The sequence below is a fragment of the Mytilus edulis genome, chromosome 11 (genome assembly GCF_963676685.1).
Source record: "Mytilus edulis chromosome 11, xbMytEdul2.2, whole genome shotgun sequence".
NCBI classification, from domain to species: Eukaryota; Metazoa; Mollusca; class Bivalvia; order Mytilida; family Mytilidae; genus Mytilus; species Mytilus edulis.
Window position 1 is genome coordinate 17,810,945 of NC_092354.1, and position 144,179 is coordinate 17,955,123.

Below are 144,179 nucleotides of genomic sequence, written 5' to 3' on the forward strand. Positions count from 1 at the left end.
GTCTGAGTCAGTGACAACTCTACAACAGATGTATCCATCGGATCGTCATCAATGATGGTGATACATGGCTGTGTACATAATGTATATACAACTCGTCTAAACATCAACCCAACAATGTTAGATCTGTAAATTTGCTTTCGCAAATTTTTGGTTCTTCCCTCGCCGGGATTCGAACCCATGCTACTGTGATATCGTGACACCAAATCGTCTGCACTGCAGCCGTCCCGCTAGACCACACGACCACCTGGGCTCTCAAAAAAAGAGCTTTCGCTGGCCGTGTGTTACCTTTCCTCGTCAGTTTTAATCTAGCGGCGTACTACAGTACATGATATATAAGGCATGAAGATGTTATTGTTACAGATCAGCTAAATTATCTATAGTAAAGGATATATATATATATAAGTACGTCTGAGTCAGTGACAACTCTACAACAGATGTATCCATCGGATCGCCATCAATGATGGTGATACATGGCTGTGTACATAATGTATATACAACTCGTCTAAACATCAACCCAACAATGTTAGATCTGTAAATTTGCTTTCGCAAATTTTTGGTTCTTCCCTCGCCGGGATTCGAACCCATGCTACTGTGATATCGTGACACCAAATCGCCTGCCGTCCCGCTAGACCACACGACCACCTGGGCTTGAGCCCAGGTGGTCGTGTGGTCTAGCGGGACGGCTGCAGTGCAGGCGATTTGGTGTCACGATATCACAGTAGCATGGGCACATTTTCTCTTTCCAAACATATAAAAAAATTGCAAGTATTATATAAAATTTTCAATGATATAGTAGTTAAACTTTGATCAGTAATAGTACTTTTAATTAAAAAAACATCAGGGCTGGTCAAGGATTTTTGAAAGAGGGATGTTATACCAAAAATGGTAAAATGTATATAAGCCACCAAGCAGAGCGAGACGAAAAAGTTTATTTTAACGATTTCATGCTAAGAATTTAAATATTGTTTCTAATCAAGTGGGAGCGGGGCGTACGCCCCCGCTGTATCCGCATTGGGGTTGGGGTTAACAGAGATTGACATACATGTGCTTCAGGGTTTAACGCGTTTATGATGTATTACACAATAAATTGTAAACAAATATATGTATTGAAATGTAGGGATTATCCTAATTATAAGTTACAATGGACCATTTAAAAAAACCTGTGCCATCCTCTAAATGTTATTGTTCAACGGACAAGAGACAGAAAGAGGCGTCATTGATTCTTATCATACGTTTTTGGGTACAAATATATGTATACATATGTATCATATCATTATTGAAACTCGGTCCGAGGTTTATGTGGACATTTTCAGGCAAGCGTGATTTGAGATTAATAATTCTATGTTTGTGGATATTCTGGAAATACTGTAAATAACATAGACAAGTAATGTTCAGAGAAAACGGTAAGCAGTATTTTAAGCGTAAGAATAAGAATATTTATTTATTCAAACAAGGGCCCTTGATGAGGGGGGGGGGGACCATTATATCATTAACCCCCAAATGATGACTGCAGATTAGAAATATGTTCACTTGGTCCTCTCCAGACCGACAGTATAAAACTTGATAAAGTGAGGCGTCTGTTTGGTTGAGGGAAGTACAAGTTTGCAGCCCAAGTCCGGTCAGAATGGGGTCGTCAAATCTGATGCCTCTTTTACGAGACCTATTGTATTTATTGTTAACTTGTATTCGTCCTGAACATGTATGAAATATTTGCCACTGGACGTTACGCAACCAACAATCATTCATCAATCAATAAAAAAAATATAATTAAAATTTCAATAATCATTGTTATTACATATTAATTTACATATTTCGTCTTACATCTAGACATTAAATAAATATTTTAGGACAGACAAATTTTCATTATTATAATTAACCAAACAAATTTGCCTCAGGTTTCAAGTCTACATACAATGTACATAAACTGTAACGACAATGAAATATCTTGTTTTGTTGAAAGTAGAATTTTGATATAGAAACATCATGTTTTAAGAAGCTCAATATATTTAAAGTCTAACACTTTTCAAGTTCAAGTTCAAGTTTTTATCAATACCCTTAAGCAGGGTTTGTGAATACAATTTATACAAATTTCAAGTTCAAGTTCAAGTTTTTATCAATACCCTTAAGCAGGGTTTGTGAATACAATTTATACAAATTTCAAGTTCAAGTTTTTATCAAGACCCTTCAGGGCCGTAACTACCTATGAGGCAGGGGAGGCAACTGCCTCCCCTGAATTTTCTACACCAAATTTTTTTTAGAAGTAATAAAATGAAATATTGATTTAGATTTTTTTTCGTCGGCCATCTATCTGTTATTCAGTATTTCCTATGTCGTACGAGAACGCAAATGAAACTTTGCTTTCAACAATTTTAAATAAAACTTCAATAATCACATTTATTTAGGGGCTCAAGCAGAGGAGCTTTAGTTCCCTTTGTATTGTGAATCTTTAATGATATCGGAAATTCGTAACCGGCTGAATCAGCTGTTGGATAATTTGTTATAGTGTCTATCAGACAACTACGTCTCACGATGATATGAGAACGTTATGGTCAATGCCTTGTAGTTGAACACTCCTATCCATTGTAGTACTATACATGTCTGTTCAGCTTTCAACAATATTTAAATTCAAGGTCCTCGATAAAAAAAAATATCTTGCGTTCTACTATCTTGCTTTATATGGGTTTTTTTTTCTAACTTACCAGTTTGATTTCTGACAAAAATATCTTTATATACAGATAATAATTGTTTGCAAAACAAATTGCTTCCCGGTTCAAGCATTACTGATGAGTCTTAAATTAAGGAAATCTTCGGAGACTAAAGTAAGGAAATCGAAGGAAATCTGGACATTTTAATCGTAATCGAAGGAAAACTGGTCATCGTTTATATAAGCTTTGGATTTCAAATAAATATTTTGGCCACGAGCATCACTGAAGAGACATGTATTGTCGAAATGCGCATCTGGTGCAGGAAAATTGGTACCGTTAATTTTATTAAACCATTTTACTTAGGGAAAAAAATCGGCGGCCCCAAAACCCTGCCTCCCCTGAATTCGAACCCTAGTTACGGCCCTGCCCTTAACCAGGGTTTGTGAATACAATTAAATACAAATTTCAAGTTCAAGTTCAAGTTTTTATCAAGACCGTTAACCAGGGTTTGTGAATACAATTAAATACAAATTTCAAGTTCAAGTTCAAGTTTTTATCAAGACCCTTAACAAGGGTTTGTGAATACAATTAAATACAAATTAACACAATATAACAAAATAGGTTGATTCAATGAACAAGTTAACATATATACATGATATACATTTCCAAATATATGGAAGACGGACATATTATATAAACATAAACAGTAACTTCAATCATTTTACTGAAGAAACTTATGATTTTACAAAATTTTTAGCAGCTTTGAAAATAGCATTGTAATTGTCTGAGTTAAATAAAGCATGACATTTATCAACATTAGGTCCGAGAACACAATTATTTCGTAGTGCATTTCTTTTAGAACATAAATGAAAATAAAAAAAAATCCCACCTGCGCTTTCTCAAAGAAATTTTTACAGTGTGTTGTACTACTTTTGGGACAAATTTTATCAAAATTATAGAAAACTTCATCGGCTCTAACTCAAAATATGGACAATTCTATGTTTAGGGCGTCTTGAAATCTTTTGACAGCTTCCGAAGTGCTAATTTTTAACCTTTTTCAGATGGACCAAATCACTACTTTCCTTTAAAATTCTGGACCCAAATTTTTTTACAGTGTAATTTCACCCCCCTACTTGCAATTTGAGGCATTAAACATGGAGAAATAAATTTGGAAGGGGTATAAAAATTAATGGCAAGTAACCCACTGTCAACACTAGGGACTATATTCGTGGGACGACAATTGTGGTCTCGGACCATTTGGATTTTTTGTGAATTCTTTTGGCAATAACATTTTCCTTTTGTTTTTTGAAATAAGAACATTGGAATAAATAATAAAATTCGTCACGTAATGAGTTACAGTCACAAATATCACAAATTCTATCATATCTTGCTACTCCCCAAAACCTGCCCTTTTCAACTGGCAGTTTATTATTAACACATCTGAAATTACATAAAGATTTCCTTAAATCTGTAGGAAGTTCTACTAAATAATTCTCAAAACAATGGTTTCTTTTTAAAATTCATGACAAAATGGTGTGCTACTGTGTATAAATCACCTAAATGTCTCATAAATTTTAAAAAGAAACTGCTGTTTTGAGAATTATTTAATAGAACTTCCAACAAAGGGTACGATCATTTAAGTTTGAAAAGTGGGGTGAAGTAATATTTGTTTCATTCTGAATGTTGTTGTTTTTACGTTGTCCATGGCGGAAAAAAAATGTTTTGAGAACTTAAAATTAAAATATTGCTAAAACAGATTTTTTTTACGCGTATGGTCAAAATACTCATATGGTCCGAAACATAACCAAAAGACAAATTGGTACGGTAAGAGTTATCTTTCTCAAGATTTCAACATTTACAATAGTTTCTACTTTACCAATTTTACCTGTAAGCATGTTATGCAAAAAACAAAAAACAAACAAACAGCTAATGTTGAAATTGTCGCGCAATTTGTTTCTTTTCGTACCATTACAGCTAATTTCCTACTACTTGTAGAGTAAAACTTTAGTAGGCTTGCTCGGTCTGTTTGTATAAATTCAATTAACATTGACATCTTTAAACAATATATTATAGGCATATTTTAACCTGTATACATACATGTATATGTAAGTTTGATTGGACGTTATACCAGTTACAATTGCACAACTTTCAAGCAAAGCAAGCAAGCTAACCAAAGTCTTGCTTTACATGCAGTAGGAAATTAGCTGTAATATTCACTGGCGGTTCCTCTAGATAAAAACAGTATATTGAAGTTTTGTATATAAAACTATAACATTACTATTTCAAATATCATGTTAACATGGAAATTTAATTTAAACATAAAATGCGACAAGCATGTTATTTACGTGCAGTTTATTTTCAAATTAAGAAGACTCAATGTTCATAATATGATATTTCAAGCAAAAAGATTTGATATGCATGCAGGAAAAAAATACAATTAATGTTGTTTATATAATGGGAGATTTCAGTAAAAAAAAATAAGCAGGATGAGCAACTTGGCAAGTAAAACCTCGTCTGAATCTACTAAACGAGGTCCGGAGATTCAATATAAAAAAGAAGATGTGGTATGATTGCCAATGAGACAGCTATCCACAAGAGAACAAAAAGAGACAGACATTTACAACTATAGGTCACAGAACAGCCTTCAACCATGAGCAAAGCCCATACCACATATTCAGCTATAAAAGGCCCCGATAAGACAATTTAAAACAATTCAAACGAGAAAACTAACGGCCTTATGTATATAAAAAAAAATGAACGAAAAACAAATATGTGACACATAAACAAACGACAACCACTGTATTAATTTACAGGCTCCTGACTTGGAACAGGCACATACATAAATAATGTGGCGGGGTTAAACATGTTAGCGGGATCCCAACCCTCCCCCTAACCTGGGACAGTGGTATAACAGTACACCATAAGAACGAACTATAAAAATCAGTTGAAAAAGGCTTAACTCATCAGATTGACAAAAATACAAGTTGACGACTGTTTTACGATCTATAAGTTATTTTTTTGATAGAAGAAAGACAACTGTATTATCACTTACATACGTAGGTGTAGCTGCGGAACCGTAGCTCTTAGGTCCTTATGCTATTTTTTGACTATTTGCGGTAAAAAAATAGCATAAGGACCGCAAATAGTCAAAAAATAGCATAAGGACCTAAGAGCTACGGTTCCGCAGCTAACGTAGGTGGCACCTCACATGTAGTCAATATTATACATGTTGCATTATTAAAAATAGTTTAAACAGAAAGGATATTTTTGTTGATTTCAAAAGAGTCAACATGAGCAAAGCAGAACTGATTTTTTTTATTTTTAATATAAATGATTAATTACTGAGGTTATTACTCATGTACCTGATAAATTACATAGTTTTTACCTTTTTTTTTTTCACTTCAAGATTTCTTTTTTTATATATATTATTTTTGATTTTTGTGTTGAAGAGTCGATCATAAATTTCGATAGTTTAGAGAACATTTTTAACCCGTTTTCCATGCCCTATTGACCAGTTATTTGTGTGGTGCACACTGAATAACGCGTGTAGCGGGTTATTTAACAGTGTACACAACATGTTTTTATTTCGAATAGACTGACACAATATTACTGTTATTTCTTATAATTTAATTCTAAATTCTATTTTTAACAAGAGTAAACCATGAAAAAACGTTGATGACGTCAGGGTCACATGACGAAATTATGTCTATGAGCTGATAAACGTGCACACAAACGTCAGCCAATCATAAAGAGCGTTACATCAATTCACTTTATTAGCATAACAAATGTTTTGTCATTTCATGTTTTTGAAAGAAATTATAAATATGCCATAAGTAGTAATAATATTTTGTTTACTGTTTTATCTTTTTATCCTTTGTTTTAGACGGAGATGATAGTATGATAGACACCAAGGCAGCCAACATGAGCAAAGAAGAACACAAAGCGCGACAAAACAAGAAAAGACATCTGTTGTTAAATTTCTCGGCCCTTAGTTTGATATGGCTGTTTAGTTTTACAGCGTACAGCGGATTGATAAATTTAGAAGCTTCACTCCATGCCGACACGGGACTTTACTCTCTATTTGCTATAACATTTGGCGGAGTGATTGCGTGCACATTTGCACCAACAGTAATTGCACGATTAGGACCAAAGGGCAGTCTTATACTTGCCTGTTTGTTCCAAACTGTCTATGTCATCGCTAACTATTACCCGAAGGCCTACATACTGATATCCGGTGGAGCAATTTCCGGCCTCGCTTCTGGACTGATGTGGACAGTGCAGGGGTGCTACATTACTTCAATAGCTGTGGACTATCTGCGTTTTGATCTCAGCCATACATCTTTAGGTTCCATTTTGAGTAAACTAAGTGGAATGTTTTACATGGCATTTCAAAGTACACAAATATTTGGAAATTTGATATCCTCGGTCGTGTTTCAGTTTGGTGAAACAACTCTTAAATTCTCAAACAATAGTTTTTGTGGTGCTAACTTCTGCCCATCTGACATGAATATTCATGTACCAATGAACCACAGTCATAATACAACCATAGAAACAACGCACATGGATGCATCGAACCATGACAGTGTTAACGTTTTGATTAGTATATATCTGGCATGTACAGTCGTTGCACTGTTGATTTGTATTTTTGGGTTACGTCCCATTGAATCGAGTATGTCGGAGAAGTATGAAACCTTCAAAGAGAGGTTTGCCTCTAGTTGGGGATTATTATTCAAAGATCTGAAAGTCTTGTTAGTAGTGCCGCTGTATTTTTATATAGGAATGCAACTCATAGTCATGTTTGTACAGTTTACAAGGGTAGGTAACTCGTTATGATAAGGGGTTTAATATTATGTACGCAATATACGCGTTTCGTCAACAAAAGACGTATCACATTGGCGGATTAAAGGCGGTGGATGGGGTGTGGAACCCCCCTTTTTTAGTCGATCAATGTACTTGAATGGGGAAATATAGTTGGAATTCCCATCCCTAGTTTATCTTGGGTTGGGAACACCCCTTTTGAAATGGCTGGTTCCGCCCCTGTATCAGTCAGTGACTATCGAAATAAAAAAAAAAAAAAAATAAAAAGGCCATTTTCATGCAGGAAGTTGCAGATCATTGTGGTTCCAAATTTTCAAAAGATAAGGCCAAATTTGTCTGGTGTAAAACAAAACATCATTAGTATGTGGTGAAAATGCATACATTTGTATTTATCAATTTTTCATTTATTATTATGACCATTTGAATGATAACTCATACCGGCTATATGGCTATCACACTTTTAACTAATATAGTACCTAACTTTGCCTTGTCTTAATCGAAACATGAGAACTGTTTTACCATAGAACAGACCTCAGCTTTATACACTGTATAATTGCTTCCGATCTATTGCAAATCATTCTAAATTCTGGCAAAAATTGCAATTGGTTTCATCAAATCTATCTGTTCAACTGGTCAGACAACTTATATAACAGAAGAAAACCAGTCAAGCCATCAAAGTGCAAAGTGATATACTTATAATCCAATAATTACATTAGATGTATGTTTCATTATAATATTTTATTCTGATTGGCTAACTGCACATCACGTGTTATTCCGTAAGCAGTTGCATTGTTCAATACAACTTTTCACTCATGATAACACGTGCTCCAACAATAAAGTGCTCAGGTGAATTAAATAATTAAATATATAAAATTCGTGTTTTCATGATCATAGCTGAAAAATGTAATTATAAGTATTGAATGCTTCTTTTTGTAACTTTATAGGGTTGTAAAAGCATTGACACACGCTTCATACAAAATGTACTTCGGTCAACGCTTTTACACACCAATAAATTTACAAAAAGAAGCATTCAATTCTTAAATAAGACTTTAGTTCCCCTTTATTACTTCAATGAAAGTGATAAAAACATATTTAATAGCTATATTTATTGTAGTTGGTCATTAAATGGTTAGGAATACATTTTTAACTGCTACAAAATTGTCCAGTTTAAGTTTTAAAATTTTCTCTTTAATTTTTTTTTTTATTTACACACGTTGAGGACTTGACTAGTTTTTTTTAGCAGTAAATGACTAAAAAAATGAATTAACACGTTATACTTTCATTCGTCCTAAGCGCTTTTCTAGATTAACCGTCATCAAGAACGTTAAAAGCCGAATATATGAAAGCCAAGGATGTATAGGGACCGTTAACGTTGGACATGTTGAAGCGCTATAAATCAACTATTACCTAAACATTATAGCTATATCAATCCAAGACTAATTTTGTCTGAGGGAGCTTCTGCATAATGTCGGGCTGTTATATAACTCATGATTAAAGATTCTGAACAGTTTGGTAGATGGAACACTTTGAAAATTAGTCAGAGTTCTGAATAAACTGCAATAGTTTGAGAGGATATCTAGTGGCGCTAATACTTAGTAAATCAAAACAATTTGTGTCAAAGTACTACAATTCGCCGCTGGATGGTAAACTGCCATTCGTAATAATCATACTGACGTAAATACTATTATAGCAATAACAATTCGTTTCTGTGTGTGTTACATTGAAATGTTGTGGTTCTGTGGTGTCGTAGTTTTCCTCTGACTTATGGTTGATGCGTTTCCCTAAGTTTTAGTTTGTTTTTTTTTTTCAATCGATTTTTGAATTTCGAACAGCAGTATATATTTCTGTTGCCTTTATGTAAGTATAGAAACATAATAGTTCGCTTTGGGTGATACTATGAAAATACATTGTACCAAATTAATACTTTGAGTGGGTCCATTTATTTTACGACTGTGGTAATAACTGTTTTCTTTATTTTTCTATATTTAGTCATTCACAGCATGCAGACTCGGAGTTGGTTGGATTGGTTACACAATGCTCTGTTTTGGCGCCGCTGATACGGTGGGGTCGTTGGTATTTGGATATATTGGCAAATACACAGGACGAATTCCTCTATTCTTGCTTGCTACAGTGTTAGAATTGGGCCTACTGGCGTTTATGATGTTATGGGACATTACGAACGATACATCAGTTATATTCTTCTTTCTTATACCTCTCGCGTGGGGTTTGTGTGACTCAATATGGATGACACAAAGTATGGGTAAGTCTATTTATCATAGAGACTAGGGTTTAAAGATATGTATTTTGCTACGCAGGCGCAGATGCGCGTTTCTGCTACAAAATTGCTACGCAGGCGCAGATGCGCGTTTCTGCTACAAAAGACTAGCCAGTGACGCTCGTATTAGGACAGCTTAATAGGCCAAACAAGAATGAACTTCAAGAGCATTGGGGACTAAAAGTCCTGAAATTTATATAAAAAAGAAGATGTGGTATGATTGCCAGTGCGACAACAATTAAAAAAAAACCAAAATGACAAAGACATTCACAACTATAGGTCACCGTACGGCCTTCAACAATGAGCAAAGCCCATACCGCATAGTCAGCTACAAATGTATAAAAGGCCCCGATAAGACAATGTAAAACAATTTATATACTTTTATTGACACAAAAAAAATAATCATACCAGATCAGAAAGGTTTTTACAACACAACAACAAACCGTTTCCCGTACCCAATAGATTATTAACAACATTAGAAATGCAATTAAAAAATTTACGTTTAAAAAATTTGAAAATACAAATATATTCACTGTAAAATTGAGAATGGACATGGGGAATGTGTCAAAGAAACAACAACCCGACCATAGAGCAGACAACATATATATCTTTTTTTAATTTTATGATATTTAAAGTCACGTGTAAAAAAGTTATGACGTTAACCTTTATATAATACATTTTAATTTTTTTATTTACAGCATTGGTGGGGTCAGCTTTCCATAAAAACCCAGAACCAACGTTTGCATTGTGTATAGCGTTCCAGGCTCTAGGATCGGCCGTGGCATACATATACAACATCTATATTTGTGAATATCTGAAGATATATATCGTGTCTATAACATTAGTGATATCGGTATTTCTTGTTCTTATTTTAGAAATACGGATCAGACGTGCAGATAAAATACGAAAAAGTCAAGGCAAACCGGAAAATGTTAATTCCGTAAAAGAATCTTTGCTAGAGCAGAAAATTCCACATATATATCCGGTAGATAAGGCATGATGGGTATTAAACGATTCGCCTTTTAGAATCTAAAACATGCATTGGCAATCTTTCCAATTCAGCAACGTTACTTTAAAAGGTCCTGAAAGACTAATAAGATTGTCGCGTCAAAATACGTTTTGTCAAGAAAACTGGGATTGGAAGCCGTCTGTGTATTGGTGACTTTATGTTGACTAACACTTACATTTTGAACTTTTTCTAACTTTAGGGTTATTGGTTGTATATGCTCCCTTTAACCAAGACTCTACGAATTTATTTTGTCAAGTGTCCTTTGTTCCCAATGAAGCAAAAGCACTGTTGTTTTTTAAATGGGAAAAATGATTTATAAATTCGCCTTTTCAAAATCTTAACGACCATGGGTAATCTTATTGTTCGTACACCAAAATGAAAATAGCGTTATGTCATTTGTTGAATTTTCACTGTTTTGAACGTTTAAAACCAAACACAACGATTTGATGTACGCTTTTAAAAATATTACCCAGAATGCATTTGATTCTGAAACGGCGAATTGACCTGCTATTGCCTGGTGACGATGACCTTACATGGCAGCAAAAGATAGAAAAGTGAGGCCCATTATGAGGTGTCCAAGTAATATCAGAATTACACTTCATATACAGTAAAACCTGACTAATCCGAACCCTGCATAAACCGAAAACCTGTATAAATCAAACAAGTTCTTAAGCACCGTGATGTCAAATTGTATGCGCTGTGAACCTGATAAAACCGAACAAAACCTTTAAGTCCCGTAGAGGTTCGGTTTAAACAGGTTTCACTGTACTGTATTGCTTCTTTTAATTAACTCCACTTCAGTCTTATCTAATTGTTATACCCACCTAGAGGCATTATGTCTTTCGTTCGTCGGTCCGTCCGTCTGTTTGTTTGTCCGTCTGTCCTGCATCAGGTTTAAGTAGTTTTGATGAAGTTAAAGTCCAATCAACTTGAAACATGTCCCTACTGATTTGATTTTTCTAATTTTAATGAGAGTTTTGATCCCAATTTCGCAGTCCAATGCACATAGAAATGATAGTGCGAATGGGGCATCCGTGCACTATCGATATATTCTGGTTTTTGATATATAATTATATTGTATTCTTGTTTTTGTTGTTTAGTATAGTTTATATTAGATGCGTTATGTACTATTATGTTTTCTTCATTATCAAATATATTTTGTGTTCATACTTGTTTAGGAGAAAGACGTCACTATTGTTTTTATAACTTGAAGTTGTGTTCAATCTATTTTGCTACTTTTGAAAATAAAATAAGTTTAAACTAAGACGAGTTTTTTAAAAAACTTGTTTTTTACCAAGCCGAGCCCCACAATAAAAAAAAATCACCAGTCAAGCAAAAGAAGACAACTCAATGACGAAAAAACAAAAACAAAAAAACAACAACTGCTTGACGAAAAAAAAAAAATCGCCACAACTCGGCCGATTCCGTACCTCATCAAACAGGAGAGAAGCGGAGTCACCCGAGGATTGCCGATTGGAAAAAAAACAAAGCGACAACAACTCCATGATCAAAGAGATAAAAAGACAATTAAATTATTCGTTCAGTGTATACCGATATTCACTTGTTTGTTTTCATATGTCTTTTGATTGAGTTCAGCAATTTCAAATGATATTTTATAATGCGTCTATCTGTGATAGTACACTACTGTTCTAGGTAAGGGTGAAGATTGGTACCGATTAAAACGTTAAAACCCGCTGCATTTGTTTGCATCTGTCCTACTTCTTGAACCTGATGTTCAGTGGTTATCGTATGTTGATATGGTTCATAAAAGTTTCTCGTTTCTCGTTTTTATAGATATTAGACCGTTGGGTTTCCTGTTTAAATGGGTTTACACTCGTCATTTTGATGGGGTCACTTAGAGCTTGCTGTTCGGTGTGATCCAATGCTCCGTGTTGAAAACCGTACTTTGACTTAAAATATTGTTGGGTTTTTTTTTTACAAATTTTGACTTGAATGGAGAGTTGTCTCATTGTAACTCATACCACATCTCCTAATAATTAATAACTGCAGAACGAGACAAGTAAAAAGATTAAAACAATAAAAAGTTTCTGTAAACTTCCACTAAACATAATCTTGATTTATTTCTGTTTATATAAAGTTATCACTATAATTACTCTTTACAAAATGGTCATGTAGTGTGTTTCATTTAACGATTAGCATTTTACTGTAAATTGAAATAAATAAACATTTTGTTTTAATTCTTTATATAACGAATGAAACTAATTTAATAATAACATGTCTATCGGTCTGAGGCCTTTAACATACATATACCCCACCACAACAGTTAAAAGCATTCGTGTGCAAAACAGGGTTCATATAAAGTTAAATGTTTAAGCATGACTGTATTCAAAACATATAACAGCATTTAAAATATTTGTTAAATTAAAAGTCTACTGTCCATGACTGTCTGTCTAATAGGTGTTTGACAATTTAACGCCTCGATTCCTACAGGATACAGCCGATATCGCGGAAAAGGAACAGCATCAGTAATACATTAATATCCAATCCAAATCCCCGAATCACTGCCCCCTTTTTCAGCATCAAATGGCCGTCCCTTTATCATCTGGCAAAACATTGCTATTTTCTTTTAGATGAGATTAAACGTAACCATAAGAAGTTGATATGAGTAGGCGGGTGCTAGTAATGTATTCGCCTTTTCAGAATCTAAAGGACTATGGGTAATCTCATTGTTCGTACACCAAAATGAAAATTATGTTACGTCATTGTTGAATTTTCATTGTTTACAACGTTTTAAACTAATCATAACGTTTTGGTGTACGCTATTGAAAATCTTACCCAGAATGCATTAGATTCTGAAACGACGAATAATTATTGGTAACAATTCGATAAAAAGTCATGCCTTTTTATCGAATTCAATAAATCTGTGTTGCTCAAAAGATCTCGATATTAAAGTCAAAATTAATGGTTGACAAAAACGTACCAGAGACTTTCAAATGTTATGTGCCGTCAATTTATTCAAGCTCACAAAATGTCCGTTAGTTTAAAGAAATTAAGGTTTCACATCTTTCAAGCAAATTTGACATTCAGTTAGATAGATTTGGCTAGTAATTTAGGTCCTTCTTGGGCATATTGGTCAACCATATTTCGGTTCTTATACATATGTAGTAATCAGCTTTTAAATATTCGGCTTTGGTCGTTTTAGTTGAAGGTAAATCCAGAAAAGCGCTTAATACGCGGGTTGTTTCCATTTCTAATGAGTTCATATCAAACACACACATGGTTTCATATTTTAATAGATTAACACAATCTCACTGTAAAGCCATAATCCCCCCCTCCTCGTTCTTTATCTCAATGTAGACGCATAATTTACCCCTTTGTTTACAATCTCACTGTAGACGCATAATTTCCACCCTTTTTTGCAATCTCACTGTAAACGCATAGTTTCCTCTCTCGTTTACAATCACTGTAGACGCATAATTTCCTCTCTCATTTACAATCTCACTGAAGACGCATAATTTCCTCCCTTGTTTTTGTGGTTGATATGGTTGAACGTCTTTCTATCCAAAATACACGTCTTAGTTCAAACCGGAAAGACCGACCTGATAAAATATAAATAAAAAAGTTAACTCCATAGTTGCAATGAGATATGACAGAGACAAACTGTTGAATAGGATAGAGAAAGAAAAACATCCGAACATTCGAGTTTTCCATGGCAACCATCCAAATAAAGGATATTATTACCAATGGCAACATAGTTATGAGGTATGTGAAGGCAATGGCTAATAACATTACTGTTGTCCTGTGAGATCTCGCTACCACACGTGACCTCAAAGTTAAACTGACAGCAGCTTTTCGCACGCAATATATCTGATAAATAACTAGAGTGTTACATATCAAAACCAGTAAAAACGGAAGGGTAAGTACCAGTGTCAGTTGATAAAAATAGATATGGAGTTCAATATACTCTGGATGCGTATACGTATCACCTTGACAAAGTCCACCGATATTTTTCATCATAATAAAACGAAATATTTGAGTGAAACTCATAACCAACAATATTGAAAAAATTGTCACACATGCCCCTGTTTGTGTTCTGATTAAGGTTTTCTTGAATGGCAAGCACATGGCTATAACTCGCTCAGCCGCCATTCCAACAATTAGCCAAGATGACATTAGGTAACACACGTGTTCATAAAAGCTGAACATTTGACACGAGAGGTCGCTGTAATACGTAAAGACGCCATCTTTTCCATTGTCAACCATCATCTCGTGAATCAATGTTATTTGCCGATTTATCAAACAAAGGCTGTCGAATACTGCCAACGCACACAGGAAGTGACTGTAAGATTTCCTTCGGAGGGACTTGGTTTTCATCAATAAAAATGACATAACATTTCCACAGATTCCGACAACCACGATGATTGGAGTTATTATCTGTTGTGTCCAAAATCCCCATCTCGCTGGTTCTTGACCTGTAAAAAATATCGAATATTTTTTTTTTTCAAGCAGAAATACTGTATGTCATTTTTATGTTTCGTTTATTGTTTTGTATATAAACCAGCTTGTTGCTTTTCTTTTTTGAAATGTTTTACGTATCACTAGCTATGCAGTATTGATTTTTGTCTCATTGTTGAAGGCCATACAACTGACCTCTGTGTTATTTAGTCTCTGGTGGATAGTTGTTTGATTGGTATTCATACCCCCTCTCCTTAAGCTCAACAGGAATTATAACAACTTCCGAAGCAAGGTTGTCGGCTCGCCGGACATTCCCGAAGTCTTATGAGCTTCAGTCCTTGCTTGGAAGTTGGAATTATAAAAGATATTGGACAGTAAAACACCAGTAAAACTAACATTTTATCCGACTAAAAATAAGATGTAACTAGTAAAAGATTTTTTTATATATAGGTATACTTTACGAGGTTAGAGAATTCGTCTCAATTTGTTTGTAATCATGGTTTTTGTCTCCCCTTATTAGCAGGCGACTTTTTGATAGTTGGTTTGTTTGTTTATTTGTTTGTTTGCTTTAAATTGTCTGTCCCTGTCCACATTTCATACTAATGTGGGTTTGTTTTGTCTATATTATCCTTTAAATTTGAGCACCACATTATTAACTTTTTGTTTTGTTTGCACTCTTTTTCTCTGTATATCATTTCGTCCATTTTTCTGTCGATATGACCCATTATTCCGTGTTTAACCGAATTCAGACGCTCTTAATTGTAATGACTTACCGATAGCTAGTAGTGTTTCGTTTGTATCATTCAAATCCATATGCTGAAATTAGATAGAAAAGCATCAGCGATATATTCTATATATAGAAAAGAAAATGTGGTGTAAATGCCAATGAGACAACTCTTAACAAGTGACCAAATGACACAGAAATTAACAATTGTATGTAGGTCAACTTACAGCCTTCAACAATGAGCTAAGTCCATGTTGAGTGGACTGTTAAAATGAGGTAAAAACTCTAATTTGACATTTAGAGAACATAGGGAACATGTGTACTGAGTTTCAAGTTGATTGGACTTCAATTTAATCAAAAACTACCTCAACCAAAAACTTTAACATGAAGCGGGACGGATGGACGGACGCACAGACCACAAAACATAATGCCCATAAATGGTCCGAGTACACAGTTATCGTCCTTTGATTTTCGTTGTCGAATATAGTCCTTAGTGTGGACAGTGTGTTACTTGCCAATTTTTGTTATACCCCTTCCAAATTTATTTCTCCATGTTTTATTCCTCATATAGCAAGTAGGGGGTGAAATGACACTGTAAAAAAAATTTGGGTCATAAATATTAATGTAAAGTAGTGATTAGGTCCAGCTGAAAAAGGTAAAAAATTAGCACTTCGGAAGCTGTCAAAAGATTTCAAGACCCCCTTTACATAAAACTGTCCATATTTTGAGTTGGAGCTGATTACGTTTTCTATAGTTTTGATATAATTTGTTCCAAAAGTAGTACAACACACTGTAAAAATATTATTGAGAAAACCCAGGTGGGTTTTTTTTTATTTTCATTTATTGTCTAAAAGAAATGCACTACGAAATAACTGTGTACTCGGACCAAATGGGGCATAAAACTAAGGAGATGAAGAATAATAACCAATGCGACAACCGTTTTTTTTTTTACTATCCACCAAAGTTCAAATGACGTAGATGTAAACAATAATAGACAACCGTTCGGCCTTCATCAATGAGGGCCCTCATTGGGTTTTTTATTATGTGATTACTTGGCCGTTTTTTTAATGATTATTTGATTATTAAGCCAAATATTTCATGATTATTTGATTACCTAGGACTGTATTTTTAGTTTATGATTATTTGATTACTAAAGATAAGCAAATATTTAATGATTATGTGATTATATTGGCCAAAAAATGGTGATTATGTGATTACTAGGACCCCCCCCATGAGGGGCCTCATCAACGAGAACAACCTATGAATTATAGTCGGCTATCAAAGAAAAATAAAAAATTGAAACAATGCAATTGAAAAAAAAAACTAACGGTATATTCTATAGCAAAACAGTTTAAAGAAAAACAAATACAATGAAACCTGACTAAACCGAACCCTTTCGGGACTTGAGATTTTGTTCAGTTTTGGAAGGTATTCGGTTTCATCAGGTTCACAATGCATAAAATGTGATATGATTGGTCTTCAGAACAAGTTTGGATTAGACAGGTTTCCGGTTTATTCAGGGTTCGGTTTAATCAGGTTTCACTGTATGTCAGATATGAAACAACGACAATAACTGAACTACGTACAGGCTTCTGTCCTGTGGTGGGGGGTAAACAAATTGGTGAGCGCTAAGTCCTCCCCTAAACTGGAACAGTGGTGAAACAGTACAACATAAGAACAAACCTATGAAAATCAGGTGAAAAAGGCTTATAACTCATCAGATGAATACAAAACGAAATACTCTGACAAAAAAAAAGAATGGTCGTAAGTCAATTAAGAAGAAAACAATGAAGGCAGCAATCAAATTTAAGGGCAATTCTCGCGAGATCTCAGCATAACATGTGACCTTGAACACAATCTAAATGCGTATTCGTCGCACACTTTTCTTCTGTTTCTATAATCTTCAGTTATATAACACCACGAACGCAAAAAGTTAATGACGAATTCGAAGACAAATGCAAGCTGATGCAAGCTGCTGGATGTTGATGAATTAACCACTAAGTCTATTGTTTTTGATTTATTCATTAGAGAAAAGTGATAAAGTTTCAATCATTCGTCGGTAATCGAACTTTTATTTGTCTATTTTTGTCCCTGCTAGACAGAACAGAAATAATTATACTTATAAATCCAAAATAGAAGAAAATAGAAAGAACAAAGAAATCAAGATCGTTTTAATACTATTTCTTATAATGAAATTGAGAATGGAAATGGGGATTGTGTCAAAGAGACAACACACCGACCAAAGAGCAGACAAGACCACCAATGAGTTTTTTATACAGTAAGGCGTGCTTCAGCTGGCCCCTAGACAAAATGTGTACTAGGTAAGTGATAAAGGACGGCATACTAAACTCTACAATTAAAATAACATTTATGCTTTATTGAAAAGGGGGGTCGGAGGGGTCCTGATCCCGAAGTCCCGAATTTAACGAAATTTAAATCTTGACATCCAGAAATTCGAAAAGAATTCCCTGATCAATCCCGAGCTTAAAAACACCCGATCTCGACGTCCAAAAAAAGGTCTCCCCCTTCTATTCAACCCATTTCAAAGGTGAACATTTTTTTAAATATAATGTCTGATACATTTTATATCGATTAAGGTTGAAATGAAATGAAATACAAGTTTTCTTTTAATAAGAACCCTAATGTTTTAAATTAATAGTAGCCCAAATAACTTATTTTTGATATATAACGCTGCCCTCTACGAGCATGGCTACAGTAACACGAGTAGGAGAGTCAAAAATGGAGAGGGACTGAATTATTCGGATTACAAAAATTGTTGATACATTTTGAAATTTAATTTCTGACAAGCTTCAAGAGCATTATCGAGGGACCGCCATGGACGAGTGGTTTAAGTAGTCTGAACTTCTGTGTCACTTGCCTGTCAACACTCAGGGGCGGATCCAGCCATTTTAAAAAGGGGGGTTCCTAACCCAGGACAAACTGAAGGGGTGGGGGGTTCCAATTACATGTCCCCATTCAAATGCATTGATCGTCCAAAAAAAAGGGGGGTTCCGACCCCCGGAACCCCCCTCTCTGGATCCGCGCCTGGTGACACTGATGATGTAAGTTCGAATACGGCACGTGACAGGTGCGTTCTTACTTGGCTATGTCATTCGTCACAACTCGGCCGATTCCGTACCTCATCCGGAAGGAGAATAGCGGAGTCACCCGAGGTTTGTCGATTGTAACTATGATTGTCAGTTTTCTTCCAAAGGTAGAGATATTCTCTCCGCGAAGTTCGGCTATACCTCAACTAATAAAAACTTATCGCAACAAAAACTTGAAGCGCAAAAGTGATGATAGTGGCGTTAAATTTTTAACAAGCAATCAAGCAATATAAAAAAAAAACGGGTCACGATAGGCGAAAGATATTAAAGGGACATTCAAATCATCAGTAGAAATTAAACTGAAAACTGACAGCGCAATGGCTAAAAATAGACAAAGACGAACACATCAAAATGAATGATACACAAAACACATATTAGAAAACTAAATACAGTGAAACCTGACTAAACCGAACCCTTTCGGGACATGAGATTTTTTTCGGTTTTGGCAGGTATTCGGTTTCATCAGGTTCACAATGCATAAAATGTGATATGATTGGTCTTCAGAACAAGTTTGGATTAGACAGGTTTCCGGTTTATTCAGGGTTCGGTTTAATCAGGTTTCACTGTATAAAAAAGAAGATGTGGTTGATTGCCAATGAGATAGTTCTCCACAAGAGACCAAATGAATTGGTGAAATACGAATGTATGAATTGTAAGTGCATACGCTATTTGCATTTACAAATTTGTGAATAAAATAATGATTAAATAATCGTTTTACTAGCAAAACAGATTGTTCTGTTATAAATCGCGTAAAATCCAATAATCTTATACAAAATCAAAGCAGCATAAAATTATGATTTGTTAAGTGGTCACATACCTTTTCAGTTATTATATTGCAATTTCAAACAAATTAATACTATTACGCAGTTCGTTAATTTTTTACAATATAAACTGGTTGTTAGTTTTGAGGGTCTAAATAGAGGGTACATCAATTTTTAATTCTTTAATTTTTACCGCCATTTTCCCCTTTTCTTTAAAAATTTTGTTATTCTCTATTCTTTATATTTCGGCCACCCAGTATTCTCTGTATATCTTTTTTGTGGCCTCCTTTTCTCTATTCTTTTTTTAGCCTTTTGTTGTGCACATTTTGTCCAATATTCTTTATTCTGTAAACCCCATCCACACCCTCATTTATTGGAATTGTTGACTGCACTGATGAATGGCCTCGTGTAATTTTACTTTGAGAATTGTAATGAATTATAAAGAAATGTAATTAAGCAATTTCAAAATAATGTTGAGCGAATATCAATATTTATATGTTTCGTAATCAATCAATATGTCATGGCATCCGGTTATATTAAGTTAGAATCAGTGTGACGGCCGGACCAGTACAGGTAATAAGGTACCATAGGCCATTACGGTATGATATCCGTCCCTACGTGCGATGAGCATAAATTTAAGCACAACCCACTTAAAACGATTTCAATGATTGAATGGTTGCTCGCAGTAACTTCTTTTGCGCCACGAATTTTATTATGGTTAATACTCAGTTGTATACAGTCTTCTACGGTTGATAAATTAGAGAGGAATTTAGGGGCACAAGGTCCCCCTGTTGGAAAAAGTAGGTTGATTATAAACGGAATTACTGAAGCATGACTGGAGAGGGCTCACACTTTAGCAGTCAATGCCCCCTTTTATGAAAATTTCTAAATCCGCCACTTTATTGATTTTTTTGATTTTTTGTGTTTTTAACGCCACTTTAAGCACCGCTTTTGGACTATTTCGTGGCGGCCAGTTTTTATTGGTGGAGGAAGTCGGAATGCCCGGAGAAAGCCACCGATCTGACAATTCTAGTCAATTAAGATTTAAGTCGAGTGCACCCGCACAAGCGGGGTTCGAAATCACAATCTCAGTGTTGACTGGCAAGTGATTACAGTAGATACTACTTAGACCACTCGGTCAACGAGGCCCCCAATCCGCCACTGTAGATCACAATGGCATAGAGACTGAATATAGATGAAGATTTATAGAAAACCGACAAACTTCGTGGCACCTGTGAGCACCTTCGATACTAATACATTCAAATCATAAACTTTATATATGGATATCATCATAAAACCACACACATACAAACCGCCAAAACCGTTCTCGTGACACATGCACACAACATCAAACCTTACAGAAACAGTATGAAATATTGTAGATCTAGCCAAAAAGCAAACGTGATAAACTAATTCACACACTATCACCGGCATAATGTTCTGCAGATGCAATAAGTGATAAAGATAAAACTCTGCGGTAACACGTTCTAGTCTCAAGCTAGCGACAAATACGTCCATCCAGCGACCAATCAAGCTAGCGACTATTACGGCAATCCAGCGACCAATCAAGCTATAGCTAGCGACTAATACGGCCATCCAACGACCAATCATGCTAGCAACAAATTCTAGCGACCATAAGGTGATATTCTAAAAACCCACAAATTACCAATAGGTACAGACAACGTTTGTATATCGCTTCTTGATATTCAATAGCTGAGGTGAATAAATCGGTTAGCTTGTTTATATTGATTGTAGAACTATTACATGGCAATGACAATTAGAACAACAGACAACAAACTGTTACATGTAACACGATTGCAACAACAACTGTTTTAACAGCAAAAGGCGGGAAAATGTATTATATTTTATATGATAATTGATATTGCAGTGATGTTGTTACTTGAAATACTTCGTAATTGACTACGAGAACCAGTCTGGTAGATTTCCACGACTTTTATTATGGTTAATACTCAGTTGTATACAGTCTTCTACGGTTGATAAATTAGAGAGGAATTTAGGGGCACAAGGTCCCCCTGTTGGAAAAAGTAGGTTGATTATTAACGGAATTACTGAAGCATGACTGGAGAAAGCTCACACTTTAATAATGCCCCCTTTTATGAAAATTTCTTAATCCGCCACTTTATTGATTTTTTTTATTTTTTGTGTTTTTAACGCCACTTTAAGCACCGCTTTTTGACTATTTCGTGGCGGCCAGTTTTTATTGGTGGAGGAAGTCGGAATGCCCGGAGAAAGCCACCGATCTGACAATTCTAGTCAATTAAGATTTAAGTCGAGTGCACCCGCACAAGCGGGGTTCGAAATCACAATCTCAGTGTTGACTGGCAAGTGATTACAGTAGATACTACTTAGACCACTCGGTCAACGAGGCCCCCAATCCGCCACTGTAGATCACAATGGCATAGAGACTGAATATAGATGAAGATTTATAGAAAACCGACAAACTTCGTGGCACCTGTGAGCACCTTCGATACTAATACATTCAAATCATAAACTTTATATATGGATATCATCATAAAACCACACACATACAAACCGCCAAAACCGTTCTCGTGACACATGCACACAACATCAAACCTTACAGAAACAGTATGAAATATTGTAGATCTAGCCAAAAAGCAAACGTGATAAACTAATTCACACACTATCACCGGCATAATGTTCTGCAGATGCAATAAGTGATAAAGATAAAACTCTGCGGTAACACGTTCTAGTCTCAAGCTAGCGACAAATATGTCCATCCAGCGACCAATCAAGCTAGCGACTATTACGGCAATCCAGCGACCAATCAAGCTATAGCTAGCGACTAATACGGCCATCCAACGACCAATCATGCTAGCAACAAATTCTAGCGACCATAAGGTGATATTCTAAAAACCCACAAATTACCAATAGGTACAGACAACGTTTGTATATCGCTTCTTGATATTCAATAGCTGAGGTGAATAAATCGGTTAGCTTGTTTATATTGATTGTAGAACTATTACATGGCAATGACAATTAGAACAACAGACAACAAACTGTTACATGTAACACGATTGCAACAACAACTGTTTTAACAGTAAAAGGCGGGAAAATGTATTATATTTTATATGTTAATTGATATTGCAGTGATGTTGTTACTTGAAATACTTCGTAATTGACTACGAGAACCAGTCTGGTAGATTATTAATTCTTTTTTATCGAATTCAATACAATTTATTTCCAATTAACAACAGACAACAAACTGCTAAACACGATTGCAAAATCAACTGTTTTAACAGTACACGGCGGGAAAATATATCATATTGGTTCTGTTAAAGTGATATTGCAGTGGTTATTGGAAATGTACGGAAGCCGGTTAGTGTCAGGGTAGAGTTTTATTTTTTAGTCGTTATAACGACTTAGCTAACTTGTTTAAACGACTTAGCTAAGTTGTTATAACGACTTAGCAAATTTATCTTGTTATAACAACTTAGCTAACTTGTTTAAACGACTTAGCTAAGTTGTTATAACGACTTAATTAGCATATTTATCTTCACTAACCGGCTTCCGTAGAAATGCGTATTGTTACTTGAAATACTTCGTAATTGACTACGTGAATCAGTCGTCTGATAGATTATTGTTATTCTTTTTATCAAATTCAATAAAATTTATTTCCAATTAAGACATCTATAGCTGAATAAATTGGTCAGCTTGCTTGTATTGGTAAAACTATTGCATTGCAATGACAATTCGAACAACAGACAACATACTGCAAAACAGGATTGTTACAACAACTGTTTTAACAGTAAACAGCGGGGAAATAGATTATATTGAATATGTTAAAGTGATATTGCAGTGGTTATAGGAGGTGCGTATTGTTACTTGAAATACTTCGTAATTATCTGCGTGAATCAGTCTGATAGATTCTTCTTCTTTTTTCAAATTCAATGCAATTTATTTCCAATAAATGTATCTTAGTATGATCTGTTTTAATCACCTTTGTAGCCAGAAAGAGAATTACGGAATGTGTGGGTTACATTCTCACTCCTGTTCAGGGAAAACAGGTGATAAGATGTCCATTTTAAACAATCACTTTACATGTTTGCAAGAGTATAAATTATTTGAAATACTAAGGATTTTCTGATCCCAGGCATAGATTAAGTCATAGATTACCTTATATTTTTAGCAGTATTATGGCACAACTTTTTTTTTAAATTTTTGGTCCTCAATGCTATTCAACTTTATATTTGTTTGGCTTTCTAATTTTTTTTATATGAGCGTCACTGATGAGTCTTATGTAGATGAAAAATGCGTCTGACGTTACAAATTATAAGCCTGGTACCTTTGATAACTATTTACGTAACTTTCTAACAATTTGAACGATAATTACCAGTTGTGTATTTTCAAATTAACTCAAAAGTAAGATCATATTTCGATTATCGGCGTTTACTACTGTCTCTGTATATTTTTAATGATTTAGAATTTGTATATATATAAAGTATATAAAATGTAAGAATTACAAGTAATGAGGGTCTACGTGTATATATGGGGCTTACAGAATAGAGATTTAGGGATAAAGTCAGTACAGAAAAACGTGCCACTAAGAATAACAAATTGTTATAAAGAAAAATAGTCCAAAATAAAAAAAAATCAGAAATATGGGAATCATGCTTAAAGAGAATGGTAAATAGGTAAAAAATACCGACCCTTGTTAATTTCCAATCAGCAATCCTCGGGTGACTCCGCTACGGAATCGACCGAGTTGTGACGAATGGTTAATTTCAAAACAGAATGCGATCGTAGCGCCCTCGATTTTGTAATCAAGAACGATAACTCAATCCGCGTTCTCATTGTTCCATTTTTCCATTACTTAATGAGGTTAATGACAGAGATTTGCATGCAATAACTCCATTAGTTAAAGTTCGCACTACTTCAAGTTAAATTGAGATTGAAAATGGGGAATATGTCAGAGAGACCAACCAGACAAAAGAACAGACAACAGCCGACGTCCACAAATAGGGTTTCACGCAGCGAGAAAATCATGCATCCGGAGAAGTTCCTTAGCTGGCCTCTAAATAAAATTGTGTACTAGTTCAGTGAAAATTGACTTCTTACACAACTCCACAACAAACAAATGAACTAAATTAAAAAAAAAGTGTTCATTATGCCCAAAGTTTCAAAAACTACAGACCGACAGCACTGTACAAGTTGAATATGATTCTATTACACAATTAGCTCTTATACAAATCGTGCGATCATTTCAAAATCTTACTTTCAATAGTGTATTAATCTTTAAGTGCAAATGCATAAACATGCTTGTTGTCATAACAAAATTAACAACACAGAATACAATTATCATAGTTATATATTATGACAAATGTAAAGATATAAAACTATATGAGATCTAATATTCCATGCAGTTTTTATGTAGTTGCATAATTTGATAATGAGAAACGAATATTAGGCTAAGAGCAATAATACTTTAGTAAATATACAGTGATCAATTAAGGAAAGTGTTATCGAATATATTTCTCTTAAGCTTTAGGGAAAGATGCCAAGTGCAATGTTCCGAATAAAATATCGCGACAAATAATAATTTGATAATCAGAAAATTATTAGACACTTGAGGTTAACACAAAAGTTTATTATAAGGCTAAGAACAATAACACTTTGGTAAAAATACTGTGTGTGCAATTACGTAAAGAGTTATATGCAATAAATACATTTCTCTTGTGCATTAGAGGAAAATGCCAAATCGATGTTCTGAAAAGATATGGCGGGAAATTATACGCGTAAAATTTAATACACGGGTGTATAATAATTCAATAAACTTGGCAGAAAAGAGAAGAAACGGTTAAAAGTAGTTCCCAAATACCTCGACTAAAACTGATTTGCCTCATTTGATTTCCATAAAATTATGACAAAATATTTACTTTGATCTGTTGACAAAAATGTGCATTGGGTATATAGCACTCTTAACATACACTTCTTTTGATCAATGGGAAGCTTGAATTCTCTTTGCTAATATTATGTGATTTAAACATTCAGCTGATTCTTAAAAAGTTATCTCCAATAGGTGTTCTGTACCACCTCAAATCAATATATATACAATATATGTATGTCGTCGGAAAATTTAACATTTATTTGTATGAGCTTAAGAAACAAGACGAAAAGCGAGGTTCTGCATTTTATATTTTGCGACTATTTTCATATATATTGTGTTTATCTTAAAATTACTCCCAACATTTGGAAATTTAGTTATTAAAATCTAAATCAATATCTCTAATTTCTCAAATAAATTGACAGAGTTGAAAGGCGGACAGCGAAGAGTACCCCAAAATGAACTGGTAAGGAAACAGAAATATTCATATTGCTGCTTGCCCAACATGGAAGTCGAGAAACAGGAGACTTTATTTGCACATGTAAATTTATTTGTATACCTGTTATTTGTACAATAGTTGGCTAATTACAGGATAAAATAGAATGAAATTCAAAACAGTGTGGTTGTGGCCATTGATTGACACATTAAATTCATCCATTGACTGGGACAATTTAGGTGAACGTTTGTATGTAACGACCACTGCTCACTAAGTACTTTTTAAAGACACTTAAACTATGGGGTCACCAAAGGTTCTCAACACCTTAATAAAGTAATTCGAAAAATTAATCAGAAATAACACGATGTTTTGAATTTTATCACTTATATAAATCAAAACATAAAGGTTATTCCTGATTAATTTTTCGATTTATTTTATAATTAAAGGCGTTAAGAAACCTTTGGTGACCCCACAGTTTAAATGTCTATCGTAGGTACGTCGTGAACAGTGGTCGTTACAGACAAACGTTCACGTAAATTGTCCCAGTCAATGGATGAATTTAATGTGTCAATCAATGGCCACAGCCACACTGTTTTGAATTTCATTCTATCAGATGAATCTTACTTATATTCTAACAAGAACATTAGTACTTTTTTTTTGCTATTTTAAAATGACATATGTAAAAATGTGTTGTTACTTATAACAGCTGGATGTTCTTACTTGTAATACCGCTTTGACATCTGTATGTCAGAGAAATTAAATTAGTAGCTAATTCCAGCTGCACGCACTTGGTCGTAACAATAAATTTATATAAATATGTCAGCATCTACAAAGCCATGTAGAAATGACAAAGAAAATATTAAAGTTGCACCTTGGATTCATGAGTTTTGTTACGTATTTAGAGGTCAACACGTATGTCAGCCATCACAAGAAGACATGTGTCTAAAGGATGTTGGCTCCTTTTAGAATTTTTGCCAGATATTCGGAATCCTCTGGTTTTGTCCATGTACTGCCGTAAAAAAAAATCCCCTCTTGCCCATTCTGTTCTTTTTATACTTTTATTACGTATAGTTTAAAAAACCACTTTTGAAATTACTTATAAATCCTTATTATTCTTTCATAATTTTTCCGCCAAATTTTCATGTCATTTACCTCGAAATCAAGCACTCTGACCGTTTATATGTTTCTGCTTTTTTAGTTCCTTTGTTTATACACTATCAATAATTTGATAACAGTCTTTTTAAAAGCTTGTTATTTTGAAACAGAGCAGCGCACATCCTTAATTAACAATACCCAAGGCTCTAACATATGTTTAACGTTTTAGGTCACTGTGGTCCAAGGCTCTAACATATGTTTAACGTTGTAGGTCACTGTGGTCCAAGGCTCTAACATATATTTAACGTTGTAGGTCACTGTGGTCCAAGGCTCTAACATATGTTTAACGTTGTAGGTCACTGTGGTCCAAGGCTCTAACATATGTTTGACGTTGTAGGTCACTGTGGTCCAAGGCTCTAACATATGTTTAATGTTGTAGATCATTGTGGTACAATGAATCAACGTTGATGACGATCAAAAGTTTATAAAGAGTGGTTTGGGACTTAATTTGTGCTCATGTTCATCTCCGATACCTATAAAACATTGTGGTGCAGATTAGACCATTATACATGTAGTGCAAAGTCGTCAGACCATTATGGTGCAGAGTCAGACCATTATGGTGCAGAGTCAGACCATTATGGTACAGAGTCAGACCATAATGGTGCAAAGTCAGACCATTATGGTGCAGAGTAAGACCATTATGGTTCAGAGCCAGACCATTATGGTGCAGAGTCAGACCATTATGGTGCAGAGTCAGACTATTAGGGTGCAGAGCCAGACCATTATAGTGCAGAGGCAGACCATTATAGTGCAAAGTCAGACCATTATAGTGCAGAGTCAGACCATTATGGTGCAGAGTCAGACCATTATGGTGCAGATTAGACCATTATAGTGCAAAGTCAGACCATTATGGTGCAGAGTCAGACCATTATGGTGCAGAGTCAGACCATTATGGTGCAGAGTCAGACCATTATGGTGCTGAGTCAGACCGTTATAGTGCAAAGTCAGACCATTATGGTACAGAGTCAGACCATTATGGTGCAGAGTCAGACCATCATCGTGCAGAGTTACACCATTATAGTGCAGAGTCAGACCATTATAGTGCAGAGTCAGACCATTATGCTGCAGAGTCAGACGTTGCTTCCCCTTTAATTCCCTCCCCACCAAAAAAAAATGTAATTAATCAAGGTCCTGTTATTCTCAATTCTGAGGAGCACCCTGGATTCGCGCCTGCAATTACAAATCTGCATGGCATACCTTCCGACTTTTCATGTATTCGATATAAATTATAAACATGCACAAGTTAATACCTTACATATTCCAAACGTATGTAAACAAACAAGTCACGTGTTTCTATGCGAGAAAAAATGAAACCCAACACGTTGTAAATTTCATTCGTCTTTTGCGCTTTTCTGGATCTGACTTCTTTTACTAAGAAGGCTCAACATAGAAAATTTGAAAGCCAATGATGATTTTATACATTTTATCAATGATTTTTGAATATTCGTGTGAAGCAGATCGACTTGAAATAAAATGTGTTACTAAGAAGCTTAGAATACATGCATGAATTAAATAGTCAAAAGCGTATAATTGAATTTAAAATGGAATGTATGACATATATATCTGACCTGACTGTAAAGCACCTATTTGTTCTACAGTGTATTTCGGTTTTCTTAAGACAACATCTGCTAAAACTTATTATTGCTTGTTTGACCAATATGACCTTACAGTAAAAGTATGTTTTCATGTTTTACAACGTAGACATTATTGCATGCATGCCCTATATGACCTAAAAGAAGGGTACATCTGTCAACTCAATTGCACTTAAAATCAATTAACAACAAAATAGGCTTAAACTTAGTGGTGCATATATCATCCATAAGACCTAACATCTACGTAGAATTGAGAATGGAAATGAGGAACTTGCCAAAGAGACAACAATCTGACCAAAAGGCAGAAAACAGCACAATGCTACCAATGGGTTTTCAACAGAACGAGCAAATTCATCAAACGGAGGCGTCCTTCAGCTTGCCGCTAACACGTTAGTTCAACTCCGACACATATTAATTAGGATGAAATTTGAAAAAAAATAGGCAGGACAGGAATTTTGAGTAAAAAAAAAGGCAGGATGAGACAAAAAAAAAAAGGCAGGTCCGAATAGAGTGAAAAATAAAAAGGCAGGCCAGAGATTGCAACTAAAAAAAAATGCAGGACAAAATTTTTCATCCTAGCCCCCCCCCCCTAAAAATCAAATGGTAGCTCCCTTAGTCCTTAGTTTTCTATGTTGTGTTGTTTGTCTTTTTATTGTTTTCCTTTTCTTTGCCACGAGGTTGTCAGTTTAATTTTGACCTGAGTTTGAATTTCCATTGGATATATCTCACTTCTCTTTTATATACAGCACTCTAATACACTAAATGAATTATTTACTATTTTTCCTTGCATTTCTTTCTACATAAAACTGTTTTCCTATATAATTATATTATAGATTAATTATAGATTATTATTTCGATTCCTTAAGGTTATACGCAAATATTAACCTTATAACATACTATTTTTGCCCTTCGACATAAACCGTTTGACACATGAATGATTTACATGTAGCAGATTAACGAAATACAACCGAATATGTGCGCATGTTTAGTTGACGTAAAAATATCATGTTTAGAACACTTTGATCTTAGCTTAGAAATACATACATATTTAAAGTCAGTCAAACATTTCCACTTTGTTTTGAGCCATAAATGTATTAAATGATGTTGTTCAATACAGCTGTGCACACTTCAATGTTTCACTTAAACTGACTTACAGGTATTTTTGAACATTATTTTTTTTTACAAAGCTAATCAGAATATCAACGAGAATTTTTAGATTACTATATATTTTATTTTCTAATTAATGATTAGTTGATTGATTATTTTTCGAGGAATATATGTCTTCCGTTCACGAATGCGCAAATTAAAAAAATAATGACATAAACAATTATTTAAAAACATATGTCATAACGTTAGGGATTAACGAAGTCAAACGAGTGCCACATGTGGAGCAGGATCTGCTTACCCTTCCCGAGCACCCGAGATCACCCCCAGTTTTTAGTGGGGTTCATGTTGCTTAGTTTTCTATGTAGTATCTTCTGTACTATTATTTGTCTGTTTGTCTTTTTTATTTTTAGCCATGGCGTTGTCAGTTTATTTTCAATCTCTTAGTTTGACTATGATCCCTCTGATATCTTTCGTCCCTCTTTTTCAATACTTCACTTGCTTATTAAAAATACATGATTATACAGTAAAACCTGACTAAACCGAACCCTTTCGGGACTTGAGATTTTGTTCAGTTTTGGCAGGTATTCGGTTTCATCAGGTTCACAATGCATAACATGTGATATGATTGGTCTTCAGAACAAGTTTGGATTAGACAGGTTTCCGGTTTATTCAGGGTTCGGTTTAATCAGGTTTCACTGTATCACAAAAATAATCATATTTTAGACATCACTTGTTCATGTATCGTTGGTTTGCTGTCGTTAAGACGTTTAACATATGCATGTACATATCTGGCATCCATTGTACTACTTCTACATCCATACTACACTCATTGCATTCAGGAATAAGAGTAAAGGCTGGTCGGCTCGAAGTAAGAAAGTTTTGTCCAGATAAGGTGACATATCTTCCTATAGACTTAATCCTGCTCCACATGTGGCACTCGTTTGACTTCATTAATCCCTAACGTTATGACATATGTTTTTAAACAATTGTTTATGTCATTAGCTTAAAGCTAAATGTATCATGAATACGTTATACTAACAAATTGTTTATGAAAACACTGGTTCATAAACCCTGCTCCATTTTAGACATGTTAAAATTTGCCTTTTCAGTTCGTACACCAAAATGAAAATAACGTTACGTAATTTTTTGAATTTCCATTGTTTAGAACGTTTTTAACCAATCACAACGTTTTGGTGTACGCTTTTGAAAATATTACCCAGAATGCATTAGACTCTGAAATGGCGAATTGTCAGCTTCTTTCTTAAAAGTTCATTGGGTGCAATCAACAGTTTTTTACGTGACGTCATTCTGTAACAGGGCATGTAATAGTGGACCCATCATGCAGAAGTCAGATATTCATAGTTATATAGATATCTATACATCAATGGAAAGATAATTCTATGAACTTTCTGAATAAATAAAAAAAAAATCCAACATCTCTTGTTTAAACATGCAAATTGGTACAAGTTATCAGCTGGAAATTAGGCATTTTCCCCCTAAAAAACCTTAAAAACAGACCACCTTTGGACACACGGATCAGTAACCTGTGCATATATTTGAGATTTCTTATAATACGCATTTCGAAGAGCTTATCCGGCTGATTTAAGAAAATGTAGTTTCAGCCTACGTTCGCCTGCTCCGAAAGGAGCTATCTTACCTGACAAATCAAAGTGCTTTTTGCAACAGGTGAAAATCAGCTGTTTATGGAGTTGCCTCCCATATAGTAGGAAGTCACAAAAACATTTTTTTTTTTTTAAATCTTGACAAAAGTGGCATTTTAATTGAACTTCAATATATGTTTTTCACATTGAACATAAAAAACAATCAACTTTTTCATTTAGTGGTATATAAATAGCAGGAAATTCCATCAGTATGTAAATCTCACTGGGGAAATACCCCTAGTTTTTAGTACGAAACTGTTTATAGCACCCTTAAGCAAAACCTTGTATGCGATATATAAAAAATTCTCAGCTTTTCTGAATCTGTACACTATACCGATTAAAATGATGTCTTACTTTAAGGATTGTGACCACGAATAGTGAAACTACAGCTCTTTTTTTATGTCGCGCAGTAGTGGCATATTGGCCAGTGGCAAACAGTTTAACTGGCAAATTCCAAACATTTCCTGTATCACATTTTCATCAGTTTTACAAAGAAAATAAATCATAAAATAGGGTTTCTTTTGAATAAATAGAATAAAAACTATGAAATAGGCATGAATAAAGTTACTTTAAATAGATTTTGTCCCTAGTACTATATGAACTAAGTTATAGCTGAGTTGAGAAAATATTGAAATAGTGTTTTTGTTAGGAATGGCATGTGTACCTTTTTGACTATAAAAAGTACCAAATATAATATTATAATGAATAAAAATTTATGTGACACTGATCAGGAGTAAAGGTCAAAGTAGAGAAAATCTACACTTTTCATATGCAACTTTTGGTTCCAAATATATGAGAGATTGAATAAAAATATCATGACGTCGCAAAAAATTAAAAAACTTCAATATTCGCACAGAGTCTGGTTTTCTTATATCTGGTTGCTATGTACAAATCTGTAACATTTGAATTAAATATACTAAACTGATGCTTTTAAATTAATGTATACATGCCGTACAATATTTTTCAGAATTATTTTACTCCATTCGCTAACACATTTCTATGCTAAAACATCACTATATTTTATATTTGTCCCTTAAGGGTGCAATCAACAGTTTTTTACGTGACGTCATTCTGTAACAGGGCATGTAATAGTGGACCCATCATGCAGAAGTCAGATATTCATAGTTATATAGATATCTATACATCAATGGAAAGATAATTCTATGAACTTTCTGAATAAATAAAAAAAAATCCAACATCTCTTGTTTAAACATGCAAATTGGTACAAGTTATCAGCTGGAAATTAGGCATTTTCCCCCTAAAAAACCTTAAAAACAGACCACCTTTGGACACACGGATCAGTAACCTGTGCATATATTTGAGATTTCTTATAATACGCATTTCGAAGAGCTTATCCGGCTGATTTAAGAAAATGTAGTTTCAGCCTACGTTCGCCTGCTCCGAAAGGAGCTATCTTACCTGACAAATCAAAGTGCTTTTTGCAACAGGTGAAAATCAGCTGTTTATGGAGTTGCCTCCCATATAGTAGGAAGTCACAAAAACATTTTTTTTTTTTAAATCTTGACAAAAGTGGCATTTTAATTGAACTTCAATATATGTTTTTCACATTGAACATAAAAAACAATCAACTTTTTCATTTAGTGGTATATAAATAGCAGGAAATTCCATCAGTATGTAAATCTCACTGGGGAAATACCCCTAGTTTTTAGTACGAAACTGTTTATAGCACCCTTAAGCAAAACCTTGTATGCGATATATAAAAAATTCTCAGCTTTTCTGAATCTGTACACTATACCGATTAAAATGATGTCTTACTTTAAGGATTGTGACCACGAATAGTGAAACTACAGCTCTTTTTTTATGTCGCGCAGTAGTGGCATATTGGCCAGTGGCAAACAGTTTAACTGGCAAATTCCAAACATTTCCTGTATCACATTTTCATCAGTTTTACAAAGAAAATAAATCATAAAATAGGGTTTCTTTTGAATAAATAGAATAAAAACTATGAAATAGGCATGAATAAAGTTACTTTAAATAGATTTTGTCCCTAGTACTATATGAACTAAGTTATAGCTGAGTTGAGAAAATATTGAAATAGTGTTTTTGTTAGGAATGGCATGTGTACCTTTTTGACTATAAAAAGTACCAAATATAATATTATAATGAATAAAAATTTATGTGACACTGATCAGGAGTAAAGGTCAAAGTAGAGAAAATCTACACTTTTCATATGCAACTTTTGGTTCCAAATATATGAGAGATTGAATAAAAATATCATGACGTCGCAAAAAATTAAAAAACTTCAATATTCGCACAGAGTCTGGTTTTCTTATATCTGGTTGCTATGTACAAATCTGTAACATTTGAATTAAATATACTAAACTGATGCTTTTAAATTAATGTATACATGCCGTACAATATTTTTCAGAATTATTTTACTCCATTCGCTAACACATTTCTATGCTAAAACATCACTATATTTTATATTTGTCCCTTAAGGGTGCAATCAACAGTTTTTTACGTGACGTCATTCTGTAACAGGGCATGTAATAGTGGACCCATCATGCAGAAGTCAGATATTCATAGTTATATAGATATCTATACATCAATGGAAAGATAATTCTATGAACTTTCTGAATAAATAAAAAAAAATCCAACATCTCTTGTTTAAACATGCAAATTGGTACAAGTTATCAGCTGGAAATTAGGCATTTTCCCCCTAAAAAACCTTAAAAACAGACCACCTTTGGACACACGGATCAGTAACCTGTGCATATATTTGAGATTTCTTATAATACGCATTTCGAAGAGCTTATCCGGCTGATTTAAGAAAATGTAGTTTCAGCCTACGTTCGCCTGCTCCGAAAGGAGCTATCTTACCTGACAAATCAAAGTGCTTTTTGCAACAGGTGAAAATCAGCTGTTTATGGAGTTGCCTCCCATATAGTAGGAAGTCACAAAAACATTTTTTTTTTTTTAAATCTTGACAAAAGTGGCATTTTAATTGAACTTCAATATATGTTTTTCACATTGAACATAAAAAACAATCAACTTTTTCATTTAGTGGTATATAAATAGCAGGAAATTCCATCAGTATGTAAATCTCACTGGGGAAATACCCCTAGTTTTTAGTACGAAACTGTTTATAGCACCCTTAAGCAAAACCTTGAATGCGATATATAAAAAATTCTCAGCTTTTCTGAATCTGTACACTATACCGATTAAAATGATGTCTTACTTTAAGGATTGTGACCACGAATAGTGAAACTACAGCTCTTTTTTTATGTCGCTCAGTAGTGGCATATTGGCCAGTGGCAAACAGTTTAACTGGCAAATTCCAAACATTTCCTGTATCACATTTTCATCAGTTTTACAAAGAAAATAAATCATAAAATAGGGTTTCTTTTGAATAAATAGAATAAAAACTATGAAATAGGCATGAATAAAGTTACTTTAAATAGATTTTGTCCCTAGTACTATATGAACTAAGTTATAGCTGAGTTGAGAAAATATTGAAATAGTGTTTTTGTTAGGAATGGCATGTGTACCTTTTTGACTATAAAAAGTACCAAATATAATATTATAATGAATAAAAATTTATGTGACACTGATCAGGAGTAAAGGTCAAAGTAGAGAAAATCTACACTTTTCATATGCAACTTTTGGTTCCAAATATATGAGAGATTGAATAAAAATATCATGACGTCGCAAAAAATTAAAAAACTTCAATATTCGCACAGAGTCTGGTTTTCTTATATCTGGTTGCTATGTACAAATCTGTAACATTTGAATTAAATATACTAAACTGATGCTTTTAAATTAATGTATACATGCCGTACAATATTTTTCAGAATTATTTTACTCCATTCGCTAACACATTTCTATGCTAAAACATCACTATATTTTATATTTGTCCCTTAAGGGTGCAATCAACAGTTTTTTACGTGACGTCATTCTGTAACAGGGCATGTAATAGTGGACCCATCATGCAGAAGTCAGATATTCATAGTTATATAGATATCTATACATCAATGGAAAGATAATTCTATGAACTTTCTGAATAAATAAAAAAAAATCCAACATCTCTTGTTTAAACATGCAAATTGGTACAAGTTATCAGCTGGAAATTAGGCATTTTCCCCCTAAAAAACCTTAAAAACAGACCACCTTTGGACACACGGATCAGTAACCTGTGCATATATTTGAGATTTCTTATAATACGCATTTCGAAGAGCTTATCCGGCTGATTTAAGAAAATGTAGTTTCAGCCTACGTTCGCCTGCTCCGAAAGGAGCTATCTTACCTGACAAATCAAAGTGCTTTTTGCAACAGGTGAAAATCAGCTGTTTATGGAGTTGCCTCCCATATAGTAGGAAGTCACAAAAACATTTTTTTTTTTTTAAATCTTGACAAAAGTGGCATTTTAATTGAACTTCAATATATGTTTTTCACATTGAACATAAAAAACAATCAACTTTTTCATTTAGTGGTATATAAATAGCAGGAAATTCCATCAGTATGTAAATCTCACTGGGGAAATACCCCTAGTTTTTAGTACGAAACTGTTTATAGCACCCTTAAGCAAAACCTTGTATGCGATATATAAAAAATTCTCAGCTTTTCTGAATCTGTACACTATACCGATTAAAATGATGTCTTACTTTAAGGATTGTGACCACGAATAGTGAAACTACAGCTCTTTTTTTATGTCGCGCAGTAGTGGCATATTGGCCAGTGGCAAACAGTTTAACTGGCAAATTCCAAACATTTCCTGTATCACATTTTCATCAGTTTTACAAAGAAAATAAATCATAAAATAGGGTTTCTTTTGAATAAATAGAATAAAAACTATGAAATAGGCATGAATAAAGTTACTTTAAATAGATTTTGTCCCTAGTACTATATGAACTAAGTTATAGCTGAGTTGAGAAAATATTGAAATAGTGTTTTTGTTAGGAATGGCATGTGTACCTTTTTGACTATAAAAAGTACCAAATATAATATTATAATGAATAAAAATTTATGTGACACTGATCAGGAGTAAAGGTCAAAGTAGAGAAAATCTACACTTTTCATATGCAACTTTTGGTTCCAAATATATGAGAGATTGAATAAAAATATCATGACGTCGCAAAAAATTAAAAAACTTCAATATTCGCACAGAGTCTGGTTTTCTTATATCTGGTTGCTATGTACAAATCTGTAACATTTGAATTAAATATACTAAACTGATGCTTTTAAATTAATGTATACATGCCGTACAATATTTTTCAGAATTATTTTACTCCATTCGCTAACACATTTCTATGCTAAAACATCACTATATTTTATATTTGTCCCTTAAGGGTGCAATCAACAGTTTTTTACGTGACGTCATTCTGTAACAGGGCATGTAATAGTGGACCCATCATGCAGAAGTCAGATATTCATAGTTATATAGATATCTATACATCAATGGAAAGATAATTCTATGAACTTTCTGAATAAATAAAAAAAAATCCAACATCTCTTGTTTAAACATGCAAATTGGTACAAGTTATCAGCTGGAAATTAGGCATTTTCCCCCTAAAAAACCTTAAAAACAGACCACCTTTGGACACACGGATCAGTAACCTGTGCATATATTTGAGATTTCTTATAATACGCATTTCGAAGAGCTTATCCGGCTGATTTAAGAAAATGTAGTTTCAGCCTACGTTCGCCTGCTCCGAAAGGAGCTATCTCACCTGACAAATCAAAGTGCTTTTTGCAACAGGTGAAAATCAGCTGTTTATGGAGTTGCCTCCCATATAGTAGGAAGTCACAAAAACATTTTTTTTTTTTTAAATCTTGACAAAAGTGGCATTTTAATTGAACTTCAATATATGTTTTTCACATTGAACATAAAAAACAATCAACTTTTTCATTTAGTGGTATATAAATAGCAGGAAATTCCATCAGTATGTAAATCTCACTGGGGAAATACCCCTAGTTTTTAGTACGAAACTGTTTATAGCACCCTTAAGCAAAACCTTGTATGCGATATATAAAAAATTCTCAGCTTTTCTGAATCTGTACACTATACCGATTAAAATGATGTCTTACTTTAAGGATTGTGACCACGAATAGTGAAACTACAGCTCTTTTTTTATGTCGCGCAGTAGTGGCATATTGGCCAGTGGCAAACAGTTTAACTGGCAAATTCCAAACATTTCCTGTATCACATTTTCATCAGTTTTACAAAGAAAATAAATCATAAAATAGGGTTTCTTTTGAATAAATAGAATAAAAACTATGAAATAGGCATGAATAAAGTTACTTTAAATAGATTTTGTCCCTAGTACTATATGAACTAAGTTATAGCTGAGTTGAGAAAATATTGAAATAGTGTTTTTGTTAGGAATGGCATGTGTACCTTTTTGACTATAAAAAGTACCAAATATAATATTATAATGAATAAAAATTTATGTGACACTGATCAGGAGTAAAGGTCAAAGTAGAGAAAATCTACACTTTTCATATGCAACTTTTGGTTCCAAATATATGAGAGATTGAATAAAAATATCATGACGTCGCAAAAAATTAAAAAACTTCAATATTCGCACAGAGTCTGGTTTTCTTATATCTGGTTGCTATGTACAAATCTGTAACATTTGAATTAAATATACTAAACTGATGCTTTTAAATTAATGTATACATGCCGTACAATATTTTTCAGAATTATTTTACTCCATTCGCTAACACATTTCTATGCTAAAACATCACTATATTTTATATTTGTCCCTTAAGGGTGCAATCAACAGTTTTTTACGTGACGTCATTCTGTAACAGGGCATGTAATAGTGGACCCATCATGCAGAAGTCAGATATTCATAGTTATATAGATATCTATACATCAATGGAAAGATAATTCTATGAACTTTCTGAATAAATAAAAAAAAATCCAACATCTCTTGTTTAAACATGCAAATTGGTACAAGTTATCAGCTGGAAATTAGGCATTTTCCCCCTAAAAAACCTTAAAAACAGACCACCTTTGGACACACGGATCAGTAACCTGTGCATATATTTGAGATTTCTTATAATACGCATTTCGAAGAGCTTATCCGGCTGATTTAAGAAAATGTAGTTTCAGCCTACGTTCGCCTGCTCCGAAAGGAGCTATCTTACCTGACAAATCAAAGTGCTTTTTGCAACAGGTGAAAATCAGCTGTTTATGGAGTTGCCTCCCATATAGTAGGAAGTCACAAAAACATTTTTTTTTTTTTAAATCTTGACAAAAGTGGCATTTTAATTGAACTTCAATATATGTTTTTCACATTGAACATAAAAAACAATCAACTTTTTCATTTAGTGGTATATAAATAGCAGGAAATTCCATCAGTATGTAAATCTCACTGGGGAAATACCCCTAGTTTTTAGTACGAAACTGTTTATAGCACCCTTAAGCAAAACCTTGTATGCGATATATAAAAAATTCTCAGCTTTTCTGAATCTGTACACTATACCGATTAAAATGATGTCTTACTTTAAGGATTGTGACCACGAATAGTGAAACTACAGCTCTTTTTTTATGTCGCGCAGTAGTGGCATATTGGCCAGTGGCAAACAGTTTAACTGGCAAATTCCAAACATTTCCTGTATCACATTTTCATCAGTTTTACAAAGAAAATAAATCATAAAATAGGGTTTCTTTTGAATAAATAGAATAAAAACTATGAAATAGGCATGAATAAAGTTACTTTAAATAGATTTTGTCCCTAGTACTATATGAACTAAGTTATAGCTGAGTTGAGAAAATATTGAAATAGTGTTTTTGTTAGGAATGGCATGTGTACCTTTTTGACTATAAAAAGTACCAAATATAATATTATAATGAATAAAAATTTATGTGACACTGATCAGGAGTAAAGGTCAAAGTAGAGAAAATCTACACTTTTCATATGCAACTTTTGGTTCCAAATATATGAGAGATTGAATAAAAATATCATGACGTCGCAAAAAATTAAAAAACTTCAATATTCGCACAGAGTCTGGTTTTCTTATATCTGGTTGCTATGTACAAATCTGTAACATTTGAATTAAATATACTAAACTGATGCTTTTAAATTAATGTATACATGCCGTACAATATTTTTCAGAATTATTTTACTCCATTCGCTAACACATTTCTATGCTAAAACATCACTATATTTTATATTTGTCCCTTAAGGGTGCAATCAACAGTTTTTTACGTGACGTCATTCTGTAACAGGGCATGTAATAGTGGACCCATCATGCAGAAGTCAGATATTCATAGTTATATAGATATCTATACATCAATGGAAAGATAATTCTATGAACTTTCTGAATAAATAAAAAAAAATCCAACATCTCTTGTTTAAACATGCAAATTGGTACAAGTTATCAGCTGGAAATTAGGCATTTTCCCCCTAAAAAACCTTAAAAACAGACCACCTTTGGACACACGGATCAGTAACCTGTGCATATATTTGAGATTTCTTATAATACGCATTTCGAAGAGCTTATCCGGCTGATTTAAGAAAATGTAGTTTCAGCCTACGTTCGCCTGCTCCGAAAGGAGCTATCTTACCTGACAAATCAAAGTGCTTTTTGCAACAGGTGAAAATCAGCTGTTTATGGAGTTGCCTCCCATATAGTAGGAAGTCACAAAAACATTTTTTTTTTTTTAAATCTTGACAAAAGTGGCATTTTAATTGAACTTCAATATATGTTTTTCACATTGAACATAAAAAACAATCAACTTTTTCATTTAGTGGTATATAAATAGCAGGAAATTCCATCAGTATGTAAATCTCACTGGGGAAATACCCCTAGTTTTTAGTACGAAACTGTTTATAGCACCCTTAAGCAAAACCTTGAATGCGATATATAAAAAATTCTCAGCTTTTCTGAATCTGTACACTATACCGATTAAAATGATGTCTTACTTTAAGGATTGTGACCACGAATAGTGAAACTACAGCTCTTTTTTTATGTCGCGCAGTAGTGGCATATTGGCCAGTGGCAAACAGTTTAACTGGCAAATTCCAAACATTTCCTGTATCACATTTTCATCAGTTTTACAAAGAAAATAAATCATAAAATAGGGTTTCTTTTGAATAAATAGAATAAAAACTATGAAATAGGCATGAATAAAGTTACTTTAAATAGATTTTGTCCCTAGTACTATATGAACTAAGTTATAGCTGAGTTGAGAAAATATTGAAATAGTGTTTTTGTTAGGAATGGCATGTGTACCTTTTTGACTATAAAAAGTACCAAATATAATATTATAATGAATAAAAATTTATGTGACACTGATCAGGAGTAAAGGTCAAAGTAGAGAAAATCTACACTTTTCATATGCAACTTTTGGTTCCAAATATATGAGAGATTGAATAAAAATATCATGACGTCGCAAAAAATTAAAAAACTTCAATATTCGCACAGAGTCTGGTTTTCTTATATCTGGTTGCTATGTACAAATCTGTAACATTTGAATTAAATATACTAAACTGATGCTTTTAAATTAATGTATACATGCCGTACAATATTTTTCAGAATTATTTTACTCCATTCGCTAACACATTTCTATGCTAAAACATCACTATATTTTATATTTGTCCCTTAAGGGTGCAATCAACAGTTTTTTACGTGACGTCATTCTGTAACAGGGCATGTAATAGTGGACCCATCATGCAGAAGTCAGATATTCATAGTTATATAGATATCTATACATCAATGGAAAGATAATTCTATGAACTTTCTGAATAAATAAAAAAAAATCCAACATCTCTTGTTTAAACATGCAAATTGGTACAAGTTATCAGCTGGAAATTAGGCATTTTCCCCCTAAAAAACCTTAAAAACAGACCACCTTTGGACACACGGATCAGTAACCTGTGCATATATTTGAGATTTCTTATAATACGCATTTCGAAGAGCTTATCCGGCTGATTTAAGAAAATGTAGTTTCAGCCTACGTTCGCCTGCTCCGAAAGGAGCTATCTTACCTGACAAATCAAAGTGCTTTTTGCAACAGGTGAAAATCAGCTGTTTATGGAGTTGCCTCCCATATAGTAGGAAGTCACAAAAACATTTTTTTTTTTTTAAATCTTGACAAAAGTGGCATTTTAATTGAACTTCAATATATGTTTTTCACATTGAACATAAAAAACAATCAACTTTTTCATTTAGTGGTATATAAATAGCAGGAAATTCCATCAGTATGTAAATCTCACTGGGGAAATACCCCTAGTTTTTAGTACGAAACTGTTTATAGCACCCTTAAGCAAAACCTTGTATGCGATATATAAAAAATTCTCAGCTTTTCTGAATCTGTACACTATACCGATTAAAATGATGTCTTACTTTAAGGATTGTGACCACGAATAGTGAAACTACAGCTCTTTTTTTATGTCGCGCAGTAGTGGCATATTGGCCAGTGGCAAACAGTTTAACTGGCAAATTCCAAACATTTCCTGTATCACATTTTCATCAGTTTTACAAAGAAAATAAATCATAAAATAGGGTTTCTTTTGAATAAATAGAATAAAAACTATGAAATAGGCATGAATAAAGTTACTTTAAATAGATTTTGTCCCTAGTACTATATGAACTAAGTTATAGCTGAGTTGAGAAAATATTGAAATAGTGTTTTTGTTAGGAATGGCATGTGTACCTTTTTGACTATAAAAAGTACCAAATATAATATTATAATGAATAAAAATTTATGTGACACTGATCAGGAGTAAAGGTCAAAGTAGAGAAAATCTACACTTTTCATATGCAACTTTTGGTTCCAAATATATGAGAGATTGAATAAAAATATCATGACGTCGCAAAAAATTAAAAAACTTCAATATTCGCACAGAGTCTGGTTTTCTTATATCTGGTTGCTATGTACAAATCTGTAACATTTGAATTAAATATACTAAACTGATGCTTTTAAATTAATGTATACATGCCGTACAATATTTTTCAGAATTATTTTACTCCATTCGCTAACACATTTCTATGCTAAAACATCACTATATTTTATATTTGTCCCTTAAGGGTGCAATCAACAGTTTTTTACGTGACGTCATTCTGTAACAGGGCATGTAATAGTGGACCCATCATGCAGAAGTCAGATATTCATAGTTATATAGATATCTATACATCAATGGAAAGATAATTCTATGAACTTTCTGAATAAATAAAAAAAAATCCAACATCTCTTGTTTAAACATGCAAATTGGTACAAGTTATCAGCTGGAAATTAGGCATTTTCCCCCTAAAAAACCTTAAAAACAGACCACCTTTGGACACACGGATCAGTAACCTGTGCATATATTTGAGATTTCTTATAATACGCATTTCGAAGAGCTTATCCGGCTGATTTAAGAAAATGTAGTTTCAGCCTACGTTCGCCTGCTCCGAAAGGAGCTATCTTACCTGACAAATCAAAGTGCTTTTTGCAACAGGTGAAAATCAGCTGTTTATGGAGTTGCCTCCCATATAGTAGGAAGTCACAAAAACATTTTTTTTTTTTTTAAATCTTGACAAAAGTGGCATTTTAATTGAACTTCAATATATGTTTTTCACATTGAACATAAAAAACAATCAACTTTTTCATTTAGTGGTATATAAATAGCAGGAAATTCCATCAGTATGTAAATCTCACTGGGGAAATACCCCTAGTTTTTAGTACGAAACTGTTTATAGCACCCTTAAGCAAAACCTTGAATGCGATATATAAAAAATTCTCAGCTTTTCTGAATCTGTACACTATACCGATTAAAATGATGTCTTACTTTAAGGATTGTGACCACGAATAGTGAAACTACAGCTCTTTTTTTATGTCGCGCAGTAGTGGCATATTGGCCAGTGGCAAACAGTTTAACTGGCAAATTCCAAACATTTCCTGTATCACATTTTCATCAGTTTTACAAAGAAAATAAATCATAAAATAGGGTTTCTTTTGAATAAATAGAATAAAAACTATGAAATAGGCATGAATAAAGTTACTTTAAATAGATTTTGTCCCTAGTACTATATGAACTAAGTTATAGCTGAGTTGAGAAAATATTGAAATAGTGTTTTTGTTAGGAATGGCATGTGTACCTTTTTGACTATAAAAAGTACCAAATATAATATTATAATGAATAAAAATTTATGTGACACTGATCAGGAGTAAAGGTCAAAGTAGAGAAAATCTACACTTTTCATATGCAACTTTTGGTTCCAAATATATGAGAGATTGAATAAAAATATCATGACGTCGCAAAAAATTAAAAAACTTCAATATTCGCACAGAGTCTGGTTTTCTTATATCTGGTTGCTATGTACAAATCTGTAACATTTGAATTAAATATACTAAACTGATGCTTTTAAATTAATGTATACATGCCGTACAATATTTTTCAGAATTATTTTACTCCATTCGCTAACACATTTCTATGCTAAAACATCACTATATTTTATATTTGTCCCTTAAGGGTGCAATCAACAGTTTTTTACGTGACGTCATTCTGTAACAGGGCATGTAATAGTGGACCCATCATGCAGAAGTCAGATATTCATAGTTATATAGATATCTATACATCAATGGAAAGATAATTCTATGAACTTTCTGAATAAATAAAAAAAAATCCAACATCTCTTGTTTAAACATGCAAATTGGTACAAGTTATCAGCTGGAAATTAGGCATTTTCCCCCTAAAAAACCTTAAAAACAGACCACCTTTGGACACACGGATCAGTAACCTGTGCATATATTTGAGATTTCTTATAATACGCATTTCGAAGAGCTTATCCGGCTGATTTAAGAAAATGTAGTTTCAGCCTACGTTCGCCTGCTCCGAAAGGAGCTATCTTACCTGACAAATCAAAGTGCTTTTTGCAACAGGTGAAAATCAGCTGTTTATGGAGTTGCCTCCCATATAGTAGGAAGTCACAAAAACATTTTTTTTTTTTAAATCTTGACAAAAGTGGCATTTTAATTGAACTTCAATATATGTTTTTCACATTGAACATAAAAAACAATCAACTTTTTCATTTAGTGGTATATAAATAGCAGGAAATTCCATCAGTATGTAAATCTCACTGGGGAAATACCCCTAGTTTTTAGTACGAAACTGTTTATAGCACCCTTAAGCAAAACCTTGAATGCGATATATAAAAAATTCTCAGCTTTTCTGAATCTGTACACTATACCGATTAAAATGATGTCTTACTTTAAGGATTGTGACCACGAATAGTGAAACTACAGCTCTTTTTTTATGTCGCGCAGTAGTGGCATATTGGCCAGTGGCAAACAGTTTAACTGGCAAATTCCAAACATTTCCTGTATCACATTTTCATCAGTTTTACAAAGAAAATAAATCATAAAATAGGGTTTCTTTTGAATAAATAGAATAAAAACTATGAAATAGGCATGAATAAAGTTACTTTAAATAGATTTTGTCCCTAGTACTATATGAACTAAGTTATAGCTGAGTTGAGAAAATATTGAAATAGTGTTTTTGTTAGGAATGGCATGTGTACCTTTTTGACTATAAAAAGTACCAAATATAATATTATAATGAATAAAAATTTATGTGACACTGATCAGGAGTAAAGGTCAAAGTAGAGAAAATCTACACTTTTCATATGCAACTTTTGGTTCCAAATATATGAGAGATTGAATAAAAATATCATGACGTCGCAAAAAATTAAAAAACTTCAATATTCGCACAGAGTCTGGTTTTCTTATATCTGGTTGCTATGTACAAATCTGTAACATTTGAATTAAATATACTAAACTGATGCTTTTAAATTAATGTATACATGCCGTACAATATTTTTCAGAATTATTTTACTCCATTCGCTAACACATTTCTATGCTAAAACATCACTATATTTTATATTTGTCCCTTAAGGGTGCAATCAACAGTTTTTTACGTGACGTCATTCTGTAACAGGGCATGTAATAGTGGACCCATCATGCAGAAGTCAGATATTCATAGTTATATAGATATCTATACATCAATGGAAAGATAATTCTATGAACTTTCTGAATAAATAAAAAAAAATCCAACATCTCTTGTTTAAACATGCAAATTGGTACAAGTTATCAGCTGGAAATTAGGCATTTTCCCCCTAAAAAACCTTAAAAACAGACCACCTTTGGACACACGGATCAGTAACCTGTGCATATATTTGAGATTTCTTATAATACGCATTTCGAAGAGCTTATCCGGCTGATTTAAGAAAATGTAGTTTCAGCCTACGTTCGCCTGCTCCGAAAGGAGCTATCTTACCTGACAAATCAAAGTGCTTTTTGCAACAGGTGAAAATCAGCTGTTTATGGAGTTGCCTCCCATATAGTAGGAAGTCACAAAAACATTTTTTTTTTTTTAAATCTTGACAAAAGTGGCATTTTAATTGAACTTCAATATATGTTTTTCACATTGAACATAAAAAACAATCAACTTTTTCATTTAGTGGTATATAAATAGCAGGAAATTCCATCAGTATGTAAATCTCACTGGGGAAATACCCCTAGTTTTTAGTACGAAACTGTTTATAGCACCCTTAAGCAAAACCTTGTATGCGATATATAAAAAATTCTCAGCTTTTCTGAATCTGTACACTATACCGATTAAAATGATGTCTTACTTTAAGGATTGTGACCACGAATAGTGAAACTACAGCTCTTTTTTTATGTCGCGCAGTAGTGGCATATTGGCCAGTGGCAAACAGTTTAACTGGCAAATTCCAAACATTTCCTGTATCACATTTTCATCAGTTTTACAAAGAAAATAAATCATAAAATAGGGTTTCTTTTGAATAAATAGAATAAAAACTATGAAATAGGCATGAATAAAGTTACTTTAAATAGATTTTGTCCCTAGTACTATATGAACTAAGTTATAGCTGAGTTGAGAAAATATTGAAATAGTGTTTTTGTTAGGAATGGCATGTGTACCTTTTTGACTATAAAAAGTACCAAATATAATATTATAATGAATAAAAATTTATGTGACACTGATCAGGAGTAAAGGTCAAAGTAGAGAAAATCTACACTTTTCATATGCAACTTTTGGTTCCAAATATATGAGAGATTGAATAAAAATATCATGACGTCGCAAAAAATTAAAAAACTTCAATATTCGCACAGAGTCTGGTTTTCTTATATCTGGTTGCTATGTACAAATCTGTAACATTTGAATTAAATATACTAAACTGATGCTTTTAAATTAATGTATACATGCCGTACAATATTTTTCAGAATTATTTTACTCCATTCGCTAACACATTTCTATGCTAAAACATCACTATATTTTATATTTGTCCCTTAAGGGTGCAATCAACAGTTTTTTACGTGACGTCATTCTGTAACAGGGCATGTAATAGTGGACCCATCATGCAGAAGTCAGATATTCATAGTTATATAGATATCTATACATCAATGGAAAGATAATTCTATGAACTTTCTGAATAAATAAAAAAAAATCCAACATCTCTTGTTTAAACATGCAAATTGGTACAAGTTATCAGCTGGAAATTAGGCATTTTCCCCCTAAAAAACCTTAAAAACAGACCACCTTTGGACACACGGATCAGTAACCTGTGCATATATTTGAGATTTCTTATAATACGCATTTCGAAGAGCTTATCCGGCTGATTTAAGAAAATGTAGTTTCAGCCTACGTTCGCCTGCTCCGAAAGGAGCTATCTTACCTGACAAATCAAAGTGCTTTTTGCAACAGGTGAAAATCAGCTGTTTATGGAGTTGCCTCCCATATAGTAGGAAGTCACAAAAACATTTTTTTTTTTTTAAATCTTGACAAAAGTGGCATTTTAATTGAACTTCAATATATGTTTTTCACATTGAACATAAAAAACAATCAACTTTTTCATTTAGTGGTATATAAATAGCAGGAAATTCCATCAGTATGTAAATCTCACTGGGGAAATACCCCTAGTTTTTAGTACGAAACTGTTTATAGCACCCTTAAGCAAAACCTTGAATGCGATATATAAAAAATTCTCAGCTTTTCTGAATCTGTACACTATACCGATTAAAATGATGTCTTACTTTAAGGATTGTGACCACGAATAGTGAAACTACAGCTCTTTTTTTATGTCGCGCAGTAGTGGCATATTGGCCAGTGGCAAACAGTTTAACTGGCAAATTCCAAACATTTCCTGTATCACATTTTCATCAGTTTTACAAAGAAAATAAATCATAAAATAGGGTTTCTTTTGAATAAATAGAATAAAAACTATGAAATAGGCATGAATAAAGTTACTTTAAATAGATTTTGTCCCTAGTACTATATGAACTAAGTTATAGCTGAGTTGAGAAAATATTGAAATAGTGTTTTTGTTAGGAATGGCATGTGTACCTTTTTGACTATAAAAAGTACCAAATATAATATTATAATGAATAAAAATTTATGTGACACTGATCAGGAGTAAAGGTCAAAGTAGAGAAAATCTACACTTTTCATATGCAACTTTTGGTTCCAAATATATGAGAGATTGAATAAAAATATCATGACGTCGCAAAAAATTAAAAAACTTCAATATTCGCACAGAGTCTGGTTTTCTTATATCTGGTTGCTATGTACAAATCTGTAACATTTGAATTAAATATACTAACTGATGCTTTTAAATTAATGTATACATGCCGTACAATATTTTTCAGAATTATTTTACTCCATTCGCTAACACATTTCTATGCTAAAACATCACTATATTTTATATTTGTCCCTTAAGGGTGCAATCAACAGTTTTTTACGTGACGTCATTCTGTAACAGGGCATGTAATAGTGGACCCATCATGCAGAAGTCAGATATTCATAGTTATATAGATATCTATACATCAATGGAAAGATAATTCTATGAACTTTCTGAATAAATAAAAAAAAATCCAACATCTCTTGTTTAAACATGCAAATTGGTACAAGTTATCAGCTGGAAATTAGGCATTTTCCCCCTAAAAAACCTTAAAAACAGACCACCTTTGGACACACGGATCAGTAACCTGTGCATATATTTGAGATTTCTTATAATACGCATTTCGAAGAGCTTATCCGGCTGATTTAAGAAAATGTAGTTTCAGCCTACGTTCGCCTGCTCCGAAAGGAGCTATCTTACCTGACAAATCAAAGTGCTTTTTGCAACAGGTGAAAATCAGCTGTTTATGGAGTTGCCTCCCATATAGTAGGAAGTCACAAAAACATTTTTTTTTTTTTAAATCTTGACAAAAGTGGCATTTTAATTGAACTTCAATATATGTTTTTCACATTGAACATAAAAAACAATCAACTTTTTCATTTAGTGGTATATAAATAGCAGGAAATTCCATCAGTATGTAAATCTCACTGGGGAAATACCCCTAGTTTTTAGTACGAAACTGTTTATAGCACCCTTAAGCAAAACCTTGTATGCGATATATAAAAAATTCTCAGCTTTTCTGAATCTGTACACTATACCGATTAAAATGATGTCTTACTTTAAGGATTGTGACCACGAATAGTGAAACTACAGCTCTTTTTTTATGTCGCGCAGTAGTGGCATATTGGCCAGTGGCAAACAGTTTAACTGGCAAATTCCAAACATTTCCTGTATCACATTTTCATCAGTTTTACAAAGAAAATAAATCATAAAATAGGGTTTCTTTTGAATAAATAGAATAAAAACTATGAAATAGGCATGAATAAAGTTACTTTAAATAGATTTTGTCCCTAGTACTATATGAACTAAGTTATAGCTGAGTTGAGAAAATATTGAAATAGTGTTTTTGTTAGGAATGGCATGTGTACCTTTTTGACTATAAAAAGTACCAAATATAATATTATAATGAATAAAAATTTATGTGACACTGATCAGGAGTAAAGGTCAAAGTAGAGAAAATCTACACTTTTCATATGCAACTTTTGGTTCCAAATATATGAGAGATTGAATAAAAATATCATGACGTCGCAAAAAATTAAAAAACTTCAATATTCGCACAGAGTCTGGTTTTCTTATATCTGGTTGCTATGTACAAATCTGTAACATTTGAATTAAATATACTAAACTGATGCTTTTAAATTAATGTATACATGCCGTACAATATTTTTCAGAATTATTTTACTCCATTCGCTAACACATTTCTATGCTAAAACATCACTATATTTTATATTTGTCCCTTAAGGGTGCAATCAACAGTTTTTTACGTGACGTCATTCTGTAACAGGGCATGTAATAGTGGACCCATCATGCAGAAGTCAGATATTCATAGTTATATAGATATCTATACATCAATGGAAAGATAATTCTATGAACTTTCTGAATAAATAAAAAAAAATCCAACATCTCTTGTTTAAACATGCAAATTGGTACAAGTTATCAGCTGGAAATTAGGCATTTTCCCCCTAAAAAACCTTAAAAACAGACCACCTTTGGACACACGGATCAGTAACCTGTGCATATATTTGAGATTTCTTATAATACGCATTTCGAAGAGCTTATCCGGCTGATTTAAGAAAATGTAGTTTCAGCCTACGTTCGCCTGCTCCGAAAGGAGCTATCTTACCTGACAAATCAAAGTGCTTTTTGCAACAGGTGAAAATCAGCTGTTTATGGAGTTGCCTCCCATATAGTAGGAAGTCACAAAAACATTTTTTTTTTTTTAAATCTTGACAAAAGTGGCATTTTAATTGAACTTCAATATATGTTTTTCACATTGAACATAAAAAACAATCAACTTTTTCATTTAGTGGTATATAAATAGCAGGAAATTCCATCAGTATGTAAATCTCACTGGGGAAATACCCCTAGTTTTTAGTACGAAACTGTTTATAGCACCCTTAAGCAAAACCTTGTATGCGATATATAAAAAATTCTCAGCTTTTCTGAATCTGTACACTATACCGATTAAAATGATGTCTTACTTTAAGGATTGTGACCACGAATAGTGAAACTACAGCTCTTTTTTTATGTCGCGCAGTAGTGGCATATTGGCCAGTGGCAAACAGTTTAACTGGCAAATTCCAAACATTTCCTGTATCACATTTTCATCAGTTTTACAAAGAAAATAAATCATAAAATAGGGTTTCTTTTGAATAAATAGAATAAAAACTATGAAATAGGCATGAATAAAGTTACTTTAAATAGATTTTGTCCCTAGTACTATATGAACTAAGTTATAGCTGAGTTGAGAAAATATTGAAATAGTGTTTTTGTTAGGAATGGCATGTGTACCTTTTTGACTATAAAAAGTACCAAATATAATATTATAATGAATAAAAATTTATGTGACACTGATCAGGAGTAAAGGTCAAAGTAGAGAAAATCTACACTTTTCATATGCAACTTTTGGTTCCAAATATATGAGAGATTGAATAAAAATATCATGACGTCGCAAAAAATTAAAAAACTTCAATATTCGCACAGAGTCTGGTTTTCTTATATCTGGTTGCTATGTACAAATCTGTAACATTTGAATTAAATATACTAAACTGATGCTTTTAAATTAATGTATACATGCCGTACAATATTTTTCAGAATTATTTTACTCCATTCGCTAACACATTTCTATGCTAAAACATCACTATATTTTATATTTGTCCCTTAAGGGTGCAATCAACAGTTTTTTACGTGACGTCATTCTGTAACAGGGCATGTAATAGTGGACCCATCATGCAGAAGTCAGATATTCATAGTTATATAGATATCTATACATCAATGGAAAGATAATTCTATGAACTTTCTGAATAAATAAAAAAAAATCCAACATCTCTTGTTTAAACATGCAAATTGGTACAAGTTATCAGCTGGAAATTAGGCATTTTCCCCCTAAAAAACCTTAAAAACAGACCACCTTTGGACACACGGATCAGTAACCTGTGCATATATTTGAGATTTCTTATAATACGCATTTCGAAGAGCTTATCCGGCTGATTTAAGAAAATGTAGTTTCAGCCTACGTTCGCCTGCTCCGAAAGGAGCTATCTCACCTGACAAATCAAAGTGCTTTTTGCAACAGGTGAAAATCAGCTGTTTATGGAGTTGCCTCCCATATAGTAGGAAGTCACAAAAACATTTTTTTTTTTTTAAATCTTGACAAAAGTGGCATTTTAATTGAACTTCAATATATGTTTTTCACATTGAACATAAAAAACAATCAACTTTTTCATTTAGTGGTATATAAATAGCAGGAAATTCCATCAGTATGTAAATCTCACTGGGGAAATACCCCTAGTTTTTAGTACGAAACTGTTTATAGCACCCTTAAGCAAAACCTTGTATGCGATATATAAAAAATTCTCAGCTTTTCTGAATCTGTACACTATACCGATTAAAATGATGTCTTACTTTAAGGATTGTGACCACGAATAGTGAAACTACAGCTCTTTTTTTATGTCGCGCAGTAGTGGCATATTGGCCAGTGGCAAACAGTTTAACTGGCAAATTCCAAACATTTCCTGTATCACATTTTCATCAGTTTTACAAAGAAAATAAATCATAAAATAGGGTTTCTTTTGAATAAATAGAATAAAAACTATGAAATAGGCATGAATAAAGTTACTTTAAATAGATTTTGTCCCTAGTACTATATGAACTAAGTTATAGCTGAGTTGAGAAAATATTGAAATAGTGTTTTTGTTAGGAATGGCATGTGTACCTTTTTGACTATAAAAAGTACCAAATATAATATTATAATGAATAAAAATTTATGTGACACTGATCAGGAGTAAAGGTCAAAGTAGAGAAAATCTACACTTTTCATATGCAACTTTTGGTTCCAAATATATGAGAGATTGAATAAAAATATCATGACGTCGCAAAAAATTAAAAAACTTCAATATTCGCACAGAGTCTGGTTTTCTTATATCTGGTTGCTATGTACAAATCTGTAACATTTGAATTAAATATACTAAACTGATGCTTTTAAATTAATGTATACATGCCGTACAATATTTTTCAGAATTATTTTACTCCATTCGCTAACACATTTCTATGCTAAAACATCACTATATTTTATATTTGTCCCTTAAGGGTGCAATCAACAGTTTTTTACGTGACGTCATTCTGTAACAGGGCATGTAATAGTGGACCCATCATGCAGAAGTCAGATATTCATAGTTATATAGATATCTATACATCAATGGAAAGATAATTCTATGAACTTTCTGAATAAATAAAAAAAAATCCAACATCTCTTGTTTAAACATGCAAATTGGTACAAGTTATCAGCTGGAAATTAGGCATTTTCCCCCTAAAAAACCTTAAAAACAGACCACCTTTGGACACACGGATCAGTAACCTGTGCATATATTTGAGATTTCTTATAATACGCATTTCGAAGAGCTTATCCGGCTGATTTAAGAAAATGTAGTTTCAGCCTACGTTCGCCTGCTCCGAAAGGAGCTATCTTACCTGACAAATCAAAGTGCTTTTTGCAACAGGTGAAAATCAGCTGTTTATGGAGTTGCCTCCCATATAGTAGGAAGTCACAAAAACATTTTTTTTTTTTTAAATCTTGACAAAAGTGGCATTTTAATTGAACTTCAATATATGTTTTTCACATTGAACATAAAAAACAATCAACTTTTTCATTTAGTGGTATATAAATAGCAGGAAATTCCATCAGTATGTAAATCTCACTGGGGAAATACCCCTAGTTTTTAGTACGAAACTGTTTATAGCACCCTTAAGCAAAACCTTGAATGCGATATATAAAAAATTCTCAGCTTTTCTGAATCTGTACACTATACCGATTAAAATGATGTCTTACTTTAAGGATTGTGACCACGAATAGTGAAACTACAGCTCTTTTTTTATGTCGCGCAGTAGTGGCATATTGGCCAGTGGCAAACAGTTTAACTGGCAAATTCCAAACATTTCCTGTATCACATTTTCATCAGTTTTACAAAGAAAATAAATCATAAAATAGGGTTTCTTTTGAATAAATAGAATAAAAACTATGAAATAGGCATGAATAAAGTTACTTTAAATAGATTTTGTCCCTAGTACTATATGAACTAAGTTATAGCTGAGTTGAGAAAATATTGAAATAGTGTTTTTGTTAGGAATGGCATGTGTACCTTTTTGACTATAAAAAGTACCAAATATAATATTATAATGAATAAAAATTTATGTGACACTGATCAGGAGTAAAGGTCAAAGTAGAGAAAATCTACACTTTTCATATGCAACTTTTGGTTCCAAATATATGAGAGATTGAATAAAAATATCATGACGTCGCAAAAAATTAAAAAACTTCAATATTCGCACAGAGTCTGGTTTTCTTATATCTGGTTGCTATGTACAAATCTGTAACATTTGAATTAAATATACTAAACTGATGCTTTTAAATTAATGTATACATGCCGTACAATATTTTTCAGAATTATTTTACTCCATTCGCTAACACATTTCTATGCTAAAACATCACTATATTTTATATTTGTCCCTTAAGGGTGCAATCAACAGTTTTTTACGTGACGTTATTCTGTAACAGGGCATGTAATAGTGGACCCATCATGCAGAAGTCAGATATTCATAGTTATATAGATATCTATACATCAATGGAAAGATAATTCTATGAACTTTCTGAATAAATAAAAAAAAATCCAACATCTCTTGTTTAAACATGCAAATTGGTACAAGTTATCAGCTGGAAATTAGGCATTTTCCCCCTAAAAAACCTTAAAAACAGACCACCTTTGGACACACGGATCAGTAACCTGTGCATATATTTGAGATTTCTTATAATACGCATTTCGAAGAGCTTATCCGGCTGATTTAAGAAAATGTAGTTTCAGCCTACGTTCGCCTGCTCCGAAAGGAGCTATCTTACCTGACAAATCAAAGTGCTTTTTGCAACAGGTGAAAATCAGCTGTTTATGGAGTTGCCTCCCATATAGTAGGAAGTCACAAAAACATTTTTTTTTTTTAAATCTTGACAAAAGTGGCATTTTAATTGAACTTCAATATATGTTTTTCACATTGAACATAAAAAACAATCAACTTTTTCATTTAGTGGTATATAAATAGCAGGAAATTCCATCAGTATGTAAATCTCACTGGGGAAATACCCCTAGTTTTTAGTACGAAACTGTTTATAGCACCCTTAAGCAAAACCTTGTATGCGATATATAAAAAATTCTCAGCTTTTCTGAATCTGTACACTATACCGATTAAAATGATGTCTTACTTTAAGGATTGTGACCACGAATAGTGAAACTACAGCTCTTTTTTTATGTCGCGCAGTAGTGGCATATTGGCCAGTGGCAAACAGTTTAACTGGCAAATTCCAAACATTTCCTGTATCACATTTTCATCAGTTTTACAAAGAAAATAAATCATAAAATAGGGTTTCTTTTGAATAAATAGAATAAAAACTATGAAATAGGCATGAATAAAGTTACTTTAAATAGATTTTGTCCCTAGTACTATATGAACTAAGTTATAGCTGAGTTGAGAAAATATTGAAATAGTGTTTTTGTTAGGAATGGCATGTGTACCTTTTTGACTATAAAAAGTACCAAATATAATATTATAATGAATAAAAATTTATGTGACACTGATCAGGAGTAAAGGTCAAAGTAGAGAAAATCTACACTTTTCATATGCAACTTTTGGTTCCAAATATATGAGAGATTGAATAAAAATATCATGACGTCGCAAAAAATTAAAAAACTTCAATATTCGCACAGAGTCTGGTTTTCTTATATCTGGTTGCTATGTACAAATCTGTAACATTTGAATTAAATATACTAAACTGATGCTTTTAAATTAATGTATACATGCCGTACAATATTTTTCAGAATTATTTTACTCCATTCGCTAACACATTTCTATGCTAAAACATCACTATATTTTATATTTGTCCCTTAAGGGTGCAATCAACAGTTTTTTACGTGACGTCATTCTGTAACAGGGCATGTAATAGTGGACCCATCATGCAGAAGTCAGATATTCATAGTTATATAGATATCTATACATCAATGGAAAGATAATTCTATGAACTTTCTGAATAAATAAAAAAAAATCCAACATCTCTTGTTTAAACATGCAAATTGGTACAAGTTATCAGCTGGAAATTAGGCATTTTCCCCCTAAAAAACCTTAAAAACAGACCACCTTTGGACACACGGATCAGTAACCTGTGCATATATTTGAGATTTCTTATAATACGCATTTCGAAGAGCTTATCCGGCTGATTTAAGAAAATGTAGTTTCAGCCTACGTTCGCCTGCTCCGAAAGGAGCTATCTTACCTGACAAATCAAAGTGCTTTTTGCAACAGGTGAAAATCAGCTGTTTATGGAGTTGCCTCCCATATAGTAGGAAGTCACAAAAACATTTTTTTTTTTTTAAATCTTGACAAAAGTGGCATTTTAATTGAACTTCAATATATGTTTTTCACATTGAACATAAAAAACAATCAACTTTTTCATTTAGTGGTATATAAATAGCAGGAAATTCCATCAGTATGTAAATCTCACTGGGGAAATACCCCTAGTTTTTAGTACGAAACTGTTTATAGCACCCTTAAGCAAAACCTTGTATGCGATATATAAAAAATTCTCAGCTTTTCTGAATCTGTACACTATACCGATTAAAATGATGTCTTACTTTAAGGATTGTGACCACGAATAGTGAAACTACAGCTCTTTTTTTATGTCGCGCAGTAGTGGCATATTGGCCAGTGGCAAACAGTTTAACTGGCAAATTCCAAACATTTCCTGTATCACATTTTCATCAGTTTTACAAAGAAAATAAATCATAAAATAGGGTTTCTTTTGAATAAATAGAATAAAAACTATGAAATAGGCATGAATAAAGTTACTTTAAATAGATTTTGTCCCTAGTACTATATGAACTAAGTTATAGCTGAGTTGAGAAAATATTGAAATAGTGTTTTTGTTAGGAATGGCATGTGTACCTTTTTGACTATAAAAAGTACCAAATATAATATTATAATGAATAAAAATTTATGTGACACTGATCAGGAGTAAAGGTCAAAGTAGAGAAAATCTACACTTTTCATATGCAACTTTTGGTTCCAAATATATGAGAGATTGAATAAAAATATCATGACGTCGCAAAAAATTAAAAAACTTCAATATTCGCACAGAGTCTGGTTTTCTTATATCTGGTTGCTATGTACAAATCTGTAACATTTGAATTAAATATACTAAACTGATGCTTTTAAATTAATGTATACATGCCGTACAATATTTTTCAGAATTATTTTACTCCATTCGCTAACACATTTCTATGCTAAAACATCACTATATTTTATATTTGTCCCTTAAGGGTGCAATCAACAGTTTTTTACGTGACGTCATTCTGTAACAGGGCATGTAATAGTGGACCCATCATGCAGAAGTCAGATATTCATAGTTATATAGATATCTATACATCAATGGAAAGATAATTCTATGAACTTTCTGAATAAATAAAAAAAAATCCAACATCTCTTGTTTAAACATGCAAATTGGTACAAGTTATCAGCTGGAAATTAGGCATTTTCCCCCTAAAAAACCTTAAAAACAGACCACCTTTGGACACACGGATCAGTAACCTGTGCATATATTTGAGATTTCTTATAATACGCATTTCGAAGAGCTTATCCGGCTGATTTAAGAAAATGTAGTTTCAGCCTACGTTCGCCTGCTCCGAAAGGAGCTATCTTACCTGACAAATCAAAGTGCTTTTTGCAACAGGTGAAAATCAGCTGTTTATGGAGTTGCCTCCCATATAGTAGGAAGTCACAAAAACATTTTTTTTTTTTAAATCTTGACAAAAGTGGCATTTTAATTGAACTTCAATATATGTTTTTCACATTGAACATAAAAAACAATCAACTTTTTCATTTAGTGGTATATAAATAGCAGGAAATTCCATCAGTATGTAAATCTCACTGGGGAAATACCCCTAGTTTTTAGTACGAAACTGTTTATAGCACCCTTAAGCAAAACCTTGTATGCGATATATAAAAAATTCTCAGCTTTTCTGAATCTGTACACTATACCGATTAAAATGATGTCTTACTTTAAGGATTGTGACCACGAATAGTGAAACTACAGCTCTTTTTTTATGTCGCGCAGTAGTGGCATATTGGCCAGTGGCAAACAGTTTAACTGGCAAATTCCAAACATTTCCTGTATCACATTTTCATCAGTTTTACAAAGAAAATAAATCATAAAATAGGGTTTCTTTTGAATAAATAGAATAAAAACTATGAAATAGGCATGAATAAAGTTACTTTAAATAGATTTTGTCCCTAGTACTATATGAACTAAGTTATAGCTGAGTTGAGAAAATATTGAAATAGTGTTTTTGTTAGGAATGGCATGTGTACCTTTTTGACTATAAAAAGTACCAAATATAATATTATAATGAATAAAAATTTATGTGACACTGATCAGGAGTAAAGGTCAAAGTAGAGAAAATCTACACTTTTCATATGCAACTTTTGGTTCCAAATATATGAGAGATTGAATAAAAATATCATGACGTCGCAAAAAATGAAAAAACTTCAATATTCGCACAGAGTCTGGTTTTCTTATATCTGGTTGCTATGTACAAATCTGTAACATTTGAATTAAATATACTAAACTGATGCTTTTAAATTAATGTATACATGCCGTACAATATTTTTCAGAATTATTTTACTCCATTCGCTAACACATTTCTATGCTAAAACATCACTATATTTTATATTTGTCCCTTAAGGGTGCAATCAACAGTTTTTTACGTGACGTCATTCTGTAACAGGGCATGTAATAGTGGACCCATCATGCAGAAGTCAGATATTCATAGTTATATAGATATCTATACATCAATGGAAAGATAATTCTATGAACTTTCTGAATAAATAAAAAAAAATCCAACATCTCTTGTTTAAACATGCAAATTGGTACAAGTTATCAGCTGGAAATTAGGCATTTTCCCCCTAAAAAACCTTAAAAACAGACCACCTTTGGACACACGGATCAGTAACCTGTGCATATATTTGAGATTTCTTATAATACGCATTTCGAAGAGCTTATCCGGCTGATTTAAGAAAATGTAGTTTCAGCCTACGTTCGCCTGCTCCGAAAGGAGCTATCTTACCTGACAAATCAAAGTGCTTTTTGCAACAGGTGAAAATCAGCTGTTTATGGAGTTGCCTCCCATATAGTAGGAAGTCACAAAAACATTTTTTTTTTTAAATCTTGACAAAAGTGGCATTTTAATTGAACTTCAATATATGTTTTTCACATTGAACATAAAAAACAATCAACTTTTTCATTTAGTGGTATATAAATAGCAGGAAATTCCATCAGTATGTAAATCTCACTGGGGAAATACCCCTAGTTTTTAGTACGAAACTGTTTATAGCACCCATTAGAACAGGGGGAGGGGGCATTTTACATTACTATTGCATATTGTAATATTGTGTTTTTATGACTTTCTTGTCCAAGGAAGTAGGGTCAAACAATATAATAAAAAAAGTTAGAGCAATATTCTTTGCTCCCCATTATTTGTGTTTCCTATAAGTTGACAGGCGGTCAACGGCGGGATTGGAAAGTGCAATAACTAAGAAAAATCAGTTAACGATCTCCTTTAAACACAACAAAAGTTAACTCAAACGAGGATCAAAGAACAATAGTACTATTCATGTAACACCATGTTGGTTTAATATGAATATAAACAATGCTTTGAACTATACTGTACTTGTGGGTACATGCACTAGAGATTAAGTCTATAGGAAGATACATGTATGTCACCTTATCTGGACAAATCTTTCATACTTCGAGTCGACCAGCCTTCACTCTTATTCCTGAATGCAATGAGTGTAGTATGCATGTAGAAGTAGTACAATGGATACCAGTTTTTAAATTTTGTTCAATAGCAGCACTACAGGCTATAACAATACGTAACCGGGATAATATAGATGATGTATTTTACTAAAAAAAAGACACCCGCAAAGTTATGGGAACGTGGATTCGATTTTTTAAAATCATTTTCAAAATTTGAAATGTCAACTCATAATGTACGTGTAGTATTAAGAAATGTTATGTAAATGAAGAAGGTGAAAAATGGCCGTCACATTTTATTTCTTGATTCTTTTTAACCCAAAGTTAGGAATGTTGTTGTGAGTTTTTGTTTAAATGTTTCATGGTTTATGGTCAGATCCTACTTCTCTGGTAGCTTTATTTCGATGTGCTGTTTGTCTACAGTTATTATCATCATCCACTGATCAATTCTAAAAAATGGCAAAAGGAATTATGAACGTTTTTCCGTAATTTAAATGCACTTAATAGAGTGTTGTGCGCTGTAGTTTCATAATTTTGGTTGATAATCTTAAGGTAAAATCACCTATTTTTTACAGTTTGAAACTACAAAAACGTTCATTTGTTATGTCTTCTTTTCTGCATAAAATCATGTACTGTGGACATTGTAGTTAAACGATATCGTATTATTCAAAATAGTTTATAAAGATGTCGAAATTTACCCTAAATACTAAACAGTCTAAAAAAAGGAGGGAAAAGACTGCTCTTTTTTTTCTTTTTCATTTTAAAAACAAACAAAGTACTTGTGAGTTTGAGGTTGCTTTAAATACAGAGGTATTACGATATACATGTATTTAATAATTATAGTTTACTCAGTCAATCTGTATTTTCCTGTGTGTAAAACCGACATAAAGCGTACGTTTTAATGGATTTTTATTTATTCTCACTTGTTGGTATTTTGTTGATCCGATTAGAACCGCGAAACTGCATGGAGTTCAAACCTTATAATATACCTGGAAATATTGAGAGACATCCAATATCCAAATACGAAGGGAACCAAAACAAAGCCATGACAATAAGAAATAAAAACCAGCTGTTACAATTCAGTTTAAAGACAGAAACAGATTAAGCAATACGAGCGTGACGCCAAAAACGATTTGCGTTAATATTTTTGTGAAGTACCTCTTTCACACCCTCTTTTCTTAAAGATCTATTGTAGTTTTATTATACATGTAGCGTATTATATAAGTGATTACAGAAGCTCAATTTATGTGAAACATGGAAACACTTCAAACCAAAAATGAGCGCGATCAACACTTCTAAAACCCTATAAAATGACATATAGAAGCTTTCAATTCTAAAATTACATTCATATATATGCTACATCAATAAAATTGCGAGTTATATCTGGAGATTCGTTTGTTTCCTATGCATTGCAGTGACGTTTTTTTGGATGACTCGTGATTGCGTCCAGCCAATCAAAATAACAGATACATTTGTACTTTTGAATTATACCCGAAATGCAATAATCAAATGGCATGCAATAACCAGTATTTTCCTATCTTTGTGACTAGTTAAAAAATGACGAAAGTCTATATATTTTATTGTCATGTTATTTTGATATAAGAGTGTACAATTAGTGCGTACAATGCGTAGATTCTGGTTTAAACAGACTGTATGTCGTAATTTAAGTGCTGTAAGGGAGCTACCATTTGATTTTTATGGGGGGGGGGGGGGGGCTAGGATGAAATTTGAAAAAAATAGGCAGGACAGGAGTTTTGAGTAAAAAAAAGGCAGGATGAGCAACTTGGTTTTAAAAAAAAAGGCAGGATGACAATTTGTGTAAAAAAAGTCAGGATAAACTAGTAAAAAAAAAAGCAGGACCGAATAGAGTGAAAAATAAAAAGGCAGGACAGAGATTACAACTAAAAAAAAAAGCAGGACAAAATTTTTCATCTTAGCCCCCCCATAAAAATCAAATGGTAGCTCCCTAAAGCGTTCTTTACATACAACGACGTCACCGACAATAAAAGTAATTGGCTCGTGGTGTCATTTAGATCTATTTAGAACAACTCATAGTAATTTGATGGCTTCATATGATAAAGAAAATTGCATATTATAATAGACATGTTACGAAAAGGTATATTCTCGACGCTGAGGTTGACAAATTAGACTTTAAATTTGGGGACGGTGTCAAAACATTGATTATAGATTTAAACAGGTAAAATTAAAATTCTGCACGTCTTGGTTACTTCAAATCACATTTATCTAGAGTCTCATTATGTAACATCCTATATGACAATTTCTTTTGTGTTATCATTGCTGGCAGGGGCGGATCCAGCCATTTAAAAAAGGGGGATTCAAACCATATGTCCCCATTCAAATGCATTGATCGTCCCAAACTTAGGTTGATGGCGCCTGTAGCGGATAAAGAGGGGCGATCGACATGGATAATTTTTTTCCCGCTAAGATGACAAAATTCTGGGGAAATCGAACTCCAAACCTGGTCCAATTAAAGGCAATAGATAATACTGTTGGGCATCATTTTGGTGTCCTATATATGAAACCACTTCGAATTAATCTTATTTGATTTCTGTTGTCCACAATCACCTATGTATGAATGCAATGTCCGCAAAAGGTGTAAATGCAAAGTCATTATGCAATGCTTTTGAAACTCTGCAGGGATGTTCAACCGGTGAGTAGTGAGTCATATTTTACTCAAACCTCTTATCGTTCTGAACATGCATGAACTATTTGCCACTGGACGTTAAGCAACCAACAATCAATCAATCACAAACCCCTTATAAAGAAAATACAAATTGAGCTGAAACTGTTTAATTTAAGACAAAGTTGGAAGGAAATAAAGGAAGAAAATACATGCCTTCGCCGCTATATGACCGGGAGTAAATTTTCTAAAACTATTATGCAATAAGTTTCAAGTTGAAATTGCATAAAAATCGTATTTTAGGTGTTTTAAAACATACCCCGTTAGATAAAAATTTAGGTGGCAAACAACTGGATCAAAATACATACACTCCTTTGTTTGCTTTACATAACTATATAAAAGTAACCGTTACATATATATTCACGAGTAGGTATAAAACAGATTATAATACTTTGATTATTTGTAAGGTCTATTAAGGACTAGCCGAAGAATTCACACCGTCCGTCCCGTCCCCCCCCCCCCCCCCCCCCCAAAAAAAATGTCATTGATTATTCGTTCCATACGAATTGCCTCCAAAAGGATTAATGCAGTTTATAAATTATATTCAATGTATATACAGGTAATATATTTTGTGTTTTGATACAGTCCCCATATTTAAAATGTAATTTGTCAACCTCAGCGTCGTGAATATACCTTTTCGTAACATGTCTAATAATAGATACGTAACTGCTACATGTAATTCCTAATCACATTGCTTAACTTGTTTGTTTAAATAATTTGACCATATTTTAAGTTTCATTTCTAATTTCATGTTAAATGCGGGTGTTCTGAAACATTCTGAACATATTTAATTGCCTATACGGGAGTGATGGTTCCCAGAAGTTTGGTACTACAAAAAACAGGCCTGGTGTACTTCATATTTCGACAACGTGCAAAATATGCCCTATTTATTGAATATATATTTCATTTGTCAATATTCAAAAGAAAACTCTCAGTATGAAGATAAGGAGATGTGGTATGAGACAATTATCCCCAAAGTTTAAAGTCAGCAAAAAAAAAAGCAACAAAACGTTCTTCTAAAAAGAAAAAAAAACACCGTTTTATAGCCCAGGCAAAAATTCAATCGAGCAAAATAACGGCAAAATTTATAACAACTCACGTGAAACAAATATGAGAAAAAGTAATAAATGGCAACCACTCAATAACAAGCTCATATCTAATGTGACGGGCTTAAACATTTTCGAAGGCGCCGATCCACCATTTTACTAGGGAGAGTGGCGTAATGGTATACTATATCGAAACAAAGTACATGTATAAAAATAAGATGAAAAGGGCTTAACTTATCATATAGATACCAAGCAGAAAATTTTCTAACGAAAAGACGACTGGACGTGGAAGAATATATAAGCACCACTGAAAACAAAAACAAACAAGAACTATCTTTAAAAAAGATATCCGACGTATTTAAATTTGAGTATATGTTTAAAACTATCATTTCGATGCAGTAGACATACATGTTTAGGGGCCAGCTGAAACGCGGGGCTTTTCTCTGCATAAAGAACCATTGGTAGCCTTCGGTTGTTATCTGCTCTTCGGTCAGGTTGTTGTCTTTTTAACACATTCCCTATTTTCATTCTCAATTTTGATTTTATCACATTCTCAATTTTAATTTTATTCCATTCTCAATTTAATTTCATTCCATTCTCAATTTTATGTATATGCAAGGGACCTCTATCGTAGACCGAGTTCCTGTATATATATGCAATATAAAAAAATATATGGAAAAATGGGTCTATGGGTCACAGAAGCCCCTGCTTGTAAATGTGCACGAGTCAACTTCTACCTACAAATGCAGGATTTACGCAGACCTAAACAAGAAGTTGCCTAAGTAAATGTTTTTCTTTAATTGGAATTAAAAGGAATAAAGGTATATGGACCTGTCAGGTTTTGTACAATTAAAGGTTCCTTACTTGCACAATTAAAAAAGAATTGAAAGAAAGATATCTTTCTCTAATCAAATATAAAACTGTAGATATCTTTCTCTAATCAAATATAAAACTGTAGATATCTTTCTCTAATCAAATATAAAACTGTGATCTTTAGCTTACCTTGTATTTAATAGAAAGCGAGCTCTGACTTTTTAATGCTGAATAATCCCGTAAGACTAAACTTTTCTGAATATTAACTGAATAACAAAACACATATTATACCCAATCAATAGGTAAACAATACAATGTTCATTGCACAGCTGCCAATCAAGCCTATTACCATCTCCGTGATCGGTTTTTTTTTAGAGTGTAAAATACTTTTCCGTTTACAAATAAGCTACATCCATTTGAAGTAATGCGCGTAATGGGTTATGCTAAATTAATAATTTCAAATGAAAACGTCAAATGTGGCCCTTTAATAACTGTAAAAGTAACCTATCGGCAAAATGATTAAAACAACTTATATGCACATATGTTCATAAGACTGTTAAAATCAATATAATTTTGTAACAACAGGTTTATACATATTAAACGACCGAGTAATTAATACAGTAAACAATTTACACTAGTATTTTTAAAAATGTAAAATATGTCTACATCTTAGGGAGCTACCATTTGATTTTTATGGGGGGGGGGGATTTTTTTTAGCTGTAATCTCTGTCCTGCCTTTTTATTTTTCATCCTTATCGGTCCTGCCTTTTTTTTTTTTAGTTAATCCTGACTTTTTTTACCTAAATTGTCGTCCTGACTTTTTTTTTTTGCAAGTGTCACATCCTGCCTTTTTTTTTTTAACTCAAAACTCCTGTCCTGCCTATTTTTTTCAAATGTCATCCTACCCCCCCCCCCCCCCCCCCATTAAAATCAAATGGTAGCTCCCTTACGAAAAACAACAAATCTATCTCTTTTTTTCATACGTTGCTCGTTGCTCATCTGGCGTTTTACTCGATCGATGTTAGCACCTAAAACGTCGAAATTTACCAGCCCAGTAGTCAGCACTTCGGTGTTGACATGAATATCAATTATATGGTCATTTTCATACATTTCCTGTTAACAAAACTTTAAATTTTTCGAAAAAATAAGGATTTTCTTACTCCAGGAATATATAGATTACCTTAGCTGTATTTAGCATAACTATTTTGGAATTTTGGGTCATCAATGCTCTTCAGCTTTGTAACCTTTTTTTTATCTGAGCGTCACTGATAAGTCTTATGTAGGCGAAACGCGCGTCTAGCGTATTAAATTATAAGCCTGGTACCTGTGATAACTATTTACGTCTCCAGCGATTGATTGTTAATCTCCAGCGCCAAAATTCTTACCCACAGCGCTTGACTTTTCATCACATTATCTTGATCTTTTGTACCCAGCATTGGACTTTACAATTTCATGTTAATATATAAAAAAGAAGATGTGGTATGATTGCCAATGAGACAACTATCTACAAAAGATCAAAATGACACAGACATTAACAAATATAGGTCACCGTACGGCCTTCAATAATGAGCACTTTTATCATATCCTCTGTGACAGATGTACTTCTGCAGTAATGGACATCATATCTACATACATCGCACGACTTTATATCTCCCGCGCCTGGAATTATATCAAAAGCGATGGAACTAACATTTCAAAACAGAACTTCATAAATGCAGCGTCATAACTTGCATCTACAGTGGTCGTCTTCATATATAATAGTTCATCTTCAGCGATGAACGTTAAAATTTTAACGCAAGGCTTTACATTTCAAGCGCAAGCCAATATATCTTCTGCGTGCGGCTCTCCAATTCCAACGCTTGGCTTTTCCTCTTGAATGCTAGACGTTAAATCTTCATCTCACAAATATTATTTATTGAGCGAAATATTTTACATCTTCGTCGTAATGTTTAAATGTGCTATAGCATAATTGTGCTTATTGCAATAAACGTATTAGTTTCTTGTGTACAATTTGGAAATTAGTATGGCGTTCATTATCACTAAACTAGTATATATTTGTTAAGGGGCCAGTTGAAGGACGCCTCCGGTAGCAGGAATTTCTCGCTACATTGAAGACCTGTTGGTGACCTTCTGCTGTTTTTTTTTCTATGGTCGGGTTGTTGTCTCTTTGGCACATTCCCCATTTTCATTCTCAATTTTATTATCTTATCTTATCTTATCTATCTTCAGCGCTATACTTTCGCTATATTCTCTTCTCCAGCGATAGATTGTACATCTTTAGCCCTAAGATAAATTTCTCAGTACGTTGCATGAAAACACCAAATTCGGCATCTTTATGACACTCACAGGGTGTTATACGAATATGATACATGATACATGTACATATAATAGCACACTGTAGTGGTTTCATTTATTTTCGTGGGCGCCAATTTTTTTGAATTGAGGAAAACTTCCATTTTCGTTGATATTGATTATGTGGTTTTCTAAAATATAAAATAGAAGATGTGGTATGATTGCCAATGAGACAACTATCCACATAGTCAGGTATAAAAGGCCCCGATAAGAGTCTGCATTTAATCATACATGCATTTAATCATACAGCATTTTCAATTCGTTGAATATTGAAATTCGTGGTTTCCTTGTACCAACGAAATCAACGAAAATTGGCATCCAACAAATAATTATGAATCCACAGCATTTAATTAATTTATTTACATATCTTCCGATATCGATCTGTTTATACACCTGCTCAAAACACAAGCTGTCAAAGGAATTTTAACTGACTAATGTTTTTTTCTCTCTCTTTTTTTTTATTGAAACTATAAATAACATGTACATGTAAACATATAAAGTCATTTGTATCAATTTCAAATCATTATTGACGATAAATAAAAAAAAAATATGCGCTAAAATGTAAATATAGTATAAGTGATGGAGCGTAGGTTCCTCTATTGATTGACAGCCACTACAAGCAAAATCCATTTCCGCCAAAGCAGCTGGAGAAAAAGTCTAAAATATATTCCAAAAACGGTAAGTGTTTTTTCTTCTTCTTCTCCAATTAGAAGATAAAAAAGGTATCTCAACTCTCGTTCTTTAATAAGAAGATACAACAATAATTAACACATATCACCTTTCAGTACTTTTGGTCTTGAAATCTGTTGATGATTGCTTTAAACATTAAGTTGAAGATAATAGATATAATTGTTTCTATTTTGTAGATGTTAGGAAAATTGCATTTAATATAATAAGTTGTTTTGATAAAATTAAGAAAATTTAAAATGCTTTGAATTGAATTGTTTTACATTGTCATATCGGGGCCTTTTATAGCTGACTATGCGGTATGGGCTTTGCTCATTGTTGGAGGCTGTACGGTGACCTTTAATTGTTAATGTCTGTGTCATTTTGGTCTCTTGTGGACAGTTGTCTCATTGGCAATCATACCACATCTTCTTTTTTATATTTTGTATTGAGTTGTTAAAATATGAAAAAAAGCTTTTTTATTGTGACAGTTTAAATTTTCCCCGTCAAAAAATAACATTTTTAATCTGCTGTTTCATTTCTCGCCATTACAATGTAAGTCCTGCCGAGCAACTTTGCTTTTTTTTAAATTGCTCTCATTCTTAATACAATGGCATGTTTACATCAACTATTTGCCACTGGTCATTAAACAAACACCAATCGATGGATTCATCGCATATAAATTTATATACGATGCAGTCGTTCATAAAAACAAAATTTCTTCACTTGCACGATATCGCTGCTTACGGACTGCTACCCTCGAGAAAAGCATTTGACAGAAGTCGTTTGATCGATATGGATAAGATTTATTACGTACGTTTCTAAAATTTTCCGTTTGTGATATACGTATACGAAGAAATTTAAATACTCATACCTTTAGGCAAAATTGACCACAGATAGATTTTATTTCCTTTTTTTTTTTTTTATAGCTGACTATATGGTATGGACTTTTGAACGTCCTAAATTGATTACAAAAGGGATATTCTTTTTATTAGTAGAGATCACAAAAAAACACCTATACATAACAGATGTTAATGGTAAAATATAATGTGTACTGGTTTCTTAAAATAAAATGTCTCTTATTATAAATACTACACAATGTATATCTTATACGTTTGTAGTAGCTATATTCAACAAACTGGTTTTCTTCTTATTTTGCCATGAACTCCGTACTTAAAAACCAAATAAAATGACCTAGATATGCCAATTATACCATAAGGGAGCTACCATTTGATTTTTATGGGGGGGGGGGGGGGAAGATGAAATTTGAAAAAAATAGGCAGGACAGGAGTTTTGAGTAAAAAAAAAAGGCAGGATGAGACACTTTGCAAAAAAAAAAGGCAGGATGACAATTTAGGTAAAAAAAGTCAGGATAAACTAATAAAAAAAAGGCAGGACCAAATAGAGTGAAAAATAAAAAAGCAGGACAGAGATTACAACTAAAAAAAAATGCAGGACAACATTTTTCATCCTAGCCCCCCCATAAAAATCAAATGGTAGCTCCCTAAAACACATCGTTCCGAAGTAGGCTACCAAGACAAAACAAGACGCCTTGTTGATATTTTAATGTTTTATCTCACCTTCATCTTAATCGAATTTTTCAAGAAATGCATAAGAATTATTGTGAATAAAAGCAGTAAAACTGACAAAATTACCGTTATTGTCATCTTACAACTCTGTAATTGCATTGAATCACGTGGTTTGCATAATATAAGGAGATAGAAAGTGTCTAAGATAAGACGAAACATCGGAACTGACTTTCCGGAGATAAAATATCTACGGAGAAATCTTATTTATTTAATTAACGTGCGAATATACTGAACACGTACACGTACTCTGTTTGTGTGAAAGATTCGTATAATTGCTGTTTTTAAAAGTTATTTGTTGTAATTTCTAAGAGCTGTATATGTTTTGTGTTCTATGATCCAGCAGAAAACAATCCATGCTAAAATGAGGTGACCATTAGTTTTGACTGTGCGGGATGTACAGATACGCAGCCACTTTCTGTCAGAATGGGGCGTTATATACAACTGCCATCATACATGTTTATAAGGACCATGGCGCACTACGCGCACGGAAAATTATCATTGCAACATCTTTATTAGGCCCGTATATAGGTGTCTATTGCAAAACATTATGTCTGAACTTTTTTATAATGGTATTTCAAAAATTTTGCATCCCCTCCCCACCCCCTTGCGAATCATTTGCCTTAACTTCTTATTCGATAAATTGTAGTTATTTTAGATCTGAATATAAATGAAATATTTGTCAATAGACGTTTTTTAATCAATAAATCAATAACAAAACTTGATCATGTACAAAATGTAAAAATGTCTAAATGTAAACTGTAATGTAAACTTAGGTTGTAGAAATGCGAGCCTCGGTTTTGTGTCAGATTGTTGTTAGCCTCGGTTTCGTGTCAGATTGTTGTTAGCCTCGGTTTCGTGTCAGATTGTTGTAAACGTCTATAACCTGGAGCAATTCGTCAAAAGTTATAACATGTATAAGTAAGACATCAGGAACCATTAAATTTTAGTTAGTCTATTTTTCTCAAAACTACTTTTCATTTTTATCTCTCTCGAAATACCAGCAATTTTCTTCTTTTCTACATATGACAGGAAGACTTTGGAAACATTTAGACAATGTTTTGTTAATTTTTAGGGAAAATTTACAGAATTTACCACTTAAAATATCTTGGGAATTCAAATTGTACTTTAACAAAATTATGACACTATCTATATTTGCATCTCCCTCCGCATTTGGCAATCCTCGGTAGAATCCGCTACTCCCCGGCCTTCTATCCCTCGGCATTAATACGGTATGTGATATGTTTCTACGCCTTACGTTTCTTCGCCAGAAGATGAACGGTTTACTGCTAGTGATTAATATTTTTAATACTTTATTCCACTCCTTTACAGGAGATCAGTAATGGAAACATACGTATTAAGGACGAGGTTAGATGAGGGTACGGAATCGGCCGAGTTGAGACGACTCCGATGTTGTATTTGTATTAGTACATTGAAAATAATAACACTGACATGCATGCACTGACTGTTTATTTGGTGATGTACATTCATTTATTATTCATACTTCTCCAAAAAAAAGTTGATTTTCATAATTTCATTGTCAGCTCTTAAACAATTTACATCATGGTTTCCAATTATTGTTCTTAGATACCAGCTGCGAGAAAGAATGTTTCGATATGTCCCTTATGTTGCGGCAAATTAATTTTTCGACATGCCCCTTGCGGTGCGGACAAATTAGTTTTGTTATTTTGTAATATTATATTACATAATAATCAACATGTAGGAAATTAATATAATTCGGGTTATCTTCAACTGAGAAAACACATTGATAGTTTGAGCATTATTTGACAATTAATTCTCAACTAATAGGCTACAATAATGTGTAAAATGTTAAAATAGTAAGTTTTATGCGCCAATATTATACCGCTTATCGTAAACATGGTAAATATAGTCAAGTTAATTGAGCAAATGTTCGGTATTCGAGATAAACAGTTTTATTGCAGATTTATGCGATCAAATATCAACATAAAACATAACAAAAGTAATAAAGCAATCGCAGACATGTAAATGCAATTGAGAATGGAACCAGGGAATGGGTCAAAGAGTGAACGACCCAACAAAAGTCCAGAAAACAGCCGAAGGCCACCAATGTGTCTTCAACACAGCAAGAAAATCGCGCACCCGGAGGTGGGCTTCAGCTGACCCCTTAAAAATGTATACTAGATTAGCGGAAAATTGTACGTCACACTTAACTTTGAAACACACACGAACCAACATTTAAATAGCGATTAAGACTAACAAAGACGAGAGGCAGACATAACAACATACATGGGTTATTCCGACAAATATTCTTAAGTACATTTCACACCTGAAACGTATTCTTCACACAATAAATATATACGACCTTATACCTTTGATCCGCGAATACAACAGGGTTATCCAAAATGATAAATATAAGAAAGGTTATCCAAAATTTGTAAGTATGTAAGAGTCTTTGAAGTTTTATTAAAACTGTTAATACTGAAATCTTATCAAATGAAGGCAATACAAGAAGAATGTGTTATCGAACTACTTTTAAGGTTCTGCGATAAGTAATCGATCAAGTATTTTTACAATGCTTTCAATGATCAAAATAAAAGTAAGAGGAAAGGATACTAAAAGAATTTCAATTATTTATTTGAGAAAAGTTGACTAAAGGTACGTTTCTTTTATTATTAGTTTTTAAAGAGTCTCAGATCTTAATTTTAATGCGTATTTTACTTCTTCTTCGTAATTGTTTTTTTTTAGTATGATGAAGTATACTAGAAGAATTTCAATTATTTATTTGGGAAAGTTTTATTTTATATATAAGAACTTTGTTTAAGATCTAAAAACTTTTTTTTCAGTATTCACGGCTTTTCTGTCTTTTTTGTGAAGTTGGCCTGATTGATATTTCTTTAATTTTATTGGTATTTTTTAACTTCATTTTCAAGATTTTTTATTTTTTTTTCGTCATTGGTTTATATATTTTAGTTGTTAAACATCATAAAATTGATAGAATCTGTTGATATATTTTTTTCAATCTTATATAATGAATGAGAAAAACTAAATCAACTAACAATTTATTTTTCCATTTCTTTAGAACTGTATGTCGAAAATTGTATTTTTTCTTATTCGGTGTCATTTTATTACCGTTATTCTTGTAAAAAGAAGATTTAGACAACTATCTTTGTAAACATATTGTGAACTATAGTTGTTAATTTCTGTGTTTCGTCTCTTGTGGAGAGTTGTCTCATTGGCAATCATACCAAATCGTCTTGTTTTATATTGAAAGATATTGTTGTGTTTTTTGTTATGATGTAAATGAAAATACCACACAATAAGCCTTACAAAAGAAGCACGGAAAATTTCTTGTATAGCTGTTCTTCGTCATAATGTAAGAATGTCTATCAGATATTTAATGATGAACTTATAATACAAATACCTTGAAGCAGAATAAAATATCTGCAGAATAAAATTATTTGCTACATTGTATGTTATCGAATTTAGAGACATTCTTTTCAAATGTTTCTGAGGATTTATTGTTCTTTATTGTAAAAAAAAGTCGTGATTTCTATAGCAAGTGTATTAATAAGGAGATGTTGTAGACAACTAATCACCAGAATCCACATGACGTTGGAGTAAGTTTTTGAAAGGTTTTGCTTCTTGTTTTTCCTGCTTTTGTTGCTGTTCTTTAATATTTTTAATCACGCGAGGGAACATTTTAACAAATTTATGAGGGGGAAGGGGGTTGGAGGGGTCCTGATCCCGAAATCCCCCAGGCTGGCTTAAAAACATGAAATACTGAAGTTCAGAATTTAAAGAAATGTAAATCCCGACATCTCGAAATTCGAAAAAAAATAATTCCCGGATTCCGAAAGAATTAATCCCGAAATCCCGAGCTTAAATACACCCGATCCCGTAGTCCCGAAAAAGGTCTGACCCCTCCATCTATCACAAAAATTCAAGCCGGAAACTAATCTCTAGAAGAAATATTCATCACTGCTTTTCCAGCAAGTTTCATATAAAAGGGCTGGAGCTAACGATTCTTGTGTCCATCGTCCTAAAAAGAATTTTACAATCATAAGACTGATTGAATGATTGTCGGTTACCGTAGCTTAACGTTCAGTGGCAAATATGGCATGCATGTTCAACTAACAGTAAATACATTATGTACTATTTAATAGTGGTCGTCCGGTAGAGTTTTGACTGCCACTGGAAAATAAGGGTATATATTGGATAGGGATATAGAGGCTACATACAGATCTCTCAAAGAGTTGTTATAATGTTATAAAAGAGGGACGAAAAATACCAAAGGGACATTCAAACTCATAAATCTATAATAAACTGACAACGCCATGGCTAAAAATGAAAAAAGACAAACAGACAAACAATAGTACACATGACACAACATAGAAAACCAAAGAATAAACAACACGAACCCCACCAAAAACTAGGGGTGATCTCGTGTGCTCTGGAAGGGTAGGCAGATCCTGCTCCACATGTGGTACCCGTCGTGTTGCTTATATGTGATAACAAATCCGGTAAATAGTCTAATTCGGTAGGTCACATAATAATCTTTACGTGCAGAGAGTGTGACATTCTCTCTACCCGAAGCACGATGATGATATTTATCGTATCTGTGATGAATGAGTATACACTTGTATATCCCGCACAGCCAAACGAACACCTCTCTTTAGCAAGACCTTTATTGCCAATCGGATAAAGATCTTAGAGACTAAAAATGTCCTATTCCACAGTCGCCCTTGGAACTAAAAAAAAAAAAAGTCCGAGAGGTGTTTTATATTGAATTCATGACACTCATGTACGAAATAATTGGCCGTTTCAGAATCTAAAGAATCATGGGTAATTTCATTGTTCGTACCCCAAAATGAAAATAACGTCACGTCATTGGTTGAATTTCCATTGTTTATGACATTTTTAACCAATCACGACGTTTTGGTGAACACTTTTGAAAATATTACCCAGGATGCATTAGATTCTGAAACGGCGAATTGCTATTTAGGCTTTACATAGAATATGTGAAAATGGCGAAGGGGTATGTAATACACTGACAGGGAATTTGAGTGAATGCTCGAATAAAAAAAAAATAGTTAAAAATACCGAATAAAGTACGAAGTACATGTAGAAGAGCATTGAGGACCAAAAATTCCTAAATGTTTTGCCAAATACAGAAATAGTGATAGATTCCTAAGGTAGAAAAGCATTAGTATTTCATAAAATTAATGTTTCGTAAACAGTTAATTTTATAATTTTGACCATATCATTCTTATCCATGTCATCACATCAGTGCTGACTACTAAGCTGGTGATACCTTCGGGGAATAAATAAATGATAACTGTTATAATTGACATTCGATGTGTTTAATACAAGCCTTAGTCAGTGGCATTCAAAATACAATCTATTTGACACGAATTAAAGTCGGTGGCATTCAATGCGCTCAATAGCAGCCGTAATCGGTGACACGCGACGTGTTTAATAAAAGTCGTACCCGGTGTTATTCGATGTGTTTGATAAATGCCGTACTCGGGCCAATTGAGCTACTGGTTTATAATCAAAATGGGTAAAAGTCAATTACAGACTTTATAAACATGTACGTCAAACAGACTTTCGGGACAACCATTTGGTTCCTGGGGGAAGAAGGAGAATTTTAAAAGTGAAATTGGAAGAGTCGAAAATAAATAACACAGGATGAAATTTATTTTTTTCTGCAACACGAAATGCAGGAAACAGTTGTGAACAAAAGTGCATTAAAATTTCGCGCAGTGAATACGCGGGAAAATAAGTATTCATAGCAACAAATGAAAATAAAAAGTAAATCTGAAAATATTTCTCCAGGTCTCTACAAATTATTAAATGGTCGTCCTCTAAACCAGGTAAAGACTCCGGGTGCGGGAATTTCTCGCTACATTGAAGACCTGTTGGTGACCTTCTGCTGGTTTTTTTCTATGGTCGGGTTGTAGTCTCTTTGGCACATTCCCCATTTCCATTCTCAATTTTAAAGAACATATCTAAGATATAGCCTATGTACATTCAAGGCTTAGATCACTCCTGATAGAACAAAGGAGCTTGGACGTAAACCTGGGTAACGTTGGTCATTATATTTGTCTATAGTTTTATACCAATGGTAACCAATATGTAAACTGTTAAAAGAAATATAATGTATATGTTAACGTGACTTAAAAAATTAAGTTCGATAGTATCTGACAAGAAAATTCAGAACTGTTGTACCTCGAAGCAGATCTTAAACACATTCATACTGTCATGTATTACAACTTCCCTGGTCTGAATCCAATAATTTCTTCAATCAGTGAACAGGTGAAATTAACTTAATATTCATTTTTCCGTTTTTACAGGAAAATGATATTATTTCGTCTTAGATTGTATGCATAAAAATTCCCAATTGGGATAAAAATTCCCAATTTGATATTCAAGGGACCCATTTGAAAACACTTGGAATCATCCCTGATACATTTAACAAGGTCATTTTGACTTGAAGAAGCAGAAACGTTTTGGAAGACCTTCTGATAATATCACGATTACAAAGTATACAGAAACATATATATATATATATAAATATGTGCATAATTCTTTAAGAATTAATTCAAATTATTTCATACCACGGAATACTCACAGACATGTTTTATTTTATATCTAAAGTGTACACAGCATATTGCTGACTTCGCAATTTTTAACAGTAGGAAATGTATATTAAAAAAATGCCGAGATAGAAGTCTTTCATAGTACTTTATTGTCTGATTTGTTTCCCTCCAGGAGTTTTTAGTAGTTGAAATTGAAATTTAGTAATGACTGTTTTTCAGATTAGAATTACAATCTTAGCAGTTTGCTACCTTCAAAAAGAAATTGAGAATACGACTGAACATTATAATTAAACTTAAAATCACACTGTTCCAGAAAAGATAGCACTAGTGCCGATAATTGGAAAACTATTTCCATCATAGGTAGACTCAGACATGACATCATTCCATTTACAGCAAGAGAAACTAGGTCGATAGAAACGTTAAATATTTATGGTTTGAAATAACTCGAATAATTTAGCACCCTCCTTCTACTTGTTTCCTCGATGTTAATAGAGTGATCGTAGTGGTCGAAATATAACGACAGGATTATTCGGGTTATGCTTAAATTCTTTAAACAATTTCATTCGTTAGCTTTCTGTATCTTAAACAAACCAGAAATAAGGGATAGCAGATTGAATTTCTTATGATTTCTGATCACTTCCTTTAGCCCCGAAAATAAGTCCTTTTGTGCCTCAATCAATTTCACTACTTCTAAGAGCATTAAAGGGAGCGGATGTAATACAGGTTACGTACGCGTATCTTACAAAGTTAACGCAAGATATATGTTAAGTTTCGCCGTTCGTTGTTGTCTAAAGCTCTCATATACAACAATGTATAGCGAATGAGGTCGTTTGGTTTCCACCTGATCATACTAAATACTTGTAAGCTGGCATTGCAGCCTCTACTGATTATCCGGCATTTATTAGAAAGAACATGTCTCGGAGTCAGAATAACGTGTACGGTCAGTGTGACATGTCTCCGTGTCAACTGTTACCTTTGAAAATATCAGCCGAGTGGATTGGTCGAAAATTTAAAATATTCGTTAAAAGGTGGCATGCTATTTGGCTTTTGACGTTAACAAGTCACCAATCTGTCCAGAAACTCACATGTAGGATCCGTTCCTCTAAGTATGTTAAGAGAAGTGAAATTCGTAACTCAAATGAATATTCATCCTACATTTACTATGCGTATTGTTGTGCGTTTGGTTTTTTTCTACATTGGCTAGAGGTAAAGGGGAGGGTTGATATCTCAAAAAACTTTTTTAACCCCGCCACATTTTTCCGCCTGTCCCAAGTCAGGATCATCTGCCAATCGTCACAACTCGGCCGATTCCGTACCTCATTTAACAAGAAGGCGAGAAGCGGAGTCACCCGAGGATTGCCGATTGGATCATCTGCCCAATGTTTTGTAGGATTTTTAATTTTAGTTTCTCTTTTATATTTCGGAGTTCTGTATGGTCCATTATCACTGAACTAGTATACATTTTTGTTTAGGGGCCAGCTGAAGTTCTACCCCGGGTGCGGTATTTCCTCACTGCATTAAAGACCCATAGATGGCGTTCGGCTTTTGTCTGCTCTTTTGTAGGGTTGTTGTTATTTTTGTCTCTATGACACATTCCCCATGTCCATTCTCAATTTTATCCATCATTCCTGGGGTTGAAGTCATAAAACTTTGCTCAGTGCTTGGAGCACAAAAATCATGCTCGAAACACCAAATCCTGTATTTTGATTGGTTGATTCTCGAGTCTGAGTACAAAAATCTTGCTCGAAAGTTTTATGACCGTAAGGCAAGAAACCCACATATAGGATTCCTTTTCTCATACATGTAAAAGTGTTTTATGAGAATTGAAATTCGTAATGCTTGAGATTCGCCCGTTTGTCTTGCACCATTATTTTTACTCAGATAATTCTGCGTCCACTATCAGCATGCACAAGATGCATATCAAAGTTATAGAGCTTCTATTTTAGTTTAAGGGGGGTCGGGGCTAGGATGAAAAATGTTGTCCTGCAATTTTTTTGGTTGTTATTTCTGTCTTGCATTTTTATATTTCAATCTATTCGGACCTGCCTTTTTTATAAAGTTTATTATGATTATTTGTTTTAATACATAAATTGTCACCCCGCCTTTTATTTTTGCAAAGTGCCTCGTCCTACCTTTTTTTCAAATTTCATCCTAGCCCCCACCTAAAAATCAATTGGTAGCTCCCTGAGTAGGAGATCGACGGAATGTAACGACTGACATTATTTTGTTTATCATTATTCATGCGGAATTTCTCACATTTTTTTCACTCGACGTGTAATATTTAAATTGAAACACTCCAAAGTGACATTGGAACATCTAGTGATATATCACATGGTTGATAAATTTTATAAATTCGATTGTGAAAGGCCATAGTGTATTTCATTATTAAATTAATCAAGATATATATGATCCATTTAAACCATCCTCAATTCATCATATACAGAAACATTTGAATATAATAACATATATTCCATTTCAAGAAATCGATTTGTTAAATTAAGGAAATTAAAGTACATTCGAAAACAACAATTAATTTACAGATGAATGGAATAGTTTGTCATTTTATATGTACTATTATATTGTTGTGTTTTGACTTATAAACTGACTACATTTTAATTTAAAAAAAGAGTACTTTGACAAATTGAATACCTAGTCTCTTTAATTACCAGCTGACCTCGGTTTGTGCTAGACCATGTTCTCTGTGAATAAAAAAACAACAAGTCATACAGCAAAATAAAAACACCTCACAACAACAACCATCAAACGAAACATAACTTTAAACAAAATGTCTTCCTACCAGGACAAACTATTCTGACTACAAGCCAACCGATCTTCGGTCTTTGATCATACTAAAAATTACTGTGAAGCGGATATGCAGCAAATACAAATTCGCATGTTTTTAATTTGATCTAAACGGGAATTATCTAAAGCAAACACACTCCACTCTCGGGGGCGTGAATTCTAGTAGGCTACCACGAGACCAATGAGTCGGTTCAAATTGAGGTTAAAATATTATAGAGAATAATATCGGTCAACAATATTAAGATTTATAAAGAAAAACCGCTTTAAATGAATTGAAGTATACAGAATTGAATAACCTCCATCTTAAACTTTATAGTATAATTTTACCAATATCTGGTTTGACCACAATTATTATTTTCAACGCTGTAAGGGATTTTTAATCGTACAAAATGAAAAAGAGAACCATCTGTAAGTCTGTCAAGCAGCTGGTATTTTGATAGATTTTACATTTAAACTAATAACTATAGCGAAACCTGACTAATCCGAACCCTTTCGGGACTTGAGATTTCGTTCAGTTTTGGCAGGTATTCGGTTTCATCAGGTTCACAATGCATAACATGTGATATCATTGGTCTTCAGAACAAGTTTTGATTAGACAGGTTTCCGGTTTATTCAGGGTTCGGTTTAATCAGGTTTCACTGTACTTTGATAATGTATTGTTTATCTATCATTTATGTATAAAATAAGGAAATGATTATGTTAGTCAATAATATAACTATCAAGAACCTTTCAAATGATGTAGAAATGATTTAAGCTATTAAAGTTCATCGCCCGGTCTTCAACAATGAGCAAATCTCATACCAAATCATTCTATAAAAAAAGAAAATAGTGCACGGTTGTCAATGAAATAACCATCCAGGACTGCCCAAATGACGTATAAATGACATAAGCAACTTAAGGTCATAGCCCGGTCTTCCATATTTAAGAAATCTCATACCGAATAGTCAGCTATACAAGAGATCAACGGAACCCTGTACAATGCTGGACGTTTGATCGACAGCGCAGGGCCTTATTTTCCAGCCCTTAATTTCCAGTGTGGAACTTATGATCTACAGCGGTGGACTATATATTTAGAACTAGACTACATCTCTAGCGTTATACAGTGAAACCTGACTAAACCGAACCCTTTCGGGACTTGAGATTTCGTTCGGTTTTGGCAGGTATTCGGTTTCATCAGGTTCACAATGCATAACATGTGATATGATTGGTCTTCAGAACAAGTTTGGATTAGACAGGTTTCCGGTTTATTCAGGGTTCGGTTTAATCAGGTTTCGCTGTATATTTTTAATATCTGCAGCGATTGACTTGACATCTACAGTACCGTACTAGACTTAAATCTTCAGCGCTGGACTTTAGATTTATTTCTCTCATTTTTCACATTTCTGAGCATTGTGAGAAAAATATTTCTCATCACTAGTAAAATATCTGTTCTCAGCCAATCATTGGTTGAAATTAAATTATGACGTTTAATTTTAGAGTCGACTATACGGAATGGATTTTTGACGGTCATACGTTTGCTTTTATTTGCTTACTATACGTATTTATATAGCAGCGGGACGCCAGCTGTCTAAACATGATTCTGTACATGTGTTTTCGCTGAAATGTTTGCTATGAACTTTGACCTACTGCGTAGATTTAAGTATCGTGACCACTGACGATGTCGATATTTCGACGAAACTTGTTCTCCTCTTTCCAGAGATAAAAATACAGCCATGTGCTTTTCCCTTAACTGAAATCGATCAAATTTGTTGAAAGAGCACCGTACTTTTTATTGTGATTCAAAATTCAACTTTTTTTAAAAGTCAAAGTAGTGTCATCTTGCTTTTGTCAGTTAATTATTCTTATAATACTCTATATAGCTGCTACACATGTATCTACATGTATTATTATCATGTGTATATCTTGACTTTAAGCTATAGTACATTTTCTTCTTTAACATGAGGGTCTGAATGGGGTCTTTTATGTCTATTCTATATTTTTAGGTCGTTTTTCTATTTTCGTTATACGTTTTGCTTATCATTCTCTAACCTCCTACCTCCCCCATCCCCCCACGAGCATTTTGCCATTATTCTGTAGTCCTTCATTATTCTTTATCTCTTTTCTGTAAATTTCCACCCTGACCCGCTATATAGACTTTATGTAAGACTAATATAGAATTATGTACATTAATGATTAAGTTCAATTTTACCGCGGTTTTTACTTGATTTTTACTGAACTCAGTACGTGTAGAAACTCAACAACTTTAATATATCTCCGCCATACCAATATCTGATTGTATGTACATTTCGGTTTTGGGTTTAGTAATTTTTCGGTTATATATCAGCTTTTCTTAGATTTTATTGAATTTTTAAAATCTAAATATTTTTAAATCTAGCATTCTGAATAATTCTTTAATTTAACAAATTCGTATGCATTTCAATCATAAAAGGATTTTACCATTCTTTTATTTAACTGAAAATCATTTCACTCACCACGTAAATTAACGTAACAAAAGCTGGTATTTATTAAAACTAATAATAATTTTAAATATTTGAATTTTTCCGTCGTAAATGTGACACAATTTAATTCCATCGAAGAAATTTATTGTAAGGTCAATTAATATGCAACACTCTGTAAAGTTTTATTGTTAAAATAAATTGAATAGAGAAGACAACGATTTTTATGACGTCATCGGAAAGTGCTTTGATCTTTGTCTTCACTATATTTTTCCCTTTTAACATTATAGATCGTAAGAAAATGCATTTCTTTATTAACAATTTATGTTATCTTATGATTTTATTGAAACGATCGACCCAGTAATATTAACGACACGCGTAGTTTACCATTTATGATTGATGGGTCCTACGCTAAAAACCAGTCCGATGAATAGCCTCGCTTTCGATATAAGATGGTCTTGTGGGGGTCCTTAACTTTTCTGTATTCTTTAAATTTTTAAGTCATTTTCTCTATTCTAAATAAAGTTTGTCCATTATTCTATATGCATTAAATTTCAGCACCTTATTTTTCTCTATTCATTATTTTTTGGCCTTTTTTTCTCTTTTTTCAGCCCTTCTTCACGTTTTCCCAATTGTTTTGTATTCTTAGAAACCCTTCCAGATCCTCAAAGAAGAATATTGAACATTGAATGTACTCGTTTTTGCTATATTTTTAATTTATCTTCGAGTCCTGAATGTTCTTAGTATATCGTAGGTGGTTTTTGACATTTTGCTGATGAATATGACCTAAAATTAGTTAATTGACTTGTCGATGCGGTTAGAATACGAACGATAACTCTAATTTTGCTTCGCTTTTGCAGTATAAAATATAAAATAAGATGAACTATGACAGTCTTTACAATATTAAAACCCCTTTGGTATTTAGACGCATATACCGTGTTATCGTGATTGAAAATAACATATAAAATTGGTCATTATTGAGAATGGCTTACCATCGAATTGTATAGTTCGAGTATAAGTTTGAATTAAAATGTAAAGTTAAAAATGTTCGATTCATAGTTTGAATAAAAGTTATATTTCAAGTTTGAGTTCGAATAAACTTTCGAGTTATACGTTGATATAGACTTGAAGCTACTAGTGAACCCGTATTCTTCAATACAACTTCCCTTAACGCGACGGAAACACCGGGTCTGGTGTTAACGCTCCTATGTATGTGCCGATATACAAATAAGTAGATGTGGTATAATTGTGAGGCCCCTCATGGGGGGGTTCCTAGTAATCACATAATCACCATTTTTTTGCCAATATAATCACATAATCATTAAATATTTGCTTATCTTTAGTAATCAAATAATCATAAACTAAAAATACAGTCCTAGGTAATCAAATAATCATGAAATATTTGGCTTAATAATCAAATAATCATTAAAAAAACCGGCCAAGTAATCACATAATCAAAAACCCCATGAGGGCCCTCAATTGTCAAGAGAGCAACTGTCAACGAATGACCATAGGACGAGTATATTAAAAAAAAAATAGGCCACTGTAAGGTCTGATACACAATGAGTAAAATCATCTTGTTTTAAAACATGTCGAACTTCAACTCAAAAGCTAAATAAAACACGGAACCTATACTCGAACTATTATACAGGGGCGGATGCAGGAATTTTCGAAAGGGGGGGTGCTAACCCAGGGCAAGGGGGGGGGGGGGGGGGGGGTGCAGGGGGGTGCAAAACATATGTCCCGATACAAATGCATTGATCGGCAAAAATAAAGGGGGGTGCGCACCCCGGAACCCCCCCCCCCCCCTGGATCCGCCACTGTTATAGTTTAAACATATTTAATTATAGTGGATTAGGAAACAAGTTTTGCAACTTATATTAATCCCTTTTCACTTTGCGGGTGCGAGTGCTGCCTTGTAGCGGCATTAACCTGCTCTTTTTCGAAATCTACAACGGTGTCTTTAACGTGCAAGAGATATGGCTTTCTCTTAACACGGGTCAGCCATTTATCGTCCCCTTCCGACGCACTATCATCGTTTCCTCAAGACCATACTCGCAAATGGTGTCAAGGGAGCGCCAAAAATTCAATCCCTGATATTTTTATCCCAGACGGGAATCGAACCAGGAACCTTTTGTGTTAGTAGTCGATGCTTAGCAATAATTCGACAATTATGGATAGTTTTTCCTATTGAAATAAGCAAATTTTGACATACAAATTTGATATCTTTTTTCCTGTTACTGGGAGTAGTCAATGTGAAGAGAATAAACTTCTGAATATCACATAAACTGAAAACGATTTTACGCAGAACTCAAATAATGACACATCTTTATCATTAACAAAGTCATCTAAATAACATCTTTATAGAATTAGCTTGTTTGACAACACAGTACATAACTAGTCCATAAATAACGTTTTATCAGAACAAAAAAATATAATTATTGATTATTGACCAATCAGATTCTGACACAAAATTTACTGCAACATTTACGTAATGAATGATGTAAAATAAGTCAGCATTGTGCAATATTTTAAATACCATTTTATCAGAACAAACAAATTATTATTGATTATTGACCAATTAGATTCTGACACTAAATTTACTGAAGCGACTGCTACGCACTAAATGATGTAATATTGTATTTATCTGCAATTAATAAGAACTGTTTACGCAAAACTATCCTTAAAAAATGACACAATCGTTTAAGTTACATTGAAAATATTGACAATTTTTAATTATTAAAAAATCTACAGATAATTTAAGGGACGTTTGTAAACATGTACTGGGCCGGTTATCAGAATAGAATATAATGGACAAAAAATCATAAAGTATATTAACTAAAATTTATCCCAAACAGTAATGAATACAGAAGTAACATTTTTTTTAAATATAAAGAATTATAGAAAATTTGATAAAAGATATAAAGAATACCGAAAAATGGCACCAATAAAGACATTACAGAAATGAGGAACCGTCATCCATACCCTCATGTAGAGATGACGCAGTTAGTATAATAAATCTATTGTCTTCTGGCGATATATCAATGTGTTTGTTATTGACTTATTTCTTCTGATTGCGCAACATTAATGAAAGTCGAAATATAGTGAAACCTGATTAAACCGAACCATAAATAATCAAAACTTGTTCTGAAGACCAATCATATCACATGTTATGCATGGTGAACCTGATGAAACCGAATACCTGCCAAAACCGAACGAAATCTGAAGTCCCGAAAGGGTTCGGTTTAGTCAGGTTTCACTGTATACATATCTAAAAAGTCAAAGACATGGCTCAAAAATGTTTTTTTAGGTTTTTTGCAATATGTTTTTTTTAAAGCTTCAAATGAATATTTTTCTCTGATAGTACAAGGTAATTATAAATAAGGCATATTCTCTGATCCGAGTACGCAGTTTTCTCGTAGTGCATTTCTTTTAGACAATACATGAAAAATAAAAAAATCCCACCTCCGCTTTCTCAATAATATTTATATACAGGGTATGTATTGTACTATTTTTGGGACAATTTATATTAAAATTATAGAAAACTTCATCGGCTCTAACTCAAAATATTGACAATTTTGTGTTAATGAGGCTTGCGGGTTCAAAAATTTCAGCAAAGAATTAAACATTGTTTTTTTTCATTGCAAATTTTATTTATTTCACTATTAGTTATTACTTTATAGTATGGTACAAAAATCACACAGACAAATCGATTCGGTTTGGTCACAGATGAATTTAGAAATGTTTATATCATTGAAAAAGCGCCAAATTATCTCCCTTTAGTGCAAAAATGTCATTTTTGACGTTTAAATTGGAACATCTTTTTTAACTCATCGGTGACCTGAATTTTTTATTATTGCTTTCAAATAAGCTGTACATAAACTAAATAATTGTAAAATTTAAGCGATTTCTGTAATTTAGTTCTTCTTTTGTTTTGATATTACCAATATTTCTCCTATTTGTTCAACAGAAAAAATTGACATTAACAAAATTGTCTGCTTCTTTCAGAGGCAGATTGTGAGCTTAAATGAACAATGACCCCATATTTTTATTTTATATTTCTGTTAGGTATACTTTAAGATAAAGTTTAATCATGAAAAAAAATAGCAAAATCCTATATCAGAAATCAGTTGATTTAACCCGCGAGCCCCCTTAAGGGGGTCTTGAAATCTTTTGACAGCTTCCGAAGTGCTAATTTTTAACCTTTGTCAGCTGGACTAAATCACTTCTCTATTTTAAAACTCGTGACCCAATTTTGTTCACCCCCTTCCCCCCTGCTCTCTATTAGAGGCATACAACATAGAGAAACAAATTTGGAAGGGGTGTACAAAAAAAAATGGCAAGTAACACACTGTCCACACTGGGGACTATATTCGTGAAAGGACGATAACTGTGTACACGGGACCACATTTTTGCTTGAAGGTGTACAGAATGTCCATAGTAATTTCCCAATACAAACATACAGTGTGATTTGTTGGAAACATGGCTATGAATCGCCATCAAGATAGCTTAGCGACAAGGAGTCGATTTCACAAAAAACTTACGACTAAGATTTAACATATTAAGTATACTGAATTGTTCATGAATTACGACCAATCTTAGTCGTAAGTTTCTTTGTGAAATCGATCTCGTTTTTGAAACGAATAGTATATTTGTAAAAGTAGCTAAAAAAAATAATTATAAAAATTAAAAAAAAAATAAAAACAAGACATATTTTGTATAATATGATCATACTTTTCGTGAGGTATGCTACCAAAATAATCCGAAATTTTATTTGCTTGAGAGGTGAAGTGATTGAAAAGCCAGAAGAAAATCGTTACTTTTTTATTTATCTCATTAAACTTATTAAAGAAAAAAATGCTTTGGTAGACGTATTTTTAAAAATTGATATGCGAGTGTCTCATTTTCTAGTTGCTTCGTATAATTATGCAAATCGTTACATATTCTGAAATAATTCAGTGTCAATTAGAAGTATAAGCATCCAATGTATCAAAAAGAAATGATTAAAATCCATTACCGTGAATTATAAATTCTAAAGGGAGCGGCAGGAAGATGCCGTCATTATTTTATCTAAACCTTAAAAATCAATGAAATTAAACGCAGAACTGAGTCCGATGATTAAGACCGATTTGCTGCCGACAAGCAGTTTGACAGTTATATTGAATTTTATGATTTATAAAGTTTCGTATTTTTCTAATTAACGAGTCGTTCATCATTTTATTGATGAACTAGATTTTTAACGGAACAATTTTATTCAAAACAAAGGCTAGTATCGGTGTCTCTGACTTGTTTACTAGTGGAAGTATTTTTCCATACTATCCTATCGACGCAAAAGATAAGAAATACCCCTATATTTGAATGAACTAAGAAGTACTAGTTTTAAGACCACTTACCAATTTCGTCAAAACAAAATCAACAAAAGAACACGAGGTTTTCACTAGGGAAAACAGCTATCGAAAGTACCAGGCTTATAACTTAATACGTCAGACACGCGTTTCGTCTACATAAGACTCATCAGTGATGCTCTGATCAAAATAGTTATAAAGCCAAATAAGTAAGAAGTTGAAGGGCATTGAGGACGCGAGAAAGTGAATGAAAAAAAAATGAAAATAATGTAGAAAAAAAAATCTGACCTTTATCTATGATGAGTTTATTTACAACCACTGGGTCAATGTCACTGCTGGAGTTTTAATTCCTCGAGGGTATCACCAGTCCAGTAGTCAGCACTTCAGTGTTGACATGAGTTTGTCATTGATATAGGATGAAAATTTTGTCCTGCATTTTTTTTTAGTTGTAATCTCTGTCCTGCCTTTTTATTTTTTTAAATCATTTTTTAACAGTCTTTTAACAGTCTTTCAAAAAATAACTTTTGTTATCACATGGTTATTGCATATAAAAGGCGTATCGATTTCAAACAAAAAAATACAATGCGCTAAGATTGTTGAACAACGGTATAATAGTTATATCCTTTATACATATATTTATGATGCCACTGAGAACTTTTCCCCTCAATTTTTCAGCTCTATAGAGAAGATAACTCTTTACAGGAGTTTGAAATACCATCATGCACTTTTATTTATTCCGCATGTCGAATCTTTATATTCGTGTTATTGTAAATAAGTTCATGCAAATAGGGCAGAAATAATATTCAAGGGCAAGACTCATCGGCATGCAACAATATTTGTACTTTATATATTATTCCATTTGCAGTTTAATCAGGCACACTTTCAATATTTCATTTTTGATGAATTAAAAATGTATCACTCGGGCTTGAAAAGACTTCATTTTGCATTACTATTTGTACTTTATATATAATTAACTATGCAGCTTTATTGAATAAAACATTCATTTTCATCTTTCATTTTTGATGAATTAAAAATATATCAGGTTGCATTAATTTCTCCTTTATCTGTGTTGCTTTATACGAAACAATCTCCGAAACTATTGCAATTTGTTTTTTTCGTATTTGAATTTATAATTTAAGAGACGTCGTAAAGATGTTTTGTATTGTTTTGGATCAACACAGTTTCTTTAATTAAAATCTGTCTACATCTATAAATCTATTTTAATACTTCACGTCTCTATTTTTCTAGTACCACTGTTTTCTTACAATTATACACCAGATCACATAACAATTGTTGTTTAAACAGACGGACAATTGACACGAAGATTGTTATGACCAGAAACAGTCGGATTGTCTGGTTTACTTAACTTTTTATTTTTTTACGACATTGAAACGACCTTCTTTAACGTGACCTGTATAAATTAAATCAAAACAAAATAGGAACAATACAAAACAAATAGACGGACAGTGACACGAAGATTGTTATGACAAGGAACAGTCGAATTGTCTGGTTTACTAAACTTTATAATTTACGACATTGAAACAAACTAATATCATGTGACCTGTTTTAATTCAATCGAAGCACGTTGGGACGATCCCTACGTTAATGAGACTTGTTTAAAATTACATCAAAACAATGTATTGAATGCACTTCAAATGAATAGAAAATAATTTTTCTATAAGCTGCAGAAAATAGTTTAGAAGAAAATGTATTCAGAACAAAATCATATTGCGATGTGTATAACTATCGTAAAAAACAAACTTGATCTTTTATACCTTTATAGCTGGTACTATAATCACACTCTATAACACATTAAATCGTAACATCACAGACAAATTAAAAGATTGTTGGTTTATTTACAAATATTTCATTCATTTTCAGAACGACTATCACAACTGACATCATCGGCCTTTCCACGTACATTTTTAAAATTGCAAAAAAACAAGCTGACTATTGATATTGTTTTTACAAATGAGCTCACTGATATATGTACTATTGAAATTGTTAAACTTTTAACATAAAATGTTAGAACGGAATCAATTAAGTATTCGAATCAGAATCAGTTCCGGGAGATTCATTTGTGTTGATCAAAAACATTCGTCACAACTCGGCCGATTCCGTACCTTCAGAAGGAGAGTAGTGGATTGTCCCATACCCGTAGCCAGGGGGTTCGGACGACCCCCCCCCCCTTTGAAATCAAATAAGCACTGTTAAAGTCAATGTTTTGTTCAAATTGTGACTGTTAAAGTCGAGTTCATGAGTCCAACGACCCCCCCCCCCCCTTGGAAATTCCTGGCTACGGGCCTGTTACCCGAGGATTGTCGATTGGGTCAAACACTGTGGACGGTTCACTGAGATGTGTCAGACCGGATAAACCGTGTTTTTCTGTGTAGATTTGATTTTAAATGTCTAACAATCGTTCTTCATTTTCAGATTGATACTATCAGTTAACAGCAGTGCATGTCTATGGAGTCGAATGGCACTAACCAAACATTATTTGCTGTCGGTAAGTCATGTGTCTATGCGGTCGAATAATACTAACCAAACATTATTTGCTGTCGGTAAGTCACGTGTCTATTGAGTCGAATGGCACTAACCAAACATTACACTAACCAAAATTTATTTGCTATCGGTAAGTCACGTGTCTATTGAGTCGAATGGTACTAACCAAACATTATTTGCTGTCGGTAGGTCACGTGTCTATGGAGTCGAATGGCACTAACCAAACATTTTTGCTTTCGGTAAGTCACTTGTCTATGGAGTCAAATGGTACTAACTTACATTATTTGCTGTCGATAAGTCACGTGTCTATAGAGTCGAATGGTACTAACCAAACAGTTTTTTGCTGTCGGTAAGTCACGTGTCTATGGAGTCGAATGGTACTAACCAAACCTTATTTGCTGTCTGTAAGTCACATGTCTATGGAATCGAATGACTAACTAAACATTATTTGCTGTCGGTAAGTCACGTGTATATTGAGTCGAATGGTGCTTACCAGATATTATTTGCTGTCGGTAAGTCACGTGACTATGGAGTCGATTGACACTAACCAAACATTTGTTGCTGTCGGTAAGTCACGTGTCTATTGAGTCGTATGGTATTAACCAAACACTTTTTGCTGTCGGTAAGTCACAAGGTTTTAAGAGCATGCTAGTTGGAGCTTTCTATCATCACGATAAGACCACTGAGATGATTATATTTTATTGTGAATAAGATACTCGGTTGAATAGAAAGCAAGGTCTTAGACTGATATTATATTTGTTAGGATTTTTTTCTAACAAAGAGAGATAATCCAATCTGAACCATGTTCAATTGCCGATAGGCTATATGCCAATTACCGATTTGATTCTGTTATTGCACACTTTTTAAACAAATAACTTTCCTTTATGATTCTTAGACTGGTGCTATACTGGACAAAATTGGCCTTTGTTAATGCCAAGCATGATGAATTGATAGTGATGTTTCGGCTGTTTAACTAATTTTTCATGTTAAATAATTTCTAATGCCACAGGTTTTTAGCTGAACAACAAATTTATGTAATAAAAAGATTTGAAAACCTTAAATATTACTCACATTACGCACAGGTAAATTTTCTCTTTCTGCTAGCTCTCCATTGTAAATAAAATTTAATGTCCCTCATAAGGGAGACAACTAAAAAAGGGATATCTAATTACAAGGTCAATTACGGGAATTGGCAAATAGTCTATTTAAAATAATTTATTCGTCAAATACGTCCGTGAAAAGTATATATAAGATATTTGGTTCTTCCTGACGTCCCTTCTAGTAACTGTTTATCATGGTATACTGGTACCAGCTATCAATAACCTAACATTTCAAATTAAGGATGTTCGCTCCTCCGGTTTTTGAATTGTTGCCTTATAAGTTATATTCGGAATCCTCTGGTTTTATCCATGTAGTGCCATTAAAATGTTTTAACGCTAAATCATACTTTTCCTTCCATAATTTAATTACATATATTAGTTTGAAATATCACCTTTGAAAACCATATAAAATCTTTGTTATTTTTCATTGTTTTTGAAATAAAAAAAAGCTTCCAATGTAAAATAAATGAAAAATCTAGAGAGAATTATTTCCCGCCAAATTTTCAATGGCTTTAATCTCGAAAACGAGCACACGAACCCTTTATTTTTGTCTGCCTATTTATATTCATATACTTTCAATTTATACCAGTCTTTAAAACAACTTGTTATTTTGAAACAGATGCAAACATCTTTAATTGTGAGTGATATTTTAAAAACAGTTAATCGCTAAAAACTTGCATGAAATAAAACTTTTGAATTTGACGAAAAGTAACAATTACAAATTTGAAGAAATAAAGTTGTGAGCCTTGCTTCGTCTATATCAACCTAACGTATTGACTACAAAATGTACAATGCTTGTGATTCCGGATCCACTAGAAACAATATCGACCTACTGTCAATATATTAATATGACCAACCATGTGTGATGGGATTGCTTCCCTAAGAACATGTGGAAGATACTTAGTCAGACGTAAGCGGCTGAGCTAAGGAAGTACTTTTATAGCTCAGTCGGCTAACGCGCTGCCTAGAAACACAGAGGTCCCAGTTTCGAGTCCCGGTGGAATCAAGATGATTTTGTAAGATGAATCATGCTCTGCAGTTACACATGTTTTATTTTGTTTTCCAGATAAATCTTGAACAAATAGTTATGTGATTTGATTGGTTGAGGCATATTTATTGACTGGTTGCGTTTAAAGTCGTGGAAGCACACATACGCTATGTCTCTGAATAGGGTTTAACAGAACATGTAGAAATAGGTCTAATATCCCATTTTTAATTGTTAGTTCAGAATTTTTCTCTTGTGAGAAATAACACATTCAAAGCTATCACCCATAAACATATCCATTTTTAAACTGTTGTGCTTTGATCTGAAAGTTTTTGATATTATAGGGCAATATCCAGGCAGATGGGGATTTTGGACACAGCAGATTGTTACGCCGATTATAGTTGTTGTTGGAATTGCGGGGAATCTTGCTTCGTTTTTACTGATGAAGACAAAGTCATTCCGAAAGAAATCTTACAGTCACTTCCTGTGTGCGCTAGCAGTATTTGACAGCCTCTGTTTGATAAATCGGCAAATAACATTGATTCACGAGATGATGGTTGACAATGAAAAAGATGGCGTCTTTACGTATTACAGCGACCTCTCGTGTCAAATGTTTAGCTTTTACGAACACGTGTGTTACCTAATGTCATCCTGGCTAATTGTTGGAATGGCTGCTGAGCGAGTTGTAGCCATGTGTTTCCCATTCAAAAAGACATTGATTAGAACTCAAACAGGCGCAATAGTGACAATACTATCAACATTCGTGGTGATGTGTTTTACCCAAATATTCCGTTTTATCATGATGAAAAATATCGGGGGAGTATGCCAAGGCGATACATATAAACATGTAGAGTACATCAAACTTCATATTTATTTTTACCAACTAACACTGGTACTTTGTCTTCCGTTTTTACTGGTTCTCGTATGTAACACCTCGGTCATGTACCAAATATACCGTGTGCGAAAAGCAGCCGTCAAATCAAGGTCACGTGTTGTTATGAGATCTCACAAATCAACGCTAATGTTATTAGCCATCGCCTTCACATACCTCATAACCATGTTACCATTGGTAGTTATATCATTTATTTGGATGGTTGCCATGGAAAACGCAGACGTAGCCATGGTTATCTCCATTTATCCTATTCAACAGTGCGTTTCCGTTATTTCCTATTGTAACTATGGTGTAAACTTTTTTATTTATATTATATCAGGTCGATCTTTCCGATTGGAATTAAGACGTATCTTCTTGAAAGAACAACTTCAAAACACGTCAGCTACGAGAACTAGAGAGGAATTTATGCGATTGCAATGAGACATTTGAATATTTCAGTGATTGACGTTTTTGAAACAATTTGCTAATACATATTGAGAACTATTTCTGATAGTGACCATGCTATAAGGGCCTAAGCTGATGCAATGTCTAAGCAGTTCATCTACAGGGAACACTAGCCTGGTAGTTCCAATGTTCTAAGTTCGAATCCGGCATATGGCGGTTTTTTTTTCGACAGATATCTAAGAAAAGCATTTACAACGTAAACCTGGTGTCGCTTATACAGTCGATAAGCACCAGCACAAAAACGGATAATAAAATTAAATTATCGTATTATCTTATAACAAAGTTTACAAAATTGCATGTGCCTGTTAAATCATTTAGCCAATTACTCGACTGACTGAAGATACATTTTAATGGTTTCTAGTTGATCGAGCGGCCAGGACCCTGGACACAGTGTAAGCTACGATGTCACAGAGGTAGGGTTTCGAATCACGCGGAGGGATGAATAAGATTTTGCTGAACTAACATTGTTGGGTTGAGATTCATATGGACATTATATATATCAGCCTGCGGTATGGGCTTTGCTCATTGTTGAAGGCCGTACGGTGACCTATAGTTGTTAATGTCTGTGTCATTTTGGTCTTTTGTAGATAGTTGTCTCATTGGCAATCATACCACATCTTCTTTTTTATATTGTATGTAAATGGGCAATCCGATGTAGTACATTGTACGTCTGTTGTAAACAAACTCATCATAGATACCAGGACTTAAATTTTACACTTACGCCAGACGCGCGTAAGTTTTCTAATCATAATGTTAAGACGTATTTAATTAAATATACGAATTCATCATTATCTCTTCTTTTTTAAAACAAGTTACTCATTTACTGTTGTATACCAATATATTTTTGGAATTTTATATAGCTATCCACCCAGTCATATTTTTATGTTTGTCCGAAGTGATAAATCGATGATGGTGGTGCTTATCTCAGATGGTGCCATTAAAACAAAAACATATATAGTTTGGCGATATCTGTCCACAGCTTTTATTCATAATATGATAGATTCATATGATATATAATATATATAGATAGATAGATAGACCATAGATGTATATGTAGATAGATATATGGTCAGTTACCCGAAGATAATATGGCAACCAGATAGATAGATAGATAGATAGATAGATAGATAGATAGATAGATTAGATAGATAGATAGATAGATAGATAGATAGATAGATAGATAGATAGATAGATAGATAGATAGATAGATAGATAGATAGATAGATAGATAGATAGATAGATAGATAGATAGATAGATAGATAGATAGATAGATAGATAGATAGATAGATAGATAGATAGATAGATAGATAGATAGATAGATAGATAGATAGATAGATAGATAGATACAGTGGAGATCACTTCTAACCTCTCATTAGAACTGTCAGAATATTCTGTCATAGAACTGTTCTAACCTGTCCTAGAACAGTTCTACCTAGAACAGTTCTACCCTAGAACTGTTCTAAGTAGAACTGTCAGAATCAGTTCTAGGTAGAACTGACTAAATCAGTTCTAGGTAGAACTGTCAGGATCAGTTCTAGGGTAGAACTGTCAGGATCAGTTCTAGGTAGAACTGTCCAAATCACTTATAACCGTAGAACTGTCAGCAGAACTGACTTAATCAGTCAGGACTGTAGAACAGTTCTAAATGACGTCACTGCAGTAAGGGCACTTTAGAATTTAGAAGAAATAAATCACTTCCAATTACTTTGCAAAAAAGCCTACGGCCTTGTGCTATATATTAAATAGCAGATTTTCTATATTTTTTACTGATCAAACGACTTTTATTACGTGACATGTACAAATATCGAAGTGAATAGAAGGTTATCCAACTCATCGGAGATATTTTTATAAGATTGCATACGGAAACATCATTGTTTACGTTTCTTCGTTCCCCGTTTTTAACAGTCTCCTAAATAAAACTCTACATTTAATTCATGGAATTTTAATCGTAATTTACCTTGTTTGCCTTGGATTTACATTCATTTATAATTCTGTTTTGACAAATGTTCAAACGAAAATTGTACAGTGGATGAATTATGGGATATTAATGAAAAAAGTGTTGTGTAAAAAAACTAAGCATATACATTTGCACCATCTCGTCTTAGCCAAACTTATCCATAACGATTATATAAATAAATGATATCTGGGAGTCTGGAACTCAGAAAAATATACTGGATCTGAACATGAATGAAACATTTGCCCCTGGACGTTCAGCTACAAACAAAATCATGCATTTTTCTTCGCCTTCTTCAAATTATATAAACAGTATACTATTCCAAGAAGAGAACTTCCCATACATGTACTTTTTATTTTATTTTTAAAATAAAGTATATGAATCAGTCATGTGAGTGTTGGATGATGCCATTATATAAATAGTTTTGTTTAAAAAAAAAACCATCACAAACTACTGACTTAAACATGTTAAAAAGTCACTTTAGCATGTTTAATGACGGTTCATTTATATTATGGATACAGAGAGGAAATAACGGCGCGCTAAATTCTTAGATATGGTATAAATACACCTTGTCGCAATTTGTCTGCCATTACTGGATATCACACAGGTTCCCCTAAAATTTTGACGTCATAAAACAAAATATCTGACGCCACAATAGAAAAGTCATTGTTGTATGCTTCAAAAGTTCAAGAGGCCGGGTCAGCCAGGATTAGCAATAAGGTGTATTGTGTTTTAAAGTTGGTGTCATTTTTATCATACGAAACGTCCTCACATAGAAATAACATTGGTTTACCATGTTTACAATGAGGCCATATACATGTATATTTACATGATAAAGTGTAAATAAGTTCAGTTTTGGTTGATGCGGTCAAATAATTTTGTTAAAACAACTCTCACTCAGTCTGATATATCGAAACCACTGAAATTAGTTTACAATTCAATATTTTGAATAAAAAGAGGACTTGCTGATATTCTAAATTGATGTGGAAATTTTTTTGTAGCCAATGTGTTCCAATATTCATTGATATTGCTGTCATTTGAATTATACAATCCATCATTACCAGTATATGTATTACTATAAGTGATTTAGTATGCGGCTATATATATATTAAGATTTTCATAACAAAGTGTAATTATGGTCAGTTTTGGTTGATGCTGTCACATATATGGTCAGTTATGGTTGATGCTGTCAAATATGGTCAGTTTTGTTTGATGCCACAAATAATTTTGTTATATTCATGAGTCAGTCTGAGATATTAAAACTACTGAAATTAGTTTACGATACAAAATATTGATGAAAAAGAGGACATGCTGGCACTATAAACTGATGTGAGCATAATTTTATTTTCCAATATTGCTTTCATTTTTATTAAACAATCCATCCTGATATAAAAATATACATGATTTACTTTGCGACTATAAGAGTTACATAAAAAAGAGCAAATATGGTCAGTTTTGGTTGATGCGGTCAAATATGGTCAGTTTTGGTTGATGCTGTCAAATATGGTCAGTTTTGGTTGATGCGACAAATAATTTTGTTATATTCATGAGTCAGTCTGAGATATTAAAACTACTGAAATTAGTTAACAATTCCAAATTTTGATGAAAAAGAGGACATGCTGGCACTAAAAACGGATGTGAGCATAATTTTATTTTCCAATAGTTGCTTTCATTTTTATTAAACAATCCATCCTGATATAAAAATATACATGATTTACTTTGCGGCTATTAAGATTCACATCATGTTCATAATATAGTGCAAATATGGTCAGTTTTGGTTGATGCGGACAAATTATTTTGTTATACCAGTCAGTCTGAGGTATGAAAACTACTGATATTTGTTTATGATGCAATATTTTGAATAAAAAGAGGACTTTCTGGCATTCTAAATTGATGCAAATGAAATTAGGTAGCATTGTGTTCCCATATTTCTATCATTTGTATTTTCATGATTTTACAATCCATCCTTACATAAAATTATTACAGATTTACTATGCGACTATAAGAAATACATAAAAAAAAGCAAATATGGTCAGTTTTGGTTGATGCGGTCAAATATGGTCAGTTTTGGTTGATGCGGTCAAATATGGTCAGTTTTGATTGATGCAGACAAATAATTTTGTTACATGATTACATGTTACTGTCAGTCTGAGGTATGAAAACTACTGACATGACTGATATTTGTTTCTGATGCGATATTTTGAATAAAAATAGGAAATGCTGGCACTATCAAATCCAATATTGTAGTTATTTATATACTACAGTCCCTCTTGACCTAAAATTATAACTGAATTACTGTGCAGCTATTCAGATTTACATAAAAAAAAAAAGCAAATATGGTAAGATTCGGTTGATGCGGTCAAAAGATTTTATTATACGACTCAGTCTGAAGTATGAAAACTACTGATATTTGTTTATCATTCAATATTTTGAATAAAAAGAGGACATGCTCATTGGCTGATCAGGGGGGGGGGGGGGGGTTCAGGAGTTGGAACCCGCTTTTTTTTTACGATCAATGCTTTTGAATTTGAACATATAGTTGGAACCCCCCCCCCCCCACCTTTTTTTAAATGGCTGGATCTGCCCCTGCATGCTGGCACTATAAATTGATGCGAACAAAATTGTTTTCCAATATTGCTGTAACTTGTATAGTACAGTCCCTCTTGACCTAAAATTAAAACTTAAGTACTATGCAGCTATATAGATTTGCAGAAAGACTGAAGAGCAAATAAAGTCAGCAATGGTCAGTTTAGATTGATGTGGTCAAAAGATTTTTGTTAAACAGGTCCGTCCGAGATATGAAAACTACTCGTAAACAGATATTACATTTGGTTAATGAGGATAATTTTGTTGTGTGATAACGAGCCATCCTGACTCCCAGAATAAAAAATGTAAAACAATTCAAATAATAACCCTCCCCCCACCCCCCCCCCTTATAATACTAATTAACGGCCTAATTTATGTACAAAAAATGAAAGAAAAACAAATATTTTATACTACACATCAACAAAAGAAAATCACTGAATTACGGGCTCCTGACTTGGAACAGGCACTGACATACATGCAGAATATGACGGGGTTAAACATGTTCTCTTGCCGATTATAAATCTGAAATAAAACCGGCAAAATAGCAAAACTCTATATAATATTAATCGCTATTTTGCCGAAGCCTTTTTATTAAGACAAATATTTCTTAAAACTTATAAATCAATTCTAGCCGTAGAATTTATAAATCAATTTTAGCCGTAGAATTTATAAATCAATTTTAGCCGTAGAATTTATAAATTAATTCTGGCTGTAGAATTTATAAATCAATTCTAGCCGTAGAATTTGAAATCAATTCTAACCGTAGAACTGTTCTAGAAGTAGAACTGACCAAATATTTGGTCAGTTCTAGCTAGAACTGTCTAAAACTGTTCTAGGGTAGAACTGTCAGGATCAGTTCTAGCTAGAACTGTTCAAATCAGTTCTAGGTAGAACTGACCAAATCAGTTCTAGCTAGAACAGTTCTAACCTAGAACTGACTAAAAGGTGTCAGGCTGACAGTTCTACATACTGTTCTAGAACAGTTCTCCTGACAGATTCTGACAGAATTTATGAGAGGTTAGAACTGATCTCCACTGTAGATAGATAGATAGATAGATAGATAGATAGATAGATGAAAATGTAAAGATGCACCGTGGGATGCACTGAATGGAATACACAAGTGTAGTATTATCCAAAAACCTAAAATTTCATAGTTAACATTACATTAAGATTCTATGAAGCGAATTCTGCCACATTGACGGAGGAAAACAGAGACTCTGTCAACCGCCATAAAAAGGGCGGTTCGCTGCAAAGCTGTGAACCAGATATGAGATAACTACAGATAGATAGATAGATATTTAGTTTAAACTACAAATAGATAGATAGATATTTAATTTAAACTACAGATGGATAGATAGATATTTAATTTAAAGTACAACTGGGTACGTATATATGTTAAATAATCTAGATGATGTTTAGTGAACAACTGTTCAAAAACATATTTACATATACAGATAAAAATACTAACCAAAACTAAACCAAACCATATTAAAGATAGTTGATGTATTTGTATATCATAAAATATAGTATATTATATTATATCAACAAATATATATTCAAGAGGTTTAACAGTTCATTTCATAATCATGTTAAGGGTTACAAGTGAAAAACATCCAGTTGAAATATTTCTGGTCTGATCGAAAATCATAATATTTTATGTAGCAGCCCTGACAGCTAATTTTAAAGGCAATCAATAGTTGTATATTTTATAGCAGCACCAGTCCATGTTTTGCATTGGTCAAATTAGAGACCATCCTTACTTAAGAATGATGAACCGATCCATCTGACCATGTTCTTCTTCTCATTGTGCAAAACCCCACTCTAGAACTACCTGTGTCATTACCTGCTACATTCTGAGTTAACTTTTAACATGCTTGACAAATATGTCACCAAAAATTTCATTTCCGTGCCTATAACTAAGTAGACTCCATCTGGAGGATGTCATTCTGCTACAAAAACATACTTACTATTGAGGATTCTACTATTCAAACATTAAAGCTAATAGGCTCCGCTACAATTCTTGTACGTCGGCAAATAGCTACATGGAAGTAAATGTTACATAGTAATACCAATACAATTTAAAGCATAATTAATCGAAAAAAAATAATGATTCTTCTGTATAACCCTGTACTAAGTTGTCAGCATTGGATCTCCAACCCTTTAATAACCCTCCAAAAAAAAATTTGAGAAGACAGTTTCAAATACACTGAATTCATACCAAGTTTAAACAACACAAGATAAGGAAATATTGCTAGACTTCAGCATGACTCCGGTTAAGGTAAATGTAAAGGCCTGGAGTGTTTAATACCTCCTTAAAACTCAAACCTTAATTTTTTTTTTTTTTTTTTTTTACACATCTGTTAAATTACTCAAAAAATATCCAAACCTTGTACCAGATATACCGCGTGCGGAAAAACAGCCGTCAAATCAAGGTCACGTGTTATAATGAGATCTTACAAATCAACGCTAATGTTATTAGTCATCGCCTTCACATACCTCATTACAATGTTACCATTAGTGGTGATATCATTTATTTGGATGGTTGCCATGAAGAACGCAGACGTATCAATGGTTATCTCCCTTTATCCTATTCAACAGTGCGTGTCCGTTATTTCCTATTGTAACTATGGTGTAAACTTTTTTATTTATATTTTATCTGGTCGATCTTTCTGATTGGAGCTTGAACGTATCTTCTTGAAAGAACAACTTCAAAACACGTCAGCTACAAGAACTAGAGAGGAATTTCTGGAACTGCAATGATACCGTCATATGCATTTCAAAGTGCTAGACGCTTTAAGTGATTGCTAAAAGTTTTAACTAATAGACAAAATATTAGGAACTGTTTGATAGTTGTCATGATGCTGAGACGTCGGTGGTTGCAAGTTGGTCAAATACGTTCATCAACAAATAAACAGATAATAAAAATAGGGATCGGCTCAAACATAAGTATCTAAATATGCAACCGGACAGAAGACAGCGAAATATAAAAAAAACACAACTGTTTCATTTTTAAAATTAACGGGTTTTATAGTCAGAAGAAGTATTTGAAATATTTTTTACATATATATCACAGAAGCAAGGATTTAAATCCATTTTAGTTAGCTGAGGGAAGAACACAAACTTTCTAAAATTGTTGGTCTAAATTTGTTGGTCTACGATTTATTTATGAATTTGTAATGTTAGACCTATAATCCGGGTTATCCGATTCAGTATGTCTGTCGTAAAGTTGTCTCATATTTTAACGCATATTAATAAAAAAAAATATATAAACATGTAAAGTACACATTGCCTTACAATCTAATTTAGACACACTATTTAGTACAAATGTATGTACTATAAATAGCAAAATGTTAAAAATATTTACATTATACAGTCAACAACATATATATTATATTTACATATTTTATTCTTATTTCTTTCTGTAAAACCAGTCACTCCTATACTATTTAATACTTTTTTATTTGGGTATTTCTTATAGTTCTGAAACCTGCCATCTTTTCATTTTAGTCCAAAGTCAACAACTGATTGGACAGATGCACGAACCAATTAATCTTGATACTGTACACTTACTTCTATGAGCTTTTTGGTTGGTTGTGTCAATACTCGTTAGGTTGCTGTTGTTTTTGCAATTGCTTAGAATTCAACGGGTTCAAATAAAAAGTTATTATTTGAATGATTAATGGCATACCTTACGACCAGGACAAATGTTACACGCAAACATTAAAGAGAATTATAAGTTATAAGTATACACTTAGTTTAGTTTGCATTCAACTAAAACGCTGCATAGAATTGTATACAAGCTGGTGGCAAGCTAATAGTTTTAGCAGTCTGTACATGCAAACTTCCTTATCGAGATGAATGTTATCTTAAATACCATGTGTTGAGCGGAGGAGCAGGAAATGCCAATGTTAAAAGCGTATGGCATACTTTGGTGGGATTCAGACAATGACTTCCCGCACAAGAGGCGAGCACAGACCTGCGGGATAGTTCATAGGGGGAGATAATATGTGCTTCTTAACACATGACATAGGTAAAATCTCTTTGTTCTTACTGTGCCTAATCTGAATAATGTGCATTTACTACCTCAGATATATACTGCACAGTTCAAATGTGTTCTTACCTTGAGGGGTGGTTCTGGATTTTGGTTTCTATAAAAATTAAAAAAAATATCACCGAGTGTAGAGAGACTAAAATCAATTTTGACGATTTTATTGTTAAAGGTGTAATACCACCATTGATTTTTCCCTATTAGTCTTTGTTAAATTGGTACTTTAAAAAAAAATGTACAGAATTTACCTTTATTTCAACCAAAGAAATACTTTGCATGAATAAAGTTTAATCCTTTCCAGTGCTACAGTGAAAATTTCACACTACATTTCATTGCATATAAGAAAGTAACCTGCACCGGAAGTAAACAATCACATTTTTACCAGGTTATTTACTGGTTACCTGCTTTGGCAACTATGTAACCTTAACTTTCCAAAATATTTTATAAGACCATCAAATAAAAAAAGAATGATGCTTTCAGACACCCAACATACATGTTTATGACTCAGAAAAATTTAAGTGCATTGAAATGCAGGGTTAATTTTCTACAACTGTCAAATTCAAGGGAATATTTTTTTAGACCTACTTTCGTATGCAACCGGATGTGGCGTATCATGATTTGGTGGTATTACACCTAAAGAACACCTAAATGTCAAATAAACTTAATGTAATTTTTTTCCCTCCAATTGCAAGTTATTTCAAGCATAACTGCCAAGTTTTGTCTCAGTCAGATCTATAGTTTCAGAGAAAATCACTATAATGTAAGGCCATATCCTACGGCAATTTCAGTCTTATTTCTTCGACAAATCCAAATTTCAGTGTATCATTATAAAATGCAGTGTTGACTAATATCTGATCAAAAACTCATGATCTATGCATTCAAACAATTAAATAGAATACAAAAGACAACTTTTAGATGATAAACAATTTTATTGCACCTTTTAGAGTTCATTTGAAGGTCTGTTTTGGTCTGTTTTGGTCCATTTTTCCTCCTTCCTTCCTTTTTCATCAAAACTTGATATCTTTTGTCTAAAAAATAAAACAAATGTGATTATTTCCCCACAAAAATGATATAAATGTAATGTTAAATCAATAATTAAAGTGTTTTAGCTGAAAGAACTGTCTCTATTAATGTTAACAGTCTACACGGAAGTTTCTAGAAGCCCTTATGTGTAACTCGAGTTTTTAGTCTGTTCGCCTAGTGTGACAAATAACGGTTCCCTTTCAGTCAACCATTTATTGTTACTGGTATCAAAGTCTTTTTATTTACTCATAACAGTATATTTCTAATAGATTTACACAAAGTGTCCACTTTCTTGTATTTTACATTAGAAAATGGGGAGAAAGAGTAATAAAAAATACCTCAAAATGTTTTTAAAAAGGGTTATGTCCCTTGGAATGCTGGTACAAAAAATAATTGGTAAGAATTATAAAGTTTAAGTATGTGAGACTGGATTCTGATGTGTATAAATCCAGGGCAAATAAGTGTTTAGATGATTTATTGTCTGTGCAAAATGTAGATGGCACAATGGCAAATTGTAAACTTTTGCGGCCAAAAAAAACACAAAAAACATGATGATAGTTGATACTTACTTTAATGCTGAAGTGTCATCTGCAGACCAATTCACATATAAGATTTTTCAACAGAATGCTCTTCAGAACATGTGAACACTGAAATAAAAAATTCACATGTTGTATAAACAAAACTGTTAGGGTATTATTTAAAATTTAACACAGTAAACTAAATACAGCTTTGTCTGTCCACCCATTTGACTTAGAAAACACCCGTAAACCCCCATTTCAAGGCAATTTTACCTCAAACGTGCTTTCTGTGTCTCAATCCATTCCGAATAGTCCATGTTTACAATGTATGAACTGGTTTATTAATAACTTTAAAAATGAAAGTACAATAAGGTCACGAGTGCACATGTAGTTTCCCTAAATAGGTGTAATACCACCATTGATTTTTCCCTATTAGTCTTTGTTAAATTGGTACTTTAAAAAAAATGTACAGAATTTACCTTTATTTCAACCAAAGAAATACTTTGCATGAATAAAGGTTAATCCTTTCCAGTGCTACAGTGAAAATTTCACACTACATTTCATTGCATATAAGAAAGTAACCTGCACCGGAAGTAAACAATCACATTTTTACCAGGTTATTTACTGGTTACCTGCTTTGGCAACTATGTAACCTTAACTTTCCAAAATATTTTATAAGACCATCAAATAAAAAAAGAATGATGCTTTCAGACACCCAACATACATGTTTATGACTCAGAAAAATTTAAGTGCATTGAAATGCAGGGTTAATTTTCTACAACTGTCAAATTCAAGGGAATATTTTTTTAGACCTACTTTCGTATGCAACCGGATGTGGCGTATCATGATTTGGTGGTATTACACCTAAAGAACACCTAAATGTCAAATAAACTTAATGTAATTTTTTTCCCTCCAATTGCAAGTTATTTCAAGCATAACTGCCAAGTTTTGTCTCAGTCAGATCTATAGTTTCAGAGAAAATCACTATAATGTAAGGCCATATCCTACGGCAATTTCAGTCTTATTTCTTCGACAAATCCAAATTTCAGTGTATCATTATAAAATGCAGTGTTGACTAATATCTGATCAAAAACTCATGATCTATGCATTCAAACAATTAAATAGAATACAAAAGACAACTTTTAGATGATAAACAATTTTATTGCACCTTTTAGAGTTCATTTGAAGGTCTGTTTTGGTCTGTTTTGGTCCATTTTTCCTCCTTCCTTCCTTTTTCATCAAAACTTGATATCTTTTGTCTAAAAAATAAAACAAATGTGATTATTTCCCCACAAAAATGATATAAATGTAATGTTAAATCAATAATTAAAGTGTTTTAGCTGAAAGAACTGTCTCTATTAATGTTAACAGTCTACACGGAAGTTTCTAGAAGCCCTTATGTGTAACTCGAGTTTTTAGTCTGTTCGCCTAGTGTGACAAATAACGGTTCCCTTTCAGTCAACCATTTATTGTTACTGGTATCAAAGTCTTTTTATTTACTCATAACAGTATATTTCTAATAGATTTACACAAAGTGTCCACTTTCTTGTATTTTACATTAGAAAATGGGGAGAAAGAGTAATAAAAAATACCTCAAAATGTTTTTAAAAAGGGTTATGTCCCTTGGAATGCTGGTACAAAAAATAATTGGTAAGAATTATAAAGTTTAAGTATGTGAGACTGGATTCTGATGTGTATAAATCCAGGGCAAATAAGTGTTTAGATGATTTATTGTCTGTGCAAAATGTAGATGGCACAATGGCAAATTGTAAACTTTTGCGGCCAAAAAAAACACAAAAAACATGATGATAGTTGATACTTACTTTAATGCTGAAGTGTCATCTGCAGACCAATTCACATATAAGATTTTTCAACAGAATGCTCTTCAGAACATGTGAACACTGAAATAAAAAATTCACATGTTGTATAAACAAAACTGTTAGGGTATTATTTAAAATTTAACACAGTAAACTAAATACAGCTTTGTCTGTCCACCCATTTGACTTAGAAAACACCCGTAAACCCCCATTTCAAGGCAATTTTACCTCAAACGTGCTTTCTGTGTCTCAATCCATTCCGAATAGTCCATGTTTACAATGTATGAACTGGTTTATTAATAACTTTAAAAATGAAAGTACAATAAGGTCACGAGTGCACATGTAGTTTCCCTAAATAGGTGTAATACCACCATTGATTTTTCCCTATTAGTCTTTGTTAAATTGGTACTTTAAAAAAAAATGTACAGAATTTACCTTTATTTCAACCAAAGAAATACTTTGCATGAATAAAGGTTAATCCTTTCCAGTGCTACAGTGAAAATTTCACACTACATTTCATTGCATATAAGAAAGTAACCTGCACCGGAAGTAAACAATCACATTTTTACCAGGTTATTTACTGGTTACCTGCTTTGGCAACTATGTAACCTTAACTTTCCAAAATATTTTATAAGACCATCAAATAAAAAAAGAATGATGCTTTCAGACACCCAACATACATGTTTATGACTCAGAAAAATTTAAGTGCATTGAAATGCAGGGTTAATTTTCTACAACTGTCAAATTCAAGGGAATATTTTTTTAGACCTACTTTCGTATGCAACCGGATGTGGCGTATCATGATTTGGTGGTATTACACCTAAAGAACACCTAAATGTCAAATAAACTTAATGTAATTTTTTTCCCTCCAATTGCAAGTTATTTCAAGCATAACTGCCAAGTTTTGTCTCAGTCAGATCTATAGTTTCAGAGAAAATCACTATAATGTAAGGCCATATCCTACGGCAATTTCAGTCTTATTTCTTCGACAAATCCAAATTTCAGTGTATCATTATAAAATGCAGTGTTGACTAATATCTGATCAAAAACTCATGATCTATGCATTCAAACAATTAAATAGAATACAAAAGACAACTTTTAGATGATAAACAATTTTATTGCACCTTTTAGAGTTCATTTGAAGGTCTGTTTTGGTCTGTTTTGGTCCATTTTTCCTCCTTCCTTCCTTTTTCATCAAAACTTGATATCTTTTGTCTAAAAAATAAAACAAATGTGATTATTTCCCCACAAAAATGATATAAATGTAATGTTAAATCAATAATTAAAGTGTTTTAGCTGAAAGAACTGTCTCTATTAATGTTAACAGTCTACACGGAAGTTTCTAGAAGCCCTTATGTGTAACTCGAGTTTTTAGTCTGTTCGCCTAGTGTGACAAATAACGGTTCCCTTTCAGTCAACCATTTATTGTTACTGGTATCAAAGTCTTTTTATTTACTCATAACAGTATATTTCTAATAGATTTACACAAAGTGTCCACTTTCTTGTATTTTACATTAGAAAATGGGGAGAAAGAGTAATAAAAAATACCTCAAAATGTTTTTAAAAAGGGTTATGTCCCTTGGAATGCTGGTACAAAAAATAATTGGTAAGAATTATAAAGTTTAAGTATGTGAGACTGGATTCTGATGTGTATAAATCCAGGGCAAATAAGTGTTTAGATGATTTATTGTCTGTGCAAAATGTAGATGGCACAATGGCAAATTGTAAACTTTTGCGGCCAAAAAAAACACAAAAAACATGATGATAGTTGATACTTACTTTAATGCTGAAGTGTCATCTGCAGACCAATTCACATATAAGATTTTTCAACAGAATGCTCTTCAGAACATGTGAACACTGAAATAAAAAATTCACATGTTGTATAAACAAAACTGTTAGGGTATTATTTAAAATTTAACACAGTAAACTAAATACAGCTTTGTCTGTCCACCCATTTGACTTAGAAAACACCCGTAAACCCCCATTTCAAGGCAATTTTACCTCAAACGTGCTTTCTGTGTCTCAATCCATTCCGAATAGTCCATGTTTACAATGTATGAACTGGTTTATTAATAACTTTAAAAATGAAAGTACAATAAGGTCACGAGTGCACATGTAGTTTCCCTAAATAGGTGTAATACCACCATTGATTTTTCCCTATTAGTCTTTGTTAAATTGGTACTTTAAAAAAAAATGTACAGAATTTACCTTTATTTCAACCAAAGAAATACTTTGCATGAATAAAGGTTAATCCTTTCCAGTGCTACAGTGAAAATTTCACACTACATTTCATTGCATATAAGAAAGTAACCTGCACCGGAAGTAAACAATCACATTTTTACCAGGTTATTTACTGGTTACCTGCTTTGGCAACTATGTAACCTTAACTTTCCAAAATATTTTATAAGACCATCAAATAAAAAAAGAATGATGCTTTCAGACACCCAACATACATGTTTATGACTCAGAAAAATTTAAGTGCATTGAAATGCAGGGTTAATTTTCTACAACTGTCAAATTCAAGGGAATATTTTTTTAGACCTACTTTCGTATGCAACCGGATGTGGCGTATCATGATTTGGTGGTATTACACTTAAACACGATACGCTGTCCAATGCAAGGGTGGACGAGCTATTCGCCCCTTCCCCCGAATCCGCCATCTGCCTAAAAGTTACTACACAGTGTGATTAATTAACAACTTTGTACAAACATCGTAGTTTCAAAATAGGAAAAAAGAAAGGTTTCTCATCACCCCCCCTTTTTTTATCAAAACTTAGACATAAAATATTTAATTATTATACTTTATGTATAATGTAAATCTTAAATCAGTGTTTTAAAGTCAGAACAAATGATAACGATAGATGGTAAGTTATGCCAAAAAAGAAATGTATTAATGTATTAAGAATATCCAAATAAATAAAATCTGATTTGGATTAGTTTTAGACTCAATGGAATTTATTACGACTTTTTGAATATTTATAACTATAAAGTGACAACACTGGATCGAATAAATGAGAATCATATTTAAGTTTGTGTCAAAACAGGGTGGTTTTTTATTTTATTTTTTTTGGGGGGGGGGGGGGGCAGCTGCAGATGAATCAGATTTCGTTTAGATGGACATGTCTTCAAAATTGAATACACTAGAAAAAAAGAAATTTGGGATGGGTGGGTGTGGTTTGGAAACGTTTTTTTTCTGCTTATTTCTAAATTTAGGTATACTTAAATCTTCCTCGGATCATCTTTCTCTAAGTATATATGATATTTATAATTGAGGGAAGGAAAAGCATTTAATCTATACACAATAACCCTTTCAGTTATGATTTTTTAGACACCGATTTGAAAGTAGACTATGTGTCAAAGTCTTAATTGTCATTAATTAAATAAAAAATGTGAATACATTTAACAGAAACGATAAAATAAATCTACCATTAAATCGCAATTCTTCAAATAATGTAATAATTTAGGAAGAAGACAACGCATAAAAAAGTTGATAATTGAAAACTTACCAACCGTTAACTACATAAAGGCGTATTTCCCCTTTCTTTACCCTACAAGAAACTTCCCTAGGAGCCGTGGATCGCGGAATATCGTCCCATATATTTCTTAAACGTTCATGTATTAAAACAGTTATTGGCCAATCAAATCGGTATATATGATTTAATCTGCACGACTCGGTTGACCCTTTAACCAGAACTCCTACGTCGTTCGGGTTAATTAGGTCATCCGAGCCGTGCAGATTAAATCATATATACCGACTTGCTTGGTCAATAACTATGACTTAATCTTGGAATTATCAACTTTAATCTTGGAATTATCAACTTTAATCTTGGAATTATCAATTTTAATCTTGGAACTATTTACTTAAATCTTGGAGTTATCAACATTAGTTTTGGAATTAACTTTAATATTGAAATGATCACCTTTAAACTTGGAATTTCTTACTTTAATTTTAGAATTGCCAATTTCAATCTTGGAATTATCAACCTGAATCTTAAAATTATCAACTGCATACTACGGAAGCATTTTAGGGCTATCCTTTTTAATTTATTTTTTTTAATTGTCGACTTAAATCTAGGTATTATCAACTTTAATCTTTGTATTATTAACTTTAATTTTGGAATTATCAACTTTAATCTAGAAATTTTTAACTTTAATAATTTCAAGATTAAAGTTGATAATTCCTAGATTAAAGTTGGAAACTCCAAGATTGAAGCTGATAATTCCAAGATTAAAGTTGATAATTCCAAGATTAAAGTAGACAATTTGAAAAAAAAGATGACGCTTCGGTAATAACACGATCTATAATAGACTTTTGTCTTTATATTAAAATTAAATTTCTCACCGGATTTGTACTTGAATATATAGTCCTTGAGGAAAATATATTTCATTCTGTTCCGAAGTTCTTTCTCACTCTTAGCAATCATTTTGTTTTGAGAAATATACATGTAGTTAAACAAATTAAATCTGATCATATAGCTGAGAATCGCGGACTTTGGGATTAGTAGAACATGGTTATTATCCAGTGCTTGTCTATTATATATTCACATCCAGTTTCCTCTAAATGTATTTCACCTGCTTATGTGACCGATAATCGAATATCATTTCCAATTCTTCCTTGTAGATCTCATACAATAATGTATGGCCGTATTTGTACATGACACCTACTTTTATGTGCGATATTTCGATATAGAAAATAAATAAAAACGCTTGGTTCAATTATCCATACCGTAATTGATCTCAGAAAATATCACACCAGAGAATTATTTCGTGACAACTGTATCACAAGTATATTTACATGTATAACACAACTGATTAAGATTTGTAAAAATAAAAATGGGGGTTAGTGGGCAACTTTTTTTAAGGCATCCAAATGGATAAAACAAAAGGATTCCGAAAATCTGACAAAAATTCAGAACCATGACAAGCGAACATCCTGAAAGTACAGTTTAAGCATCGTTTCCGGCCAAAAACGTGATAATTATTTCCGTATTTTTTTTATAATAATGATGAGAACATACATTTGGTTTGACGTAATTTTAATTTCAATAACATTTGTTCGGCTCTATGGAAATGATGATTTAAAATGCGCTTCCAGGACTGACAGGTATGTCTATAATTATATATAAACAGGTGGTAATTTTGCAGTTGTATATTTTGTAACCATATATTGTTAAATAAAACTAGTCAACAAGTTACATTATGAGGTCGTCTATCTCTGTCCTAAAATCTAAGTTAAATGTAATTTTTTTTTTCCATTTTATACTTTCCAATTCAAATATGTTATAAAAAATGCACATACATCGATTGTATTCGAATTCATAAATTTTAGGTCCAAGGATTAGAAAAGAGGTATTTACACTTATTCCATAGCCTGAAGCCGTAGTACCGATCGTATGATCGAATCATAATTTGGTACTTAGGCAAGTGCTAGTTGTGCAACCTACTATGCTCACTTTTACGTTGCATATGAGTTTGTAGGGAAACTTAAGGTTCTTATTTGGTTATGTTGTTGTTATTTATTTTCATCGACTGGAAGATTTGATTGTCCCTTAAATATTTTTTTTTCAAAATGTTAATCAAATATTTGCCAATGGACGTTAAACGAACAAAATTCCACAAACAATATATATCCTTATTTTATGAGTCATCATTTATTCAAATAATCGAAGTAAACAGTACGTTTATACATCGATTAAAAAAAATATTTAAGCGCGTATGAATATATAGAGTATCACTTATTTTTATCAAACTATTGATTTTGACATACATAAAACCTACAAGGTGTTATAAGTTTGTAAATTAAGCAAAATAATAGCCAAAAACTGTAAACATGTATATAACTTTTATGTTGACATTCATAAACTAGAATGTGTCCATAGTACACGGATGTTCCACTCGCATTATCATTTTCCATGTTCAGTGGACCGTGATATTGGGGTCAAAACTTTAATTTGGCAGTGAAATTAGAAAGATCATATCATAGGGAACATGTGTACTAAGTTTCTAGTTGATTGGACTTCACTTTCATCAAAAGCTACCTTGATCAAAAACTTAAACCTGAAGCGGGACAGACGGACGGACGAACGGAGGCACAGACCAGAACAAATAACGCCCCTCTACTATCGTAGGTGATGTACATAGTTGTTTTCTACAAAATTACAAAATGTCAATAGGTGTTCCTGCCTATATAGGCAGTACTTAATGTAATTTACCTTTTAGCGTTTGATTGTTTCTTGTTTGTCAAACAATTTTTTCCTACGCATTTCGAACAAAGACAATAATTTGTCTATTTATATAAAAGGAGAAATATATCATTCTTGAAAACTACTTGTGAAAGTTCAAACAAATATTACTTGAATGTTCATTGCTGTTTATTGGGCAACACATATATACTAGTCTTCTTACAATAAAGCAGTATTAATATTTTCAAGACAAGGTTAGAAAAAAGTTTAAAAAAAAAGGCATGCAGTTTTCGCACTGTTTCCGTCATTTAGACATCTAGTATGGAATCATAAATATTAATGAAGTTTAATTTGGTTGAAATAAAAAATATATATATTTATCTATAAACTATGTATAATGAATGCTGTAAAAGTAAAATATATATTTTTTTATTACATAAGTGGTAAATTAAAGTATGTATGTTGCGCTGATCAAGAAGAAAAAGGAAATGCTTGCATTCGTAAGTTGTAACTTATATTTTTATATAGTCTAACGAATTATTTTTTTTTGCATAAAATTTCTCAACATGTTATGTGTTTTATTAGTTAAATTACACAGTTTGCTAGTGACATAATACAATACATACGGACGAGAGCGAGTGAAAGTTACAAAGCTCGAGAATCATATAGAGGTTACTGACCCCGTTAATATCAGAGAAAGGGTTTCCACGTGTTTGTTTTTAACCAATGATAAATGCCTAGGAGCCGTTATTATGATGTTTAATATACAGTTAAGAGATTATGATAAGGTATAATTACATGTAAGACAACCACCAACCAGGGATCAAATTAAGGGTACATATGGCTGAAACACAGAGTACTGTCGATGTGTTGTTCGGATAACCTAGAGCTATACAGGGTTAACTAAACAAATTACATATTCTTCATCTGAAATTAGCACAATAATAATTTAATATCAAATTCTGCAAATTGGTGGATGACTATAGTATTCTTCCTTGAGCTCTATACTGAAAAGTTTGAGTAGACGAACTAAGTCTAGTACTTGTTTTAGAGATATATCTTAAATCTACAAGGGTAACGATATCACAAAATGTTTGCAAAAATCTAAATGAAGGTCATTTTTATCTGTTCCTATGCATTTCTACAAATCATGTTCATAATTTTACATTATACCGGTTTTTTTAGCAAATTCATTATTTGATTAGATGTACACAAAATGAAACCACAAAATGTAAGACATGTTGCATACAATCTTATATGGGGTTTCCAGGAATGCTTTATTTTGCAATTAGGCCATAGAAACATTGAAGAAAAGCGTTACTGGCAAAACATTTATTGATATCTTATTTGAAAAGATCTACCGTGATTTGATAAAATGGTTTTTTAACAGCTTGTTCCAAAGGATACACATCAAATGAAGGAGAAAACTGCAGTCAATGTTGGCACAACAAATATGGTGAACGATGTGGATATGATTGTTATTGCTCAGATAAAGAAATGTATGTAATACTTTTTTGTGTATATGTCTTGCCATTTTTTAAACGAAGGAGCTTCTTAACTGACAATAATCACTAGTGGTGGAGAGTGGGATCATCTCTTTAATCATCAATTGTTAAAATCAAGTTAAAAAAAATATATAAACATTTGAACAATCATCAACAACTTAAAGATTATAAGAAGACTATTTGTTCATTTTTAACAAGTCAGTTAGATAAAAAAAAAATAGATACGGTTATTAAATTAATGCAGTTCAATTATATTTCAGTTGTGACCACGTTGAAGGCTGTGTTGGACCTTCGTCACCAACTAGTACTTTAGAGTATGCAATGTCTGGTGTGTATCATGTAACTCAACGAACACAATTTTTACACATTGTTATATATGGATTTATTCAATAGACTTTTATTTTTATATATCCGACGTTTAGAAATTATATTTTTCCGACAATTACCTACTCCGTGGTAGGACATCCACGTCATAGGTAACCAAGAAACACAACAGACATACAAAAAAAGCATATTATCAAAAATGAAAGACAAGGATACAAAAAATATCATATAACAATAAAACAATGATGGGATGTATAAGTTATATAGGGCCAACGTAATCAAGCTTTAATTTCATCGGTACAATTTTGGGAGCAAATGAACTGTTTTATGTTTTCTATATACGACAAAATTATAGGAAAACAGTAAACTTTCCACCCAAATCGCACCTATTCTAAATTTTATTTTACTTCTATTGATTGCTCTTTCGTGACCTATGTGTCTTACCACTATTAGATATTGTGTTTGAACAAAGCATTAAAAAAAGATAGAAGACTACCATGTTTCTTCTTACGTTAGTAGTTCTATGCTGGTTTATACCTTTAATCCTACATATTGAATATTCTATACATATGCTTTTGGAATATTTTCATTTTTGGTTCTTATAAGTTTATAAAAAGATTTTGAATGAAATACGTCTTCTGATTGGCTGAATGCTTTTTGTCTGTCAGCTCATAGAGATATCTCGCAAAGTTTTAATTTGGAATGCCGGACAATTAATTAAACACCATGTTCAACGAAACTTTGAATGCTGTAGTTGATTTCATAGAACAATGGCCATCATGACTTATATAATTCGATTGTTGGAAATTTGAGCATAGATATTCGGATGGTTGGTCGACACTCAATGCATATTTCATTTTTTTTAAAGGTCATGATAAGTATTGAAAAGGATGGACATACAATTAGTATACAGTGAAACCTGATTAAACCGAACCCTGAATAAACCGGAAACCTGTCTAATCCAAACTTGTTCTAAAGACCAATCATATCACATTTTATGAATTGTGAACCTGATGAAACCGAATACCTGCCAAAACCGAACAAAATTTCAAGTCCCGAAAAGGTTCGGTTTACTCAGGTTTCACTGTACTATACATTCACAAGTTTTAAAAAGTCGTACGCACCAGTTTGAAAGATAAACCATGTTGTAGTTTTCTCTGTTATTCCTAAAATAAATCAGTTTTTACATTGTTGACGCTGATTTACGCTCAAACCTTATTGGATTGATTTATATATGCTTAACATGGTGAACAACAGCTCTTTAAAGGGCAATTTATTATTTTGTAGATACAACTACGTTGCCTCGCAACCTTGAAACTACTTCAGAACGAGATAACATCAATAGCAGTGTACAAGGTATATGTTATTGGTGATATCATCTTTAACATTAAAATGATGAACTTTTTGCATCCTTTGATGTTTTTATGCCCAACCTACGATAGTAGAGGGGCATTATGTTTTCTGGTATGTGGCTCCGTTCGTTCGTTCGTTCGTCCGTTCGTTCGTTCGCTCGTTCGTCCTGCTTCAGGTTAAAGTTTTTGGTCAAGGTAGTTTTTGATGAAGCTGAAGTCCAATCAACTTATAACTTGGTACACTTGTTGCTTATGATATGATCTTTCTAATTTTAAAGCCAAACTAGACTTTTGACTCCAATTTCACGGTCTATTGAACATAGAAAATGAAAGGGGGAGTTTCAGGTTAAAGTTTTTGGTCAAGGTAGTTTTTGATGAAGCTGAAGTCCTATCAACTTGAAACTTAGTACACTTGTTGCTTATGGTATGATCTTTCTAATTTTAAAGCCAAATTAGACTTTTGACCCCAATTTCACGGTCCACTTAACATAGAAAATGAAAATGGAAGTTTCAGGTTAAAGTTTTTGGTCAAGGTAGTTTTTGATGAAATCGAAGTCAAATCAACTTGAAACTTAGTACACATGTTCCCTATAGTATAATCCTTCTAATTTTAATGCCAAATTAGATTTTTACCCTATTTCACGGTCCATGGAACATGGAAAATGATTGAGTGGGGCATCAATGTACTTTGGACACCTTCTTGTTTTAACCTTTTTAAGTGGTAACCATCAATGTTTAATTTACTAGTATGCCTATTCAGAATTAAAAAAAAACTTTCTATAAGGATTAATGAACTTGGCTCAGTAGTTTCAGAGAAAAAGATTTTTGTAAAAATTTCTTAAATTTACGAAAAAATGTGAAAAATTACTTTAAAGGGCAATAACTCAGGAAGGAGTGAATTGGCAATTTAAATCATGTCGACTTATTTATAGAGCCTACTTTGCTGAACAATTTTGCTGATTACAGTTTATCTATATCTATTATAATATTCGGAAAATAACTAAAAGTTGCACATTTTCCTTAAAATTATCAATTCAGGGTAGCAATCAAACAAAAGGTTTTCTGATGGGTTACCGAAAATTTCAGAACATGTATATATTGACCTGATGATTATTTCAACCCCATTTCAGATTTACTATAAATGCTTTCGTTTCAGAGATATAAGCCAAACACTGCATTTTAACCCCCCCCCCCTAATATTCTATTTTAAGCCATGGCGGCCATCTTTGTTGATGGTCGGTTTTGGTCAAATAGTGTCAGAGGAGAATATTTTTGCAAAAGTTAACGGACGACGACGAAGACGGACGACGGACGCCAAGTAATGAGAAAAGCCTATTTGGTCCTTTTGGGTCAGGTGAGGTAAAAAAGGATATCCGTAGTACAAACTGACAAGATCTAGCGTTATCAATCAACTGAACAATTGAGAAACAACTATCATATTCCTGGCTTGGTGTATGTCGTTTCCAAATAGAATTGTGTGTGCAAATATGGTTCATAGCTAGCTAAACTTCGCACTTGTATGACAGTTGTTTATAGTTCCGTTTTATTGACAAAATTAGGTGCATATTTGTAATTATATGATCCTGCATTTGTTCGCATTCTGTTCCTTTTAATTTTATCAATTAGATGATTATGCATTTGCACGAATAAATTTCGTAATTTTCGTTTTAAGAACGATATCTTGAGAACTGTTGCCAAAAAAAATAATTTAACGTTTGTATATACAGATTTATTTTTCCCTGTTGTATTTATTTTGTATTATTCTTAAACGAGGGTCTTTTAGATTTAATCGTATTAAACATTATCTTTTCAGGGCTGATGTCAAGAGAAACAATTATTTACATAATATTATCAGTTCTTGTTATGGTTTTCGGGATAGGGTTTTGTTTTGTTTCATTCAAATATATGGCATTAACAAAACAGAGAAAAACAATTACTAGCATGACTAGTATCATTCAATCACAAAATCCCGCAATACCTCAAAATGGCGAAAATATTGAAATGGAGAATCGTTTATATGACATCATTAATGAGACAGACATGCTAGATTACCAACATGTACACCAACTGGAAATGTCGCCTGCTTATCTTGATGTAATTGACGATTCAAATATAAGAGCAAGTGATGAAATGAATCGGTCTGAGAAATATGAGAACCCTTGCAATTTAATGTCAACTGCAAAGACACACATCCAAGGAAACAATGTGAAAGTAGATTGTCGTTCCATAATGAGTGGTGATAGTACTTCCTCTTGCGACGAATATCACCAGAATTCAACACAAGATTACCTAAATCCGTATCAGTCTATGATCCAATCTGAAATGTCGCCACCGAAAGTTACGGAGTATCTTACATTAGCACCAGATAACAGCAGAATAGAAAGTGATATGCATAATCACCAAAAAAATCAAAAGGAAAATAGTCTGCAGCATCTTCGAAATGTAGAGGAGAACGCTATGGCCAGGACATACGAAAATGTGTTGGATGTAGCGTAATCCAAGTAGCCGTCCAATATAAGAGGACGAGAATCAAAGTCAGTGGAAAAGTTGAATACTAGTTGAATCAAACCTTCTGGCAAAAACAAAAAAAATGGATACCCAAAAGATGTAAATGGACTTATATAATCTATAAGAAAATAAATGAGAACTTACAATACATAATGAGTCAATGTCACTTTAGATTTTTCCTGTAAATTTTTTTGTTCAATTAAATAGAGTTTTTATATTTTTGTTAAAAGTTCAAATTTATTATTTTTTCAAAATTTAATGACAGTTAAAAGAGGCAAATCTATATTTTAGTCATATAGTTGGACATACTTCTTTTTGTTTTTTAAACTGAACTATGCACTCCGAAATATTACTACTACAAGTTTACAATTGGGAAGCTGAAACATCTCTTTTGTTGTTAAATTGTATTCAACCGACATTCATTGTCATTTATATATGCTAGTCAAGTAATGAGGCCGACTTAACTGTATCTGTTGTATCCATTATGTCAAGTTCTATGGGATTGATGCGTTCATATACTCATCAATTGATTTATTAAGTGAAAAGAAAATTTAGTAAAAGTTGAGTTTGAACAATTGGAAAAATGTATATGGAACCAACTGATGAATCACGGTGGATAGTAGTTCCGGGAAAATAGACTCTTTTTGTCAAATTAACGAATGGTTTGATTTTTGGTCCAAGATGCATGTGGACAATGGAAGGGGGAACTGATTTTGAACATGTTAGCTATAAGAAAAATATGTTAGTTTAAAGATAAGGTCAGATTAATTTTGCCAGACAGACATGTACACCTTGCAATCAATCACAATGCATTAATAATACTAGTAGTAGACGTATTGGTTATAGTATCTTAGAAACAAACTTAACGACGAAAAATTAAAATTGACCCATGAACCATGAAAACAATTTCCGATAGTACCTGCCATACAGACATATACACCATACAATCATTCTATGCACCAAATATGGTTGAGAAATTGCTGAAAGTTTTAGAAAAACAGGCAAAAAACACAAAAACTTAAACAACGAACCTTGAATATCAGATCAAGGCCAAATTAATTCTTCCAGATTGACCTGTACATCGTAAATATTTCCATACACCAATCATAGTGTACCTAATAGTTTTATAAAATAGATCAAAAACTTAACTTTACCAACTGAACCATAAAAATGAGGCCAAGAACCGATGACACCTGTAAGTTGGACATAGACACCTGACAGTTTGACATGGACACCTGACAGTTTGACATGGACACCTGACACTTGGGCATGGAAACCTGACAGTTTGACATGGACACCTTACAATCATTTCATACACCACATATAGTAGACCTTTTGTTAATAGTATCTGATATATAGAATAAACAAGAAAGCTTAACAATGTTCACTGATCCATAACATGAGGTCGAGATCAGATGAAAATTGTCTGACAGACATGAGGACATTGCAAGGTACGCACATCGATGTCCCTTTGGTATCTTTCACCCCTATTCCATACTAAATATAGCTATCTTATTACTCATTATAAGAGATGAATTAACATTATTTTACAAACAAAATAAACACTTTTAGTTAATAAACCATGAAAATGAGGTTAATGATAATTGACATATGACAGACAGAACTTAATCATGTTAATTACTCAAGGTATCTAGTATATACAAAGTATAAAACTTCTGAAATATCAAGCGTTTTAGAAGTAACGCAACGCTTACAATGCCACTGCCGCAGAATCATTATTCCCCCCTAAAAAAATGTACAGCAAAAATATGATTGCAATGGAAGCTACACAGAACCAGAAATTAAAAAAAGTAACAGTATTAACATTTTTTATGGAATATAAACACTAGGAGAAACTGAATTAACGTTTCATCCAAACTCCAATTCATCCAATGGCCGTAGATGTATAAAGCGCACGTATTTTGAAATTTTCTCTCCAACGTCGTATTTGATTTTTTTACTCACATTTTCATGCTGTCTCAATGTATCTAATGGCATATATCTTTCAAGGGTACCTCAAGAAGAGAACGATCTACTTATTTAACAAAGCACATGAGATAACCCCAGTTTTTGGCTGAAGTGTTGCTCAAGATTTTTTTTTAATTATTTGGTTTATGTTTTATGCATTGTTATTAGTCTTCAGTCTTTTTCTTTTTTGCCATGGGATGTCCCTGTAATATTTTTACCTCTCTTTTATCACTTAATTGTACAAATCGTCCATAAGATGTTCAAAACAATTAAAGAGATATTTAAGTATGTATTTTTGTATGCATTCCGGAAAAGAACTTTTGGCAACTTTAAAAAAGTTAAAGTCATATCAAGATTGGCCAAATAAAGAGGACTCAATTATGTTTGAAAATTCAGGGGTTGTGTAGAAGTGTACTATGCAAAGAAAAAAATCGTTAATGTCAAGAAAGACAATCAGTTCTTCAATGAAAATAATATTTCAAAAACTTGAAACCGAAGAAATTTTATCATTTTGAAATAATTAATACAAACACACATATGACAAAAAATGCTAAATGAATTCATAAATGGTTGGAAGGACAAGTCATACATTTAAAAAGGACAAACTATGAAAATACACTCATGCTCAAACTACATTTTGTTGATCAGTCATCTAGATTTTACCGTATATGACCTCTATGAAATTTGATCTACACAAACCATAATCCAAATGTTCTGCACATGTTTATGGACAATATTTGAAATCAACTTATAAAAGATACATGTACTAAGATTGAAATATTATACGATTTGTCTACAAAAGACTTTATTGTGACGCTCGAGATTCAACACATACTACTGAATATGGCACATTAATTTAAAATGCCTAAGTAACGCTGTTAAAATAAAACATGAATCAATAGTATGTGCTTGAGAATTATCTTTAAATTTATCTTAAATTCATTTATTAATAAGAATATGTACAAGCTAAAGTACTAGTTTATGAAAATTAATACCAATATGTATAAGTACTTGTTTATTAACATTTTAAAAAATCATCATACATTTCAACTACACAAAATAAACGGATGGAATCAAAAGTTCAAATTCAATTCTGACACATTAAAGTTTAAAGTACAATATCACAATTTCCTGAAACAAAAAGGGATAAAATGTTCAATTATTTCCTTATTTTGTTTTATATTTTGCAACAAAGTTATCGCAATAATGAGAAAATACAGTTGTTGTGTTATATTAGTTACATTTGTTCACGTTGCGAGTAACCTATGTGTTTATGAGAATAAAAGGTATGTTTATAAAAAGGTGCACTTTTTAAATTTCAAACGGGTAATATTACAGTAAAACTTGTTATCAAATGATTTAACTGTTACAGTAATGATACCAAACACCTCACAGATTTGTATGTTTCGACATTTCAATTTACCAAATCAATTATTATATATAAACTAGACATAACTCTTTCTTTCACATTTTTAAAACAATTGATTTTGAATTTTAACGATTAAGGATACGATATTTCACATTATTTAAAAAATGTTCAGCTTAATTTCTAATGTCTGTATCAGAAAAATGATTTGGATCCCTCCATTCAGACAAAAAGTGACCCATCTTGGCGCAAGAGTTTTGATTGTCTTTTCATTATTGTCTGCCAGACTGTTTCTGAAATATTGTCAATTAGCATTAATTGAATAATATTAAACAAACATAAACCCATGACATCAATGTATCCTTATTTTGTGAGTCATCATGTATTCCTAAGATCAGAAACAGTACGTCAATTCTTAGATTAAAAAATATGTAAGCGCGTTTGAATATATTCAGTACATATATCACTCTTTTTCATCGAGCTATAGGTTTGCCATATATAAATCTACACATGTATATAATGTTAGTTTGAAAAATTAAACAAAAATGAAAGACAAAACTCTAGATAAAACTTTTAAATTGACTTTCATATAAAACATGATTAATATGAGGCAGGCATAACCTGTGAATGGGGACGAAGTCTGTATGTTTTATTTTTTAATTCAATCACGTTGATAAAAGAAACCGAAATACCGTACGTAACGTTCCCGATTTTGATTCTGTTGTTAGGGAATTAGCTGTGACGTTCTTTAAGTTATGACGTCATATTCGATGTAAACAAAAGAAACGCTTTCATCAGGTAACGTTTTTTCATATCAAACAATTATTAGGTCTTTCCACCTTTCCGTGGAAAGACCTATTGAATTTGTTCTGATTATTATTATTATTATTATTATTTTTTTTTTTTTTTCTTCCGCCTAATTTTTTTTCTTGCGTATTATTGATGTTTCAAAAGATGTCGCTTAGATATTTGGAATATGGTATCGTATAGTTTATACGCTTTAAAACTTTACAACTGTGTAACAAAATACTTTACGTTGTAAGAGTTATCTCCCCAAACACTGTTTTTCTTGTGGCCACTACTCCTTCGCAACAGTTAAAGATTACGACAAATTTATTTTACCAAATTGCTCGTTACATCTTCAGGATTAGGATATTCATTTGGACCGAAGCTTTACGGAGACTCCATATGAGAGTTATTCCCCCTTTTCCATTTAATTAAGTGATATGCATTTCTAAATGGTAAACCATAAGTGATAAAGACATAGGGTCTTTAGATTTGGGGTCCTTGGTCGAAAATAATAAAAATGAGGTCAAGGTCAAAGGTCAAGGTCATATTCTAAATTTTGATTTTGGCTTATTTTCATTTATTTTCAAATACCTTATGACATATCGACAAATAATTTTTCATAAATTGTTAGTTGGGACATGTCCTTACTTGTATATTTTGGTTGAAAGGATGCGCAGACAATAAATGGGAGTTTTTGCCCATCTTACATTTAGAATTACGCGTAAAGTGATATTACTAATAAACCAAACATATTAAAGACCTAGGGTCTTTTGATTTAAGGTCCTTGGTTTGTGAACTTGAAATTGAGGTCAAGGTCATAGGTTAATATGACGTTCTAGATTTTGACCTTTGCTTTAAATTCATATAAATACATCATAAAGCCATAGGAACTAACATTTTAAACTGATTTTTCATATTTCAATATCAAAATAGATCTTTACTAGTGGAAAGACCTACAATTGTTCTCTGAACAATTGGTTTTTAATTAAAATTGAATTTGTATTGAGATCCAATCTTATATTTTACTATACTGATAAATATAATTTTTTTCAAAGTCTCCTGCAAACAAGACAGATATCTGCGCAAAAGCGGAGAAAACCGGAACAGGAAGTAGATCTGGAAAAAAAGTTAACGATTTTGAGTTCATTAGTAGAATGAAAAATTCGGGAAATTTTCCCGATTTCTTTTTTTTTTTTTTATTTATTTTTCTACCGTAATTGGGGACTTCGTCCCCATATTAAAGCGCTGTACAAAATTGTTTGATACACTATACAACAACAAAATTGTTCTACAAAATTACGCAATATTATTAGGTATTCTTGCCTACATAGATGATATATGCAGTACTTAATGTTATTTTCCATTTAGGGTTGGATTGTTTGTTGTTCGCTTAAATTTCATTAACACATGTCTTACTCATACATTGTCATATCTGAGAAAACTTTGAATATTGCGGAACATTTTTTTAATAAGTAAATCCATCGTAACATATAAGCACATACGAAACTATTTTTTTTCCTACGCATTTTTAAACATGAACAAAGACAATAATTTGTCTACTTATGTTAAAGGAGAAATATATTATTTTTTAAAAATATTTGTATAAGTTCAAACAAATATCACTAGCATGTTCATTGTTGTTTATTGTGTCATTTAAATATTGTCTTCAGTATTAAGGATGTTTGCTCCTCCATTTTTTTATTTTTTGCCAGATTTTCGGAATCCTCTGGTTTTAACCATGTATTGTCATTAAAAAAAATTGCCCACTAACCCCTACTTTTCTTTTCATAATTTTATTACATAAAGTTTAAAAAGCCATATTTCAAAATTTTATAACATTCTTGTTATGTGTTCATAGTTTTTGAAACGAGTAAGGTGCCAATGTTAAATATATGAATAATCTAGAGAGAATTATTTCCCGCCAAATTTTCAATGGCTTATATCTCGAAAACGAGAACACAGACCCTTCATTTTTTAAATTTTTTTACTTTATTTATATACTATCAATTTATTATAGTTTTTAAAAAGCTTGTTATTTTTTATTAGAGTAGCAAACATCCTTAATATTTCAAAACAGGGTTACAAAAAAGTAACAAAAAAAGTATGCAGTTATGGTATTGCACTGTTCCCATTATTTATACATTTAGTATATAATTATAAATATTAATAAGTTTAATTTGGCTTAAATAAAAAAAAGATAATATATTCATCTATTTTTAACTATGTATAATTTATGTTGTTGAAGTATAATGTACTTTTCTATTATATAAGTGGTGGAAAATTGTATGGATGTTGTGCTGATTTTGAAAAAAAAGAAAATGATTGCATTCGTAAGTTGTAACTAAGCATTTTCATATATTCCTACAACTTGTTTTTTGCATCCTGTTAACTACATTAAATTTTTAAATATGTGTTATGTCTTGGGGTTACATATTCACAGTGTGCTAATTATCTGATATGATACATACTGACGAGAGTGAGCGAAAGTGACAAAGCTCGAAACTCAAATAGAATTTACTGACCCCGGCTATATCAGAAACCGAGTCTCTAAATGTTTCTTTTTAACCAATGATATTGCTATATTCCTAGGTGTTGTTATCAGGATGTTTAATATAGAATAAAGACATGATGATGTGGTATAATAACCTTTTAAACGTATGGCTGAAATACAGTGTATTAAAGATTATCGCCTGTGTTGTTTGGATAACCCAGAGTTATACAGGGTTCACATAAAATTACATATTATATATCTGAAAATAGCACAATAATGATATAATATCAAATTCTGCAAATTGAAGGATAACTATAATATTCTTTCTTCAGCTCTATACTGAATGCTGACGTATAAAAAAACGAAGTTAGACATTCTAAGTTTAGAACTTGTTTAAGAGAAATATCGTAAATCATAACAACAGGAAAGGTACAAGGGGAACGATATCACAAAAAGATTGCATAAATCGAGAGGAAAGTCAAAGCGTGTTATCTGCTTTTAGGTTGCATTTCTGTAAATATTGGCAATGCAATTTCCCATAGGAACTCCTTTTACGGCTAAAACTGTACCACTTTTACTATGAAGTTTTGAAAAATCTTATCCTAGAATTGAAAGTTCATATGCACCACAATTTTTTTCAAAGGTCAAAATATAGGGCTGTGTGGCATATTTTCAACGTTTATATGCCCTGAACTTCTCAGAGTTTAAACTTACACTAATTTTCTTAACTACCCCTACCTCGAATGAAAGGTTACCACAGATTTCAATGTAAACAATATGCACGTGTTTATTTACTGGTAACATTCCCAAGTTCTGTCTCTGCGATATGGAACACAGAGAGCATAACTGGGAACCAGTATGTAAACATAATGAATTTTCTATGGATATTCAATTACTCCCCAAAAGAGGCGTGTTTTGAGAAACAGCTGTATTTACAAAGTGCAACCTATACAGACATTTATTCAAATAGAAAACTCTCTAAAATCAGTTTTTTTCACATTAATACTCATTTATCAGAATTAAAGTCTTAAAGAAATCACTGTGTATACTCTAGGTTTTTCTTTACTATACATTTTATACCCCCTCCCCTGTTTCAATTTTTTGAAGAATTTGAAAACAAGACTTTAATTATTGCCAGCTTACCCTATTTGCATATGTTCTGATAAAAAATGCCTAGAACCTGTTAAAAACTGTTTTGATAACATATTGAAAGCATATCAGAATATCATAAATGTAATGTTTAGCAGTCAATCATTACAACATTCAAGATTATATAAAGTATCCAAACCAGCCTCTATCTCCAGTCCACTTCTTACTGTATGCCTATTTGTCAATTAAGGTGGTATGGGAGTCTAAAATAAAAATGATAGAATTTGTTCATACTTTGCCAAAACGTTGTATCTATAATTGATACATGTTGAAAAATATAATAAAAATGATAGGTCACCGCACATTTTCTCAAGCTACAGGACGGGACAAAATGACACATTTTGTATGGATTATACAGGAAAAAATACCATTTTGTGATTAGAAACTAAACAAAATGATAGAATTGTTAAATACTTCAGGAAAAGATAGCTTTCAGATACTGCTTTGAGAATATCAAAAGAAAAGATAGGGTCACCGTACGTTTTTTCCGGCTAAAATACAAAATAGGAAAATTCCATACAGAATCCTTCAGAAAATGCACTTTTTTAGAGTTACCTCCCCTTAAAATGCCAATTTAAAAAAAAAATAAAAACAACCAAAAATGATTAACATTTGCAAAAATATCAATATTTAGAAGTTATATACTTATAAATTGGTACTTTACAATGAAAATGTATAATAAACATCTGCATTCCTGCATCAAATTTTGCTAACTTGATGGAAAATCTGGACCTTTGATTCTCTGTTTTTTACAAACCAAGATGGAGGAAGACACCCATACCACCTTAAAGAACACATTTTCTGCCTCAAATGGTCAATTTAGAATTCTTGTCACAACAGTATCATCTTTAACCATATATCTGACACAATTCAGCTACTATATATACTAGAAGTGTCCAAACAAACCCATATTTGCAATAGTTGTATGTATGCAGATACCAGTCTGAGATATAAATTCACTTAAAATGTTGTAGAGATGACTGCTAACATTTGATTTTTGAATAACTTCCAATCATAGTTATTTTTTTTCTATATCAAGAACTTTAAAATCATAAAATCATAACATTTACAAGTTAAATTATTTGTTTAATGACCCAGGGGATAGGCAATTTTCTATGTTTCTTGCCCCTGTGGCCTCAAATTTCCTAAATAATTCTGCTGTTTCTAGCAATTTGGAATATTTAGTACATATTCAGGATAGAACACACTATTGTAAGTTTTCTTGAGATGTTTTTGTTTTTCTAGCTTGTATTTATTATGCCGTGGTGACAAAAAAGCAGATTTAGGTGTTGCGGCTTACTTTTGGGTTATCGAAAGGACACAAATACCCCATTAATAATATTCAGGAAGGATCTATGAGTTTCAATGACTGCGAAGAGTAAATATAAGCACTTCTTAACAATTTAACTTACAAATATGCAAATATTCTGATTTAATTTTGTATCCAGGACTTTAAGTAAACTATGCATACTGTAAACTGTGAATTTATGCTGAGTCATCATATTTAAGGCCCAGGATTCTATCAATCTTCATTAAATATTTATAAAACTTCTTATTTGAGTTAATTTCTTTAAAATCTGTGAAATAAAGCAAATTTGGTTAAATTCTTAATGTTCCCCTTTTTCACCCTATATAGGTTGCATTTCTGTAAATATTGACAATGCAATTTCCCATAGGAACTCCTTTTACGGCTAAAACTGTACCACTTTTACTATGAAGTTTTGAAAAAAATCTTATCCTAGAATTGAAAGTTCATATGCACCACAATTTTTTTCAAAGGTTAAAATATAGGGCTGTGCGGCATATTTTCAACGTTTATATGCCCTGAACTTCTCAAAGTTTAAACTTACACTAATTTTCTTAACTACCCCTACCTCGAATGACAGGTTACCACAGATTTCAATGTAAACAATATGCACGTGTTTATTTACTGGTAACATTCCCAAGTTCTGTCTCTGCGATATGGAACACAGACAGCATAACTGGGAACCAGTATGTAAACAAAATGAATTTTTTATGAATATTCAATTACTCCCCAAAAGAGGCGTGTTTTGAGAAACAGCTGTATTTACAAAGTGCAACCTATAATCATTTGTACATAGCATGTATCTTCGTTATATTTACATACTTGTTATAAAGCGTAAATTCATAAAACTACGCAACGAACAAGTGTTGCAAAAAGACAAAACCATACAAAAATGTTATTTGTCACTACATAAAAGTAACCTTGCTGTCATTGCTAAGCATTTAAATAATAAAAACCGTAAACATAATGAATATCATAATATACCAAAAGTAAGACATGTTGCATATATAGTCTTATCTGGGGTTCTTAAGGAGCGCGGGATATGGCATTAAGGCTACGGATGTCGGTTACAGTTATAACAAAATGCAAACGCTACCAATGACAGTAAATCAAAAAGAAGCGTTAATCATGATAATAGCACACACTTTGCTATAATGATTTTCAATAAGTATAAGTTCAGATCTACCATAATGTGATCAAAATGTTTTTAAATAGCTTGTTCAATAGGATACACATCCAGTTTAGGACAAAGCTGCAGACCATGTCCAAAAAACACATATGGTGGAAGATGCCGTTATGATTGTTCTTGCTCAGCTGATGAAATGTGTGTAATCTTTTTATTATTTCAATATTTCTTTTCTCAATTATTGCAACTTTTAAAATACTGACATATGATAGGAGCAACTTCACTGACAACAAACATATATTGAGGTTCAATTAAATTGTCTCTCAACATTTCGATCAATTGTAAAAATCAAGACTTGTCATAGTGAGGATACATAAATAAAAATTATGACGTTTTAAAAACAGTCATCAAAAACAAAAATCTTATTGGTATACAACGTGTTCTTAATGCATGAAATAAATGGTAGATACGCTATATATATGTTATAAAATTTTATTTCAGATGTGACAACGTTGACGGCTGCGTTGAATCTTTATCACCAACTAGTACTTTAACGTACGAAACGTCTGGTAAGTAGGAAAGAACAATAGACATCATGACTATCAACATTTCCATAGTCGAAAATATGTATATAGATATACGAACGATTCGTCGACAAGTAATGACAATAAATACTTTTGTTCGTAGTTCTCTATTCACTTCTTTGTTAGCCAGTACGTTGATCGATGAATTCGGTCATGTTATCTTTTTTTAAATCTGTTTTTGCTGGTTAGTTTTGCTGTTTACAGATATTTAAAAAATATTTTAGTGTTTGTCAACAAACGAGATAGAAAAAATAGTGAATAAACAGCTTAAATATTGAATTATGATTACTATTCGGTATGTGTTTTTCTTCACATTGTTGACGACCATAAAATGACCTTTATTAATTAATTTTCAACTGCATTTCGTCTCTGGTAAATAGTTTGTTTATCGACAACCATATTATATCGTTAATTTATATACTAGTGTGTATTCGTTAAAACAAAGTTGATTGTCTTGTTTCCTATTGTATTCCTAGCCGGAATCTAGTATTTTTCACATTCCTAAAAAATACATCTAAATAATTTATGCTGAGTATATACCAACACACACATTCACAAACCCAACGTATTGTATTGAGTTTATACTAGAAGTTTATGGTATAAAACAGCTATTTAAAATCTAATTGTTATTTTTCAGATAAAACGATGTCCACTCTCAACCTTGAAGCAACTTCAAACGGAGAAAACATCGGTACTAGTGTACAAGGTATATGTCATTAGTTTGGTGGCCATCATGCAATTTTAATCCAATATTTTCTACATAAGGAATTTCAATTCAGGAATATGATAGTTGTAATCTATTCGTTTGATGCGTTTGATGTGTTTGAGGTTGTAATTTTTCATTTGATTAGAGACTTTCCGTTTTGAATTGTCCTCGAAGTTCGGTATTTTTGTTATTCTATTTGTTACAACAATATAAGGAAGGGACTTGTTGCCGCCATTGATACTTTTTATACTTTTTTTATGAACATTGAATAACTGATCGATTTATGCGTACTGAGCACAATTTACCCATCAATGATTTATGTAGTTTCATCAAAATATATTGTCCAAATGCAATTAGTTGTAAACCATTGGAAAAAGAGGATTTGTTTATCATTTTGATTTGGTTCAATGTATTGTGTAATTACCAAGATTGTGTTATTTTTTATTTGTTTGTGAGATTAAACAGTTGTTGTTATTAATACACGAATTTTCAATTCGTCATTCTGTTTCTTTTTAATTTGATCAATTTGATAATTATACCTTTTGAAAGAATGTATGTCAATTACTGTATTATTATTTTTTTCATTGCAGGGCAGTTGTCAAAAGAACTCATTGTTTGTTTTATATTATCAGTTTTTGTAATGGTTTTCGGTATAGGGTTTTGCTTTGTTTCATTCAAATATATTACATTAACAAAACAGAGAAAAGCAACTTCTAGTATCATTCAATCACAAACTTCCGCAATACCTCAAAATAGCCAAAATATTGAAATGGAGAACCGTTTATATGACATCATAAATGAGACAGACATGCTAAATGATCAACAAGTACGGCAAATGGAAATGTCATCTGCGTATCTTGATGTAATTGACGATTCAAGTAAAGGAGAAAGCAGTGAAATGAAAAGTTTTGAGAACAATGAGAACCCTTGTCCGTTGATGTCGACTACAGAGATGCACAGACAGGAAAACAATATGAAAGAAGATTGTCGTTCCATAATGAGTGGTGATAGTACTTCCTCTTGCGAAGAATATCAACAGGATTCAACACAAGATTACTTAAATCCGTATCAATCTATGATCCAATCTGAAATGTCACCCCCGGAAGTAACGGAGTATCTTACATTAGCAACAGATAATAGCAGAATAGACAGTGGTATGCCTAACCACCAAAAAAGTCAAAAGAAAAATAGTCTGCAGCATATTCGAAATGTAGAGAAAAAGGCTATGACCAAGACATACGAAAATGTGTTGGATGTAGATTACCCTAGTGTCCGTCCAATATAAGAGGACGAGAATCGAAGACAGTGGAAAAGTTGAATACTAGTAGCAAACCTTCTGGAAAAAACGAAACAAATATGTACTCAAAGGATGAAAACGAACATATACAATCGATTAGAAAATAAAATGAAAACTTACAATAATAATGAGTCAATGTCACTTTAGTTTTTCCTGTAAATTGTTTTGTTCAATTCTGTAAAATAATTATACTTTTGTCAACACGTCAAGGTAGATAATCAGTCTTATGTCGGGGTCACACACGGGCGTATAGACCGGCGTGCACCAAATGTACAGAGAAAATTGACAAAGTCGCTATACATTAGTTAAACGCTAGAGGAATGCTGAACAATCGTTAAACGCGAGTTACATAAGTTTGAAGTACGTCGAAATACAAAAGTATACGCTTGGTGAACGCAACAACTCGAGGATTTTTTTATGCAGCATACAAATCTTCGTCCAGCTCAAGCGTGTGTCTACGCACGTAATACATACGCTACAAGCGCGTTCAAAACGCTACAGATAAGTTTGAGACACGTTTAGGGCACGTTGTATACGCTACAAGATCGTTCGACTTTGACTATAGATGAAAAGCGCGTCTGGCGTATCACATTATAAGCCTGTTACCTTTGATAACTATTAACATTTTGTCATCATTTTATGAAAATCTAACGAGTCAAATGTTTTTTTTAAGGCAAAATGTTGGGTACCCCCATAAGTACCAAAAGTAAACTGAAGCGTATTGTGAAATAAAAACCTACAAGTTTGAACGGGTGCTATACATTCTAAAAATCCTAAAACGCTGATACCATACAAAAGTAATTCATGCATTTGATATATTTATTGCTTCACATATCATATTCTATATGTACATGATGTATAAACAATAATGTAAAATATAATGATTGTAAATTTAATCAATTAAAATCAATTGAACTCTTGTCTTTCTTTTAAATGATTGATTGATGAGTTCTTGTTAATTGTCTCAGTCAGCACTATTTCTGTATTTCGTAGCGGTCATGCAGTTTTCGTTATTTGAGGACGCCGAAATTGGGTAGGAAAACTGACAATCATAGTCAGAACACACCTGCAATGTTCGGGATAATAACTTTCGTACACAGTCAAATTATCTTGAGATTAATTTTATTATGATATTAAGCTTAAAAACAATAAAACATTAAAGTACGTGTAGCCTTATTTGACGCAAAGAAATTAACAATAATTATAGTCAAAGCTGAGTCATGCAAATTTATACAAATTAATTTATTATAGATACCAGGATTAATTTTGTATTTACGCCAGACGCGCGTTTCGTCTAAAAAAGACTCATCAGTGACCTCGAATCCTAAAAAGTAAAAAAGGCCAAAAAAGTTCGAAGTTGAAGAACATTGAGGACCAAAATTCCTAAAAGTTTTGCCAATGACAGCTAAAGTAATCTATTCATGGGGTAGAAAAGCCTTAGTATTTGGTACATTCAAAAGTTTTGTAAACAAATAATTTTTATTTTCTGTGTCAATCAAATTATATTGTATTCTTAGTGTTAAAATTGATAGAGCTAACCAATAGTGTCTAATTACTGGAACTGTTTCCAGTTTTATTTCTAGCTTATGTAACTTCAAGAAAGGAATTCAATTACACCGATAATAATTGAGCTCTAGTTTACATGAGTGCTATATATTTTTGGTAAATAGCAGTTGTTTGTTGCTTTATATCATATTTGTTTTTCGTTCATTGTTTTGAACATACCTCCGACGTCCTTTAGTTTTCTCGTTGAATTGTTTTACATTAGTGTTGTCGTTCATTTTGTTCATTAGTGTTGTCATTTGGCTTCTGCTAGAGAGTTGTCTCATTGACGATCATATCTAATCTTCTTATTTATATGAATGTATTAAAACGCTACCCGGTTTATTTTTAACATACATCTAAACAGATGTAGGAAGATGTGGTATGAGTGCCACTGAGACAACTCTCCATCCAAGTAACAATTTATAAAAGTAAACCTTGTCAGTTTACGGCCTTCAACACGGAGCTTTGCCTCACACAAAACAGCAAGCTATAAAGGGCCCCAAAAAAAGACATTGCTAATAAATTTGAACATCGGTCACTGACGATTGCCAAATTTAAGTCAAAGAGGTTACTTTCCACATGCTAATTGATTGTGCAGAAAAACGATTTATTAAAATGTAAAAATTCAACATATTCACTCTGCACCTGATATATTTGCAATCAAATGCAATACTAGTAGACTATTTTATCTTACCGACTTTTGAGTCAGAATTTTATACTTTTTCGACTGGTTACCTACCCTGTGGTTAGACATCCTGGTACCAAGTCAAGTACGAGCAACGTAAAAGAGTTTTCAATATGTACAATTTTGGGGGAGAAATTAACTGGCGTTTAATATTTTCTGTACACCATAAAATCATTGGAAAACATTAGACTTTCCCCTCGAATCAATCGTTTATATGTTTGATTTTACTTATTTTGGTTACTCTATCTTGACTGAGTAACAGGATGTCTTACCACAGGAGAGGTAACGTGTATAAAATCCGGAGTTAAAAGTTGGAAATATGAAAACAGTCTATTGGGATCAGTTTATGTATTTTGCATTCATGTAGTCAATAATTGAACCTTGGTGAAAAGAATTGGAGTTTTATCATTTAAGAATGCATTGATATATGCAAAACTGTAAGCCTACATGGTTTCTAAAACTGAAGTCCAACTAAATAAGATAAAACCAAAAAGCATGTACAAATTATATCAACCATAAGCCCATATTCTGGTTTTCGTAGCATTAGACAACCCTAGTTAAAGTACAATGTACGTCCATCTTAAGCTGACGTTTTGCAAATATATCAGAACTTAGACGACCTTATAGTAATAACACGTCTCATTATAAATAATTTATAAATAATAAAGTTAGACAAGCTTTTTAAAAGCTACGTGTTTTGGTATAAAGCGTTCATAATTTATGATATACATTATTATAAATTAAGGAATGTATCTCCCTCATGCAAAGCTCTGATTCCTTTCACGGATTTGGCTATACTTTTTGGACCTTTTGGATTATAGCTCTTCATCTTTTATATAAGCTTTGGATTTCAAATATTTTGGCCACGAGCATCACTGAAGAGACATGTATTGTCGAAATGCTCATCTGGTGCAAGAAAATTGATACCGTTAATTTTATTATGCACAACTGATTTTTTTCAATCAATTCATACGTGATTGCTTTTACCTGTGCTAACTAAACACTGAAGAAATGAGGGGGGTATTGGATAGGGACAGAAACTTAGTCCAGCAACAAACCACATACAGACTTGAAAGAGAGTTTAAGTTGAAGCTCGAAGTTCAAAAAATATATAATATTTTTACTGGTAGCTTGTGAAATTGTACGATTATGAGAAGAATATTTGTATTAAAAAAAAAAATAATAAAGAAAAAGGACTAAAACAAAAACAAAAAACAAATGAATAAGTTATGGTGCTGGTTATCATCAAATATCCGTTTTACGTCTTTGGTCGGGTTGTTGTCTCTTTGACACATTCCCCATTTTTATTCTCAATTTAATCGAACATGAAAACGAATTTCGTTTTTGTAGACCAAATCAGTTAACGTGATACAACAACCCCTGTATTGTCTCTATAATAATGAGATATTCATATCTATATGCAATACATTTTAAGATAATCTTTATTTGTTTATCGATGATTGATAAACAAAAAAGTTATTAATAAGCTTTGACTAGATGTGAATATAGATTCAACCACTGCATCGAGTGTTATACGATAGCTATTCACTCTCGACAGTTAAATTTTCAAATTTAAGAAAGGAGGCTCGCCGAGCGTTTTAAATATTAAAATTGAACTGTCGCGAGTGGATAAATATCGTTTGACACGAGATTTGGTGGTGGAATCTGTTTCTCTAATGATTTTCGAACAATATGCAGGCAAAGTTATTCATTCATTTCGAATAATCTTCAACAAGATGTGTTCTTTCTGTGACGTCATCAGACATGGTCGCCTTTTTTCATGCATTTCTGAGCAAAGCAAGAACTTTCAACGTCATAATCGTATTTTAACCAATGAAGAACTGAGATCAAACGAGCAACACGTTTATTAAATTTGTTTACACAATTCAATTATAGTTGTTTTAGTCTTAATATCTTTGGTAAATATATATAGTCTGGCTTTTTGTATTGTCAACTTTTATGGTTTACTTTTTCCAAATTGACAAAAGTACATATAAAGATAAGTATGATTGCTAATGAGACTTAATGACACAGTTATGAACAACTATAGGTCACCGTACGGACTTCCACAAAGAGCAAAGCCCATACCACATATTTAGCTATAAAAGTCCTGAAATGATAAATATTAAACCAGTCAAAGGAAAATTTATAGAATATCATACAGTCATTTTCTGACAAAATCAGAACGTCCAAACATGTGATGCATCATTTAACAGAATCTGACTTTTTTTTTAATTTGGAGATATTACACGAATGAAATTAATTTGTAAAATTCCATTCTGATTTATTTCCTGAGTTAATTTGAAACAATTTAATATACGTGATTTCCGGTAAAATGTGTGATAAAATTTCATAATTATTTCCGTATTTTTTTCATTTGTTACAATGATATTTACATGTATCATAATGATGAGAACATTACTTTGTTTTTATTTATTACTTACTTTAATTCCAGTCTCTGGAAGTCAAACATGTAAGCTAAGAACTAACAGGTATGTCTATATATATGAAGAATGTTTTTTTAGGGGGCGAGGAAGGGGTATAATTTCAAACGTTATTATAACTGTAAAACCTGTCGTCAAATTGCTGAACTGCATTGACACACAAAATATTTGCCACAAGTTTTGTTCAGTTGATTTTTAACATTTATTGATTGATTTATTGATTTGCGTTTAACGCGGCTTACGCCACTTTCAACATGCACAATTGTGTGTTATTTCGAGTTCCAAGTAGTAAAATTGAAGTTATCATCTTGATCATTTCAGAAACGTCATTATGATTTGATTCTATCGTTATAAAATGTATATGTCGATAATTATTATGCACCATATATGTTTTTATTCTTTCTATCATTTGTCGATCGATTTATGGTTATTGTTTTGTATCTTGGTACTTTGTCGACACTTAATTTTCATGAAAGTCTATGCAATACTCTACACTGGGAAAATCCCAACCATCATCGAATTATATAAAGTAAACAGTACGCAAAACCTTATTTAAAGATTTATGATATGAACATTCTTTAAAACAAAACATGTAAAACTACATTTGATTGGTTAATTGTTGTAAAAATAAGGAGATGTGATATATGATTTTAAATGATACATCTATCAACCAAAGTTTGAATGTGAATCATAAGACATTGAATCTTTAAGCTGGCTCAGCTCAATAAAATAGAACATTAAAAGACTATGGAATTGAGGTATAGTTTCTTTTTTTAAAATATCACAATCTTTCAGCGGCGTAGTATAAGACGTTTCAATATTATTTTACAAATATTTTATTATATTTTATCCAAAATAAAATGCTGATTTTTCAAGTTTGAAAAAATCAAGGTGTTGCAATACTTTTTTCCATGTCTGTGTATATATAGAATGAATCCATGTCAATGATTGTTCCGGTAAATTGTTTTGTTCAATTCAATAGAGTTTTTATATTTTTGTAAAAAGGTCAAATTTAATATTTTTTTCAAAATTTAATTTAGCTTTAAAATTAAAAGAGCCAAATCTATATTTTAGTCAAATAGTTTTTTTTTTTTTTTTGCTGAACTATGCACTTCGAAATATTATTACTACAAGTTCACAATTTGGAAGCTGAAACATCTCTTTTGTCGTAAAGTTGTTGTCAACCGACTTTCATTTTCATTTCTACATGTTAGTCGTGTTAGTCAGATATGAGGGAGACTTTAATGTATCTGTTGTATCCATTATCTTAAGTGCTATGGGATAGATGCATTCAACATATTCATCAATTGAATTATTAAGTTGAGTTGTAAAATTGGAAAAAATGCATATGGAACCAATTGATGAATCACGGTTGACAGTAGACACGGGAAAATGGACTATTTTTGACAACGTAAGGTATGATTTAATTTTTGGTCTAAGATGCATGTGGACATGAAAAGGGAAACTGATTTTTAACATGTTAGCTATAAGAAAAATATTCTAGCTTAAATATAAGTTCATATTAATTTTGCCAGACAGAAATGTACACATTACAATCAAACACAATGCATTAATTATTCTATATAGTAGTCGGAGTATTGCTTATAGTATCTTAGAAACAAACATAACGATAAAACATTCACATTGACCCATGATCCATAAAAGCAGTTCCCAATGATACCTGCCACAAAGACATATCATTATATACACTTATTATGGTTGATCTATTGCTGAAAGTTTTAGTAAAACACACAAAACACAAAAACTTAACAATGATCAATACAACTATGAATATCAGGTCAAGGACAAATATTTCCATACACCAAGTATACTTTACCTATTGCATGTAGTTTTATAAAAATGATCAAAAGACAATAAATTAACTTTACCCACTGAACCATTAAAATGAGGACAAGAACGGATGACACCTGCTAGTTGGACATATCCACTTTACAATCATTCCACATAAGGTAGACCTATTCTAAAAAGTATCTGCTATATGGAATAAATCACGAAGCCTTACCTTGTTCACTGAAACATGACATGAAGTCAAGATCAGATGAAAACTGTCCGACAGGTATGAGGACCTCGTAAGGTACGTACATACTACATAGAGGTATCCTATAACTCATAATAAGAGAGAAATAAACATTAATTGACAAAAAACACATTGAAACGTTTTTAGTGTATGAACCATGCAAATGTGGTCAAGAACAATCAATGGACATATGATAGACAGAACTTCATTACATAAGGCATATATAAGAAGTTTTTAACGCCGTCGATGCCGAGCCGTCGGATCACTATCCCTATGTTGAGCTTTCTGCGACAGAAGTCACAGACACCATCAAAATATTATTGCGATTGCTAATGAGAGCTACAAAAGAACACGAAATAAAAATATAACAGACTGAGTATAAAGTTATTTTTATGAAAAATAAACATTAGAATGCACTGATTAAAGGTTTCACCAAAACCCCAATTTCATACGATAGCCGTAGCTGTTTTAAACACAGGTTGTTTATAATGTTCTCTTCAACTTCGTGTTTGATTTAACTCGTCCCCTTTGCTTGCTGTCTCAATGTATCGATTGATATATATCTGTCAGGGGTAACACACGAGGAGAACGATCTGCTACCCACCGAGAGCACATGAGGTAAACTCCGGTTTTTGCTGAGGTTCGTGTTTCGTGTTTTGATTTTTTGAATTTATGTTTTGATGTACTGTTGTTTGTCTTTAGGTCTTTTTTCATTTTTGCTAAGGGTATTATTTAAATGGCCTTTTGGTATCTATCGCCTCTTTTTCTAACTTAAAAGTAAAAAAATATTCAATAAGAGTGGCAAACTAATTAAAGAGATAATTTCATATGTAATTTGTATGCATTCCGAAAAAGATATGGTCATATCAAGATAAGCCAAATAAAGACGACAGAATTAGGTTACAAAATATCTGGGATTGTGGAGAAGTGTAGTATGCATAGAAAAGAAATTGTTAATGTCAAGGGAAGAAAATTAGTTCTTCAAGGAAAATAACATTTCGAAAACTTACGAAAGAACTTTGTGCTTCTTTGTTTAATATTTGTTTGTTTTTGTTCTGATTGAGATTGTGACATGGTGATGACTTCGGTACCCTTATTTTGACAATTTTACCTATAATGTCTGTTTTGCTCACGCATCGTTGTAAATGTAATTGAATTTGATGTGACGGTCATACACGTGAGATGTTTAGCGCTATAAAACCAGGTTCAATACAACAATTTACTACATTTTAAAAATGCCTGTACCAAGTCAAGAATAGTTTGATTATGGTATCATTAATTTTGCCATTTGATTAGGGAATCTCAGTTTTGAATTTTCCTCGCAGATCAGTATTTTTGTGAATTTTACTTTTTATCATTATAAAGAAGTGATAACATAAGCACATATAAAACATATTTCTAAATGAATTCATCAATGGTTGTAAGGACAAGTCACCCATTTAAAAAGACGAAGTATGAAAATACACTATTTCTAAAACTACATTTTGTTGATCAGTAATCTAGATTTTACCGTATATGACTCCATGAAAGTGGACCAGCGAAATCCATACGCCAAACGTTCTGCACATTTTTATGGACAATATTTCAAATTAACTTATAAAAGATACAGAACAGAACAGAACAGAACAGAACATATTTTATTTCCAATTAAGGGCCCACAAGGGGCATACAGAGCATACATGAATAAGGCAAAAGAATATTGATTTGCATAGATACATAGATACAAACAATTTTTTTACATACAGTTACAATACAATTACTAACTCATATTCACTTTAATAAATTTACCAACAGCATTAAGGACCTGATTGTCTTCACAGTTAAATAAATAAATAAATTTATGCTGATTATCAAGTATAGAAAAATTTGAAATTCTTTGGCAAACAAAGTCAAAGAGAGCATCTCTATCCGATTTAAAATTTTCACAGTTAGTTAAAAAATGGATTTCATCTTCAACACAGCCAGAGGAGCATTTTTTGCAAATTCTTTCATTTCGTGGAATATTTGAAAAACGACCAACTTCAATTTGAAGCTTATGAGCAGAAATACGTAATTTGCATATAGATCTTCTAAAATCAAAGTTCTTAATTAAAGAGAGATAATTTTCATAACCAAAATTCTGCTTAAATTTCACATAATTAAACAGTTTTCGATCAGAAGCTTTATTTTGGCTAGCATACCAATTGCTAATATATTTAGTGTGAATTAATTTACTAGATATGTTCAAAAATTTTGATACATGTACTAGGATTGAAATGCTATACGCCTGACGCTTTGTCTACAAAAGACTCTATTGTGACTCTCGAGATTCAACACATGCTACTGAATATAAGACATTAACGTCCAATGCCTACGTAACGCTGTTAAAACAATCATGAATCAATAGTATGTGCTTGAGAGTTATCTTTAATTTTCATTCTAAAATTCATTAACTAATAACAATATGTACATGCTAAAGTACTAGTTTATGAAAATTGATAACAATATGTACCAGTACTAGTTTATGAACAGGAAAATATTTCAAAAGTCATCATACACATTTCATCTCCACAAAATAAACGAATGGAATTAAAGTTTAGAGTACAATATCATAATTTCCGGAAACAAAAAGTGATAAAATTTTCAATTATTTCCTTATTTTGTTTATTTTTTTGTAACAAAGTTATCACGATGATGACAAAATACAATTATTATATTATATTAGTAACATTTCTTCACGCTGAAAGTTTACGTTGCCATTTTAAGACACAGAGGTATGTTTATTAATATTGATCATATTTATTAAGTTATTTTGTAACCAAATGATATTATTACAGTAAAACTTGTCATCAAATAACTTAATCGCATTGATGTCAAACATCTGATAGATTTTGATGTATTGACCTTTCTATTTACCAAATCAACAACTATATATAAACTGGACATGCATCATTCATTGGCATTTTAAGTACAATAAATTTTGAATTTAAATGAATAAGGATTCGATTTTCAGACTAAAACGTGTCGGCTACATTGTAAATTTCAAATGCCTGTGTAAGAAAAAATGATTTGGATCCGTTCATGCAGAAAAAACAAGAGCTATCTTGACGAGTTATGATTGGCTCTTAATTGTTGTCTTCAAGACTGTTTATGAAATATCTGCCAATCGATGTTTATCGAACAATATTTAAAACAAAACCAATATACAATGTTTATATGCATTATCTTATCATCAAATATTTTAACAATCAGAGTAAGCAGTACGCCAATACTTTGATTTAAAATGCAGTCGTTTTGAAAGCCAAAGTAGGATGGTCTGCCATTTTGTTGTACACGTATTATATGATAATAGTGTTTACGATGATGATCCATTATTGGACAATGATAGAGTATCTATAAAAGGATAAATGAGTATCCAAACAAAGCATTGCATTTTTGGAGTTAAACAAAGTATAATAATGTGTTGTATTTCTTGTATTATTCAATGGACTAGTATTACTTTGTATCGTTCTGACATTGCAAGTTGTATTTTAATTTCTAATAGCTTCTTCATTGTTTATTCATTGAAAATGGTACAGGTTTGCATGGACAATAACCTTTGCAACCCTTTCGTCATTGTGTAATTGTGCTATTGTAAATTTGTGCATTTTATGTTTCCTTTTAATTGATGTGCTTTGTCTATATGACTTTTTGTTTTTCGTTGTATTCGTATTTTGTTTTTTGTTTTTGTTTATATAGTTCTTATGTTTGTTGACTGTTGTACCCCTATTTTGACATTTTAACCAATTATTTCTGTTCGTTTTTTATCACACCTTGGTGTCAATAAAATGTAATTTATCCGACTGTCATACAAGTGATAGGTTTAGATAGCTATTAAACCAGGTTGAATCCGACCTTTTTCAACATTAGAAAATGCCTTTACCACATCGGGAATATAACATGCAGTTGTTATACATTCGTTTGATGTGTTTGTGTTTTTGTTTTGATTATGCTTCTCTGTATTCGATTAGAGACTTTCCGTTTTGAATTGTCCTCGAAGTAAATGTTATTTTACCTTTTGCATTAAGTATTTAACCTGTTCAATTTCCGAACGCTCGTATATAAAACGATACAAAACAAGAAAAATAAGATCGTTTCAGTTATTATTGGAAATGGTATGACGGTTCTAAGCTCGAAGATTTATTTAAAAACCGAAAAGCTACCTTTAAAAATGAATCGACCTTTACATCGACACAAGAATACGAAAAGCTTTGAACATAGAGTTCATGTAAATCATTAAGCGTTACCACCAGCGCACTGTAGTATAGAGAAGCTACTAGTAGCGTACCAATATAACCATCGTTTTTCACTGTGTAATCAAAACACACTACAGTTTCCATAAACATATGTTAACATAAATAATACATACTTTTAGACTGCTATGTAGCATGTTTATATTTTGTCTTAAAAAATCATAATATTGATAGAATATGGTGGTTAAACATTATAAGTCTATAACAGTATAAGATTCAATATGACCTCGTATGCTTGCATCAACTTACCCAAATATATATTTATTAAAAGCCAAATCATTTTGTAATTGTTTACATTAAAATCCATCTTGGAAATTTTTATAAATTATCACAAATCCCGGTTACGATTTGACTAAATACCAACCTCCAGATATGTTCAGGTAAATATGTTATGTTTTGTAATTGAAGTAATATTTCTTGTTATATCAGTGGTGAGCTATATACAGTATGTTGCTCTAATTATGAAGTAAAAAGAAATGATTGCATCCGTAAGTTGTAATTTAAGCAATTAGTTTTATATATATAAAATATTCTTTTTGAATCCCATAAACTGTCAGTACACGTCAATTTCTTCAACATATAAAGAGGAATAAATGTCTCAAGAAAATCAAGTGAGCGATTAGGTCGACACGCTTAGTTAATTTTATACGAAACTAGCTCACTAGGAAACACTCACACGAATTATTTTCAACCTAGCCGACTTACTCCCGATTGCAAATACACTGTAATATGAGACAACTTTAATATGATTCGTTTTAACCCATTTTAAATCGAATCAACTCTCGAAGCAATCACTTTTTCCTAAGAAAGCATTTTTATGAAGAGAAAACCGAAGCAGTTATTAATTTAGTAGGCAATTAGTATACACATCATTTTTAACAGACTTTGTCCAATAATGTTAGGTCTGTTATTTTTACACCAAATTTTGTCCTTCACAAAGCGTGATTTATGCCCTCGTGTCAGCTCTGTTTACATAGTGTTCATTGAACTAGACTTCGCCGTTACGTAGGCTATACAAAAACATACCTTGAGTTAGTCGAGTGCTTAGTATAAAATAAGGAGATGTGGTATTAGTGCAAGCGAGACAACTATTTAACAGGGAACAACTGAAGAGAATTCAAACAACAAGGCACGATTAATATTTGGTTGAAACACAGAACTATGGCATTTACATTGATGTGTATGTTGTTCGACTAAACCAGAGTTATACGGGATTACAGATACCTCAAATATGAGAAGATAGGTTTTAAAATATGCTTTGAAAAAGTAATCATAAAATGGTGTTACTAACCTTGGGTTTTTGTTTGTTGCTACAAGTACCTTGATATGAAAAAATTGTATTTAAGTTATCTTCCCTTAAATGGCTAAGTTGACAATTTGATTATAATAAACACTAGTATTTGGTATTTGATAATTCAGTCTAAATATTGCAACAAATCATTGGTTTTCATTTATTCCAATAACAATCCAACCCATTAATTGTCAATATGTCACAAAATGAGCAGATTTAGGCATATTATGAACTGATAATATTTTACAACATTGCGGTATACTTTTCACCTGTTTTAAACAGTCGAACCGTGAAACTGTGTATCGTATATAATATTATCTTTTTTTTTTGGCTGTTATAAGATCTTGATTAAGAAAAAAAATGTTTAAATAAACTAAGAAGTATTGAATTAAATCTTGTCTTGGGTTTCTAAAAGGAGTCGTGATTTTGCAATTAGATTTTGGTAATTGTCAGTGCATCAGCTTGTATCGATGGAGGAAAAGCTAAAAAAGCGTTCAAAGCAAATAATGTATATCCGCTTTTTATCTAATAAAACTTAAAAGATTTACCATAATTTGTTGAAAAAATATTTTACAGCGTGTTCTGTGGGATACACATCACGTAGAGGACAACGCTGCAAGCCATGTTCGGGAAACAGTTATGGTTACAAATGTGTAAATCAATGTTTTTGCTCAGATGATAACATGTATGTAATGCATTACAAAAATATTACTTTCTGGTCTTAAAGTTCGCAATTTCTATATCAATATAAAGGGAATTCTTATCATTCAACACATGCTCAGTTGATTTGCTTCTCTGGTGAAGAGTTGTCTTATTTGCGATTATGTCATATCTTCTTAATTTTATCTTTTGAAAAATCAATATAGAAAAGATACATATATGGCGACAATAAGCATTTGAACAATCCCTAAAAACTTAACATGCTTAAAGCTTACTTGTACCTTATAAGATACGCTATTCAAATTTATGTAGTTACAATTTATTTCAGATGTAATCACGTGCTAGGCTGTGTTAAACCTTCATCACCAACGAATACTTTAGAGTATGCAATGTCTTGTATGTAACATGTAAATTGACATACATTATTTAAGAAATAACTGATGCAAGCTATACTTGATTGTATTATTAACATGTAATTTCTACAATAATAGGCCAAAAAACTCGCATGTTGCACCTAAAAATCTTCTTTTTATCAACATTTATAACATTCTGAAGCGACACAGAAGCCAGAAAACGCCCAGTGTTTATGTTTGACGCCGGAAGCATACCTATGACGTCACCTAGTGACCAAAAAAGATAACATGTTTTCGCGGAATTTCCTTAATGAAGAATTTACACTGAAGTAACAATTGAAATTTAATAAGGAACTTGTTTGGCATTAGAATATACTACGTGTCGCCAGGTAAACTAAATTTGCGACAGTAAAACTACCGATGGACATCCTTAAAGCTTCAAATACAATACAGTTATCCCTTAAATGCCACTTTTGATTTATTCTTAAACGAAATGCATTAACATGAAACCGTATTTAATGTTATCATTTTTATTTCATTGATAGTTGGCTCCTCGGCAGTTCTAAAACATATTCTGATTTTCATGTTTACAATGTTCACTCCGGACCAATGAAAACCACTCAGTTTATTATTTACAATTAAACTCTGCTAAAACCCCTTGAACTCACACTAAAAATATAGTAGTAAGTAATTGATTCTTATTAACTCACACCTTATTGAACTGAATTTTATATTAAAACATTATGGTTAACAACAGCTCCTTTGAATTAAATTTGTAATTTTATAGATACAACGACATCACCTGGCAACCTCGATGAAACCTCAAACGGAGAAAACATCGCTGAAAGTGTACATGGTATATTCTATTAGCGTAACATATTTTGTATTTGAATAAGGAAGGGGAAATAAAGGGCAATTGATATATTTTAAACTTGTTTAGTTGTATTCATCAACCATTGATTCATGCGTATTCAAGAAAAGACAATTTCTTAACAATTAATGAATTATGCAGATTTTACAGAATGGCGGTGAAATGGCAATGACACTTGAAAAATACATTTTGACTATGATTGTCTTTAATGTTGGTTAAATACCGGTTAAGTTTATCGTCCATTTACCAAGTGTTGACGTTTTTCTTAATGAGAGGTACTATGATAGCAATTGAAAAAAAACATCCAAAAGTTTGAATAAAAAACGGGAAATTCATAAAATAAACGACAACATCATACGTCATCTATCAACTGAACAAGTTAAAAACAACTGTCTTATTCATGGCATGGTACATGCGGTTTCCGAAGAGAATGGTTTGTTAAATCAGGGTTTATATTTAGCTTGCTAAATACTGCTGTTCGAAAGTCAGAAATAGATTAAGATGAAAACACATCCGGGTTACAAACTACAACCAATGGAAACACATCATCTATAAGAGGAAAAAACGATAGAACAAAAAAACAAACGACAATGCAACACAAACAGGAACGAACTATAAGTTAACAACTGACATTTTTTTTGACTTGGTACAACATCATTATATATTTATTACAGTTGATAACTGTTCTGTTATATGGGTGCATATCAGAAAGTTGTTTGTCGGTATTTATTACATGTAGATGATTTAGCAATTTTTGCATTCTTTGTCTTTTAATATAATCAATTTGATATTTATAATTTTGAAAGTATATATTTCGTAATTATTTGTTTTAAAATGTACATCTTAAGAACTATTACCAAAAAAAATGTATGTTTACACATACAGACTTATGTTTCCCTGTAAGATTTATTTTGATTTATTCTAAAATGACAGTCTTTTAGATTTAACAATTATTTTTTTAGGGCCTGCGTCAAGAGATATAATTATTCACTTAATATTATCAGTTCTTGTTATGGTTTTTGGGATAGGATTTTGTTTTGTTTCATTCAAATATAGAACATTAACAAAACAGAGAAAAGCATCGTTGATACAATCACAAAATCCAACAATACCTCAACATGGCGAAAATATTGAAATGGAGAACCGTTTATATGACATCATTAATGAGACAGACATGCTAGATGACGAAAATGTACAGGAACTGGAAACGTTGCATGCTTATCTTGATGTAATTGAAGATTCAAATATAAGAGAAACTCATGAAGTTAAACGGTTTGAGAACCATGGTAACCTTGGCAATTTAATGTCAACTACGCAGATGCACACACAAGAACACAAAGTTGATTGTCTTTCCTTGATGAGTAGCGATAGTACTTCCTCCTCCGATGAATTTCAACAGGATTCAACACAAGATTACTTAAATCCGTATCAGTCTATGATCCAAGCTGAAATTTCGCCACCGGAAGTTACGGAGTATCTTACACTAGCACCAGATAACAGAAGAATAGACAGTAATATGCATAATCACCAAAATGGTCAAAAGAAAAATAGTCTGCAGCATCTTCGAAATTTAGGGAAGAACGCTATAACCAAAACATACGAAAATGTGTTGGATGTAGCTTACCCTAGTGCCCGTCCAATATAAGTTTTCAAGAATCGTATTAAGTCGAAAAGTTGAACTCTAGTTAAATCAAACCTTCTGGAAAAGACGAAACAAATGGTACCCAAAAGAAGATAACGGACTCATATAAGCTATTAAAAAATAAGATAAAAAAACAAATGTATAAAATGAATTAATTTCGCTTTAAATTATTCCTGTTTATTGTTTACAATTCAGTATTTTTTTTATTCTTTTGTCAACAGGTACAAACTAATATATGGCCAAAA

General features: G+C 32.5%; 4 protein-coding genes and 2 long non-coding RNA genes across 6 annotated transcripts; 4 read left to right on the forward strand and 2 right to left on the reverse strand.

Moving 5' to 3' along the window:
* Positions 1-6,527: 6,527 nt before the first annotated feature.
* Positions 6,528-12,011, forward strand: LOC139495257 (UNC93-like protein). The gene is made up of 3 exons (XM_071283526.1): positions 6,528-7,460; positions 9,453-9,723; positions 10,437-12,011. Exons 1-3 carry the CDS (start codon positions 6,543-6,545, stop codon positions 10,736-10,738), a joined length of 1,491 nt encoding a protein of 496 aa, XP_071139627.1. The 5' UTR covers positions 6,528-6,542; the 3' UTR covers positions 10,739-12,011.
* A 2,059-nt stretch (positions 12,012-14,070) lies between these two features.
* LOC139495258 (G-protein coupled receptor daf-37-like) lies at positions 14,071-64,160 on the reverse strand. The gene is made up of 3 exons (XM_071283527.1): positions 64,034-64,160; positions 15,937-15,979; positions 14,071-15,180 (listed from the first exon to the last, which is right to left on the reverse strand). The coding sequence occupies exons 2-3, from the start codon at positions 15,974-15,976 to the stop codon at positions 14,207-14,209; spliced, it is 1,014 nt and encodes a 337-aa protein (XP_071139628.1). The 5' UTR covers positions 15,977-15,979; positions 64,034-64,160; the 3' UTR covers positions 14,071-14,206.
* Positions 27,666-28,441, forward strand: LOC139494046 (uncharacterized). Its single transcript, XM_071282212.1, is given in 2 exon segments — positions 27,666-27,901; positions 28,027-28,441. Coding segments are annotated over 2 exon segments (651 nt in total).
* LOC139494773 (uncharacterized) lies at positions 61,030-61,208 on the forward strand. The gene is made up of 2 exons (XR_011657143.1): positions 61,030-61,137; positions 61,168-61,208. It is a non-coding gene; the product is annotated as an uncharacterized lncRNA (long non-coding RNA).
* Positions 64,161-88,042: 23,882 nt separating the features above from the next.
* LOC139495262 (FMRFamide receptor-like) lies at positions 88,043-92,037 on the forward strand. Its single transcript, XM_071283539.1, has 2 exons — positions 88,043-88,117; positions 90,543-92,037. The coding sequence occupies exons 1-2, from the start codon at positions 88,072-88,074 to the stop codon at positions 91,508-91,510; spliced, it is 1,014 nt and encodes a 337-aa protein (XP_071139640.1). The 5' UTR covers positions 88,043-88,071; the 3' UTR covers positions 91,511-92,037.
* Positions 92,038-101,032: 8,995 nt separating this feature from the next.
* On the reverse strand, positions 101,033-105,553 carry LOC139495259 (uncharacterized). Its single transcript, XR_011657298.1, has 7 exons — positions 105,483-105,553; positions 105,261-105,338; positions 104,606-104,696; positions 103,488-103,565; positions 102,833-102,923; positions 101,716-101,793; positions 101,033-101,151 (listed from the first exon to the last, which is right to left on the reverse strand). It is a non-coding gene; the product is annotated as an uncharacterized lncRNA (long non-coding RNA).
* Positions 105,554-144,179: the final 38,626 nt, after the last annotated feature.

Excerpts from the sequence above, each read along its gene's own strand:
- LOC139495257 (XM_071283526.1), top strand. The coding sequence starts at position 6,543 with ATGATAGACACCAAGGCAGCCAACATGAGCAAAGAAGAACACAAAGCG. Across the intron at positions 7,461-9,452 it reads TGTTTGTACAGTTTACAAGG|TCATTCACAGCATGCAGACT; the intron begins GTAGGTAACTCG and ends TTCTATATTTAG. Across the intron at positions 9,724-10,436 it reads ATGGATGACACAAAGTATGG|CATTGGTGGGGTCAGCTTTC; the intron begins GTAAGTCTATTT and ends TTTTATTTACAG.
- LOC139495258 (XM_071283527.1), bottom strand. The coding sequence starts at position 15,976 with ATGGATTTGAATGATACAAACGAAACACTACTAGCTATCG. Across the intron at positions 15,181-15,936 it reads CGAAACACTACTAGCTATCG|GTCAAGAACCAGCGAGATGG; the intron begins GTAAGTCATTAC and ends TATTTTTTACAG.
- LOC139495262 (XM_071283539.1), top strand. The coding sequence starts at position 88,072 with ATGTCTATGGAGTCGAATGGCACTAACCAAACATTATTTGCTGTCG. Across the intron at positions 88,118-90,542 it reads CCAAACATTATTTGCTGTCG|GGCAATATCCAGGCAGATGG; the intron begins GTAAGTCATGTG and ends TTGATATTATAG.